The 121896-nt window shown below is 37.8% G+C and overlaps 2 protein-coding genes and 1 pseudogene across 4 annotated transcripts; 2 read left to right on the forward strand and 1 right to left on the reverse strand.

Moving 5' to 3' along the window:
• The first annotated feature begins 29016 nt into the window (after positions 1 to 29016).
• Positions 29017 to 107626, forward strand: KIF2A (kinesin family member 2A). Of its 2 annotated transcripts, none has more exons than XM_060092927.1 (20): positions 29017 to 29333; positions 70960 to 71054; positions 71445 to 71564; positions 79315 to 79369; positions 80358 to 80480; positions 81044 to 81144; positions 82913 to 83008; positions 84664 to 84718; positions 85098 to 85260; positions 87774 to 87864; positions 87964 to 88027; positions 88586 to 88677; positions 89061 to 89203; positions 89516 to 89720; positions 90464 to 90574; positions 91590 to 91657; positions 95853 to 96003; positions 99264 to 99365; positions 101769 to 101904; positions 104630 to 107626. In XM_060092927.1, the coding sequence occupies exons 1-20, from the start codon at positions 29270 to 29272 to the stop codon at positions 104713 to 104715; spliced, it is 2121 nt and encodes a 706-aa protein (XP_059948910.1). In that variant the 5' UTR covers positions 29017 to 29269; the 3' UTR covers positions 104716 to 107626. The 2 variants fall into 2 exon arrangements, with proteins under 2 accessions (XP_059948910.1, XP_059948911.1); XM_060092928.1 differs by having other exon boundaries at positions 80358 to 80423.
• LOC132485225 (poly(A) polymerase alpha-like) lies at positions 74178 to 77374 on the forward strand (annotated as a pseudogene).
• Positions 107477 to 118534, reverse strand: DIMT1 (DIM1 rRNA methyltransferase and ribosome maturation factor). Of its 2 annotated transcripts, XM_060092930.1 has the most exons (12): positions 118312 to 118532; positions 117880 to 117953; positions 116653 to 116739; positions 114845 to 114906; positions 114667 to 114760; positions 114528 to 114577; positions 112780 to 112903; positions 112551 to 112643; positions 111616 to 111680; positions 110917 to 110980; positions 109558 to 109664; positions 107477 to 108030 (listed from the first exon to the last, which is right to left on the reverse strand). In XM_060092930.1, exons 1-12 carry the CDS (start codon positions 118388 to 118390, stop codon positions 107988 to 107990), a joined length of 942 nt encoding a protein of 313 aa, XP_059948913.1. In that variant the 5' UTR covers positions 118391 to 118532; the 3' UTR covers positions 107477 to 107987. The 2 variants fall into 2 exon arrangements, with proteins under 2 accessions (XP_059948913.1, XP_059948912.1); XM_060092929.1 differs by lacking the exons at positions 107477 to 108030; positions 109558 to 109664 and having other exon boundaries at positions 110693 to 110980; positions 118312 to 118534.
• Positions 118535 to 121896: the final 3362 nt, after the last annotated feature.

The raw sequence follows: 121896 nt of genomic DNA on the forward strand, positions 1-121896 counted from the left end.
TAACTGCTATGGTTTAAAGGTTTATGTTCCACCCAAATTCATACATTGAAATCCTAACCTCCAAGGTGATGGTATTAGGAGGTAGAATCTTTGGGAAGTGATTATCTCATGAAAGCAAAGCCCTCACCCATGGAATTAGTGCCTTTTTAAAAGAGACCCTGGGCATGCTGTGTGCAACCCACAGCCAACATCGTCCTCAATGGTGAAAAACTGAAACCATTTCCTCCAAGACCAGGAACAAGACAAGGTTGCCCACTCTCACCACTATTATTCAACATAGTTTTGGAAGTTTTAGCCAAGCAATCAGAGAAGAAAAAGAAATAAAAGGAATCCAAATTGGAAAAGAAGAAGTAAAGCTGTCACTGTTTGCAGATGACATGATACTATACATAGAGAATCCTAAAGATGCTACCAGAATACTACTAGCACTAATCAATGAATTTGGTAAAGTAGCAGGATACAAAATTAATGCACAGAAATCTCTTGCATTCCTATACACTAATGATGAAAAATCTGAAAGTGAAATTAAGAAAACACTCCCATTTACCATTGCAACAAAAAGAATAAAGTACCTAGGAATAAACCTACCTAAGGAGACAAAAGACCTGTATGCAGAAAATTATAAGACACTGATGTAAGAAATTAAAGATGATAAAAATAGATGGAAAAGTATACCATGTTCTTGAATTGGAAGAATCAACATTGTGAAAATGACTACACTACCCAAAGCAATCTACAGATTCAGTGCAATCCCTATCAAACTACCAATAGCATTTTTCACAGAACTAGAACAAAACATTTCACAATTTGTATGGAAACACAAAAGACCCCGAATAGCCAAAGCAATCTTGAGAAAGAAAAACGGAGCTGGAGGAATCAGGCTCCCTGGCTTCAGACTATACTACAAAGCACCAGTAATCAAGACAGTATGGTACTGGCACAAAAACAGAAATATAGATCAATAGAACAGGATAGAAAGCCCAGAGATAAACCCACGCACATATGGTCGCCTTAACTTTGATAAAGGAGGCAAGAATATACAGTGGAGGAAAGACAGCCTCTTCAATAGTGGTGCTGGGAAAACTGGACAGCTACATGTAAAAGAATGAAATTAGAACACTCCCTAACACCATACACAAAAATAAACTCAAAATGGATTAAAGACCTAAATGTAATGCCAGACACTGTAAAGCACTTAGAGGAAAACATAGGCAGAACATTCTATGACATAAATCACAGCAAGGTCCTTTTTGACCCACCTCCTAGGGAAATGGAAATAAAAACAAAAATAAACAAATGGGACCTAATGAAACTTAAAAGCTTTTGCAAAGCAAAGGAAAGTATAAACAAGAGGAAAAGACAACCCTCAGAATGGGAGAAAATATTTGCAAATGAAGCAACTGACAAAGGATTAATCTCCAAAATTTACCCGCATCTCATGCAGCTCAATATCAAAAAAACAAACAACCCAATCCAAAAATGGGCAGAAGACCTAAAGAGACATTTCTCCAAAGAAGATATACAGATTGCCAACAAACACATGAAAGGATGCTCAACATCATTGTAGTCAAAACTACAGTGAGGTGTCACCTCATACCAGTCAGAATGGCCATCATGAAAAAATCTACAAACAATAAATGCTGCTGGTGAGGGTGTGGAGAAAAGGGAACCCTCTTGCGCTGTTGGTGGGAATGTAAATTGATACAGCCACTATGGAGAACAGTATGGAGGTTCCTTAAAAAACTAAAAATAGAACTACCATATGACCCAGCAATCCCACTACTGGGCATATACCCTGAGAAAACCATAATTCACAAAGAGTCGTGTACCAAAATATTCATTGCAGCTCTATTTACAATAGCCAGGGGATGGAAGCAACCTAAATGTCCATCGACAGATGAATGGATAAAGAAGATGTGGCACATATATACAATGGAATATTATTCAGCCATAAAAAGAAACGAATTTGAGTTATTTGTAGTGAGGTGGATGGACGTAGAGTCTGTCATACAGAGTGAAGTAAGTCAGAAAGAGGCAAAACTAATAGTGTATGCTAACACATATATATGGAATCTAAAAAAAAAAATGGTCATGAAGAACCTAGGGGCAAGATGGGAATAAAGATGCAGACCGGGCTTCCCTGGTGGCGCAGTGGTTGAGAATCTGCCTGCCAGTGCAGGGGACACGGGTTCGAGCCCTGGTCTGGGAAGATCCCACATGCCGCGGAGCAACTAGGCCCGTGAGCCACAACTACTGAGCCTGAGCATCTGGAGCCTGTGTTCTGCAACAAGAGGCCGTGACAGTGAGAGGCCCGCGCACCGCGATGAAGAGTGGCCTCCGCTCGCCGCAACTGGAGAAAGCCCTTGCACAGAAACGAAGACCCAACGCAGCCAAAAAAAATAAATAAATAAAGATGCAGACCTTCTAGAGAATGGACTTGTGGATACGGGGAGTGGGAAGGGTAAGCTGGGACAAAGTGAGAGAGTGGCATGGACATATATACACTACCAAACGTGAAACAGATAGCTAATGGGAAGCAGCCGCATAGCACAGGGAGATCAGCTCAGTGCTTTGTGACCACCTAGAGGGGTGGGATAGGGAGGGTGGGAGGGAGGGAGACGCAAGAGGGAGGAGATATCGGGATACATGTATATGTATAGCTGATTCACTTTGTTATACAGCAGAAACTAACACACCATTGTGAAGCAATTATACTCCAATAGAGATGTTTAAAAATAAAATAAAAATAAATAAATAGGAGAGACCCTGAAAGCTTCCTTGCCCCTTCTGCCATGTGAGGTTATGACAAAAAGACAGCCATCAAAGACGCCAGCTCTCACCAGACACTGAATCTGCTAGTGCCTTGATCTTGGGCTTCCCATCCTTCAGAAATGTGAAATTTCTGTTGTTTATAAGCTACCAGGCTCTGGTATTTTGTTATAACAGTACAAACAGACTAAGAAGGTAATGTATTACAGAGGTAACTTCACTCTGATCATAATTTCTCTTCCTTTTAAAAACTAGATCAAGAACATATTCTTCCATACTTTTCACATTCAATAGTCCTATGTTTTCCATTTTTACTATAATAACCACATTTGTAATGGCAGTCTTAAAACCTTTTAGAGACACTTTCTTTTTTGCCAAAGTACACGAAACAAAAGACTAGGTAGCATCAAAAAACATTTGTGTTTAAACATAGGCATTAAACGCCCAGATGCTGAAGTCAGTTATCAGCAAATCTACTACTGTTGTCACCAAAACCTTAGAAGGAAGTATGTGTTATAAAAGCCATCTGAATCCTCCTTTATGGATAAATAATGTAGTTAAAGCTGTAATCTATAGTTAATCTCTTCTGACACCTTCCTCAATACGTCAGCAAAGGAAATTAAAATCTTAATTAAACCCTTTTCATTACATGTAGCAATGCAGACAATGCTTTCACCCTGGCCAGGACAATGTTGTAATAATGACCAGAACATGAGAAATGTTACCCTGCCTCAGACCAAGATTCCAGCCAATCATTTCTTACAATGACACTGAAACTATCTTGTGATTTCATATATCAAGCTCCAGAGACTGTGTTGGACCTTGAATAAACTTCGTGTTTTAGAATGAATATGTCATCCCTTAACATCTAAATCTTCATGGAACAGATACCTATTGTTTTGTATACCCAGGAGCTATTTTCCAGAAACTGCCCCCACCCCATTGTCCAACCTCTAGGGTTACAGCAGGTTTTGCAATATTTTTATAATGTGACAATGCCCCCCAAGCATCATCAGTTAGTTTTGGGAGTGGTCAGTTGACCTTAAATGAGTCTATTGGTCACTTCCCAGGAATTTTAAAACTGGAACTGAGAGGAACAGATCATCTCTCTCTAGTGGCTGCACTATAAATGCTAACTTGAGAACTTTTCTTACTGGCATGTGGTTTGCAAACAAGAAAATTGGTCTACACTGAGAAAGTGAAGCAGATGTGGAGAGAGAGTAGAGATAAGGGTCACACGGAGAAGAATTTCTGCGTTTCCTTTTGTGCTACAGTTAGTGTTTCTGTTCTTGAGGATCTGGTGCCTCTTGGATTCCATTAACTACTCCGGTTACTTTCCAATAAATCCACCCTCTTTTTATTTTTAAGCTAGTTTGAGGTGACTTCTGTTCCTGGCACCAAGAAATAAAAGTCCCAACTAATGTTCATTTATTCAATAAATTGTATTTATTTAATATCTAACATAAATTATTCATACTTTAGCCTGTTCTACCTTTTGAAGATACAAACTTCAAAAACTTTTAACTCATTTCATCTAAAGAGCATGTCTTTCAAGTGTCAGGAAATGCCTTCTAATTTGAGATTTGATGTTGATTTTGTGCTCACCCTAACCATATCTTTAATTATTTAAGAACTTTGCTTATGTCCTCATCTGTTTAGTTCAGTTCAGTTCACATATATTTGGTGGTCTACTTTGTTCCAGACAACATACATGGTGATGTAAACTCAAAGATGAAGGAAGAGATCTCATAATCTAGTAGCAGAGAAATATTTGTAAATTTATGATTGGGATGTAGTATGCCAAGTGGTACCACAGAGGTGCATTCAAAAACTCTCTTGTTCAAGGGAGTTTTCAACACTGTGACTAGTAATCGACACATCTTTTTCCCAGCATTCTTCCCCCAATTTTTCTAGATATTTCTTCGTCACCTTCTCCATCCACATAGTGCCTCTTCTCTTCCCTGAAAGGAGTTGAATGTTCTCACATGATCTCATATTTTATCTTCACTCTGGCCATATAGTCTAGGAACCTAACGCAAGCTGTGAAAATTACAATGCCCTTGGGATCCAGCCCCCCAGATTACCCCCAGTGAATTTCACCTCCTGTCATTCACACACTTGTGTAGTCTCCTCCCACACCAAATGAGGATGACCTATATAACTATTAGGATATTAAGGAAAAACAGACTATGACTTCTATGTCTAGGTCATAAAAAATATTACAGCTTTATAATATATATTATTATATATATTATACCTCAATAAAAAATAAAAATAAATTTAAGAAACAAGACAGACAGTGTCTGTCTTGCTCCTTTAGATCATTCACTCTGGGGGAAACCAGATACCATGTCATGAGAACATATATATACATACATATACATATATATATATATATATATATATATATATAGAGAGAGAGAGAGAGAGAGAGAGAGAGAGAGAGAGAGAGAGAGAGAGAGAGAGAGAAAGTAATAAGATTTTGAAGGATAAAAAGGTTTTCATGAGGTGGAAGAGAGGTGAGGGAGAAAAATGCTCCAAGCCAAGGAACTAGCATATTCAAAGACAAAGAAGTATGAATCGGCTTATTAGGAAACATGTGTTTCCTAGAACACAAACGGCAGAGGTAGTGGTAGGACAAAAAAATTAAAGAGGCAATAGAAGCCAAATGTTAAAGAGCCTTGTATACCCTGAAAAGGATTTTAGACTTATCTTACAGATTAACATTCACACAAAAAATTTGTGCATAAAAACCACTTTCTAAAACTACAAGTTAAAAATGCAGACTTCAGAGTTCCATCCCCAGAGATTCTAAGTCTTTAATAAGGCCTAAGAATTTGTATTTCTAATATGCCATCCAAGTGATTCTAGTCAAACGTGTTCTAAGGACCACATGTGATAAACACCATAGTACAGTGGGGAGCTGCTGGAGGGTTTTAGGCAGGAGTATCACTTCATGAGGTCTGAATTTTAGAAAGATTATACTAGATGCAGTACGCAAAATGGATTTGAGGAAGGTAAATCTGGATATAGAGAGATTTATTAGAAAGTTGTTGTAATAATCCAAATAGGAGGTAGTAGTAGCCTCAACTAAAGCAATAGAAATAGCGACGAGATTCTGGAGAGAAGTAAAATCTAAAATATAAAATCTGGTGATTGACTGGGACGGTGGGGAGGCCAAGGAGGATCCAAGATGATTCCCAGATATTTTTCCCTGAGTAATTAGGTGGATGGTTAGATTTTTAAAAAATACAGTTGGAAATACAGATTATGAGATTGGAATGTATTTGAAAATAATGAGTTCAGCATGATAGATTTTTAAGTTCAATATGCCTATGTGACATATTTTTTTTTTTTTTTTTTCGGTATGCGGGCCTCTCACTTTTGTGGCCTCCCCCGTTGCGGAGCACAGGCTCTGGACGCGCAGGCTCCGGACGCGCAGGCTCAGCGGCCATGGCTCACGGGCCCAGCCGCTCCGCGGCATATGGGATCTTCCCAGACCGGGGCACGAACCCGTATCCCCTGCATCGGCAGGCGGACTCTCAACCACTTGCGCCACCAGGGAGGCCCTATGTGACATATTTAAGTGTAGTTGTATAGTAAGTAGATAGTTACATATCAACTATTAATCAGGAACATTTTTCCCTCACACTTGACGTTTCCATGCCATGGAAGTTCCATTAGAGTAACACTTCAGTCCTCCTTTTTCCTCATCACTCACTGCCTTCCACAGAGGAGAGAAGCACCTGATCAATGAATTTGGAGGAAGAAATTAAAGTATGTGCAATTCAACTCTTCTTTCCTCTTCCTCTGAGATCTGCCTGCCTGTAGAATGCAAATGTTGTATGTATGTGCAATTAACATGTATAAAACGTAATATTGAAGGAGCCTTGAAGACAGAAGCTATAAGCCTGTCCAGGCAGCCACCAGCTAAAACAGGTGATGTTCTTTCAGAGACAGTCTTGGGAGTCATCCTATTCTGCTCAGACTGCTGTAACAGAATACTATGGACTGGGTGGCTTATGAACAACAAAAATTTCCCACAGTTCGGGAGGCTGGGAGACATTGGGAAGTCCAAGATCAAGGCACTGGTAGATTCGGTGTCTGGTGAGGACCTGCTTCCTGGTCCATAGCTGGCCATCTTCACATTACATCCTCACATGGTGGAAGGGATGAGGGAGCTCTCTGGATTGTCTTTTATAACAGCACTAATCCCCCTCATGACTGCTCCACTTTCAAGACCTAATCACTTCTCAAAGGTCCAACCTCCTAATGCCATCACACTGGGGGTTAGGATTTCAACATATAAATTGCGGGTGGGGGACATAAACTTTCAGTCCTTAACAGGAGTAGAGGATGAAAGAGGTACTTACCATCAGAGGGGGCCAAGATGACTCTGAGAAGTACCCAGAGAAAACCTTACTCACCATTTACAAGGCAGAAGCCATTACCTGGCAGAGTCCAGCTACAGAGAACAGGTCCAGATAGAGCCAGAGGAAGACCAGTTATGCAAGCCAATCCTACCTTTCCTCCTAGAGAACTCCCACCCAGTGAATGAGAAGAGAGAGGGGAGGAATAGTCAAAGAGCCGACTTTGATGGAACTTAGACCATGGGTCAAGCCTCAGTTGGTGGAAAAGTGGAAATGTGGTTAGAGTTTTAAGTGGAGTCCACTGCTGTTTAATAACTGAAAGAGCTTAGCAAGCTGTGGGCTCTTCCTGACACACCATGAAGGACCTATCTAGTAAGGGACAGTTGATATAACATAGCTGAAGACAGAGATGGGAGAAAAATAAAATCTGTAATATTTGTATTCCATTAAGTTATTCTATTCAATACATTGGTGATGTTTATATGGACACTTTTCTGTGGTTTAAGGTCATCATATTCTCAGAGTTATATGACCCAATAAAGGAAAAGAATGCACAATGATTCATTGTGAAAAGAGAAGAAGACTAAGGGCAGAACCCAGGAAGAATCTCAACTTTAAAGGGTCAAGAATGGGAAGAAGAGCCAGTAAAGAAGACTGAAAAGTCAGGAGAGGCCAGCCAAGGGAGGGGTCAAGAAGGAAGTAGTTCTATAGTAATTTATGCTGTATTAATACCTCCCGACTGATCCCAAGCCCCACCAGCCTATGGATACAAATCTTTTCACATTCATTCCCAGACTTCACAGGCCTGATCCTTTATCTGTATAGCTGCTATCACCCTTCTCCCCTAAAGTCTTCTTTTCTATGAACTCTTCAAGATAATATTGTCTCTTTGCTGCCTCTCAATTCCCCAATACCCCAAATCATGAAATCCCGAATAAGCTAAAAGGACTGCATTTCATTTATTCTTCCATGAGGTGAAGCCACATTCTCTTCCCTACAAAAATAAGGAGTATGATAGTAGCAGAGACTGCTAATTGTACTTTGATATCCTTTTTGCCTGTTTGTTTGCTGTCCTAGTCCACCAAGAATAAAGGCTACATAACCTAGCTTTCCTTGAAGCTAGATATGGCAATGGGATTAGATCCTCTCAACAGACTGAGCAGAAGTAGCACATGCAACTACCGGAATATTTCCTTTTCATTCTCTCCCTTTTTCCAGCTGGTTGGAATACTGGAGTTACATCAGCCGTCATGGACCACAGGTGCCCTTGGGAATGAAGAGGTCATGGAGACTGATACTGAGATGTACCTCCCAGCAATTTCTTCAATGAATGCTGCTAGGAGTGATGGTAGTAGAGAGCCCACAGCTCTCAGCCCCCTCCGCTGCAGAGAGCCACCTTGCTCAAGGTCACAGCCATTCCAGGGTGGCCCACATCCATTGACAGATCACCGTGGGAGTATAAAGGCCTGACCATTTTGGCCTAAATCAAGACAACTCTGAGGGATTGGCCACGGCTGCATCACAGCTTGACTTGTGCCTCTACTCACTCCTGCTCTTCCTCAAACCAACCAGACAGGCCTTCGCGTGGCTGCTCCCTCAGGCTGCGGTGCTCTTTGCCCACGTAGTCACAGAGCTAAATTCCTTCATCTCTTTCTGGTCTTTGTTCACAACACACTATCCCAATGAGTCTTGCCCTGACTCTCCTACTTAATCCTGTAGACTATCTGCCCCACCAACACTTCTGATCCTTTTCATCCTGCTCTACTTTTTCTTTTTTCCGTATACCTATCACCCTCTAATATACTATATCGCTTAGTAATTTATTATGTTTTTATCTATTTTCTTTACAGTAGGATGTAAGATCCTAATAGCATGAGGACAAGGATCTTGGTTTTGTACAATAATGTGTCCCATGCACCTACAATACTGCCTGGCACAGAGCAGGCATTCAGTAAATATTTGTTGAATGGGTGAATAAGTGAATAATTCTCAAGGAGAATTCTGCAGAATTCACTCTTCAGGACCCCCAATTCCAGAAATAGTTTGAAAAGAATTCCTTGGCAGCAGATTCACTAATATTATATATTCTATACAATCCAATAAGAAAAAATTGGTCATGTATTTTTATGGAGTACCCTAAATCACTCCTTTTATAGTTTACATTCATTAGCATTTCATATATACACACACACACTATCTCTCTCTCAATTTCACACACACACACACACACACACACACATCTATAAAGATTATAATGCTTTATTTCATATGTAAGGCCTGTGATTTCTGTTTCAATGAGATGACAATGGAAAAATATTGATTTTCCCGAGAATAGGAAACTTACAGAAAGCAAACCTGAATTTCTCAAGTGTGGTAATCCAGGACAGTTTGCTGGGCTACATGATAGGGTATAGTTACTTCTAACAGGAACCGTCTGTTCTCAAGTACAATTCATTGCAACTGAGTTTGGAAACTTTGTTTTGCTTCATATTACCAGCTTCTGAAAGAGGTCAGTATTTGTGAGGTTTCAGGAAGTTTACTTTGAAGTCAGCACTCCAATAGAAACATAAACTAGATCAACTGAGCACCCATGGAGTTGGCCTGAGGATTTATTTCTGTAGCTCTGAACTCTTAGGGGGCTTTCCTCTCATGGGCAAGTTCTCACTTTTTCATTTGTCTTAAGAGTTAGCAAAGGTTGTCTAAATGTCATTGTGTGAATTAGAAAGATAGTAATGGGGTTATGATTGAGTATAATTCAAATCAATCATTTTTATAAAAAATAAAGAACATAATTTAAAAACATTTGCAAGTAAAAACCATCTTTGACTATGAATAAAATGCTAATTGTTATTATTTACTAATTATTAGTTATTAATAAGTGGTGGTGAGTGTACAGGTGTTAATTATATTCTCTTTTTGTTTGGGGTGGGTATGTTAATAACTGAGGAAAAAGGTAGATACTCCATCACGGCAGTTCTTTTGTTACCCCTGGAGTAATGTTGCCCTCGATCAATCTACCCCTCACTCATTCTGGCTTTGTGAAGCAAGTAGAGATTGGGATGTAATTTTAAAACATTAGACTTAACACTCTAAATGGAGTTTATCTTTGGGCAACTTTTCTACCCTTTCAAGACATTGTTCTGCAACAAATAATAAAGATTCATTAAGAGAAATATTGCCTTCTTTAAAAATGTATTAAGAATCAAGTTTTAAAGACCTCACTGAACCCCTGTTTTGATCATTTTTATAGCCTCCAACTGGTTTTCAACGAGACTTGATAATTATCATCACATGGATAATCAGAAAGTCAGTGGAGGGTAACAATTAGAAGCTGTATTTTAGTTCATGCAGTTACCTTTAGCCTGGTCTCTCTCTTGGTTAAAACCTCCAGGAATATTCTCTTACTTCCTCCATCTACCATCTTCTGGCGTCTTAATATTATTTTCTCAAACTCCTTGGCATTCAATACAGACTTTACTAATCCCTTGGCCTCAGTAGGCAGTCTTCTTCATAAACAATAAATAGCTCCTTGGCCTATTCATTAAAAGCATATTGCGGGGCTTCCCTGGTGGCGCAGTGGTTAAGAATCCTCCTGCCAATGCGGGAGACATGGGTTCGAGCTGGGTCTGGGAAGATCCCACATGCCGCGGAGCAACTAAGCCCCGTGCCACAACTACTGAAGCCCATGAGCTTAGAGCCCGCGCACCACAACGAAGAGTAGCCCACACTCTCCACAACTAGAGAAGGCCCGCGTACACCAATGAAGACCCAACGCAGCCAAAAATAAATAAAATAAATAAATTATTTTTTTTTAAAAAGAAAGAAAAAAAAGCATATTGTTACTCACAAACCAGCTCCTGGAATATTCCTGAAGTGGGCATGTGTTGCACTGCCCAGACCCATCTTTAAAACGAAGGCATTAATTTCCCCAGTTATAGGAGTGTTGGCTACTAAGGACTCACAGCTGAATTCCTTGTCAGGCGCTGCCTCATCTAACATCTACTCCCCTCCCCCAGGAGTACCCATAGGCAAAAATTGGTCCACGTAAAGGAGTACAATTGCTTCCCCATTTCAACTTCAGAAACTTTGAAAGACTATCCTAGCTCTAAAGCTATCCAGGCAATTGCAGTGGACTTTGTCACCGCATCACAGTTCAACTCTCCTTCCACCCAGTCCCGTTTCTTTCACTCTCCCAAAGGTATTGATCCCAAAGCCACTTCCCAGTAAATTTCCTACATGCTAATATCTATTTCAGAGTCTGCTTCCTAGTAAACCTGTGACCTGTGAGAATTCTCTTGGTCATAATCAAACCACCACTTTTAGTTATCATTTAATAAAATAAAATTTTGATGGTAACTTGTGTATTAGTCATAACAGACTAATTTCTGTAATAAACAATCTCAAAATGTTAGTGGCTTAACCCAATAAAAATCTGCTTCTTACTCATCCCATGGTGCATTGCAGTTCAGTGGGGAGAGGGACAGTCATTCAGGGATCCAAACTCCTTCCAGCTTTTGGCTCCACCCTTTCCTAGGAGTTCTGTCCTTCAGCTGACAGATGAGGAAAGAAATTGAGAAAAATGTGTAGAAGGTTTGATGGCTTGAAAGAGTGCACATCAATTCTACTAACATTCCATTGGCCAGAACTCTGTCGTATGGCCACACTAAGACAAGGAAGGCTGAGGATCACTAGCAGTCTCTTCTACTCATTTAAAGAACACCTGTGACTTTCAAATCTTCCATTTTCCATGACATGTGACATTCTTGTACCAACCTTCAACCTGCAAGGACTGAAAATTCCATCTTTATTAAAGATCTTAAAAGATTCATGGTCTCTCTACTTTAATAAAAGTCTCTGTAGGGTGTGTGTGCGTGTGTGTGCATGTGTTTGTGTGTGTGTGTGTGTATCTTTAGTAAATAAGGGATTTTTTAAATATGGGATTTAAAAAAAAAGAACAGTGATATCATTTTCATACCCAATAAAATTAATGACAATTCTTTAATATATCTAATATCCAGTATGTGTACACATTCTGGTTGTTCCTCAAAAGTCTCTTTCTGAAGTTCTTTTAATTCCTGGACAGGTACTGATAATTATGTCATAGTTCCAGCAACTGACCATGACAATACTCCACCTAAACGTTCCCAAAACTCCTGAAGGATCCACTTACTTTTTCTCTTTGAACTGCTCTGACTGCCTTTGTCACAATCACAGCCATGCCTGTTTCAAAACCATAAACTAAACCTTCATGGATTCTCTGACATCAACTGATGTTTTATCAATACTTGTATTTTCTTTTCTTTTTTTCAGATAGTCTTCATTTCCTTGGTTATCACTCTTTTAACCATGGCACTGGCTAGCCCTTCAACAGCAACTCTTACAAATACCACAAGGCTTAGGGCCACTCCTGCTATCGTTTCTTCAGGACCAACATGACTTATAGGAAACTGCTCCTAAATTCTGAGAAAAATCATTTCTTTAAAAAGATTTCCCAAATCTTCAAGTTCAATAATAAGGACATATGTTTACTCAATGACTTGTTTCAAATAGCACCTTTTATCTTCAGATTGTAGTTGGGATCTTATGTAAAACCAAGTGAGTTGATTTCAAAACGAAACCTTAAATTTCTCATGTTTTTACATCTTTTAATGTAGTGCAAATTCTTCTCATCAAGAGATTAGAAAATAAACTAAAATTACACAAACTGCTTTACATCTTTAGCTCCACCTCTTCTAGTACTTGTTTAAATGGTAAGATGAAGCTTGATAGGAGATTTCTGAACATAATTTCTAGAAGCTGACTTGTAATATATCTACTGAGACTATTTTAACTTCTGCTAAAGATTCTATATCCCTTTGGGAATGTGCACCTTAGTGACTTCAGCTTCTGCTATAAACTCTGTCAAAGCACAAATTCAACCCCTAACCTGACATCCATTTCCTGTACATGACACATGATACTGACAATGTCCTACAGAGCTCAGAACAAGTACCCAGTTTCTCTCCCTCAAAAGTTTGGCTCTGCTTCGTCAACGTTAACTCCATTTTTACCAGGTCCTCACTTTCTGGTCATAAAGATGGTTGCTAACAACTTTGGAGCTACTTTCTTCAGGTCCATTTTCTAGCAGAAAAGTGAGAGTTTGCTTCCCCAATTACTCAAACCAATTCTGAGAAAGGAGACTCTTTTCACCTTATTGGAATGTCTTCATCTATGAACCAATCATTGAGTCAGGGGGATGAAATACACTGACAGGCTTACGCTAATCAGGGCCTACCCTTGGAACTGTTGGAGAAGGGGTCAATCCCACTCAAACCATATAATTGAGAAATTCAAGGTATTACTAGGAAGAAAGAAGAGATTATTGAGAAGGAAGCAACAAATGTTCACTGCAGTACTGAATCTAAAGTGACTGACTTGGACATTCTATCAAAATAAAATATAAAGTAAATTGTAGCTTTAAATAAATTGGTTTTTGCTTTGTCATACCTGTCCTCAAAGGAATTCCCACCGATGTCCCTACCAAGGATGAATGTCTCTGCATGGCATTCAAAGCCCACCATAATGGTATCCACCTAAAGATTTTTTTAGTTACTTTCAAGCTGTACATCTCTTATCAGATATGTCTCTTCAGTCTCCCTCCCGTAAATGTTTGTGATCCTACAGTTTTGTGAAAAAAATCTTGATTATAAAAACAGTACATATTGGGACTTACCTGGTGGCACAGTGGTTAAGAATCCGCCTGCCAGTGCAGGGCACACGGGTTTGAGCCCTGGTCTAGGAAGACCTCACATGTCACAGAGCAACTAAGCCCACGAGCCACACTACTGAAGCCCATGCACCTAGAGCCTGTGCTCCGCAAGAACAGAAGCCACCACAGTGAGAAGCGTGCGCACCGCAATGAAGAGTAACCCCTGCTCACCGCAACTAGAGAAAGCCTGAACGCAGCAACAAAGACCCAATGCAGCCAAAACTTAATTAATTAATTAATTAATTTTTTAAAAAGTCTGAAAAAAAAAGCAGTACATGCTAACTTAAAGGTCAAGCAATATAAAAGTGACTAAAGTAGAAAATGGAAGTCCACCATATTTAGAGTGAACATTAGAGGTAGAATACAGGTTATAGATGTCTGGTTGCACACATTACTTGGATTTAAAAAGGAAATCGTGACTTTTACGTTTTAACTGGGCTGTCCTGCCTGGCATCAAAATGGCTTCATCAAAGTAGTCATGTGAAAAATTCCCTACTTCTGTTTTGTTTGTTTGTTTGTTTGCCATGTTTGCTTTCTTCTCTGCTAGCTGTCTATTTAGATGTCAGTCATCTTTCAGGGCCTACCTGAAATCACACCTCTTGATCCCTACTCTCCTTTTAAAACTGAACTTCTTCAATGCTCATAAACAAAACATAAAAACAAAAAGAGCATTAAAAAAATCTTTCCTAACTGCTCTAGTTCTCATTGACTTTCCTCTCTACTTAAAGCCTACACCACACAATTAGCACATAACTACAAATTGTTAATATTGTTTGTTATTGTTCCATATGTATAAGAGTAGGTGAGAAGAATGTGGGTGGAATTGTTTTATGGAGTCCTGGGCTGGGGTGGGGACTTACAGAATCATGATATAGCAATGAGTGCAAGGGAGGCATGGAAACAGCTAGCCCTGGAAAATTACAGAAAATTGGGCTGTGAATTTAGAGCAGGGGTCTGGAGCAACTCCTGAGGCAGGCTTTGTACGAAGGCTAGAAGTCAAAACAAGGCAGTATGTCAAGGCCAAGAATTTGGTTAGAGATCTACAGGAATGAGAGAGGGTATATCAGGGCATGGATTAACAATAAAAATGATGATATACTATGCTTAGTTCAAATAATGTGTGAAATATAATTGATGTGTAACATCAAAAACATCAAAATAACATCAAAACAAAAAAAATTGCTCAATTTTACGAAAATTGTAAATGTGACTATCCTTTGGCTCAGCAATTCCACTTCTAGGATGTTATCCTAAAGAAATATTCACATAACTGCACAAAGTGAATGTAATAAATACTGTTGATAAGAGCAAGAGATAAAAATGGAAACAACCAAAATAGCTGTTTAAATGCCAGTTTGCTTACACTTTCCTCTAATATTCACATATACAGTAGAATAATAACCAGCTATTAAAAGAGAGATAGATCTATGAACACTAGCATGGAAAGAGGTCCAAAATATATTTTAAAAGAAACTTTCAGAATAGTATATTCAGCATGATTTCTTTAAAATATAGACTACACAGGTATTATTACATATATTTAATGACATTTTAAAAGAATTTTTCGAAGCATTACCATCTATTTGTATAAAAATCACCTAGAGTACATGTTAAAAATACATATTCCTGAACTTCATACTAGATCTACTGATCTACTGATCTACTAGATCATACTACTGAACTAGTATACTAAACCTACAGAATCACAATCTCTGGTGATTGAACCCCAGACTCTTCATAACAATCAGCCCACATGAATCTTGTGCCCACTACAGTTTGAGGATTACTGGATTTTTTTTTTTTTTGCTTTATAACAAATTTAATCAGTTATACATATACATATGTTCCCATATCCCCTCCCTTTTGCGTCTCCCTCCCACCCTCCCTATCCCACCCCTCCAGGCGGTCACAAAGCACCGAGCTGATCTCCCTGTGCTATGCGGCTGCTTCCCACTAGCTATCTACCTTACGTTTGGTAGTGTATATATGTCCATGCCGCTCTTTCACTTTGTCACAGCTTACCCTTCCCCCTCCCCATATCCTCAAGTCCATTCTCTAGTAGGTCTGTGTCTTTATTCCTGTCTTACCCCTATGTTCTTCATGACATTTTTTTTTCTTAAATTCCATATATATGTGTCAGCATACAGTATTTGTCTTTCTCTTTCTGACTTACTTCACTCTGTATGACAGACTCTAGGTCCATCCACCTCATTACAAATAGCTCAATTTCATTTCTTTTTATGGCTGAGTAATATTCCATTGTATATATGTGCCACATCTTCTTTACCCATTCATCCGATGATGGACACTTAGGTTGTTTCCATCTCTGGGCTATTGTAAATAGGGCTGCTATGAACATTTTGGTACATGTCTCTTTTTGAATTATGGTTTTCTCAGGGTATATGCCCAGTAGTGGGATTGCTGGGTCATATGGTAGTTCTATTTGTAGTTTTTTAAGGAACCTCCATACCGTTCTCCATAGGGGCTGTACCAATTCACATTCCCACCAGCAGTGCAAGAGTGTTCCCCTTTTTTCCACAGCCTCTCCAGCATTTATTGTTTCTAGATTTTTTGATGATGGCCATTCTGACTGGTGTGAGATGATATCTCATTGTAGTTTTGATTTGCATTTCTCTAATGAGTAAAGATGTTGAGCATCCTTTCATGTGTTTGTTGGCAGTCTGTATATCTTCTGTGGAGAAAGGTCTATTTAGGTCTCCTGCCCATTTTTGGATTGGGTTGTTTGTTTTTTTGTTATTGAGCTGCTTATAAATTTTGGAGATTGGATTACTGGATTAATATGGTATTAACAGGGGTTCTACTCAGGCAGGGAACTTGGAGGGCAAGCAAGCGTGGGGAGTGTGTGAGGGGTGGGTTGGTGGAGGACAGGGAGTTTTCCCTTTCATTTTACTTTATACTCTTCTGCATTTTAAAACTCTTTATGAGGGAGAGACCTTCAAGATGGCAGAGGAGTAAGACGTAGAGATCAGCTTCCTCCCCATAAATACACCAGAAATACATCTACATGTGGAACAGCTCCTACAGAACACCTACTGAACGCTGGCAGAAGACCTCAGACTTCCCAAAAGGAAAGAAACTCCACACATATCTGGCCATGTGGCTGACAGGGTCTTGGTGCTCTGGCCGGGTGTCAGGCCTGTGCCGCTGAGGTGGGAGAGCCGAGTTCAGGACATTGGTCCACCAGAGACCTCCCGGCTCCACATAATATCAAACAGCAAAAGCTCTCCAAGAGATCTCCATCTCAATGTTATGATCCAGCTCCACTCAACGACCAGGAAGCTACAATGCTGGACACCCAATGCCAAACAACTACCAAGAGAGGAACACAACCCCACCCATTATCAGAGAGGCTGTCTAAAATCATAATAAGGTCACAGACACCCCAAAACACACCACAGGATGTGGTCCCACCCACCAGAAAGACAAGATCCAGCCTCATCTACCAGAACACAGCCACCAGTCCACTCCACCAGAAAGCCTACACAAGCAACAGAACCAAACTTAGCCACTGAGGCAGACACCAAAAACAATGGGAACTACGAACCTGCAGCCTGCGAAACGGAGACCCCAAACACAGTAAGTTAAGCAAAATGAGAAGACAGAGAAACACACAGCAGATGAAGGAGCAAGGTAAAAACCCACCAGACCAAAGAAATGAAGAGGAAATAGGCAGACTACCTGAAAAAGAATTCAGGGTAATGATAGTAAAAATGATCCAAAATCTTAAAAGTAGAATGGAGAAAATACAAGAAACATTTCACAAGGAGCTAGAAGAACTACAGAGCAAACAAACAATGATGAACAACACAATAAATGAAATTAAAAATTCTCTAGAAGGAATCAATAGCAGAATAACTGAGGCAGAAGAATGGATAAGTGACCTGGAAGATAAAATAGTGGAAATAACTACTGCAGAGCAGAATAAAGAGAAAAGAATGAAAAGAATAGAGGACAGCTTCAGAGATCTCTGGGACAACACTAAACGCACCAACATTTGAATTATAGGGGTCCCAGAAGAAGAAGAGAAAAAGAAAGGGACTGAGAAAATATTTGAAGAGAATATAGTTGAAAACTTCCCTAATATGGGAAAGGAAATAGTCAACCAAGTCCAGGAAGCACAGAGTCCCATACAGGATAAACCCAAGGAGAAAAACGCCAAGACATATTAATCAAACTATCAAAAATTAAATACATAGAAAAAATATGAAAAGCAGCAACGGAAAAACAACAAATAATATACAAGGGAATCCCCATAAGGTTAACAGCTGATCTTTCAGCAGAAACTCTGCAAGCCAGAGGGAGTGGCAAGACATATTTAAAGTGAGAAAAGGGAAAAACCTACAACCAAGATTACTTTATCCAGCAAGGATCTCATTCAGGTTCGATGGAGAAATTAAAACCTTTACAGACAAGCAAAAGTTAAGGGAATTCAGCACCACCAAACCAGCTTTACAACAAGTGCTAAAGGAACTTCTCTAGGCAGGAAGTACAGGGAAGGAAAACACCTACAACAACAAACCCAAAACAATTAAGAAAATGAGAATAGGAACATACACATAGATAACTACCCTAAATGTAAATGGATTAAATGCTCCAACCAAAAGACGTAGACTGGCTGAAGGGATACAAAAACAAGACACGTATATATGCTGTCTACAAGAGACCCACTTCAGACCTAGGGACACATACAGACTGAAAGGGGATGGAAAAAGATATTCCATGCAAATAGAAATCAAAAGAAAGCTGGAGTAACAATTACCATATCAGACAAAATAGACTTTAAAATAAAGACTATTAGAAGAGACAAAGAAGGACACTACATAACGATCAAGGGATCAATCCAAGAAAAAGATATAACAAATGTAAATATTTATGCACCCAACATAGGAGCACCTCAATACATAAGGCAAATGATAACAGCCATAAAAGGGGAAATTGACAGGAACACAATAAGAGTAGGGGACTTTAACACCCCACTTTCACCAATGGACAGATCATCCAAAATGAAAATAAATCAGAAAACACAAGTTTTAAATGATACATTAAACAAGATGGACTTAATTGATATTTATAGGACATTCCATCCAAAAACAACAGAATACACTTACTTCTCAAGTGCTCATGGAACATTCTCCAGGATAGATCATATTTTGGGTCACAAATCAAGCCTTGGTAAATTTAAGAAAATTAAAATTGTATCAAGTATCTTTTCCAACCACAATGCTATGAGACTAGATATAAATTACAGGAAAAAAATCTGTAAAAAATACAAAAACAAACATGGAGGGTAAACAATACACTACTAAATAACCAAGAAATCACTAAGGAAATCAAAGAGGAAATCAAAGAATACCTAGAAACAAATGACAATGAAAACAAGATGACCTAAAACCTAGGGGATTCAGCAAAAGCCGCTCTAAGAGGGAAGTTTATAGCAGTACAATCCTACCTAAAGAAACAAGAAATATCTCAAATAAACAACCTAGACTTACACCAAAAGCAATTGGAGAAAGAACAAAAACCCCCCAAAGTTAGCAGAAGGAAAGAAATCATATAGATCAGATCAGAAATAAATGAAAAAGAAATGAAGGAAACAATAGCAAGGATCAATAAAACTAAAACCTGTTTCTTTGAGAAAATAAACAAAATTGATAAACCATTAGCTAGACTCATCAAGAAGAAAAGGGAGAGGACTGGGCTTCCCTGGTGGCGCAGTGGTTGAGAGTCCACCTGCCGATGCAGGGGACACGGGTTCGTGCCCTGATCTGGGAGGAACCCACATGCCGCAGATCGCCTAGGCCCGTGAGCCATGGCCGCTGAGCCTGCGCATCCGGAGCCTGTGTTCCGCAACGGGAGAGGCCACAACAGTGAGCAGCCCGCGTACTACAAAAAGAAAAAAAAAAAAAGGGAGAGGACTCAAATCAATAGAATTAGAAATGAAAAAGGAGAAGTAACAACTGACACTGCAGAAATACAAAGGATCATGAGAGATTACTATAAGCAACTATATGCCAATAAAACGGACAACCTGGAAGAAATGGACAAATTCTTAGAAACGCACAACCTTCCGAGATTGAACCAGGAAGAAAGAGAAAGTATAAACAGACCAATAACAAGCACTGAAATTGAGACTGTGATTAAAAATCTTCCAACAAACAAAAACCCAGGACCAGATGGCTTCACAGGTGAATGAATTCTATCAAACATTTAGAGAAGAGCTAACACCTATCCTTCTCAAACTCTTCCAAAATATAGCAGAGGGAGGAACACTCCCAAACTCATTCTACAAGGCCACCATCACCCTGATACCAAAACCAGACAAAGATGTCACAAAGAAAGAAAACTACAGACCAGTAACACTGATGAACATAGATGCAAAAATCCTCAACAAAATACTAGCAAAAAGAATCCAACAGCACATTAAAAGGATCATACACCATGATCAAGTGGGATTTATCCCAGGGATGCAAGAATTCTTCAGTATACACAAATCAATCAATGTGATAAACCATATTAACAAATTGAAAGAGAAAAACAATATGATCATCTCAATAGATGCAGAAAAAGTTTTCAACAAAATTCAACACACATTTATGATAAAAACCCTCCAGAAAGTAGGCACAGAGGGAACTTACCTCAACATAATAAAGGCCATATATGACAAACCACAGCCAACATCATTCTCAATGGTGAAAAACTGAAACCATTTCCTCCAAGATCAGAAACAAGACAAGGTTGTCCACCCTCACCACTATTATTCAACATAGTTTTGGATGTTTTAGCCACAGCAATCAGAGAAGAAAAAAAAACCGAAAGGATTCCAAATCAGAAAAGAAGAAGTAAAGCTGTCACTGTTTGCAGATGACATGTTACTATACATAGAGAATCTTAAAGATGCTACCAGAAAACTACTAGAGCTAATCAATGAATTTAGTAAAGTAGCAGGATACAAAATTAATGCACAGAAATTTCAGGCATTCCTATACACTAATCATGAAAAATCTGAAAGAGAAATTAAGGAAACACTACCATTTACCATTGCAACAAAACGAATAAAATACCTAGGGATAAACCTACCTAAGGGGACAAAAGACCTGTATGCAGAAAACTATAAGACACTGAGGAAAGAAATGAAAGATGATACAAACAGATGGAGAGATATACCATGTTCTTGGATTGGAAGAATCAACATTGTGAAAATGACTCTACTACTCAAAGCAATCTACAGGTTCAATGCAATCCCTATCAAACTACCAATGGCATTTTTCACAGAGCTAGAATAAAAAATTTCGCAATTTCTATGGACACACAAAAGACCACGAGTAGCCAAAGCAATCTTGAGAAAGAAAAACGGAGCTGGAGGAATCAGGCTCCCTGGCTTCGGACTATACTACAAAGCTACAGTAATCAAGACAGTATGGTACTGGCACAGAAACAGAAATATAGATCAATGGAACAGGATAGAAAGTCCAGAGATAAACCACGCACATATGGTCACCTTATGTTTGATAAAGGAGGCAAGAATATACAATGGAGAAAAGACAGCCTCTTCAATAAGTGGTGCTGGGAAAACTGGACAGCTACATGTAAAAGAATGAAATTAGAACACTCTCTAACACCATACACAAAAATAAACTCAAAATGGATTAAAAACCTAAATGTAAGGCCAGATACTATAAAACTCTTAGTAGGAAACATAGGCAGAACACTCTATGACATAATTCACAGCAAGATCCTTTTTGAGCCACCTCCTAGAGAAATGGAAATAAAAACAAAAATAAACAAATGGGATCTAATGAAACTTCAAAGCTTTTGCAAAGCAAAGGAAAGTATAAACAAGAGGAAAAGACAACCCTCAGAATGGGAGAAAATATTTGCAAATGAAGCAAGTGACAAAGGATCAACCTCCAAATTTTACAAGCATCTCATGAAGCTCAGTATCAAAAAAACAAACAACCCAATCGAAGAAAGGGCAGAAGACCTAAATAGACATTTATCCAAAGAGGATATACAGATTGCCAACAAACACATGAAAGGATCCTCAACATCACTAATCATTAGAGAAATGCAAATCAAAACTACAATGAGGTATCACTTCACACCGGTCAGAATGGCCATCATCAAAAAATCTACAAACAATAAATGCTGCTGGTGAGGGTGTGGAGAAAAGGGAACCCTCTTGCACTGTTGGTAGGAGTGTAAATTGATACAGCCACTATGGAGAACAGTATGGAGGTTCCTTCAAAAACTAAAAACAGAACTACCATATGACCCAGCAATCCCACTACTGGGCATATACCTGGAGAAAACCATAATTCAAAAAGAGTCATGTACCACAGTGTTCATCGCAGTTCTATTTACAATAGCCAGGACATGGAAGCAACCTAAATGTCCATTGACAGATGAATGGATAAAGAAGATGTGGCACATATATACAATGGAATATTACTCAGCCATAAAAAGAAATGAAATTGAGTTATTTGTAGTGAGGTGGATGGACCTAGAGTCTGTCATACAGAGTGAAGTAAGTCAGAAAGAGGAAAACAAGTACTGTATGCTAACACATATATATGGAACCTAAAAAAAAAAAATGGTTCTGAAGAACCTAGGGGCAGGACAGGAATAACGACACAGACAGAGAATGGACTTGAGGACACAGGGAGTGGGAAAGTGAGAGAGTGGCATGGACATATATACGCTACCAAATGTAAAATAGATAGCTAGTGGGAAGCAGCCATATAGCACAGGGAGATCAGCTCGGTGCTTTGTGACCACCTAGGGAGGTGGGTTAGGGAGGATGGGAGGGAGACACAAGAGGGAGGAGATATGGGGATATATGTATATGTACAGCTGATTCACTTTGTTATAAAGCAGAAACTAACACACCATTTTAAAGCAATTATACTCCAATAAAGATGTTAAAAAAATTAAAAATAAAATGAAAATAATAAAAAAGGAAATCAACTATACTTTAAAATGAAATAAAAATTAAATCAAAAAAATAAAATAAAATTATGAGAATTTATTACTTATGTAATAATCTATATCTACTAGAGATTTTGAGATTTAGAAGATGGAAACATTAAATTTTGATTTTCTAGGTCATGTAAATGAGGAAATACATTACCAGTTTAGCTCATTCAAGAAAAGAAAAGACTATCAAATCAAAGAGTATAAATTTGACAATATAAAACAGAGTTAAACTTCCTTCATTTATTCAACAAATATTTGCTGAGCATCTGTGTTCCAGGTACTGTTCTATCTGCTGAAGATGTAACAAAGAACATCAGAAAAGGTTCCTACCCTCAGGGAGCTTACTTTAGAATCTGGGAGGAGACAGATCAAAAAGTAAATAATGGAGCAAGGTAATTGAAGGTGGTGTTAAGTTACAGAGTGATAGAGAGTAAAGTGGGGGTGCGGTGAGGGGTAAGGAAAGACTTTTTTCAGGAGGTGCTTTTTGGCTAAGACCTGAAAGATGACAAGAAACAATCATATGAAAAGTTGAGCAAGAGCCACAATCTTGATCTGGGGAAGAGTTTGACATATTTAAGGGAAAGAAAAGAACTCAGTGAGGCTAGAGCAGAATGAGCAGGAGTGTGGTACCAGCCAAGGGTGGAGAGGTAGCCAAAGCTAGGTAATGCATAGCTCTGTAAAGAATTTAGATTGTATTCTAGGAAGCTGGTGATTGATTTTAAGAAGGATGTGATGTTATCTCTTTTACATTTTAAGTATAACTTTCATATCCTTTGACCTGATATTTTCATTTAGAGGAATTTTCCCACAAAAAAAGGTTTACAAAGATGTTCATAATTAGAATTTTATATTGAAGATAACCCAACAATACAGTGAATGTGTAAGCAAAAAATGATTTAGAAATATATCAAATAGTATGGGAATTCCCTGGCGGGCCAGTGGTTAGGACTCTGCTTCCACTGTAAGGGACATGTTTGGATCCCTGGTTGGGGAACTAAGATTCCGCATTCCATGCAGCAATGTCAAAAAAAAAAAAAAAAAAAAAAAGAAATATATGGAATAGTATATGGCTATTAAAAATGATAAGTATATAGACATATGGACTATAAAGACACACTGATATAGTCATAAGAAGTGAAGTTAAGCAAAACAATTATTTTAAGAGACTAAATCTATAATGAAAAATGTCTTTATTTCCACTGTTGTAAAATGTATTTACTATGGCCTAGCTAGGCTCCACTCACAGTATATAACATATATTTTCAACTTAAAGAAGGAATTCATACAGCCATAAAAGTAAGTATGCATATTAACAAAGATTAGGGAAATAAGGTATGTTTGGGACCTTAATATTTACTGGAAAATTTGCTTTCTGTAAAGTTGATTACATCAAAACAGCAACCAAAAAATCAAGTGCTATCCTTTAACAACAAGAAATATTTCAGGGAAACCTGTTCTCTCTAGTTATACTTGACTTAGACTGAAAACATTGCAAAAACTAACACCTGCCATAGTTTTTTAAAATAATGAGGATGTGTAGCACACCATCAATCATTTTGTTTTACATCACTGATGCTCCATGACAACTCTATAAAAGAGTTTACTAAGCTCCCGAATTAATAAGAACTATGTAAGGATATATAAATGATTTTCAATTTGGATATATTACTACAAATGGTGAAAAGACCACCTCCTGTTACTTATGAGTTCATACTCATCAAATTACTGAAAATCTGGTGTAAGGGGAAACCTCTACACTTCCTATACTTGAGAGGAATTAGTTATGTAAATGAAAATTAAGGCAAACATTTCATTAATAAGTATAAAGATTAGGAATACCTCAATGTAGACAATGATGGAATATGACACCACATTATTTGATATTTCTATATAGATCTAAGTTCAATATGGACCTTAAAAGGCTTTGTAAATTAGCTTTGTACCAAAAGCTTACTGTTAATACAATCCAATACACTATCAAAAGGTATAAGTGAAAGTATACTATCAAAATAAGTTTGATAAGTAGACTATCAAAAAGTATACATGAAAGAATTATAATGAAGAAGGTGGACTAGGTAAATAACCAATCAATGTCTATTCAGTACCCAGTCCCTACGTGGGCAATGTATAGAAAATATCCAATTATGGAAATTCAAGGGTAATCAACTGGTTCTTAACCAGTTATATATACACCTCAGAATCTCCTGATGAGTTTTTTTTTTTTTTTTTGCGGTATGTGGTCCTCTCACTGTTGTGGCCTCTCCCGTTGCGGAGCACAGGCTCCGGACGCACAGGCCCAGCGGCCATGGCTCACGGGCCCAGCCACTCCGCGGCATGTGGGATCCTCCCAGATCGGGGCACGAACCCGTGTCCCCTGCATCGGCAGGCGGACTCTCAACCACTGCGCCACCAGGGAAGCCCCTGATGAGTTTTTAAAAAACAGACCACATTAAGTTCCCTCCTGGAAATTTTAAACTGTTAGGCCTGGAGTAGAGTTTGTGCTTACGTATTTTTATTAAAATATTTTTTAAGTGCTTCTGATGATCATGGCTGGGCGGAGAATCACCCAGAGGGGACAGTCATTATAGATTAGAGTGGGTGGAGAAAGCACCATAAAGAAGGGAGACTACAGCTGTGCCTTGCCACATAGAAAGGCTTTAAATAGAGCAGAGTAAGGGACTTCCCTGGTGGTCTAGTGGTTAGGACTCTGTGCTTCCACTGCAGGGGGCATGGATTCAATCCCTTGTCAGGGAACTAAGATCCCCCAAGCCATGTGGCACAGCCAAAAATAAAAATAGAGGAGAGTAAATCACTTACTATATGAGCAGAAACTGAGGTAGGAATGGTATTGTTTGGGAGAGAGCAGGTAGGCCATTCTGATGAATTCAAGGCAAATAAAGATGGTAGTGTAGCAGGAAAAGCAGGGCGGGGGGTGATGGTGGTAGTGGTGGGATGAATTGGGAGATTGGGATTGGCATATATACACTAATGTGTATAAAATAGATAACTAATAAGAACCTGCTGTATAAAAAATAAATAAATAAAATTCAAAAATAAGATGGTAGGGCTTCCCTGGTGGCACAGTGGTTGAGAGACCACCTGCCGATGCAGGGGACGCGGGTTCGTGCCCCGGTCCGGGAAGATCCCACATGCCGCAGAGCGGCTGGGCCCGTGAGCCATGGCCGCTGAGCCTGCGCGTCCGGAGCCTGTGCTCCGCAACGGGAGAGGCCACAACAGTGAGAGGCCCGTGTACCGCAAAAAAAAAAAAAAAAAAAAAAAAAAAAAAGATGGCAGTGTATACTGAATGAGGTAATTACAAGTAACTGTTGACTTTAAAAAATATAATTCAGTAGAGGATTGAATCCAGATTTAGGGGTAAAAAATATAATTCAGTAGATGATTGAATCCAGATTTAGGGGTTAGGAAATGAATGAGTGATGGGGAATCAAGGTAGTGGGTATTTAAAGCAGTCATTTGAGAATTTGGCAGGGGAAGGAAAGTAAAAAATAGAATGGAATTTAAATAGGAAGAGAAGGATCAAAAGAAGATTTTTTTTCCAAGACAAAGGAGCCTGAAAATATTTGCAGGCAGGAAGAGAAATCCAACAGAGAAGAACAGAGTAAATATTCAGAGCGGGTAAAATTGGGATTTATATCTCCCAGGTGTTTTTAATGTATTTGTTTAAGGACTAAAATATATTACAATAAAATTACACCAGTTTAATTAGAATTAAAATTTGAGTAAATTTAATGGGAATGGGAAACACTGACAACCGAAGTCTCCAAAACAGCACAGGACAGAAAGGAGACAACAAAGTCAAAGAGTTTCTGTCAACTGTATCCATTTCCTTCATTTGATCCTAGATCCACAAACTTTGTGTAATTGAGAATAGATGCAAACACTGAATGGAAAACTTCAAGTAAGAAGATGTAGACACGTACGTATAACTTGACCTACAACTGGAGCCAAGTCATGCCTCTGCTCTTCCCCAGAGGAGCAGGTAACTGGTTAAGGTGAGTGTTGGCTTCTGCTTCAAATCCTGCTCACTGGCTTAACAGCCTCTTCCTTGGAATAATCTCTTAACGTTTATGTACTAATGACCCCAAAGCAGAGAAAAAAAAATTTTAATCTAGGCCTTATAAAGAGATTGGCTTGGCTCGATGACAGTAACTATGATTTTTTTTGAAATGGTTTATCAACTCAGGATAGGGTAGGACAACAGCAGCCACTATTAATAGGATATGACTTGATGGGAACTATCCTTAAGCAAGATTATTCTGTCAGTTAAGTTAGGATGGACTCGAGTGGGTAAAAGAATATAGACAGGTCTGTAAAGCTCTTGCTATCCTCTCAAATGTGAGGTGCTGAGGGCCAGAGGCAAATTGCAAAGTGTGTTTAATTGTACATCACTGGATATAAAATTTGAATTAATGATTTGAAGATTACAGTAGAGTACTAGGTTATTTTTTGTAGGGTGGTTCACTTTGTTTTTTAACTTGATTATAAATACAAAGTACTATCACATTTTATTTCACTTGACCCTCATGAAAACTTCCCACAGGGTGCAAAGTATGTGTCAGCAACCATGATAATACATAATATTTTATGAAGCAATTTTAAATTTAATAGCGGTATAGCTTGATTTCTTTGTATTCTTTAAAGAATTTGCAAGCAAATAAATAGATGCTGTATACCTCAGTCAAAGAGACATCAGGGAATGAGTTTTACTAGACAGAAGCTCAAAGAGTTCAGATAAAACTCTCAAGATTATTAAAAAAAAAACAAAAACTGAATTTTGATTTGGTCAAATCTTATTCTGAAACAGAGGTCCTGAATTGAGATTTACAGTAATGTCATTTCTGGAATGTAAAAGCCGGTTATTTTCTAACTTGTCTACCCAGTGTTTTTTTCATAGACATTATTTTTACTTTAGATTGGATCTAAGAAACTTTCTTCTTTTGACAACTATGCCTTTAATATATTCAAGTTACAAACATAGTCTGAATCTTTCAACAATTCTTTTAGGATCTATTTGACTTGATTACTTATATTAGGTTGAAAACTCTAGCCATTTGCATATATCCACACACGCACTTAACACGCATATATCCAGTTTCCAATTTTTAAATTTTAAAACTGTTAAGTTTTTAGTTAATATTACAGGGAGATTAACAATGACTAGAGAAAGTAGGGCACGATAAGTGTGTTTCCTCCATATGAAGTCCTAATACTAGAAGCAAAAGTCATACATTTGGAGGTTTTACACAGTCCTGTAAACATAGTTTCTATGGTCCCTGTCCACATGGCCTTCCTGCTCTGCCAGGATGAAGAATCCCGCTCTCCACATGCTGACGTGGTCAGACTAAGTGACTGCAGGAAAGGCACCTTCCTTAGTCAACCTTGTGTCTGCCCTCTGTCCTTGAATCATAGTTACTGGTTTTATGGTCCAGTGCAAATAGTCTTGAACCCTACAGTAGAGACAAGACACCAGCATCGGATGCATCATAAACTGAGCAGTCAAGCCCCTCCCCCCCGCCCCCATACCACAGGGTTTCTTTTTGAGTGGCGATGAGCTATAAGTCAAAGCCATGAAAAGAGGACCTTCATTCTGACCTAGGGTGGGTGACACCTCAAAGGTGTTTCTTCTTTTCTTCCACAACTGGATGGGAAACCTTGGGACGGTTACTTGGACAGGCCACCTCTAAGTAGCAACAGAGGTGACACTCTCAGATGAAACACTGAACCCATGCTGTCAATGGCCGACCCCTAAATTCATCCCTCAGCCACGCGCTCCAGCCGGAACTCCCAGAAACCACAGGGTCCTTAATCCATTCCAGCAACAGCGCCAATTTTTGGATGCCAGAGAGGCCGGATGGCACCGGGGCTCGGGTTCCTGCCTCTTCCAGGCGGCACGCCGAAATCAACCGAGACGCAGGCTCGCTGCGACCCGTAGAGCCAGCGTTCCGCTCCCTCGGCCGACCTCACTGCGGGCGGGGCCGCCTCGAGGTAGCGGGGAAAGGCAGGCAGAGGAGGAAGAGACGCGGGAGGAGCGCTCTGCGCAGGCGCGCGGCGCCCCGCCTCCCCAGCGTCTGCTCCAGGGCGGGCGGCGCGGGCCCTCCCACTTTCGCCCGCGCCGCCTCACGGCCCCGGCCCTCGCTTCACCCCGACGCCCCGGCGTGCGCGTCCTCCCGCCGGCCTGCAGGCCCGGGGCCTCCGCCTGCCAGCCCGCCGCTGCTCTTCGCGGCCCCGGCTTGCGTTCACGCTGTCGCCCGGGCCGGCGCGGCCGCGGGCAACCGCTCCCCCTCCCACACCTACCCCGTCCCCTCCCCGCCTTTTCCGCCCTCGCGTCCCCCTCCCTCGGCCAGCCGCCGCTGCTCCAGATGAGGTGATGGCAACGGCCAACTTCGGCAAGATCCAGATCGGGATTTACGTGGAGATCAAGCGGAGCGATGGTGAGCCTCGTCGCCGCCCCTGCCGCCCGGGCCCCGCATTCGGGCGTGCACGGAGGGGACGCGGGCGCCTGCTGCCTCATTGATTACTCCGCCGCGCAGTGGGGGCGGGAAGGCGGCGGCGGCGGCGCTTTTGTGTGTGGCGTGTGTGCGAGTGAGGCCAGCTTGGGGTCCGCCCTGGGTGCCGCTGCAGTGCCGGGGCGGGGAGGGGCCCTTCGGGGGGCTGGGCCGGGGGAGGCCAGCGGGGAAGGGCCCTGGTGTAGCGGGCTGCGACTCTGGGGGCTTCGGGCGGGCGCGCTGGCGGGTCCCGGGCCGGGAGCCCTCGCGCCTCCCGCGATCTCCATCCTCCCCGGGGACGCCAGCCCGGGGGGTGGGGGCAGCGGGCTCCGTTAGGGTTGACCCAGCCTTGCGTCTCACCCCGGCCTTTTCATTTTCCGGCCTCATCTCTGCGGGGGTGGGGAGAGCGTGAAGACCAGAGATTTCAGTATTTAGGGAACCGACTGCTGGTTGCAGGCTGAGGTGGGGGAGAAAGGCCAACCCCGCTGGTTTAAAGTGTCTGGCTGTCACGTTTCTTCGTCTGTCGTTTCTCGAGCATGCCTCTTTCTTTTTTGCTAGTCCCTTCCTTGGAAGAAGGATGCGGAGCTTGTCGTGCTCAGCCATGAATAAGGGTGCGGATATAAATGGGGAGAAGTATTCGATAAGCTTCTCAAAGGTGATGAGGCTGAAAGGGAAGGAGCGGGATGAACCTAGTCAGTGCGAGGCACTACTGGGAGGGTGGGGCTGGGGGACCGTCTGTTGATATTTTCACACCCTCCGGAGAGGTAACCTAGAGGAAAGTGTAAGACGAGGCACGGGCTTAATTAAAAGGAGAGAGAAAGCCCTAGGCTTCTGTATCTTTCTATAGGTTTCTCTTGGGGAAAATGTTTTATGTCACTAGCCAGCCAGGCTTGGAAATAGTTTATATTGTAAAGGAGAAACCGCATGGAGAGGGATAAATTATTTTCTTTCAATCCAAGCATTGAAGAAAGTAGAGGTGTGTAATATCGAGAGGTGTGCGGTGTTCCTTATACCGTACCTTTAATTTGTGGCTCATTATCGTTTAGCCTAGTCGGTGGTAACTGTCGCTGGTACATCCACACCCTCTTGGTTTCTACCAGGTTTGACCAAGTTATGTGAAGCTGAGATTGACTTTCATGTTATCTATGTGATGTATTGGAAGACCTTGTATAGCTGATGATTTTTTCCCCTTCGTTATATTTGACATAATTTGTGTTAACAACTGGAAGCATTATTATCCTGTATGTGAAAAGATGAATTATACCACTTAGAGCTTTAGAAGTGACCAGCAACACTAGTGGGAAAGAGATGTCTCTTTTACTTGGGTTGGGGTTTCTTTATATTTTCTCTTCAAATAACTTTTCTTAAGCAGTGCTGTTGACTGCAGTTTCTTTTTTAGGTAAATGCAGGTTCACCGTATACTAGCAAGAGTAGGGTTTATATGTTATTTTAATTTGGGGGGAGGGGCATAAAAATGAGTAAGTTCTTTACATTCTAAGCCTTTAACTATGATTATAGGTGTTACTGTAGAGTCTATCAGAAGTATGATATTTGAAAGGTTTGGATAATTTTATATTTTCTGGGGTAACACCTTTTTATTTAAACGTATCAGACTGGAAACAATTTTGGTTTGGGGGGGGTGGTTCTAGGATAGAGGCTTTTAATACTGTTTCTGCCTTAACCTTCTGCCTGTACTAGAAACCCAGACATGTAAGAGCTTTGTGTTCTTACATAAGTGCAAGTAACCTAAAATCACATTTCAAAGCAGTTTGCCCTTGAGAAATAATGGAAATCATTACAATGTATATCATCTCAACTTATAGTCATGTACATATTTATGCTCCTCAGATGCATGGTAGAGTTGAAGGTAACAGATAAGCAGAGAGCTTGAAAAGAAGGGAATGATCATTTGCATTGGGTGGTGGTGTTTCACAGTAGAAATTGATGTCTGGGAGACGCCCCCCAAGCTTTCCCTTTTTCACTTTAAAGAAGCTGCTTTGTTTCTTCCCATTTCTATAGCGTCCGTGTTTTAGATAAAACAGTAGTGGTCATTGTAACAGAAATAAACTTTGTAGTTGGTTGAGCACGAATGTAATGCCTGAGACAGTGGAAACCACAGGATGAAGAAGGGCTGCTAGACTGCTGTTAACTGGTGACTTGATGTTTTTCTGCATGCTTGCTAATGGTGATCCTTGTCCTTGTTTCCGAGCATGCTTCTCCCATCCGTTATGTTATATTAAAAAATATATATTCCCAGGTAACTAAAGTAGACTTGTTACTCTCTTTCAATACCCTGCTCAAAACTAATCCCTGATAAGTCTTCATTGATTACTAAGGCTGGATGGCCGGTCAGCCACTGAATTCCTAAGTCATTAGGAGACTCGTGAGACAGCATATTTCCTTAAGTATTAATATTTGGGTACATTTTTCTTAATATTATGTTTTCACACTGACCAGACAAGGGGTAGTGTGGAGAACGCAATTGAGGGATGGCAGCCTCCCCGTGCCCACTTCAACCAGAGCCAGAGCATTAAGGAATTTTAAATTCTCTGAATTCATCTGTGTATCCAATCATGTTCCTAGCTGAGTTCCCTGTATTTAGTTTTTGAGCAAATCATTCATTATTGGATTTTGGTTTTCGAACATTATTTTAATTAACCATTAAGATGAAGTCTTACCTGGAAGGGAGACCCTTGCCTCTGTGCTCATCCTGTGAGCCACTTCCCTCTCTACCCGCCATGCCCACCACACCTCATACAGGCCTCTTATTCAAGACTCCCAGAGTTGTTTGAAACTGAGTGATCTGTGAAGGCTTGCTGACTTTTTTGGTATTCTAAGATTAGAAGTGACAGAGGTTAGGCTTGGACTCCTCAGATTATCCCTAGCCACGGGAGATAACCTGGTGTGAAATTGGACTGCTTTCTGGAAATGAACACTCATGTTTATTTTCTTGCATGTGTCTTCCTATTATCTTTCTGATTCAGTTTCTTTTTGTAATCTAATGACCCTGAAAACTGCATTCTTAACTGTTGTGTAACTAGGTAGTTTTCATTGGGAGATGCCCCCCCCCCAAAAAAAAAAACCACCGTGCACTGTTAAAACATTCCTTATTCGTTCTACGGTACCTGTGACTATTGTTTGCGGGCTGGGGGAGTGATGAGATACGTTTTGAATATTTCAAAGCTGCAGCTATGATGGGATTGTTCTTTGGGGTTTCTTAGTTGCAGGATTGATAAATGTGATCTGAAGAGAATCATACACTATTTCAACCAGACAGATCCTTGGAGATGATCTAGTTCTCATTCTTATAGGTGTGGAAACTGAGTCCCAAGTCACTATAAATGACTTGTCTAGATTCATACACCTTCATACAGTGGCAGCCAGGAACCTGGCTTACATAGCATAGAAACCATACTATCAAGGACTGTGACAGTAGAGGAAGAATTCTCTATTATTTGGGAACCATATACAGCTTTCTACAGCCCAGTAAAGATGTAGGAAATTGCTTCTCACTCATGGGAAAGCCACTAGAGAGCAGTATTATAGAGCCCAATTGGAATGATCCAGTAAAAACTGTTATGGTATGTTTACTAGAAGGTCACAAAACTCAGAATTGTGGGAGAAAAAATATTCCTGTGTCTTAATTAAATGCTGAAAAGAGTGCTTTAATTAAGCATCTGAAATCCAGAGGAAAGTGAATATTTGAAAGGACCCATCAGGAATCTTTGAGTTTGGGGCAGGCAATCTTTAGAAAAGATTTCAATGACTTAATTCTCTACCTACTTTGCCACATATATTCTTCTGCTAGTTCATCTTTACATGTCGTTATATAGGCTTTTGGAGAACAGACTGAATTTAGGTAATAAAAATGAACCACATAACAATATAGTTCCTTTTGGTACAGTTATGTGATTTTGATTATGAAGTGGGTAGAATGGAGGAAATTGTGGACTAGTGATTTCTTTTTACATGGTGATTAGCATGATGATGGTTCTATATATATATATATATATATATATATATATATATATATATATATGTATGTATGTATGTATTTAGGTCTTCATAGTTTTCCAAATAGTTATCTAATTGAATCCTCACATAAACCCTGTGAGGTAAGTAGGGTAGGGGGTGGCAGATTCATTGTTTTATAGGTGAAGAATCTGAGGTTGGATTACTTGCAAGATCACATGGTTAATAAGAGGCATAGCCTGGACCAAAAACAAAGTCCTTTTACTCCTAGCTCTCTTCAAATGCTGGCACATGTTTGCTGATGATGGTATGAAGTTGATCACTTTGTGTACTTTGATTTTCTTTTTTTTTTCTTTTTTGAGATATGAAAGCCCCTTTTGCTCAGATAACCTACAATTAATAATGTTGCTTAAATTTGCCCTATTGGAGAGACCAAATTGATGTCTGATATTTTATTAACTGTAAGCATTAGGATTCAGCAATCTAAGCCTTTAAAGCCCTTTTCTATAGTCAATCACTTGTTGCTTCCAGAACTACCACAGAAAGAAATCTATATTCATTGCCTAGTCACTTGATTCTTATGATAGAAATTTTGGAACTGTGGGGAAAGGCACGTTAACAAGGTTAACTTGTTTGTGTGTCAAAAATCTAGAGAAAATAGCAAAGAGCCAGTTAAGCTTGTGTCCCTTCAAATAGGGAAGGAGGCACAAGTGTGGAAAATCCAGAAAAAGATTCCTTGAGAGCTCATCCAGACCCATTCTTTCTAGTCACAAGTATACTTGTCGTTAATATTACATTAATTTTTTGCAAGGCTTAATTTTTGGAATTAACCACCAACCTTGCTTTTAACAGCTCTATCCTGTAACCTAAAATAATCTTTTAAGGTGTTTGTTTGTTTTGATACTGTAGTTTTGAGCTTGAGAAAAGATAAAATTTTTAAGCCCTGAGTAAAACTAATTTTCGCTTTTCTGGTCCAATTGTGGAGCAATTGTGGGAAGGTTGCTCTTCTGTCACACACCAGCTCTTTTAATTAAAGTAGTACTAATGGTATTGTACTGCCTAAGTGAAAATAGACATTAGAACCTCACCATATTAAATATTTAAGTGCTTGATTACACATAGTGGATGTTGTGCCATGTACGAGAACTAAATACAAGTTCATGGTGATTGGGATTTGTCTAGTGAAAACTTATGCAAAATGAAATGGAGTATCATTTCATTGTTGGTTAACCTTAAGTTTAACTTTTTGCTTCTATCTCCCAAGAGTAAAATGAGGGGAGAGGTGTCCCTTTTAAAAGTTGTGCTTCTAGATCTAGTCCTGGGCTTTCCCATTTTGGGTACTGCTTGTTTTTCTCACTACCTACCTACTGCAATCAAGCTTGCAGTTCAAATGGGCATTTATTAGGGTGTGAGAGTATTTTGGTGTATAGACCTTAAGTGATTATGTCATATCACAAAATAATGTGATCTCATAATTCTCTGTTTTCTTATTATAGAGTTAATTAAGTATACTTTTGTTAACAGTCTGTTAAATATAGGTCATTCTGATGCGTGTTGGAGATACAAAAAAGAATAAGATACACGCACTTCCTGCCCTCAGAAACACATGATTGATAACATAGTATGATTAGTACTGATAGAACTATGCCATTCTGTGTGTACATCATTACCACTTACCTTTTTAGGTTTAGACTCTTAAGACTCTTGAAGTTATGAGTCTTCTGGATGGAAGATACATGTCATACATGCTGTCCTTTTCACCTCCTTTTCCCATGACCAATATCCATTATCTCTCGTGGCATGCCTTCCTGATAAACCCATATATTCAGTCTCAGAATTCTTCTTAAAAGACAGCACCACCAGTCCTGGTAGCCCTTGTAGTAGCCTGGTAGTCAATTGAAATGGGCATTATTTGTCATTACTGGCCTATTTTCTGTTCTCTAATACTCATTTGAGTTTTGACTTTATAACTTTTAACCTTTGTTTTGATACTTAAAGGAATAAGGTTTATTCCATTTTAAATTTCTGGCAGACCAGTCCCTGGCAGCAGATTCCTCTCTAGATATCCTTTGTTGGGGTGCTTGTAAACGCAGGGACCAAGGAAGCAGATAGAGCCAGCTGATGGTGCTTCTGTGTAATTTGGGAACAGCCTCTTCACACAGTGTGGCCAAGGGACTATGAGAACCAGGCACCTCCCTGGGCTATATTTTACTTACTTTCAAAGACTTTTTCTCCAGGTTTTTATTGGTTTTGGCATTAATTTTAACCAGATTTCACCTATATAAAATTTTTTAAAGGAAGGGTTGGATCAGGATGGGATACACTTCTGGTGAAATTTGTTGAGTGTCTACATTATGCAAAGAATGACCCCTTTGATTAGAACTCTTGGCCAGGAGCTATCTACTCAGCCTCATCCAGATAGCTTGTATCTTCCAAACTGCCACTTGAGTTTTGTTTCTTTCTTAAAAAGTGAATCCAGGTGTTAATCTTGATACCTGAAGGGATTTAACATTTGTGCCCTTTATAAGTCAGTTGCTTTGCTAAATCCAGTATCTCGTTTGACTTTCATGACAACCCTATAATGTAGACAGTATCTTCCCATTTTACAAGAGAAACCCTGTGCTCAAGTGTATAAACTACTGTAAAGTGTTTAAGCCTCATGAAGGAGCATTTTAGATATTTACATTATATATATTGGTCAAGGCTATGTGGTAAGTGTATTTTTGGGATGTGGGATATGGATATATTTAGAGAACATATTGGATAAATGTTATGGGAGTTCTGTTTCTAGCCTGGGTAGGATTAGTGTAGTGGTTCACAGCCCTGACTGCTTATTAGAATCACCTGTGGGGCTTTGGAAACAAACAACCAAACATAAACAACTCCCCACCTATCACTACCGGTATCTGGGTCCTTTGCCTAGAGATTCTATTTTAATTGGTCTGATATGGAGCCAGGGCCTCAGTATTTTATTTTAAGACATCCCATACGCTGGTGAAACTTAACTTCACACACTGGTGATTTCAGTGTGCACCCAGGGTTGTGATCCATTATTTTAGAAAAAGTAGCATCTCCTAACAGTAATCTGACAAAGCCTCATGGCAAGTGAAGTTTTAATGATGGGAGGAAGATGACCAGTAGATTGCCTTGTGGGGAAGGAGGCATTCTAGGCCTGTGGCACAACATGTGAACTGCAAATGGAGGGCTGTCAGGTAAAGGGCATTTAAAACAGGCATACCAGAGGGTGATAGATGAGGAAAGGAAGGAAGGAGGAGTAATCTGGGACACCTTATTAAAGACTTGGCAACGAAGGTAAGGTAAGGCATCTTGGAATTAATTTCTAGGACACTTGGAAACTACTGTAGGACTTAATCTCCTAAGAGCAGTAATAGGAGTTAGCTAGTGATTAGTGACAGATTAGAGGGAGAGTAGTACTGAAAATGAGAGCTAGAAAGGATAAGATTGCATTAGTCAAGGAGGGTAAGCAGTGGTTAAGGAACAGATGAAATACAGAACGCTGTAAAAAGAATTGATGCTATAGTCAATATATCACTTGTGCTGAATAAAGGGCAGATGTGTTGAAAGGAATAGACTTAACATTTGGGAAGGCTGAGTGTTGGTTATAAAATTTCTTCAATCTGTTTAATCAAACTAATCCTATTCACAAATACAGCCTAGAGGACTGCAGAGCCAGTGTACAATGTGCTATCAAAGAGCATCCAACTCAAGACTGTTCATAGTTTTTGCCATTAGTATCTTAAAAATAAGTGAGGCTAAGGTATGAGTCACTTCCAATAAATGTTTATATGTAGATCAGGAATTTACTTAAGCTGTAACGCTTTGCCTACTTAAGAAGACTCAGTTATAGTATATTAGCCAAGAACCTCTCAGAACTCCTAGAAGAGAATGGGAAGGAAAAACAGTACTTAAAGGATCTGGCTTCGGCTCTTTAAGGGATGGAGTGTTTTGATTCTTAAAATGTACCTGCTCTCCTTTACTTCTCCTTTGCTCTTATTTTTGGCCTATTTTTTTCTGCCCTGGCTTTTGCCTTCCCTTTTCATCCTCAAGATTCTGAATGTCATTTCAGCATTTAGAATCTCTTAACTACTATTTGCAATTTAGGACTTAAAAATGGGTAAGCAAAGGATGAGTAGAGAGAGCCTAGTGGATTTTTAGGGCAGTGAAATTATTCCTTATGATACTGTAATGGTGAATACATGTTGTAAATTTGTCAAAACTCAAAGAAGATACACCACCAAGAATGCACTCTAATGTAAAATATGTACTTTGAGTATTAATGACGTGTCAGTATAGGTTCGTTGATTGTAATAAGTGTACCCTGTGTGGGATGTTGATAGTATGGGAGGCTGTGGGTATGTGGGGACAAGGGATATATGGGAATTTTCTGTACCTTCTGTCTAATTTTGCCACGAACCTAAAACTGCTCTTAAAAAACATCTACTTTTAAAAGGGAGGGAGGTATGCAAACTTCGGGCGAACTTCGGGTGTTAAAAGTCGGAGCTACTCTCTAAATAATGGACCAACTAGTGACAAGAATCTATAATATTTTAAGAATCAGGATCAACCCAGTAGGGTTGCAGTTAAGGTAAATTTTTGCTCTTCATTTTTGTTATCCTTAGTCTGTTGGCCAATATGAGATACTTAGGGTTTGCTGACAAAATTTTTAAATGAGCTGTAGTGCAATGAGAGGATTCAGATAAGCTTAGCAACTTTACCTCCATCTCTTTACTTTGGCCCATGGACATTTTGAGTTTATAGCTCAAAAAGCATGACAAATGTCCAAGCATTGTATTAGAAGCTTCATCCTTGAAATTGACCAGGGTTTAATTTAAACAAGAGTTTACCTGTTCTAGTTAAACTATAGGTAATTCTTGATGTAAGATATGCATATGAAATCTAATTATGTCATCCTATGAAAAGTGAGTTGGGAACGCAAACAGCATTAAATTTTGCGGGGTGGGGAAGGTAGTATTTTTAAGCCTGTAGTTTACTATGGACTGCTAAAGGGAAATGGATATAGTGATTTACCTATATGGTTTTTAGGAAATTAGAACCAATTTGAGGCCCTAATTAATGAGGTAAGTCTTAGAATTTAGCCACAGACAGCTCTCTGATGAAATACTGCTATTGGTCAAAACTTGCTTATATTTCTACAGTGAGGAAATTGACTTGTCCAAGGTCATACATAAAGTAGCAAATATGACATCAGAACATAGATTATCAGCCTCGAAAGTCCTGTACATTCTAATTCCTTTAGAGTTCTTTGTGTACTATGAATGTTCCAGGCATTGGAAGTCAGGTCATTAATTAAATAATACTTTCTTTTTTTTTCTATAGTATAGATTGCTTTCAGGTGATTTTATTAATCCAGCTAGCATTTGCAGCATGACCATTATTATGAGTCCCTTCATCTGATGCCTTTGAGGGAATAGGTATAGGACTTTCCCCTAGAATAGGCTACTTTGTCAGTTACAACAGAATATTAAATAGCTATTGTACTCAGTGCAGGTACTCTGGCTATATAATTTCTTTTGAAAAAAAGTTCTAGGGACTTTCTTGGTGGTCCAGTGGTTAAGATGCTGTGCTTCCAGTGCAAGGGGCGTGGGTTCGATCCCTGCTCGGGGGACTAAGATCCTACATGCCACGCGGCCAAAAAAAAAAAAAAAAAGTTCTAGACTATTCGAGTCTGTCTGCATTGCCTAAGTTTAGGCCCTCGCTCACAGATTTTCCAAAGTTTGGACAAGTACATATACGCTAGCATGTGAAAGAATGCTTCTTATTAGATGAGCAACTTTATTGTCAGGAAAATACAATATTAGACCTACTTGCTAGGAGTCCACTGGTATTATTGATTAATTGGGGCGCCTGTCTAGATTCAGTGATCTTTATTTTTATGAAACTGTTCTTTGAAATTGTTTTGGGATAATATGTGTGTTGCATTTTTACAAATTATTTTCCAGTTATAGGTGATATTGAGAGTTGATTACAATATGGCCCTAGACGTTGGGATGTATGTAGTTTTATTGAGTGATACACATCAGAAAGTCTACAAGCAATAAATGCTGGAGAGGGTGCGGAGAAAAGGGAACCCTCCTACACTATTGGTGGGAATGTAAATTGGTGCAGCCACTATGGAAAACAGTGTGGAGGTTCCTTAAAAACTAAAAATTAACACAACATTGTAAATCAACTATACTTCATTTAAAAAAAACAAAATGAAACTGAAAGTAGAGTTACCATATGACCCAGCAATCCCACTCCTGTGCGTATATCCAGAAAAGGCAAAAACTCTAACTTGATGCATCCCAGTGTTCATAGCAGCACTATTTACAATAGCCAAGACATGGAAGCAATCTAAGTGTCCATAAACAGATGAATGGTCAAAGAAGTTGTGTGTGTGTGTGTGTGTGTGTGTACACACAGAATGGAATATTAATCAGCCATAAAAGAGAATGAAATATTGCCATTTGCAGCAACTTGGATGGACCTAGAAATTAACATACTGGGCAATTCCCTGGTGGTCCAGTGGTTGGGACTCAGTGCTTTCACTCCGTTGTCCTGGGTTCAATCCCTGGTTGGGGAACTAAGATACCACAAGCCATGCGGCACAGCCAAAAAAAGAAATAATCATACTAAATGAAGTAAGTCAGACAGAGAAAGACAAATATTATATGATATCACTTATATGTGCAATCTAAAAACCAACACAAATGAACTTATTTACAGACTCACAGACATAGATAAAACTTATGGTTACCACAGGGGAAGGTAGGGGGAGGATAAATTAGGTGTATGGGATTAACAGAAACACATCACTATATATAAAATAGATAAACGACAAGGATTTACTGTATAGCACAGCGAACTATATTCAATGTCTTGTAATAAGCTATGATGGAAAAGAATCTGAAAAAGAATATATATGGGGCCTCCCTGGTGGCGCAGTGGTTGAGAGTCCGCCTGCCGATGCAGGGGATACGGGTTCGTGCCCCGGTCCGGGAGGATCCCATATGCCGCGGAGCGGCTGGGCCCGTGAGCCATGGCCGCTGAGCCTGCGCATCCGGAGCCTGTGCTCCGCAACGGGAGAGGCCACAACAGTGAGAGGCCTGCATACCGCAAAAAAAAAAAAAAAGAATATATATGTATGTATAACGGAATCACTTTGCTGTATACCTGAAACTAGCACAATGTTGTAAATCACCTATAGTTCAGTTAACAAGAAAAGAAAAATTCTTGGTGTAAAACTAAAATGTCACTACGGTTTAAAAAAAAAGAGTGATACATTTCTTTTAACCTTACATGCCCTTTCGGGTTTAATTAAGAGCCATTTCTTAACGAAATTAAAATTAAATAAAACTTATTTTCCTCCTACCACTCATACCTTTCCTTCTTAATCTATGCAGTTGCATCCTTATCTCTCCATTTTCTAAATGTTGGTGTTCTTCAGGGCTTGGTCCTAACCCTGCAGTACTTCTTGCACAGTATTCTCTCTGGGTGAACTAAATGCTTCTCTTCACCTCAGGCTAGTTGAAGACACATTCTGTTTGTATGTCTAATGAATTACTAATTATCTCCACTTGGATAGCTCATAAATACCTCAAATACAGCATGTCCAAAATTGAACCCATTCCCCATTCCCCAAATCTATTCCTTCAGTATCTCTCATTACTTTCATTCACCGTGTTACCCCAGTCTTCCTAGATGTCTTCCTTGACTCCTTGTTCTGTCTTGACCTTGTTTCTTCTCATCAGGTTCTCTTCACTGCTCAAGTACCTCTTCAGTCCTTACATTTTTCCATCCCTCTACTATACTTTGGTCAGGCTAGCATTATGTCTCATCTGTACTGCTGCAACAAATTCCTAATAAATTCTTAAGGTCTCTCTACCTTTGGTTGATTACTCTTTCAGAATAACCTTTCAAACATGATCACCTGCTTAAAACTTTCTGATAACTTCCTTTACCTCTCTTACCCTTTGGATAAAAAAAACCCAGCTCTGTAACATAGGTTACTGTAGACCCTGAACAATCTGACTTTCCTCTCCAGTCTCATTTCTTGCCACTTACCTGAGGCACTCCAGACACTGAGCTCTTAGAACTTGTACCTAACCTATCTAACTGCTGTTGCTTTTTTGTGTATGTTAAACACTTCATCCTTCTTTGATTCCTAGACCAGGATGGGTCCCCTGCTTTATGTTCTCTGAGTCCCCTCTATTTACTCTGTCAGAACACTCATGGGACAGTATTATGTGTTTAATTGTCTCTGGTCAGACTCAAGTTTCATCATATCCCCAGTGCCTAGCAAAGGATCTCTACACCCTTAATAAATTATCTGTTTGCTGAACCAGTGATTAAATGAATATCTAGCTGTGCTATTCTTTCACTACTCTGTCTATTCAAATTTTGACATTCTGGTAAAAATTGATTTGTGTTCATCCTCCAGGCATCAAAAGTATGACATAACAAAGTATGTGTCATTGCTTTTAACGTATACTTTCTTTTTTAAATTTAATTACCTGTTTTGAGTAGCAACGTGTGTAAATGTGTACCTTTTCCCTACAGACGGCATATTGTACACACTGGTGCTTCTTAATTTTATTTTCACTTAATAATAACAAAAATATCTTAGAGAACCTTTCAGTACATAAATAACAGTCTCATTCTTTTTCTTTTTTTAAAATTTTTAGTTTATATTGGGAGTATAGTTGATTAACAATGTTGTGTTAGTTTCAGGTGTACAGCAGAGTGTTTCAGTTATACATGTACATGTATTATTCTTTTTCAAATTCTTTCCCCATTTAGGTTATTACAGAATATTAAACAGAGTTCCTTGTACTATACAGTAGGTCCTTGTTGGTTATCTATTTTAAATATAGCAGTGTGTACATGTCAATCCCTAACTCCCAGTCTGTCCCTCCCCCGCTTCCTCCCTGGTAACCGTAAATTCGCTCTCTAAGTCTGTGAGTTTGTTTCTGTTTTGTAAATAAGTTCATTTCTATCATTTTTTAGATTCTGCATATAAGCGATATCATATGATATTTGTCTTTTTCTGACTTACTTCACTTACTCATTCTTTTTCATAGCTGCATTTTATTAGTGATTATATATACCACAATTAAGATTATGCCCATTCTTTAGCTACTGTACAGCTAGTACTGTACTGAATAATCTTGAGCTTATGTCATTTTTTACATACATGACTACATCTGTAGGATAAAGTCCTAGAAGGAGAATTGCTGGGTCAGAGAACTGTACATTTTAAATTTTGATAGATCTTGCCAGTTTGCTTCTATAGAGAGTGTGAATTTACCTTCCTATCTGCAGAAGTGCCTGTTTCCTCATATCCTTGTCCATACAGTGTACAAACATACGTTTTTGAGGTTAGCTTGGATTATGAAGTTCATACTGTGCCTATAGAACGTTTGTTTTGTTTTTTTTTTTCCTGAAGTTAAATGGCCCTTAAAAGATAACAGGTTTGGGCTTCCCTGGTGGCGCAGTGGTTGAGAGTCCGCCTGCCGATGCAGGGGACACGGGTTCGTGCCTCGGTCTAGGAAGATCCCACATGCCGCGGAGCGGCTGGGCCCGTGAGCCATGGCCGCTAAGCCTGTGCGTCCAGAGCCTGTGCTCCGCAACGGGAGAGGCCACAACAGTGAGAGGCCCGCGTACCGCAAAAAAAAAAAAAAAAAAGAATCTGCCTGCCAATGCAGGGGACACGGGTTCAAGCCCTGGTCCGGGAATATCCCATGTGCTGCGGGGCAACTAAGCCCCTGCGCCACAGCTACTGAGCCTGCGCTCTAGAGCCCAGATGCTGCAACTACTGAAAGCCCTCGCGCCTAAAGCCCGTGCTCCGCAAGAAAGAGAAGCCACCACAGTGAGAAGCCCGTGCACTGCAGCGAAGAGGAGCCCCAGCTCGCCGCTACTAGAGAAAGCCTGCATGCAGCAACGAAGACCCAACGCAGCCAAAAATAAATAAGTAAATTTATTTAAAAAAAAAAGATAACAGGTTTAATTTTTAAAGTGTTTATGAGGTCTGGACATATAATGAAAAACATTCAAGTTCTAGTGTGTGATTATGAGAAGAAAGTGATTTTTTTAATTAAAAAAATTGAAAAATGGACATTATAGTTTTTGTTTTTTTTTTACGGTACGCGGGCCTCTCACTATTGCGGGCTCTCCCGTTGCGGAGCACAGGCTCCGGACGCACAGGCTCAGCAGCCATGGCTCATGGGCCCAGCTGCTCCACGGCATGTGGGATCCTCCCGGACCGGGGTACGAACCCGTGTCCCCTGCACCGGCAGGCGGACTCTCAACCACTTCGCCACCAGGGAAGCCCACATTATAGTTTTTAACCTAATAAACTTGAACAGCCTTACTAAATAATAGTTTAGATTGGGAGCTTTGAGACTCTGAATACAGTTAAATAGTTTATGCTAATGAAGTACTTGCCTGTATTTCTATCAGTTTGTACTTAGTTAACTCCCTTAAGTAAATTGTCTCTCTCTATTGAGGGCAGAATCAATAAACTTAATCTCTGTAGAGACAGAAAGTAGATTAGTGATTGCTTATGATTGTTAGTGATTATTGGAGGAAGGGGAGGGTAATATAGCTCAAGGATAACAGTGTCTTTTTGAGGTGATTAAAATGTTATAAAATTGACTATGGTAATGGTTATAAATATCTGAATATGCTAAAAACATTAAATTGTATGCTTTAAGCGATGAATTGTATGTTATGTGAGTTATACCTCAGTAAAGTTTTTTTTAAAACCTTTTCTTAGGCCAAAATGGTGAATTGTTACTTAAATTTGCATTATTACTGGTAAAGGTGAAGTTTTTTTTTTTGGTTTTTTTTTTGTGTGTGTGTGCTAATTGTAATCTCCTCCTGTTTCTAAAATGGTTTTCTTGGGCTTGATCGTACTGTGTTATATGAGTTCTCTTCTTTTTGAACTATTCTTCTTAATCTCCTAAATTCACGCTCCTTATCAACTTCTTAAATGTTAATGTTTCCCAGAGTTCTGTTATTGATCATCTCCTATTTCCCTGTGTTCTTTTTAGTTCGTTACCTTTTTCAAAAAACTGAGGTGTAATTCACATAGGGTAAAATTCACCCTTTTTAGGCAACAAAACAAAAGTAAACAAGTGGGACTACATCAAACTAAAAACCTTCTGCACAGCAAAAGAAAGCATCAACAAAATGAAAAGACAACCTACGGAACGGGAGAAAATATTTACAAACCATATATCTGATAAGGATTTAATATCCAAAATATTTAAAGAATTTAATAGCAAAAAATAAATCTGTTTAAAAAATGAGCCAAGGATTTGAACAGACGTTTTCCTAAAGAAGACATCTGTATAGATGGCCAACAGGTACATGAAAAGATGTTCAGTATCACTAATTATTAGGGAAATGCAAATCAAAACTACAATGAGATATCACCTTACCTGTTAGCATGACTATTATCAAAAAGTCAAAAAATAAGTGTTGGTGAGGATGTAGAAAAAAGGAAACCCTCGTGTACTGTTGGTGGGAATGTAAATTGGTGTGGCCACTATGGAAAACAGTATGGAGGTTCCTTAAAAAATTAAAAATAAAACTACCATATGATCTAGCAATTCTACTTCTGTGTATTTGTTGGAAGGAAACAAAATTCTATCTCAAAAAAAAATCTGTATCCCTATGTTCATTGCAACTTTTTACAATAGCCAAGATATGGAATCAACTAAAGTGTCCATCAGTGGTTGGATGGATAAAGAAGATACAAGGTGTGTGTGTGTATATACATACTACACAATGGAATATTACTCCACCGTAAAAAAAGAATGAAGTCTTGCCTTTTGCAACAACATGGATGGACCTTGAGGGCGCTATGTGAAGTGAAATAAGACAGTGAAAGACAAATACCATATGATCTCACTTATATGTGAAATCTAAAAACAAAACAAAGCAAAAAACCAAACTCAGGTGCCTAAAACAGATTGGTAGTTGCTAGAAGTGGGAGGTGGTGGGGAATGAGGGGGTAGGTGAAATGGGAGAAGGGAATCAAAAGGTACAAACTTACAGTTATTCAATAAATGTCATAGGATATAATGTACAGCATGGTGACTATAGTTAATAATACTGTATTGTATATTTGAAAGTTGCTAAGACTGTAGATTTAAAAGTTCTCATCACAAGAAAAAAATTTGTAGCTGTGTGTGGTGATGGATGTCAACTTATTGTGGTGATCATATCACAATATATACAGATCATTATGTTGTACACCTGAAACTAATATAGTGTTATATCTCAATTATATCTCCGTAAAGAAAAGGAAAAAAATTAAATTCCAGATGAGGGGAAAAAATTCGCCTTTTTAAAGGGTACAATTCAGTGATTTTAAGTATATTCCCAAAGTTGTGTGACTATTATCACTGATTTCAGAACATTTGCATTGCTCCAAAAAGAAACCCATACCCATTAGCAGTCACTCTGCATTCCTCCTTCACTCCAGCCCCTAACATCTACTAATCAACTTTCTGTCTTTATGGATTTGCATGTTCTGGACATTACATATAGGTGGAACCATACGATATGTTACCTTTAATGTCTAACTTCTTTCACTTAGCATAGTCTGTGCTCAGAGTTTATCCATGTTGTAGCATGTTTCAGTATTTTATTCTTTTCTGTGCCTGAATAACAATCCATTTTACTTATTCATTCATCAGTTGATATTTGAGTTGTTTATAGTTTTTTTTGCTATTGTGAGTAGCATTCACCTACAAATTTTTTTGTGGACGTATGTTTTTTAGTTTCCTTGGGTGTATATATATATACCTAGGAGTGGAATTGCTGGGTCATGTGGTAACTCTACGTTTAACATTTTGAGGAAGTGTCATACTGTTTTCCATGGCTACACCATTTTACGCTCTAACCAATAATATTTGAGGGTTCCAGTTTCTCCACATCCTTGCCAAAACTTGTTACTGTCTTTTATTATAGCTATTCTCATGGGTGTGAATGTGCTTACTAGCCATTTGTATATCTTCTTTAGAGAAACGTCTCCTCAAATTCTTTGCCCATTAAAAAAATTAGGTTATTTATCTTTTTATTGTTGAGCTGTAAAAATTCTTTAAATATTCTGGAAACTGTTTTATATGCATTGCAGATATTTTCACCCAATTGCATGGGTTGTCTTTTCTCTTTCTTGATTAGTATCCTTTGAAGCACAACAGTTTTTAATTTTGATGAAGTCCAATTTATCGTTCTTTTCTTTTGTTGCTCTGCTTTTGTTATATCTAAGAAACCATTGCCTAATTCAAAATGTGATCTACTTTTATGTCCTTTTACCTCTGTAGTCCTTTCCATGACCTATATCACCTAAAATATTTACATATGTTCTTCCTTGATCCTAACACCCATTCTTGACCTTTGAACATAGAGAGCAGATTATTTTAGCATTGTTAGCAAGTATACTGCAGTTTTTTTTTTTTTTTTTTGCGGTATGCGGGCCTCTCACTGTTGTGGCCTCCCCCGTTGCGGAGCACAGGCTCCGGACGCGCAGGCTCCGGACGCGCAGGCTCAGCGGCCATGGCTCACGGGCCCAGCCGCTCCGCGGCATATGGGATCCTCCCAGACCGGGGCACGAACCCGTATCCCCTGCATCGGCAGGCGGACTCTCAACCACTTGCGCCACCAGGGAGGCCCTGCAGTTTTTTGATACAGGATTAATAAGGCTTTGGTATGTATTGGAATCCTAGTTGTGAAGTCATCTGTCTTTGTTACAAGAGTTGAAGGGTTCCTATTATATGTGTAGGTATGCATATGTAGTATAATATGTCTGGGATTTAGAGGAACCATAGTAAGACAGCACAAAGTCAAGCATAGAGAGCTACGTGGGAAGTAGAGTTTAAACTTGAATTATGGTAAAGATGATTTATTTTGGTTTGGTTTCTTTCATGATCATATCCTCAATATTATTTTAAAACAGATCAATGGCATGTAGTTCAGTTTATTAAAAACCCTTCCAGCTATACTAAATTGTCTGGGAAAAGAGGAAAATAAATTCATAAGAAGGTATTTCTTTTTAAAAAGAGAATGTAAAAACCCCGTAAAATTACATCTGCATACATACTGAAGTTAAATATGGATGAATTGATATGATATCTGGGATTTGCTTCAAAGTAATACAGTCGTGGTGGGAGGAATGGCAATAGGATTGGCCATGTGTTAAAATTAATGAAACTAAATGAAGAGTATTTGGTATTTATAGTATGTTTGTAATTTTCATAATAGATTTAAAATTTTTAAATAAAAACTTTTTAAAATGCCCCCTCAGGGCCTCCCTGGTGGCGCAGTGGTTAAGAGTCCGCCTGCCGATGCAGGGGATACGGGTTCGTGCCCCGGTCTGGGAGGATCCCATATGCCGCGGAGCGGCTAGGCCCGTGAGCCATGGCCGCTGGGCCTGCGCATCTGGAGCCTGTGCTCCGCAACGGGAGAGGCCACAACAGTGAGAGGCCCACATACCGCAAAAAGAAAAAAAAAAAAAAATGCCCCCTCAAACCTAATCTTTCTCTTTAGTTTCAGATCCACCTTCTAGATACTACCACATGGATTTCCTTGCTGGTATTTCTAATTAAACTCATCAAAATGGAATCCATTGCCTTTATCTCCAGATTTCTACATTTTTGTGTTCCTTATATTGGTTAATAGAAGCACCATATACCTGGTTTCCCAAGATAGAAACTTCAGACATTGCCAACTTCCCTAATTCCTTGAAGACTTTTGCTCCTGACTCACTGTTATTCTCTCCTACCCTATTCCTATCATATTTTTTGGTAATTGCATCATTCATATATAGATGATCTTTCTAGTACCCTCTCCTCTCAGTTCTTTGGATTGCTTTCCTCCCTCCCTCCCTCACTCCCTCTCTCCTTCCCTCCCTTCCCCTTGCCCCCACCTTCCTTCCTTCTTTCCAGTGATCTTACCCTTGGCCTTAATTAGCACACTATATTCCTGACATCTTCATAATCTCAGTTTCATGCATCCCAGTTTTCAGTCACCATTCTGTCTTTCCAGCGTATTCCCTCTAGTATCCTGACTCCACTAATCTTTTGACTCCACCAGGATTTATAATCCTACTACTTTTTATTGTTCCTATCTTTCCCTCATGAACTCACTTTCTAATAAACCCTCCCTTATATGTGTAACTTATACTCCCTTGCCCCCTCTCTTGATCGGCAAAACCTCAGATCACTCCCTTCTACATGTTTTAAACCTCCTTGCCCTTTCTAGGTTGTCTGAAAATGACTGGAGGGAAAAAATCATAATTATGCTTACTGGTCACAATTTAAATTCATGGCTGCTTTCCTTGAATGAGCAATCATATCTCTAGCCCATTCATTCTTTCCTAGCTAACTTTTGTCATAAAATCCTTAGTGTTTATTTACTCACCCACACTCTCAGCAGATGACCTTGCTTCCCTTTTCCCCACTGAGAAATATAAGCAATCAGAAAAGAACTTTTACAAATCTGCTGTATCTAACCAAGTACCAGTATCTGCACCTGTAAATCTGCCTTCCTTACTTTGCCATGGATAAACTTTTTCTGTTCCCATTTTAGGCCAATTTCCTTTACTTGTTCACTATATCCTATGCCTTTTCACCTGTCCAAAATTACTACTTCATCCGTTCTCTCTTTGTGCTGTATCTATCTATCTCTTTTTTTTTTTTTTTTTTTGCGGTACGCGGGCCTCTCACTGTTGTGGCCTCTCCCGCTGCGGAGCACAGGCTCCAGACGCGCAGGCCCAGTGTCCATGGCTCACGGGCCCAGCCGCTCCGTGGCACATGGGATTTTCCCGGACCTGGGCACGAACCCGTGTCCCCTGCATCGGCAGACGGACTCTCAACCACTGCGCCACCAGGGAAGCCCAATATTTTCTTTTTTACTGAATTATTTCCATCAGCATATTGGAATGTTATTTCTCTCATCTGAAAAAGTGATAACTCTTAATCGCACTTTCACTTTTAGACATTGCTTTTGTTTTACTTGATCTGTTAACGGCATTTGACACAGTTGATTCATTCTCTCTTCCTTGAAATACCTTCTTCACTTGACTTTTAAGACTTTACTCTTTGGATTTTTCTTATTTTCTCTGGCAACTTCTTGATCTTCTTTGCTGGTATCTCATTAACTCCCTGACTCTATACATTGAAGACCAGGATGTCTACCCTCATTCTCTTGGTGATCACATCCACTTTCCTTGCCTTAAGTACTGTCTATATCAGTGTTTTCCAGACCTTTTTTTCATTATTGCCCTTCTCCAAAGAGCTGTTTTAAATTTTTTCCCCTAATCACACTGTCCCATGAAACTTTGATACTACATATACTCTGTATTTGTTTATGTGTTATGTGCTTCTATGACTCTACTTTTCTTTGTATACCTTTTGCTCTAGCCACACTGAATTTGCTATTCCACATTTTACCTTAGTGGTAAAAGGGTTTAAAGGAGTGATTATCTGTTCTCTTAATCCACATTGGCCAGGCATTAAAAGTAGAAATTTCCCTGGGTTAGAGCCACTACCATCATAGGTTTCCATAGTAGAGTGGAGCAGAGATTGGTTGTGATGACAGATTCCGGGGAGAAGTAGTGACATTGCAATCATGGATTGAGATTTTGGCACAGGACGGGGAATGTGCCCTGTTTATCTTTGTATTCCTACTTCCTGATTATGTCCTCTACCATTTGAAAGAGGACATATTAGTCTGCATAGGCTGCTATAACAAATAATGTTATAATGCTTTATAATGTTACAATGTTAAATAATGTTATAATGTTACAATGTTTTATAATGTTTTTGGCAGCTTTCTGAGTTATGTTTAAATTTTGTTAATAAATATATGCACAGATCTACATTACCTGGGTTACTGCTGTTGGAAACGGTTGAAAAACATTCCAAAATATCCCTAGCTCTTGTTAGGATGTATTTAAGCATAACAGAAGATGATATGTACATGTAGATATAAAAATTTCCCAGGAGAGAGAGAGACAGAGAGACAGAGAGAGAGAGAGAGAGAGAGAGAGAGAGAGAGAGAGAGAGAGAGTGTGTGTGTGTGTGTGTGTGTGTGTGTGTGAAGACTGAGGAGCCTCAAGGACTGACTGCAGGTTCAGAATTCTCCCAAAGCACCTGAACTCTAAATGGAAGCCTGAGGCCTCTGGAGACTTGTGGCTTTTAAAAATCCTTCCAGCAGGAGTTCCGGGTAAGATGGCGGAAGAGTAAGACGCGGAGATCACCTTCCTCCCCACGGATACGCCAGAAATACAGCTACACGTGGAACAACTCCTACAGAACACCTACTGAACTTTGGCAGAAGACCCCAGACCTCCCAAAAGGCAAGAAACTCCCCACATACCTGGGTAGGGCAAAGCGGAGAGATCCCCACACAGAGGATCGGTGCCGAGCGGCACTCACCAGCCCGAGAGGCTTGTCTGCTCGCCCGCCGGGGCGCGCAGCGCTGGAAGCTGAGGCTCGGGCTTCGGTCAGAGCGCAGGGAGAGGACTGGGGCTGGCGGCGAGAACTCAGCCTGAAGGGGGCTAATGTGTCACAGCTAGCCGGGAGGGAGTCCTGGAAAACTCTGGAGCTGCTGAAGAGGCAACAGACTTTTTCTTCCCTCTTGGTTTCCTGGTGCGCGAGGAGAGGGGATTAAGAGTGCTGCTTAAAGGGGCTCCACAGACGGGCGCGAGTCGCGACTGAAAGCGCGGAGCCCAGTGACGGGCATGGGACGCTGGGGCTGCTGCCGCCGCCGCCAAGAAGCCTGTGTGCGAGCGCAGGTCACTGCCCACACCGCCCTTCCGGGAGCCTGGGCAGCCCGCCACTGCCGGGGTCCCGGGATCCAGGGGAGGCTTCCCTGGGAGAACGCACGGCGCGCCTCGGGCTGGTGCAACGTCACGCCGACCTCTGCCGCTGCAGGCTCGCCCCGCACTCCGTGCCCCTCCCTCCCGCCTGGCCTGAGTGAGCCAGAGTCCCCGAAGAGGCTGCTCCTTTAACCCTGTCCTGTCTGAGCGAAGAACAGACGCCCTCCGGCGACCTACACGCAGAGGCGGGGCCAAATTCAAAGCTGAGACCCAGGAGCTGTGAGAACAAAGAAGAGAAAGGGAAACCTTTCCCAGCAGCCTCAGAAGCAGCGGATTAAAGCTCCACAATCAACTTGATGTACCCTGCATCTGTGGAATACATGAATAGACAACAAATCATCCCAAATTGAGGAGCCTGGAGTCAGTGCTGTGCCTCTGAGGTGGGAGAGCCAACTTTAGGACACTGGTCCACAAGAGACCTCCCAGCTCCACATAATATCAAACGGCAAAAATCTTCCAGAGATCTCCATCTCAACACCAGCACCCAGCTTCACTCAACGACCAGCAAGCTACAGTGCTGGACACCCTAAGCCAAACAACTAGCAAGACAGGAACACAACGCCACCCATTAGCAGAGAGGTGGCCTAAAATCATAAAAAGTCTGCAGACACCCCAAAACACACCACCAGACGTGGACCTGCCCACCAGAAAGACAAGATCCAGCCTCATCCACCAGAACACAGGCACTAGTCCCCTCCACCAGGAAGCCTACACAACCCACTAAACCAACCTTAGCCACTGGGGACAGACACCAAAAACAACGGGAACTACGAACCTGCAGCCTGCAAAAAGGAGACCCCAAACACAGTAACATAAGCAAAATGAGAAGACAGAAAAACACACAGCAGGAGAAGGAGCAAGATAAAAACCCACCAGACCTAACAAATGAAGAGGTAATAGGCAGTCTACCTGAAAAAGAATTCAGAATAATGATGGTAAAGATGATCCAAGATTCTATTTCCCAGATCCAAAATCTTGGAAATAGAATAGACAAAATGCAAGAAACAGTTAACAAGGACCTAGAAGAACTAAAGATGAATCAAGCATCGATTAAAAACACAATACATGAAATAAAAAATACTCTAGATGGGATCAATAGCAGAATAACTGAGGCAGAAGAACGGATAAGTGAGGTGGAAGATAAAATAGTGGAAATAACTGGTGCAGAGCAAAATAAAGAAAAAAGAATGAAAAGAACAGAGGACAGTCTCAGAGACCTCTGGGACAACATTAAACGCACCAACATTCGAATTATAGGGGTTCCAGAAGAAGAAGAGAAAAAGAAAGGGACTGAGAAAATATTTGAAGAGATTATAGTTGAAAACTTCCCTAATATGGGAAAGGAAATAGTTAATCAAGTCCAGGAGGCACAGAGAGTCCCATACAGAATAAATCCAAGGAGAAATACGCCAAGACACATATTAATCAAACTGTCAAAAATTAAACACAAAGAAATCATATTAAAAGCAGCAAGGGAAAAACAACAAATAACACACAAGGGAATCCCCATCAGGATAACAGCTGATCTCTCAGCAGAAACTCTACAAGCCAGAAGGGAGTGGCAGGACATAATTAAAGTGATGAAGGAGAAAAACCTGCAACCAAGATTACTCTACCCAGCAAGGATCTCATTCAGATTTGATGGAGAAATTAAAACGTTTACAGACAAGCAACAGCTGAGAGAGTTCAGCACCACCAAACCAGCTTTACAACAAATGCTAAAGGAACTTCTCTAGGCAAGAAACACAACAGAAGGAAAAGACCTACAATAACGAACCCAAAACAATTAAGAAAATGGGAATAGGAACATACATATCAATAATTACCTTAAATGTAAATGGACTAAATGCTCCCACCAAAAGACACAGATTGGCTGAATGGATACAAAAACAAGACCCATATATATGCTGTCTACAAGAGACCCACTTCAGGCCTAGAGACACATACAGACTGAAAGTAAGGGGATGGAAAAAGATATTCCATGCAAATGGAAACCAAAAGAAAGCTGGAGTAGCAATTCTCATATCAGACAAAATAGACTTTAAAATAAAGACTACTAGAAGAGACAAAGAAGGACACTACATAATGATCAAGGGATCGATCCAAGAAGAAGATATAACAATTGTAAATATTTATGCACCAAATATAGGAGCACCTCAATACATAAGGCAAATACTAACAGCCATAAAAGGAGAAATCGACAGTAACACACTCATAGTAGGGGACTTTAACACCCCACTTTCACCAATGGACAGATCATCCAAAATGAAAATAAATAAGGAAACACAAGCTTTAAATGATACATTAAACAAGATGGACTTAATTGATATTTATAGGACATTCCATCCAAAAACAACAGAATACACATTTTTCTCAAGTGCTCATGGAACATTCTCCAGGATAGATCATATCTTGGGTCACAAATCAAGCCTTGGTAAATTTAAGAAAATTGAAATTGTATCAAGTATCTTTTCCGACCACAATGCTATGAGACTAGATATCAATTACAGGAAAAGAGCTGTAAAAAATACAAACACATGGAGGCTAAACAATACACTACTTAATAACGAAGTGATCACTGAAGAAATCAAAGAGGAAATTTAAAAATACCTAGAAACAAATGACAATGGAGACACGACGACCCAAAACCTATGGGATGCAGCAAAAGCAGTTCTAAGAGGGAAGTTTATAGCAATACAATCCCACCTTAAGAAACAGGAAACATCTCGAATAAACCACCTAACCTTGCACCTAAAGCAATTAGAGAAAGAAGAACAAAAACATCCCAATGTTAGCAGAAGGAAATAAATCATAAAAATCAGATCAGAAATAAATGAAAAAGAAATGAAGGAAACGATAGCAAAGATCAATAAAACTAAAAGCTGGTTCTTTGAGAAGATAAACAAAATTGATAAACCATAAGCCAGACTCATCAAGAAAAAAGGGAGAAGACTCAAATCAATAGAATTAGAAATGAAAAAGGAGAAGTAACAACTGACACTGCAGAAATACAAAAGATCATGAGAGATGACTATAAGCAACTCTATGCCAATAAAATGGACAACCTGGAAGAAATGGACAAATTCTTAGAAATGCACAACCTGCCAAGACTGAATCAGGAAGAAATAGAAAATATGAACAGACCAATCACAAGCAATGAAATTGAAACTGTGATTAAAAATCTTCCAACAAACAAAAGCCCAGGACCAGATGGCTTCACAGGCGAATTCTATCAAGCATTTAGAGAAGAGCTAACACCTATCCTTCTCAAACTCTTCCAAAATATAGCAGAGGGAGGAACACTCCCAAACTCATTCTACGAGGCCACCATCACCTTGATACCAAAACCAGACAAGGATGTCACAAAGAAAGAAAACTACAGGCCAATATCACTGATGAACATAGATGCAAAAATCCTCAACAAAATACTAGCAAACAGAATCCAACAGCACATTAATAGGATCATACACCATGATCAAGTGGGGTTTATTCCAGGAATGCAAGGATTCTTCAATATACGCAAATCAATCAACGTGATACACCATATTAACAAATTGAAGGAGAAAAACCATATGATCATCTCAATAGATGCAGAGAAAGCTTTCGACAAAATTCAACACCCATTTATGATAAAAACCCTGCAGAAAGTAGGCATAGAGGGAACTTTCCTCAACATAATAAAGGCCATATATGACAAACCCACAGCCAGCATCGTCCTCAATGGTGAAAAACTGAAACCATTTCCACTAAGATCAGGAACAAGACAAGGTTGCCCACTCTCACCACTCTTATTCAACATAGTTTTGGAAGTTTTAGCCACAGCAATCAGAGAAGAAAAAGAAATAAAAGGAATCCAAATTGGAAAAGAAGAAGTAAAGCTGTCACTGTTTGCAGATGACATGATACTATACATAGAGAATCCTAAAGATGCTACCAGAAAACTACTAGAGTTAATCAATGAATTTGGTAAAGTTGCAGGATACAAAATTAATGCACAGAAATCTCTGGCATTCCTATATACTAATGATGAAAAATCTGAAAGTGAAATCAAGGAAACACTCCCATTTACCATTGCAACAAAAAGAATAAAATATCTAGGAATAAACCTACCTAAGGAGACAAAAGACCTGTATGCAGAAAATTATAAGACACTGATGAAAGAAATTAAAGATGATACAAATAGATGGAGAGATGTACCATGTTCTTGGATTGGAAGAATCAACATTGTGAAAATGACTCTACTACCCAAAGCAATCTACAGATTCAGTGCAATCCCTATCAAACTACCACTGGCATTTTTCACAGAACTAGAGCAAAAAATTTCACAATTTGTATGGAAACACAAAAGACCCCGAATAGCCAAAGCAATCTTGAGAATGAAAAATGGAGCTGGAGGAATCAGGCTCCCTGACTTCAGACTATATATACTACAAAGCTACAGTAATCAAGACAGTATGGTACTGGCACAAAAACAGAACGATAGATCAATGGAACAGGATAGAAAGCCCAGAGTTAAACCCACGGACATATGGTCACCTTATCTTTGATAAAGGAGGCAGGAATGTACAGTGGAGAAAGGACAGTGTCTTCAATAAGTGGTGCTGGGAAAACTTGATAGGGACATGTAAAAGTATGAGATTAGATCACTCCCTAACACCATACACAAAAATAAGCTCAAAATGGATTAAAGACCTAAATGTAAGGCCAGACACTATCAAACTCTTAGAGGAAAACATAGGCAGAACACTCTATGACATAAATCACAGCAAGATCCTTTTGGACCCACCTCCTAGAGAAATGGAAATAAAGACAAAAATAAACAAATGGGACCTAATGAAACTTCAAAGCTTTTGCACAGCAAAGGAAACCATAAACAAGACCAAAAGACAACCCTCAGAATGGGAGAAAATATTTGCAAATGAATCAACTGACAAAGGATTAATCTCCAAAATTTATAAGCAGCTCATGCAGCTCAATAACAAAAAAACAAACAACCCAATCCAAAAATGGGCAGAAGACCTAAATAGACATTTCTCCACAGAAGATATACAGACTGCCAACAAACACATGAAAGGATGCTCAACATCTTTACTCATTAGAGAAATGCAAATCAAAACTACAATGAGATGTCATCTCACACCAGTCAGAATGGCCATCATCAAAAAATCTAGAAACAATAAATGCTGGAGAGGGTGTGGAAAAAAGGGAACACTCTTGCACTGCTGGTGGGAATGTGAATTGGTACAGCTACTATGGAGAACGGTATGGAGGTTCCTTAAAAAACTACAAATAGAACTACCATATGACCCAGCAATCCCACTACTGGGCATATACCCTGAGAAAACCATAATTCAAAAAGAGACATGTACCAGAATGTTCATAGCAGCCCTATTTACAATAGCCCGGAGATGGAAACAACCTAAGTGTCCATCATCGGATGAATGGATAAAGAAGATGTGGCCCATATATACAATGGAATATTACTCAGCCATAAAAAGAAATGAAATTGAGCTATTTGTAATGAGGTGGATAGACCTAGAGTCTGTCATACAGAGTGAAGTAAGTCAGAAAGAGAAAGACAAATACTGTATGCTAACACATATATATGGAATTTAAGAAAAAAAAATGTCATGAAGAACATAGGGGTAAGACAGGAATAAAGACACAGACCTACTAGAGAATGGACTTGAGGATATGGGGAGGGGGAAGGGTAAGCTGTGACAAAGTGAAAGAGTGGCATGGACATATATACACTACCAAATGTAAGGTAGATAGCTAGTGGGAAGCAGCTGCATAGCACAGGGAGATCAGCTCGGTGCTTTGTGACTGCCTGGAGGGGTGGGATAGGGAGGGTGGGAGGGAGATGCAAAAGGGAGGGGATATGGAAACATATGTATATGTATAACTGATTAAATTTGTTATAAAAAAAAAAGTTCCCAGAATAATGCAGCTGTATTGGTATGGAATTCCCTTTTGAGTAAATAGGAATTTAAGCCAGAGAGCAATTAGATAGCATTGCTCAATATATGCAGCAGGTATCTGTGAAAAGTAGTTCTTCAAAACTTTGGATTAGTTCTTGCTTCGGGAGCATGTATCCTAAAAGACTTTGGACTGTCGGCAACATGTTATTTTAACACCACCACTATAAAACTTTGCAAGTCTTTTATCGTTAAACAAATGAATAAAGGTGTATTTTGGATATTCTGTCACCTAGGAGAATGATCTTTTAATTAAAATGTACTGAGATTTATTTAGTTATTAATAATTTAGTTAATAAACTTAATGAAGTTTTTTTAAGTGCTGTTTTCTAAGGTTGGTTGGTTGGTTTACATTTTCACTAATTCAGCTAGAACCCTAATCAGATAACTAATGATTTTAGAAATTCAGTTTTTATGTTTTCTTTACTAGTGGTTTTGGACACTTTTTAAACCCTCTCTTCCCCCAACCCCAAATATGCATAATAATATCAGGAAACTACAGTGATTTAATACTTTTTAATGGGATCATGGCCCCTTTGTGACATTTTTTTATTATCCGTGTAGGTAAATAAGGATGGAAATTTTCTTAAAAGCTGCATGATGGGCCCTTCTAAATGATAATTTTACCCAAATTGTTAGCGTGCAGTGTGGTTCAATCATTGCTGTAAAAACCCAACAAGATCTGAAATTCCCTGTCGGCCCAGAGAAACTGGGCAGTATTGAATTTTCACATCCTTTTTCAAAACAATGGATGTACGAGTTAAGACTTTGAAAATTTGTAGTTTGTTTACAGTATTAATGACGTTTGTCCCATTTTTAAATTGTATTTTCTTCGTGAAAAATCTTAGCCGTACCATTCCCATTTTTCAGAATTCCAGCTTTGTATTTAAAGTGTAAGAAAGGAAATGCTAAAACTTTTAAATTTAGTTATAAACAGTAACATCTTAAATGTGATAAACCAAAACAAAAAGGTCTCTATGTTTGGCAAAGTCACATTCCCCAGGGGTTTACTAAACAGCAACAGCACTGTTAACCACTGTCAGCTGAGGCATTATTTGTGCCCTTCTCTAATGGCTCCTTGTTCCACCAGAGTTGTTGAAGAAGGTGTGACGCTTACATAGTCCTCGTTAAGGATTCTTTTCATCACTGCTTAGATTAGCTAACAAAACCTGGATATCAGAGTTTGGGAGTGTGACTTCTACTGGATCTGCTGTAATGATCTCTGAAAAATCACCAGACTATTGTCTGTCCTCATTTATTGGTCAGTGGCATATAGCAACATTGACATTTACTGTTGTAGAGAATATAAATAATAAATTATAAACAGCTTTGAGGTAGCTGGCAAGACAAAAAATCATGTATGAATATTACTGTGTATTTAACATTTTTCATTTTCCAAAGAATGCTCGTAGTAACATCCTTTGATTGTCATATTCTACTTTAAAGCAGCATTGTGGAAATCTCCATTTTTCCCAATTTTTTCCCGTTGGAATATCTTCATGTTCCTGAAGGAGCATCCTTTTAATAAGTTGAAGAAAGGAATTGTATGTTTTAAAAGACAGTTTTAAAACAAACCTCCTTAGACAACAAACGTACGTAATACATTTTGCTATGACTCTACTTGGAAAGATGCACTCAAATTTGCATTCTACACTGGCACTGGTTCTTATAACTATACAGTTGATTTATTTTACTGGAATCAATATTTTATATAAAATTTAAGAAATAATAAGCCTATTTAAGATGGATTTTAATCACATGATATGAAGTTTCAAGAGTTTTGAGGTTAGTGTGTTTTAAGAAAATTTATCAGGATTCTCTTCTGGTAGGAACTGACTTGCAAGAAAGTGCTTCTTTCAGATATTTATTTACCAACTACTTTGACTTGAGTAAGCATATGTATTTTACTCACCCTCTGGAAGCAACATCATGCCAAGCACTTGTTCTGAATATGTGATTTTATAATTCAGAGTAATATTTAATTTTTTGTTCTTCCTAGTATGGATGTTTATACTTTTCCTCTTAGTCCCTGTTTGCAGAGAGGAGAAAACTAGTTTTTCTTACCGTTTTTTAAAAAGCCAGTAAAAAAAAAAAAAAGCCTTTCAAATTATGCAGTGGTGTTCTGATTGAAAACTGAGGTTAGTAAATTTTATCAAGAGTAGATATACTAGGGCTTCCCTGGTGGCGCAGTGGATAAGAGTCCGCCTGCCGATGCAGGGGACACAGCTTCGTGCCCCGGTCCGGGAAGATCCCACATGCCGCGGAGCGGCTAGGCCCGTGAGCCATGGCCGCTGAGCCTGCGCGTCCGGAGCCTGTTTTCCGCAATGGGAGAGGCCACAACAGTGAGAGGCCCGTGTACCGCAAAAAAAAAAAAAAGAAAGAAAAGAAAAGAAAGAAAAAAGAATAGATATACTAGAGAACTATTTAATTTATTAGCATATAATCTAGATTTGTTTTCCTTTCATGGCTATGTGCACATGAATGACCAGTGACTACTGGTTTATCCAAAGTTTGTGTAAAAATTTTTAATATTTTTAGCTAATGATATTTATAAAGCATTGATTTTTGTCAGTGTCTTTAACTTTATCAAACTTTAAACAAAAATAGATATTAACTTCTAAAGGTTTGTAAATAGCCATTAGAAACAATCACAATTCAAGTTTTATTTTCACTAATCATTTTAGTTGTGTTATTCTTTAATGTTTCAGTTTTGAAAACTTTATTTGCATCTTACTATTTTAGAAATATGAAAAGAAAATTTTATGGAAACAGCTCAAGAGGGACTGATAAAAATAATGTTTACTTTTTAGGAAGACTTGTTGCATGTATGCTTATGTATACCTCAACTCTATGATTAGGGTAATTAGAAATAGAAAAAAAACATGGAGTTTGTAATCCTAGGTATGTCACAAACAGCTGCAACCTCTGTAAAAACAGCATGGGTCTGAAAAGAATTGATTGTCACTTTTTCATATTTTTCCTTACCTTCTACCACTATATCCTTTTAATAATGTACATATATTTGTTAGCATTTTAAATATTCCGACTTTAAATACTTGTAATGATATTTTATTAGTATTCTTGACTGCTTTATTTTAGCTCTTGCCTTCTGCATTTGCAGCCAAATTATACTTTATATGCTAGACAAGGTTTATGCCAGCCTAATTGGTTGCTGGCATTTCTTAGCCTCACAGCTGCTGTGAATTCAGCTGTGAACTAGGAAACATATAATAGGATCCTGTTTTCAAAGACCAAAGGCAATTGTCAACATGTAAAAGTTGTTTTTGACAGCTAAATAAATAGATGAGATTTTATGGCAAGTTAAATAGCACCAATAGCAATCTTAAGTAGCCATCTTAATTTTAAAGATTAGAAAGTCCTGAAATATAGAATGCACGTATTTGTTATTTTTGTTCACTGGGGCAAAGGTGGCTTGAATTCAGGTGTTTGTCCTTCTGTTCAGTCATTTGTGGGGTTTTTTCTTTTTAAAAAATCACTTGTCTTAATACTTACTAACAGATTTTTAAAATTTGAGATATGGACTTTCTCCCTTTGATTTCACCATAACGAAAAGTTGAGGCTTAAATGATGTAAAGATATTTCTTAAAGTGAACTAAAGATAAATGGCTTTGAAATAAAGATTATGATTTCAAAATATTTTATATATTTACATTATTTGATTTAGTAGATATTATTTTTATAAATTATCCTGACATCTAAATTTGGGGTGAAATTTACATTTCTCTTAGGTTTAACCATCTGAAATTGTCATTTTTTTAGGTTAAAAATGGTCAAATATAGACTGTTGATTTTTTTCTTATAGTTACGGTGGTTCTCATATGATTTAATTATATGTAAAAGTCTGTTAGTTCTCAATAGTAGAAACCAAGAGGATCCTGTTTTTAAACAATACATTCATCTCCCACTGAGGTCAGGAATCTGTTCCTAAAAATCAGATGTTTTATGTGGAAAATGCTGCCTGGGAATCTGTTTGCCTTTATTTTAAATAGGAAAAAATTGAAACAGTAGTCATCAACTCAAACTTCCTAATCAATTTCAAAAATGTAACAGACACTGTAAATTCACCTACATATAAGTAAAATATTGTAATGTTTAACAAACAAAAAATAAGGGTAACAAATCCATTTCATATACAGTAAAATCTTTTCTTCCATTATAATTGCTTTTTCCCCATCCTCAGTATTTTCCTTCAACATTTTCTTAAATATTTTGGGACTCATTCAACACTGGGGAAAACAGGATGAAATAAATATAAAAGGCTGTGGAAATACATTTAGGGCAAGTACACGGTCTCAGGAAGTGGCTGACACTGAGTATTATGCCTGTGTTTTGTATCACTTTGATACTTGGCATGCTTTTTTAATTGTGATTCTGACCATCTATCAGTTATATTTGGAATGTAACTCAGAACTTTTCTTTGCACACTCTTGTTTAAAATGAGAATTGAGTTTTGGCATGGACAAATATAAATCTTTTCCTATTTAAACATTGGCCAAAATATCTTACATTGAGAAATAATTTTTATGAAGTTTGTGTATTAAAAACCAAGACGTGTTCTACTGGGAAAATGATTGGGGAGATGTTCTGCAGGTTTTCTCTGTATTTCTCAAAACTCTTTGCAACTGTTTTTTTATTTCACTCTCAACAGATGACATTTTCTGCACTGTAATTTATCTTTACAAGTAGGTTGAAGTAAAGCTGAAAACTTTTAAATCTGTCTCTAGATTTTTAAGTTTTAAAAAATAGAGTTTTGAAACTGTAACAGTTATCATTAATTTATATAATAGTGTTGATTTTATATTATAGTGTGAACTTAACAGTTTTCAAACTCACTTTCATTTTCTGTGAACATGAAATAGGACTTAAAGATGAATTGGCACTTCTGGTCAAAATAGTATAATAAAGTTCATGTATTGACATCCATCTGCCCTAGACATATAAGAGAAAACCTTTAAAAAGGAATAGTGAGCTCAAGAACAAGATATCACCATGGAGCAGAAATGGATCAGAAATACTGAGGGATGAGTGAGGCTGAGCAGGCAAGGTTTGACTCCTGAAGGATGACTCCTGAAAAATTTGACTCCTGAAGGATGATGGGGGACTAAAAAACAAAAAGAACCAGAGTCAGGTTCACTGTTTGAAGACAAAGACTTGTGGCTCCTCTTTAAAGATGCTGATCAAAAATTCCTGCTGATTTGCTTCCCAGAGCTAAGTTGATAGGAAATTTTCCTCCAAGAGAGGCAGTCCAGTGTCATTAAGGTAGAAATACAGGGGTGATACTCAGCCACTGTGCACTGGGTAAGTCATACCAATTATCTGTGGCTTTATCTGTTCTGATTGGTGACGTATCTCACCTTTAGAAACCAGTAACAGGATACCGAGAGTCAAAGAATCATAAAGAAAATCAGAAAATAATTTGAACTGCACAATGACAAAAATACTACCTATGAAAATGTTTAAGATGCTACTAAAGCTGTTCTTGGGGAGAAATTTGTAGCTTTAATTGCTTATAAAGAAAAAGATAAAGATGAATGAGCTAAAGCATTCACCTTAAGAATTTAAGAACCAGCAAAATATGCCCATAGTAAGTTGAAAGAAAGAAATAAGAAGGACTAAATGCAGTAATTAAGTATTTAATAACATATAATAAAGGGGCTCAACAAACCCGTGTTGTTCTTGGAAAAGGCAAAATTGACAAATCTCAGGTGAGATTTTATCAAGGAAAAAAGGTGGAAAAATTAGGAATAAGAAGTGATTATCATTACAGATGCCACAGGCATTCAACATAATTATGAACAACTTAATGCCCCAAATGTGAAAACTTAATATGAATCTCCTAGAAAAATATAATTATCAAAACAGTAAAGAATAGAAAACTACAGTAATCCTATATTAAGGAGATTGAATCATCTCACAAATAAAACCCTAAGCCAAGATGGTTTTAGCCAGTGTCTACCAAACACTCAAGTTTCAAATAATTCTTATTTTATACCAACTATTCCAGAATAAGGTTGGTATGAGAAAGAAAAGCTGCTGGCTAGTATTACTCTTGATAATGATGTAATCTAAAACAAAATATTCAATGCAATTCTAATCAGAATCCTAACAGGTGGGGTTTTTTATTGTTATTTTATTTTTGGAACTTGACAAGCTGATTCCAAAATTTATACAGATCTGCAAAAGACTAAGAAGATCAAAGAAAATCTTAAAGAACAATAAGGCGGGGCAGATAAGCAGAAGGAAGGGCTTTTCAGGAAGTGGTGCTGGAAAAATTTGTTTTCTATGGGGAAAAAATGGAAATTGTGTTACCATACACAAAGATCAAAATGACAGTGGGTTACAGTCCTGAATATAAAAGGCTTTGTAAAACTTTATTTTTAAAAAAATTTTTATTAGACTATAGTTGATTTACAATGTTGCATTAGTTTCTGCTGTATAGCAAAGTGTATCAGTTATACATATACATATAACCACTCTTTTTCAGATTCTTTTCTCATACAGGTCATTATACAGAGTATTGAGAACAGTTCCCTGTGCTATACAGTAAGTTCTGTAAAACTTTAGAAGAAAATATAAGAAACTGTCTTAATGACCTGAGACTCAGGAAGAATATTATGACATAAAAAGCCATAATTGAGAAATATATATATGTATTTGATTACATTTAAATTAAAAACTCATCAAATTCATCAGAAGACACCATAAAGAAACTGAAAAGATAAGCCACAACTTTGGAGAAAGTATTTGGTACAACATATAACAGAAGATTATTAGCAAGAATATATAGAGAATTTTTGTAGAGAAGTAGTAAAAAAAATAAAATAAAATAACACATGAAAGGCCCAAATGGCCAAAGGAACTCAAAATAGGCATAACCTCATTTAGTCAGAGAAATTAGAACCACATATGATATATTAAATCTGACAGATACTAAGTATTATTGTGAATGTGAAGTAATTGCTAGTTGGACTGCAAAACTTTGCAGTTACAGTTACTATAGGAGACATCATAACACTAACTAGAAAAGTTATAGATGTTCCTACTCTGTATTTCTTCTCATTGTATATTCCAGAAATACTTGTGTGTTTCTATCAGTACACATGTATAGGAATGCCTACAGCACCATTGTTCCTAACAGCAAAAACATAAAAACAGATGTCCATCAACAGTAGAATAGATAAATTTTGGCATATTCATATGTAGTGAAAATGAGTGAACATAAATAAGTAAACATAAATGAGTGAACAGCAACATAAGTGAATCTCAGAAAGATAGTGTTGTCCGAAAGAAAGAGGTCTTACAAGTAGTGTCTATTTATGTACAGTTTAAAAATAGGCAAACTTTAAATTTTTGTATGTGTTACATTTATAAATGAAAAAAGTATAGAGAAAAGCCACAGTATGATTATCTCAACTATCAGGGTATTGGTTACTTCTGTTGGAGGGGAAAAGAAGAGGGAGAGGGAGGTTCACTTAGGGAGGGGGACCTACGGGGTTTCAAAGGTATTGTTTCTTAACCTGGCTCATGGTGGATACACAGGTGTTGGCTCTGTTGTTTTTTAAAGTGTAGATGTGTGTATGATATAACTTACAATAAAGTCGATGGGGAATCAGAGTCAAAGGACAACAAATTAGGATGGAGTATAAGCATTTTCTCAAATCAGAGAAATAGGATGGTATTTGGAGGGCCACATGGGAAGATTGTCACAGGTTCTAGGGAAAGATATTTCTAACACTGAGCTTGTAATTCTGTATCTGTAGTTGTCTTAATAACACCAGTGCATGATTGTAATTAACAACATAGACTCAGGAGAAAGTATATCATTGTTCCACCACTAGTAGCATCATTTTCCCAGTCATCCAGGCTCAAAATTTTCCTATGATACCTATATATTATTTATCACTAAATCATAATGATTTTTTTCCTTTGAAAAATCTCATATCTGTCCCTCTTTTTATTTTATTATTTAACATCTTTGTTAACAGGTGATTACCATTTGACTTTTGAAAAAATCAAATTGTAAATTTTTACTACAATTAAAAATGAGATATTTGAGTATCTCAGCTGAGCCATATATAAAACAAACAAAAACCTTTAAAGGCATATTGGGAAAATTCAGTCTTAGAAATTTTTTTTCAGAGACATCATTCGGTAAAAATAATAAAGCCCCCAATGCTGCATAGGTACTCCAGATATTTCTAGTTACCTGATCCACTGGCAAAAAAGCAAACACTTAACACTTCATTTATTCATTCAGATCCAGTCTTTTTATTCATTTCTTATTGCTGGAATTTCACACTCATTTCTTTTTTTTTTTTTAACATCTTTATTGGAGTATAATTGTTTTACAGTGGTGTGTTAGTTTCTGCTTTATAACAAAGTGAATCAGTTATACATATACATATGTTCCCATATCTCTTCCCTCTTGCGTCTCCCTCCCTCCCACCCTCCCTATCCCACCCCTCTAGGTGGTCACAAACCACCTAGCTGATCTCCCTGTGCTATGAGGCTGCTTCCCACTAGCTATCTATTTTATGTTTGGTAGTGTATATATGTCCATGCCACTCTTTCACTTTGTCACAGCTTACCCTTCCCTCTCCCCATATCCTCAGGTCCATGCTCTAGTAGGTCTGTGTCTTTATTCCCATCTTACTCCTAGGTACCTCATGACCTTTTTTTTTTTCCCTTAGATTCTATATATATGTGTTAGCATATGGTATTTGTTTTTCTCTTTCTGACTTACTTCACTCTGTGTGACAGACTCTAGGTCCATCCACCTCAATTTCACAATTTGTATGGAAACACAAAAGACCCCGAATAGCAAAAGCCATCTTGAGAACGAAAAATGGAGCTGGAGGAATCAGACTCCCTGACTTCAGACTATACTACAAAGCTACAGTAATCAAGACAGTATGGTACTGGCACAAAAACAGAAATATAGATCAATGGAACAGGATAGAAGCCCAGAGTTACACCCACGCACATATGGTCACCTTATCTTTGATAAAGGAGGCAAGAATATACAGTGGAGAAAAGACAGCCTCTTCAATAAGTGGTGCTGGGAAAACTGGACAGGTACCTGTAAAAATATGAAATTAGAACACTCCCTAACACCATACACAAAAATAAACTCAAAATGGATTAGAGACCTAAATGTAAGGCCAGACACTATCAAACTCTTAGAGGAAAACATAGGGAGAATGCTCTATGACATAAATCACAGCAAGATCCTTTTTGACCCACCTCCTAGAGAAATGGAAATAAAAACAAAATAAACAAATGGGACCTAATGAAACTTAAAAGCTTTTGCACAGCAAAGGAAACCATAAACAACACACTCATTTCTTGTTGGTTGAGTAAACTGGACTATGGTAGAGATAAGCCAACATTTTCTCAGTCCTGCCCTACTACATGTCTAGAGCTTCATCTTAACTGGTGGATCAGCTGCTTTTGACTCTCCCAACTTGTGGCTTAAGGCTTTCTGGGTGTTTGCATTAGTAATGGAAGTTGTGGAGGTACCATTGTTGAGTGGACTGCTGATACTGGGTGTTATCTCTGTGATTTTCTTTATCCTTTTCCTTGCTGATCTCTCTAAGGCTGTCTTTCAAGATTAAAGTCCCTGTGAAATCGTAATCTGTGATCCTAACACAGACATTGTCCCACTGGTCTGCCTCTCCTCACACACTTAGTTATCAGTACACTAAGTCACTTCTCCCTCCTTAGGAATGTTGGACTATTGTGTTAGATGCTTACCAGTAAGAATGGTGGTGTTGGTCTTGCCTTTTGAAACATGCATGTGCTTTTCTCTATTCTCATTATTGTGGTAGTTCTGTTGGGAATTGCATGGAGACCTCTATCTGTACTCTTCTTCAACAACCTCAACCACAGCTTCTCCATTCCCTACTGGAAGTTATTCTTTATGGTAGTCCAGCGTTCAAATGCATCTTCTTTGGGGTCATTTCCTATTGATGAAATCCCAAAACCTTTGTAGCAATAATCTTCATGTCCCCACTAGTGGGTGTTACTGTTGTGTGGCTGCCAAGGGTGGTGGGGTGGGGGCAGAGTGGCTGCTGGGTCTCAGCCTCACTACTCGTGTTATGGAGATGGTGGTAAATTAGTGGCTTGATGCAAGCAGTGGTAGCTCCTCTTAGATTGTGATGCTGGATAGCAGGGCAGCTCATGGCTCTCTGGGGTCTACTGTCCGCTTCCATTACCAGTTAAACTCAATCTTTCTCTTGTTCATATCCTGTGGCAATCATAGATACACTGCTTGGATCTCCCTTTGAAAAAGAACTTCTTCAGCTTCAGGGAGTACATTTAGCTGACAGCCTCAGCTGTTAATATCTTCAAGGCTCCATAGTTTTTGAGCTGAGGCCTTGTGTTTCCTAGGAAACCTCCAGCTCGTGACTGAGCATGGTGTGAGTACTAGGCCCAGTGTGGCACTCCTCTAACGGTCAGTCTTTGCTCTGGAGCTCCCTGATGGGTTGGCCAAGACTGTCAGATCTGCATCAAGGTCTGAGGCTTTCTTTGCTCAATCCTGCTTTATGTCCCCTTTCTTTCAGAGGTTTCAGATAGGCATCATGGTCTGAAAGTTTTCCATGACCAGTCCTGTTTCCTTCTCCTTTTATCTTTCACAATAAACCTCTTGTCCTCATAGCTGTCTCAACATCTGTTTCCCAGAGGACCCAACTGACATATACTATGTGTACTGGTTATTTACCTGATTTCTGTCCAAATCAAATTTCAGTGAGCATTATCTGATTTCCCTTTTTTTAATCCTCTTCCTTGAATCCTGTCAGTCTTTTCCAGCTCATCGTTTCCCCACCCCGGACACTTGCTTCTCCTCTAATGTACACTTAATCTGAGTAAATGGCACCGCGAGTTACTCAGTTGCTTTTACATTTGTCTTTCACATTTTAGTCCTTGACCCACTTAGAACTTTTTTGGAGGGAGGGAGAATACTGTGTGAGATAGGGATCAGTCAGTAAAACTGGAGAATTACCATAGTCAGGGATGAACGAGGTCACAGAGGTAATGGGGGGTCAGATCATGTAGGTCTTTGTTATATGACATTAAAAGGCCTTTGGAAGGACTTTGGCTTTTACTCTGTGTGAGATGGGGAGCCACTGGAAAGTTTTGAGCAAAGGAATAATCTGACTTAGTTATTACCAGGAATGTTTAGGCTGTTCTATGGAGAATAGGCAGTAGGGCAAATCTGGTAGAAGAGAGAGAGTAGTTGGGAGAGAATTGCAGTAATCCCAGATCAAGGCCTTGGTGGCTTACAACAAGGTGATTTCCGTGGAACTGGTAAGAAATGACAGTATCTGGGGGTAAAACTCGGGCATCATCATTTTATTTTGTAAAAAATCTCCCTAGGAGTTTCTGGTGCACAGTGAGGGTTGAGAGTATGCTACGGTTTATGAATTCTTACAGGGGTATTTGGAATTTAAGCCACACAGGCTTCTTCCTCATCAGCTTGATTTAGGAGAGAAGACAAGCATAGTGATAGTAGCAAGTGCTTTTGCATCTGACTGAGGTTCAAATCCGTGTTAGTTATTAGCTGTATAACCATGAGCTTCAGTTTCTTCATTTTAAAAAGGGAGGTAGCTACTTAATAGTTATGTTTGTTATGTTGAATGAACCAATGTAGATTAAATGAGCCAGTCTCTGACATATATGTGCTCACAAAGTAGTAGCTTAAAGAAAGATCTAGTCTATCATATTGGTAAAAGTATTTTAAATTGATGATGCTCAGTGTTGATAGGGTATAGAGGAATAGATCCCATTGTTGGTGGGAATATAAATGGAGAGCAATTTTCAAATATCTTTCAAAATTTCAATCTCCTTAACCCAGTCTGCTTCTAGAAATTTTATTTATGAAAACAGTCACACCTATGTACATATACTCAGTGCAGCATCGTGTAATGGCAAACAATTGGAAACAATTTAAATTACTTCTAGTAAAGGAATAAATTATGATGCATTCCTTTTATGGAATGCTATGAAGTTGTTAAAATTGATCTGTCATGGAAAGATTGCCAGTACATATTTTAGCTTTTAAAAAAGCACCAGGGCTTCCCTGGTGGCACTGTGGTTAAGAATCTGCCTGCCAATGCAGGGGACATGGGTTCGATCCCTGGTCTGGGAAGATCCCACATGCTGCAGAGCAACTAAGCCCAAGCACCACAACTACTGAGCCTGCGCTCTAGAGCCCACGAGCCACAACTACTGAGCCCATGCATCACAACTACTGAAGCCCGCATGCCTAGAGCCCGTGCTCCACAACAAGAGAAGCCACTGCAGCGAGAAGCCCGTGCACCGCAACGAAGAGTAGTCCCCGCTCACCGCAACTAGAGAAAGCCCACGTGCAGCAACGAAGATCCAACTCAACCAAAAATAAATAAATAAATAAAATAAATTTATTAAAAAACAAACAAAAAACATAAAAAAGCAGCAGTATTAAAGCTGAGAGTATGTACTTAAATCTTCAAAGTTTGAATTTTTAACAAGATTATATTTATTTATTTCTTCAGATTTTTATATGAGCCCATATAGAAAAAATATTGATTGACAGTAACTTCATACATAGACAGTAATACTTATAAAATTATTAGTATTCATATTTTCTTTAAAGATACTGTATGCCTTGTTATTACAGTAACATTGTTTTATATACTATATATCTGGATTTTAAAAAGATTTTAAAGAGCTGTAAATTATTCTAAGATAAATTATAGATGCCTCAAAGATTTCATTTAGGAAATACATATGAAAATTCCATATGTTCAGCATTTTATTAGATAATATTGAAGATGCAGGTATATAACAAGTAGTTCCTATCCTTACTTGACTAATAATCAAATGGGTGGGTAAGATGAAAACAGATGAAATAAGTGAAAAAAATACACACACACATACACACGCAGTACTCATACTCCTGTGTGTGTATATATCTATATCTATATCTATCTATCTATATATATATCTGTTGATCTGTGCAATGGCAAGTGCGTGACAACACGTGCAATAGTATTTTTTGCAATGTTTATAATAGAAAAAAAAAGTTGCACAAACCTAACTGACCATCAATAGGTATTAAATAAGTTGTGATAAACATAATGGAATATTATGTAAAAATGTAAAATATTTAGATCTATAGTTATTAACAGGTAAGATCCACAGTCTATTAGGAGGGAGAAAACAAGTTTAATACATAATATATAATGTCTTCTCTGTATAGATGGTAAATACTGGAGTCGTCAAAGAAAGTAAGGAGTGGAATGGATTTAGAGAACATTTTTGATTAGTATTTCCCAAACTTTTTGGACTCAGATTCCTTTTCTTAATAATTTTAAAACAATTTGATCAATTGTACAGTATATGATAGTGAAATTTAAGTTAAAAGTATTTATATCTATATAGTATTAAAAATTGCTTCATTAATTTTTGTTCTGTGTTCTTCAGAATCACTGTTGGCTCGTAGTGAGTTCCTGGTCTTGACAATTGGCAAATTGATTTATGGTCCCATAGATAAAGTTCATTCCCTAATCCTGAGAATCTGTGGAAATCCCTTGTAAGGAAAGTAGTATCATAGTTTTGTAAGTTTTTAAATTATAAAATTGTTTTTGATAGTGTTTAGGAATACCATAATTTGTGGCATTTTAAAAGTGTATATTTTATTCTCACTTAGGCCGAATACATCAAGCAATGGTAACATCTTTAAATGAAGATAATGAAAGTGTAACTGTTGAATGGATAGAAAATGGAGATACAAAAGGCAAAGAGGTATGATCACTGGGTTGAACTTTATTTCTAGTCTTATAATCAAGATTCTGAATATGAAACAAAACAAAACTGTATAGTTTAATATAGTGCATGTATCCTTTATCATTCTTGAAAAACTTTCAAGTGATTAAAAAATTTCACTGAAAGAAAGGTAGATTCCTCCTGCATATCTTATGTGATTGGACATATAATCAAGACCACAAAGTACTACCTTAAGAGAGATTCTTTTAAATATATGTGGGTTATAATTCTAGATAATTTAATTTTCAAGGTAATAATGTTCCTTAGGCTGAAATTGTTTAACATTTATTCTCTGTGTATAAATTTATTTGAAAATGAAAGGTTAATTGTCCAAATTCACTGTCAAAATATATGCATTTTATCAAACAGATTGACCTGGAGAGCATCTTTTCACTTAACCCTGACCTTGTACCAGATGAAGAAATTGAGCCCAGTCCAGAGACACCCCCACCTCCAGCATCCTCAGCCAAAGTAAACAAAATTGTAAAGGTTAGTGATGCAAACTCAGAGCAGGGTGTGTGTGTATTCTGGTTTGAAATGGGACTGTGAAGAGTATGTTTAAGTATTTGTTTGCTTTTTTAGAAAAACCTTAATTCTTTCTGCTATCTACATGCGTGTATGTACACACATACTTTCAAGGATCGAACAGTTGTCTAATTCACAATTATGACGATCATTAGGTAAGATCCTAGAAATTCCATGCCTGATTAGGATTTTTCTTAAGACTAATTGTTTCTTAGGAGACATGGGTCAAAACCATTTGCTTGCTAGTATTTGTTGAGTGAATACATACGACTTTGATTAAAAAAAATGAGTTTCTTATTCATAATAAATTCCCATTTTAGTAGTCTTTTGAAATAGTAATTCTGCTATTTACATTTATTTAAAAAAATGGGAAATGACAGATTGTAGTGTAACTATTTCTGTATTATCTCTGAAGAATAATTTATTTATAAATTTTAAAACCATGCTATGCCCCTTAACAGTTTTATCTTCACAAAAATAAAAGACACGTGATTTTTATTATTTTAAAAGATAATTCCTCTTCCTCTCTATTGAAATGTCTCTGTGTTAAAACTTTGTATCAGAATACAACTCTTTAAATCAGATAGTCGCTCACAGTTGTTAAATCTGCAATTCTTTGTGTTCAAAATTCTTACTACATGGACTTCCCTGGTGGCGCAGTGGTTAAGAATTTGCTTGCCAATGCAGGGGACATGGGTTCGAGCCCTGGTCTGCGAAGATCCCACATGGTGTGGGGCAACTAAGCCCTTGCGCCACAACTACTGAGCTTGTGCTCTAGAGCCCGAGAGCCACAACTACTGAGCCCACATGCCACTACTGAAGCCCGTGCGCCTAGAGCCTGTGCTCTGAAACAAGAGAAGCCACCGCGATGAAAAGCCCATGCACCACAATGAAGAGTAATCCCCACTTGCTGCAACTACAGAAAGCCCGGATGCAACAATGAAGACCCAGTGCAGCCAAAAATAAATAAAATAAATTAATCAAAAATTCTTACTACATTGTTGATTTTATCTTCTACAAAATATGACATGACTTTAGCCCTATAGGAACTCACTATTTTGCAGGGAAGACATACATAAGCATCCACGTATAATACGATAGAAACTCAACAATATCAACAAAACATTGTGCTTTTTAAACCATGCATATGACCATAAGACAAATTTTCAATTTATATAAATTCAACATATTGAGAGTCACTGCTTACAGGCCATTAGTTAGTTACCCCTTGTTAGTGGACTGTTTTTCATACTTGGCTTCACAACCTTGAAGGATCTTCATAGTTTATCCTTCTTGGAATGTCATTAGCAACCTTTGGTGTGCATTAGAATCACCTGGAAATTTTTTAGAATATATTGATTCCTAGAACCACTCGCAGAGATTCAGTTTTATTTTATCTAAAGGGTAGCCCTGGGATTTCCCTGATGGCTCAGTGGTTAAGAATCCACCTGCCGATGCAGGGGACACGGGTTCAAGCCCTGGTCCAGGAAGATCCCACATGCCACGGAGCAGCTAAGCCTGTGCGCCACAACACTGAGCCTACGCTCTAGAGCCCATGAGCCACAACTACTGAGCCCATGTGCCACAACTACTGAAGCCCGTGTTGCTAGAGCCTATGCTGTACAACAAGAGAAGCCACCACAATGAGAAGCCCATGCATGGTAGCGAAGAGTAGCCCCCACTCTCTGCAACTAGAGAAAGCCTGCTTGTGCACAGCAATGAAGACCCAGTGCAGCCATAAAATAGATAGATAGATTAAAAAAAAAAAGGGTGGCCCTAGCATCAATATCCTTTTAACAGTACCTATCTGATTTGAACGTGCAGTTAGCATTGAGACCCACTGCATTATTTGATATCTTTTTTTTAGGTGAATAAAATAAAGTCTTGGTAAATAAATAATAGGACCAAAAACTTGCTGCCCTATCTATGCAGTGTTGAAGTCTTTGAAAGTCTAATGAAACCTTTTATTAAAAACCGACAGTGTGCATTTCATAGTATTTTGATGTTTCAGTTTAACAATGGGCTGTAAGTTGTCTAAAACTAGTATTTTGTTATTTACCCCTGACATCCAAAGATGAAATGTATTACATAATTTTGGCAGGATAGCATGATAATTAAAAAGCACACACTTTAACGAAATTACTTAATCCTTCTTTGCTTCACTTTCCTCATCTGTGAAACCAGAATAGCAATAATAATGATGTCACAGGGTTGTTGTGAAGATTAAATGGATTAATACATATAAGGTCCTTAGAACAATGCCTGGCTCGTTTTCATTCCTGAATATTTTGGGGCAGTGGCGGGATACTAATATAAAAAAAAACTTGAATATTGATGGCATTAGTGGTAGTTTATCAGAAGATAATTTTAGTTTTTCATCATTTATTTTTTCCCTTTTTTCATTTAGTTTTATATTATTGTATGTCTACCCACTTATGTTTAATTAAAGGAAGCTGAGGCCATGTTAGGACGAAAGGGAAGGAGGAGAAGCGCTTAAACATCCCCCCACCCCCCCACCCCGCCTCAGTGGATCTTGCTCAGGATGGCAGCGGTTTCAGGGGGTGTGTGGGGGGGAGTGACTGGGCGGTGCCAGTGCAGGAGACGATGCTATTTCCAGTTACAACGCAGGGATCACTGCAAACACAGCCGCCACAGAAGCACTGTGGCATTACCTCTCCCATCAGCTTAGCAGCCCCCAAGGAGACTGCCTCCCTACTTACACAGAAACTGTTTGAGACTCTGAAGCCCTCTAGCATTTTTGAAGAGGAAGAGGAACTTTCTTTTTGAAGAGGAAGAGGACTTTAATTTTGGGAAAATTAAATAACCTGGTAAAAGAGTGGATATGAGAAATCAGTGAAAACAAGACTCTTCCACGATCTGTAGTTGAAAAGGTTGGTGGAAAAATTTTTACATTTGGATCTTATAGATTGGGAGTACATACAGAAGGTGCCGATATTGATGCGTTGTGTGTTGCACCAAGACATGTTGATCGAAGTGACTTTTTCACCTCATTCTATAAGTTGAAATGACAGGAAGAAGTACAAGATTTAAGAGCTGTTGAAGAGGCACTTGTACCAGTTATCAGACTGTGTTTTGATGGGATAGAGATTGATATTTTGTTTGCAAGATTAGCACTGTTCCAGAAGATTTGGACTTAAGAGATGACAGTCTGCTTAAAAATTTAGATATAAGATGCATAGGAAGTCTTAACGGTTGCAGGGTAACCGATGAAATTTTACATCTAGTACCAAACATTGACAACTTCAGGTTAACCCTGAGAGCTATCAAACTGTGGGCCAAACGCCACAACATCTATTCCAATATATTAGGTTTCCTCGGTGGTGTTTCCTGGGCTATGCTAGTAGGAAGAACTTGCCAGCTCTATCCAAATGCAATAGCATCAACTCTTGTACATAAATTTTTCTTGGTATTTTCTAAATGGGAATGGCCAAATCCAGTCCTATTGAAACAGCCTGAAGAATGCAGTCTTGGGCTTCCCTGGTGGCATAGTGGTTGAGAGTCCGCCTGCTGATGCAGGGGACGCGGGTTCATGCCCTGGTCCAGGAGGATCCCACATACTGCGGAGCGGCTGGGCCCGTGAGCCATGGCCGCTGAGCCTGTGTGTCCGGAACCTGTCCTCCGCAACGGGAGAGGCCACAACAGTGAGAGGCCCGTGTACCACAAAAAAAAAAAAAAAAAAGAATGCAGTCTTAATTTGCCTGTATGGGACCCAAGGGTAAACCCCAGTGATAGGTACCATCTTATGCCTATAATTACACCACCATACCCACAACAGAACTCCATGTACAATGTGTCCGTTTCAACACGGATGGTCATGGTTGAGGAATTTAAACAAGGTCTTGCTATCACAGATGAAATTTTGCTGAGTAAGGCAGAATGGTCCAAACTTTTTGAAGCGCCAACTTCTTTCAAAAGAACAAGCATTATATTGTACTTTAGCAAGTGCACCAACTGAAAAACAACGCCTAAAATGGGTGGGCTTGGTGGAATCAAAAATCCGAATCCTGGGCTTCCCTGGTGGCGCAGTGGTTGAGAGTCCGCCTGCCGATACAGGGGACATGGGTTCATGCCACGGTCCGGGAAGATCCCACATGCCGCGGAGCGGCTAGGCCCGTGAGCCATGGCCGCTGAGCCTGCGCGTCCAGAGCCTGTGCTCCGCAACGGGAGAGGCCACAGCAGTGAGAGGCCCGTGTACCGCAAAAAAAAAGAAAAAAATCCGAATCCTGGTTGGAAGTTTGGAGAAGAATGAATTTATTACACTGGCTCATGTGAATCCCCAGTCACTTCCAGCACCCAAAGAAAATCCTGACAAGAATTTTGCATGATGTGGGTGATCGGGTTAGTGTTTAAAAAAACAGAAAACTCTGAAAGTCTCAGTGTTGGTCTCACCTACGACATTCAGTCTTTATAGGCAAGCAATAAACAGCAAGATGTTTGAGGTGGACATGAAAATTGCTGCAATGCATGCAAGAAGAAAGCAACTCCATCAACTACTGCCTAATCATGTGCTTCAGAAAAAGAAAAAGTGTTCAACAAAAGGTGTCAGGTTGACACCTCTGAATGACAGCAGCCTCGACTTGTCTATGGACAGTGATAACAGCATGTCTGTGTCTTCACGTACCAGTGCTATGAAGACCAGTCCATTGAACAGTTCTAGCATTTCTCAGGGCAGAAACAGTCCTGCTCCAGCTGTAATAACAGCACCTGTGACCAACATACAGGCTACTGAAGTTTCTGTGCCACAGGTAAATTCCAGTGAAAGCTCAGGGGGTACATCGAGTGAAAACATTCCTCAGACTGCCACACAACCAGCCATTTCATCACCACCAAAACCTACGGTCTCCAGAGTTGTTTCTTCAACACGTCTGGTAAACCCACCACCAAGACCTTCAGGAAATGAAGCAACAAAAACACCTAATCCTATAGTAGGAGTCAAGAGGACATTCTCACCTCATAAAGAAGAGAGTCCCAAGAAAACCAAAACAGAAGAGGATGAGACAAGTGAAGATGCTGCCTTGCTTTGAGTGGATATGATAAAACAGAAACAAAGGAAGAACTTGAGACAAGTACAACTCAATCAGAAACCATTCAGATTGGGCTTCCCTGGTGGCGCAGTGGTTAAGAATCTCCCTGCCAATGCAGGGGACACCGATTCGAGCCCTGGTCTGGGAAGATCCCACATGCGCGGAGCAACTAAGCCCGTGCACCACAACTACTGAGCCTGCGCTCTAGAGCCCACGAGCCACAACTACTAAAGCCTGTGCACCTACAGCCTGTGCCCCGCAACAAAAGAAGCCCCCGCAATGAGAAGCCCACGCACCACAATGAAGAGTAGCCCCCGCTCGCTGCAACTAGAGAAAGCCTGTGCGCAGCAACAAAGACCCAATGCAACCAAAAATATAAAATAAATTTATTTAAAAAAAAGAAAAGAAAAAAAGGAAACCATTCAGACAGCGGCTTCTCTGTTGGCCTCTCAGAAAACATCCAGTACAGACCTTTCTGATAGCCCTGCTCTCCCTGCAAATCCTATTCCTGTTATCAGGAATTCAATAAAACTGAGATTGAATTGGTAAAAACAACCTCAGGGGTCCATAAACAATATCTGCCAACTCAACCTGTTGTCTTCAAATGCTAAAAAAGGAGAATGGAGGGTACAAGACTAGACATGACTGAAAATGGATTTAGGTTTTTTTTGTGACCTCCCTTACTGGGCTAATCAGCACTTGATTGGAAGTCCAGGTTAGTATGTGAAGCCAGGAGTACTGTGATTATTGCGTTAGAAACAGTTGCATTAACTATTTCAAAAAATTACTGCCAAAAAAAACCCTCAAGCTGTATTTGTATTCATAATTGACATGTGGACTGGGTTTATGTTTGCTGCATTGTTTGGAAAATTTGCAATACAAGCTGGCATAAGAATTCCTTATTCTGATGATGCACTTTTATGTATTTTTTTAATTAGAAAGTAGAACTAATTTTAGATTTTCAGCTTGATAGATTTTCATTTTTTCCTGAAGAATTTCCTTTACCATTAGTTTTCAAACTGGATGCCATTGTGCAGTGGTGTACTGTTGTACTTCAGAGAAAGGATAAGAGTACATCTAGTTCAGTCCCTATGAGGTAGCTGTAACCTTTAAAAATGAAATGTCAACTCTAGGGTATATATTTGACATTGAAAGAATAATTAGGAGATACTTCATTTTGATGGGGTCATGATTAAGAAATGCTATATTGGTTTTATTTATAGAATTGTTTAGAATGCATCCAAATCAGTGATCAGCCAGCGAATATTTTTCTTTGAGCTTGTTAAAGCTCCACATTCTTTTGCCTTCAGTATCTTGTCTTTGAAACAAAGGTTTTGCTCCCTCCCCGTTCATTTTCTTTTCCCCTTTTTGCTTGTGTGCATAAGGTAGGACTTCTTTCATAAAAAACAAAATGCCAGTATTTTCTTAAGCCATGATGTGAAACCAGTGACCCTGTGGCCACATGGCACAGAACACTAAATTTTGCTCCCATGGCTGAAATTTTAGGGTGACTAAAAATAATGCCTGTGAAACATGATATCTATCTTGGATAGCCATTTGATCTCTAAATATGAGGATTTATACACTCCACAAAACTCCTATCTATAGTAAAGTTGATTTTCAATTTTAAACATGTGGGCAAAAAGGCATTTTCTCCAAGAATTTTAAACACATTTTTATTTTTAAATGGTTGACTAATATTTGTCAGTAAATTTTACATGTAGAAACATTTAAAAATCATTTCCAGCAAGCCCTTGACATCTAGTCAGCTCTCTACTCCTGTTTTCATTTTGTTTTATCCTATCAATAAATAATTCCACATAAGTAAGCAGCAGAGCATTCATCTTTACAGAATATGAGGGATGCCAGATGTTGATAAGCTTAGTTATCCTTTCTTAATCTGGGCAAAGCAAACCTAACAGGTTTTTCTGATGAGCATGTTTTATGAATCCTCCATTGTGTTCCATTCTATCACACGTACATTTTTCACGTTAAACTGCAATTACTTAAACGCTTCCCCTGTCCTTCTAAATTAATTTTCCAAAGTTGGAGTGTAGTCTTTTCCCCCATAGACTATGCATTAATTGAGGCTTTCTTTTCACCATACTTTGTAATGTCTAGTGTACAGTACTTCTACGTCCCACATCTTTGCTCTGCACAGTCACCTTGCCCTTCCTCCTACCACCTAAGAAGAAAAGATGGTCAGACTAACAGGTGAAGTCTACAAGGTGTCTGTGTAGCTTCAGAGTTAGATTGAAATTGCCAGGTACAGATTTAGTCTTGTCATTTTGTTTACACATTGGGGAAAAAGAATTCAGTTTATTAAACATTTCATGTAACTGCACCCAAGTTTTGCCAAGCTGGGAACTTGGACCTTTTCTGTGTAATGACTTTTTAATTCTAGTTTTCATAACTTGGAGATCAGACTGTTGGTTTCGCATGATGTATGTAGTATCTCATGCCTGGAGTTTGCTTTGTTTTATAGTATCTGTAATCCTTGTATTTTTCAAGAGCTATTTTGTGATCAGATGATGTATTTCTCCATTGAAACCACAATTAAAAAAAACACAGCAAAAAAAAAATAAATAAAAATAAAGGAAGCTGATTATGATAGACATATATATGAGGAGTAAAGAGAGAAAGTAAAATGAATATTTTCTCTTTGATAGAATCGACGGACTGTGGCTTCTATTAAGAATGATCCTCCTCCAAGAGATAATAGAGGTAAAAATTTACCTATTAATTTTGCCTATTGCCCTGACAAGGTAAATCAAAAGTAAATATTACCCTTGACGTTATTATTCATTTAAACTTTACATGGCTAATTTTAAGATTGATATCGTCTTGATTTCCCAACACAATAATGTCAGTGATATAAAAAAATGATTTATAGAGGTATGTGATGAATGTGAAACGCCATGATATATGCCATTTTGAGGCGTCTTATTTACCCAATAATTTTTCAGATTTGAGGAGAGTATTATGAGAAAGAAAGGAATGGGGAAGTAGTCAGTTAATTGATTTCACAAGGGTAAATTTAATCATTGTGACATTTTTACATTATTTTCTGGCTAACAAACTTTCAAAAAGTGTCATGGGTAACTTTGAAGACAAGTCGAACAGGTATCAATTGCAGTTAATTTCAAGTCTCTCATATGTTTTCATCTAGGTGATATAAAGCACAGTTAATTTCTTTTCTACTGTTCAGCAGTTCAGAATGGTCCTTTCTCATAGTGATGTTTCCTCTGTATGTATGGATGGTGAGACAGGACAGGTGTAGGTATTAGAGGAAAGACTGGAGGTAGAGGGAAAGTCCTGCACTTTCAGCACTATTCTTTGAGTCTTGTGAAAATTTATATTTCTTTGTAAAATGTGATATTTATATTTAACTTAATATTGCTTTTTCCACTTTTGTAACATCCACAGTGGGAAATTCTCTGTTGAGGATTTGCATATTTGACAAGCAAAGAGTAGGATTTAGAACAAAAGGAGAGTTGAAGGACTTGTACGTTTTTACTTGCTGTATTTCTGAATTGTGTAAGTTTTTCAAAATGAGAATGTGTATAAAATCTGTATTTTGCACACTTACTTTTTAAAAATTATTATTTAACATCAAGCTTGGCTTTGGTTTTTATAAATTATTCAGATTGAGTTTTGTTTATTGAACAGAATTGATTATTACGTATATTTTAAAATTTTGTTTCACTTTCAGTGGTTGGTTCTGCACGTGCGCGGCCTAGTCAACTTCCTGAACAGTCTTCCTCTGCACAACAGAATGGTAGTGTTTCAGATATATCTCCAGTTCAAGCTGCAAAAAAGGAATTTGGACCCCCTTGTATGTAAATCACGTATCAAGGATTCAGTCATTTTAGGCATACATGTATTTTCTCTTGGTCAACTTTATAAGTCCCCAAATTGCAAACTTATTTGCAGATTTTATTTTTACCATTGTGGAAAATTTTTTTTGCTGTTAGTTTAGTCTGTTAATTGGGTTTTTAAATGTATATTTTGGAGGAAACAATTTATAAATATAAAACTGTAACAATGTTTCAGTTGCTTTGAATTTAAAATTATGGCCAGATAATTTTGACAGATGTTATAAAAGAAATTCTTATGCTTCTTGATCCTTTCCAATTCAAAGATCTTTGATTCTAAACCAAGAGATGACATGTATCCATATGTTAGAGTCATTTTTCATGACTCTTATTTGTATATTGTCCTGTTCCTAGCTTTGTTAAAGCAGCTCATAAGTAAAGTTCACATATTTGTCATAGGCATGTTTTGTCACTGTGTACCTTTTTTTGGTGTGTGGTAAAATTTCATACATAAAATTTTTGTGTATAAGTATGGTACTCTAAAAAGAAAACTAGGCTTCTACAGCTCATCTGTTTCTTCCAGCACGTAGAAAATCTAATTGTGTGAAAGAAGTAGAGAAATTGCAAGAAAAACGGGAAAAAAGGAGACTACAACAGCAAGAACTTAGAGAAAAAAGAGCCCAGGTTTGTAACAGAAAATATTTTGTTTATGCACCAACCAAATATTAGACTGTGTCAGTGAAAGTGATTGGCTTATGAAAAAATAATTGAGGCATTCATTTAAAGATTTCAGTATAGTTCCTTAAATTGATATTGAGGAATAATATAAACTCTTGGGGAAATAAGTTATCGTAACAGATTTTTTACTACATAAACTTTTCAAGTTTTAGTGGGTATGTGTTAGTCCTAAAGCTTGTTCCATTTTGAATAGTAAGCCATTGTGTTACAGAATTCTAATGGATGTATAACATCGAGAATAATAGGATTTTGGCTTTTTAAAAAGGACTAAAAATACACTCAGAAAAACATCAAGTTAAGGTATATGGTTATACTATCCATTTTATTGTTTTTCCATAGTTAATAAGTTCAGCATATCACAATGAAAGGGTGGAAATTCGCTGTGTGTTGATTTATACTAGATGTTGAGAGTATCTCTGATGTGCCCCTCTTCTCACATTTCCTTTAGATAGTAGCAAAACTTTACTAGCAATGGAAAACTTGCGTAGAAGACTCGTCTTTTATCTCTCTACAGGTCTTCACATATTAGAAATTCTGCTATTGTACAAATAATTCCTCCATTGTGCTTGTATCTATTATATTCTCAGAACTTGTTTCCTATAATAAAATGCCAGGATTGTCTCCTTATTTAGGAGTATGTTCAAATGCCCTTAATCATAAAGATGTTGTGTTGTGGAATTGTGGAATCAGTATAATATTCAACCTGAATAAATCAACTTATATCTGAAAGTGACCTGAGAATGACCAGTTGGGTTTTGAAATGAATAATGCTTGTAGCTACTGATACTTAGTACAGATGCCACCTGGTGTTTCCTATGGGTACTTCATAATATTTTTACATCTCTTTGTGACCTCTTCTTTACATTCTGCTTCTCAATTGACATAGTTGGTGTTATTTCCCAAAAGGTTAATTGAAAGTATGTTACATTAACAGTTTTGAAATTTAGTGGTACTCAAAGCAAGTCTGCATATAGTATTATGGGAAAAAGAACCTGACCTAAAATGTTTAATAATTTATACTCATAGCTAGGAGAGGCTGTTAACTGTTGCTATTTGTATCTTAATCTGAATTTTCTCAGTTTTGAAGCAAAATAGTAAATTGCAGTTAGCATGCAGTAATTTGAATTTTAAAGATTTCAAAAATTATCTTGGCTTTTGATTCCTTTAAATTCTATGTCCTATTGATTTGGGGCTGTATTATACCATGCCTTAGTTTTTTTTAGAGAGTCATTAATAATAGAAAATGAACATAAATGAATCCATAGTTCTACTTTGCTGAAACACTGAATTAGGAATTGGGAAGGAGAATCTGATTAAATGCATTTTTCTAAGAATTTCAGCGTTTCTAGAGTTCTTTATTGATGTTTAGAATGAGCACTGTTTTTGTTTTGCTCAATTTTCTAGGAGAATTAAGGTATACATATAACATATTTGAAATAGGTCAAAGGTGGTTTTAATAAGGAGTATTTTGTTTGGAGTTAACAGAATGCATGTAGACTAACAGAATTGTGTTTTTAATATAAAAGTGATTCCTAGGCTTACTATTAATCTTGAACTCTGAAACTATATCACATCTCAGGTTTCAGTTTGGGCTTGGCTGTTACAAATGACACAACCTATTTAATTTTAATTTTCAAACCGTATATAACATAAACGCAACAAATACTACTTTATTGTAATTATAATAAATGATGAATTCTCTGTCTTCTTACAGGATGTTGATGCTACAAACCCAAATTATGAAATTATGTGTATGATCAGAGACTTTAGAGGAAGTTTGGATTATAGACCATTAACAACAGCAGATCCTGTAAGATTCTTTGTTAACAGTTGCTCTGGAACTTTTTATGCTGTAAATAAAAACATGTTTGATACCCCCTAAGTTAATACTGTATTTAGCTCTGTAATTTTTTCCCTCTTTATGGGTGCTCCTTCTCCATATTTTAAGAAGATCAAGAAACCGTTGGGAATTCCCTGGCAGTCCAGTGGTTAGGACTCTGAGCTCTTACTGCCAAAGGCCCGGGTTCAGTCGCTGGTCTGGGAACTAAGATCCCACAAGCCACGTGATGCATCCAAAAATAGAAAGAAAGAAAGAAAGAAACCACTCACACTTACCCTTATTTTCTCATTATTTCCCATAATTTGATACGTTAGACATGCTCTCACAAAGATAATCCACTTCAAAACAAAGCTTCTGTGTCCTTGGTAGGACAGAGCAACAGTCAAAGATGATGTCAGAAGACCCAGTTTCCTTTCTGACCATCACTTATACTTTTATCTCAATTCCAAGTTTGTTTCCTCTTGGCTTGGGCTGTAGATCCCACCATCATTCCAACTTACTACTAATTTATTTTAAAATAAATGTTACTCTGGCTTTTAACAATAAGTGATGGTTGTTGAGGACTGCTGTAAACCAGAAATCTAGTGCTTGAAGAATGTCCTGTCTTATGCACCTCCTTTCCTATTGAAGAATGGGAATTTATTGGACAGGGAATACTTTTGTGAGTAATTTGTATTTATGAAAAATAATCCATCTGACCTGGTGTATACAGAATGTATTGGGTACACAAAATACATATAATACACTTGTGTTAAGGCAGGTATATTATATACGATTTAATAGAGTAGTTCATAACATTTGCATCTCATATATTTTACTCCTTGCTACCCTTTCATTTGTTTAACCTACATCTGAGCTCATACTTTATGACAGTGACTGCAAAACTTTTTCTGAAAAGGGCCTGATATTTTTGGCTTTGAACCAAAAATAGTAGTTGTTACAACTACTCAATTCTGCCTTTGTAGTATGAAAAGCAGCCATAGACAATACATAAATGAATAGGTATGGCTCTTTCAGTAAAACTTTACAAAAGTGGGTAGTGGCTTGGATTAGGCTTTCAGGCCGTACTTTGCCAATTCCTGCTTTGTATTAAATATCATTAGAAGGCAAGTATTGGGAACATTAATTTTATGAAAAAATTTAATGTCTAAGAATTGGCATATTATAAAATTGTTCAAATTATTTTGACCAATAATCTTCTGAGAACTGTGTTTCTTGTCTACAGCTAGTTATCTTTGCCTATAATTTTCCCTATAATGAATCTGAAAATAGGCCACTTGGTAGGAAATTTTACTTTTGTTGTATACAGCACATCTTGAAGTGAATAAGGTAGTTTCTTAATGTGAACCTATTGCTACTAAGAGTGGTAGTGTCCTCTACAAAGTTATTTCCTAGTGGTTTACCAAATGACAAAATAAGTGAGTTTCCATTATACTTAGAATTTTTGAAATAATTGTGTCTGGTGACTATTAAAATTTCTTCAAGCTAATTTGTTTTTTAAGCTTACTTATCCTATTCATGTTATGCATAAATTTCTAAAACCTCGGGAGGAAATATTGCATAATTAACTTTTCAGTGTTTTATATACCACTGATAATCACTGGAAAAAAATATTTTATTTCTAGATTGATGAACATAGGATATGTGTTTGTGTAAGAAAACGACCACTCAATAAAAAAGGTATGCTTACTGAGCTCTAATCAAGGGTTGATTTTTGTCCTGTTTGCAATTTATTTTGATAATAGCAGAAATCAAATTGGTTTGGAAGAGTTAAATGTAAATCATTTCATTTGTACATAACCATTATGTAGATTTCTATGGTTAGGTCTGTTGATGTGTTACTGCTCTAAGAATCTTTGCCATTCCTGGCTTTACAGAAATCTTGATTTTTTACTTTGTTGTTGAAATATTCTGTTTACTTGAATGGCATATTTATAGGATATTTATATTTATAGGACTTACTACTTTTATCGAAATTCTTACTACTTAAAATAATTTTTGTGCATTAATTCAAATACTGTGAAAATTACTGGGCACTGATTTTCATTTATTCTTTTAGAAACTCAAATGAAAGATCTTGATGTAATTACAATCCCTAGTAAAGATGTTGTGATGGTACATGAACCAAAACAAAAAGTAGATTTAACAAGGTACCTAGAAAACCAAACATTTCGTTTTGATTATGCCTTTGATGACTCCGCTCCTAATGAAATGGTTTACAGGTAGGTAAATTTGTTTTAAATCAGAATTTTGTTCTTATACTGTGTGTTCACCACCACCACTGAAACTTACGTTGATCTTGGCATATCTCTCCAGAGGTGTAATATCCTTTTCTTTCCCCCTGAGTTTAAACAAATAAGAATATTTAATAAACACGATAATGAATTTTAACACTTGTTTTCTTTAATGCTCCCCAAATCAGTTTTCATTAATGATTAACTTTATACACTATATAACACACCATATGTATGGATAAGAAAACATTTTCTGTACCTCTAGAGGTGGGATGTGGCTATTTTTTACTTTTTGATCTCTGCATTAGTGAAGAAATTTGAAATAACTGTTACACATCTGTCACTTATTTGTCCAAATCTTTATTTAGTACGTATGGCCACTTAAGGAAAAAAAAGTTCCGTAAATCTACTTGCATTTCCCTAGTTTTATCATTTCTAAGCTTTGGAATAGTTTTAGTACATGAAATTCTTGCATGTTCACACGTTCAACTTACAAACAACTCAAACTTGCATGTATTGTGCATTGATATCCCATATTTTTATCCAAATTTAGATTTTTTTTTTTTTTTGCGGTACGCGGGCCTCTCACTGCTGTGGCCTCTCCCGTCGCGGAGCACAGGCTCCGGACGTGCAGGCCCAGCGGCCATGGCCCACGGGCCCAGCCGCTCCGCGGCATGTGGGATCCTCCAGGACCAGGGCACGAACCTGTGTCCCCTGCATCGGCAGGCGGACTCAAACACTGCACCACCAGGGAAGCCCTAAATTTAGATTTTTATACATAGTTTGTAAACATTTACTTCTCATTATTTAATAGGTCAGTTTTAGCAGCATTGTTATTTCAGTCTATATTAAATTGTCTTGGCAGTTACTTGAATGCTATGTTTCATTGCCCTTTTATTTTATAAATTTGACTGGAAAACAGAAAGTTAAAGGGTTAATAAGAATCCTAAGAATTGAAGATGTTATAAATGAGATAAGACCAACTCCACTGGTCTTAAGCCAGTAAATTGGGAGTTCAGCTGTAAAGAAAGAGGACAAAACTAAAGAACATGTGAATGCTAGATAGAGGTATTGTGAAAAATTTGTTTTGAAAGGGAATTATAATTATAAATTGTGTATTTTTTACCTTTTTGAGAACTGAGTCCTGTCCTCCCCCCTCACTCCCTTCTCTGCTTCCATTCCTGTCTCATAAAATATGTCTGTCTGACTTTTATAATCATTTTCAAGAAATCACTATAAATAAAATTATGTTTCTGTGTAGGTGCTAGATTTAGTAAACATTTTGTGTTTCACCCTTATTTATGCTTCTTAATTTTACCAATATTGATTCTCTCCCCTTATCCTTAACTTTTATGGATTGAGAAGTTAGACTTTTTTTTTTTTTTTTTTTTGGTCTGATCACTCTTCAGACTCATTTCCAGTTCTTTTTGATTAGAACATTTTTCTGCTCCTTTTGTTCTGTACTTTCTCCAGTTGTGCCTTTAAAAAAAAAATCAATAGAGCTATATAAAGTGTTCTACATATATTCTTTTGAAGCCTGTGTAAAAAGTAGATTTGTTTTCTATCATGCTTTTAGGGTTCTGCTCAATGAAGTATTTTTTTGTCCCTCCCTACCTTTTTATTTTAACTCCAGCAATGATTATACCAATACATAATATTTGGGCATCCTTTTCCTGAATCAAGACTATAAACTCAGAATTCATTGTCTTATAAGCATAATTTTTATTTACTTACTCACATTCAAGGAAATTTTACCACTTTTATACTTGTTTAGATAATGTTTTCGTACTTTTTTCCCCTCTAGCTTTTCTGTATTGAGATTACCACTCTTTTTTTTTTTTTTTTTTTGCGGTACGCGGGCCTCTCACTGTTGCGGCCTCTCCCGTTGCGGAGCACAGGCTCCGGACACGCAGGCTCAGCGGCCATGGCTCACGGGCCCAGCCGCTCCGCGGCATCTGCGATCTTCCCTGACCAGGGCACGAACCCGTGTCGCCTGCATCGGCAGGCGGACTCTGAACCACTGCACCACTAGGGAAGCCCGAGATTACCACTCTTGATTCTGTTTTTGTTGAAACCTTTGATACTTTTTTTGGGTTGGGTTGGGATTTTTGGTTTTGGTTTTCATATCTGTCCTACTTGTCTGACTGATATTACCATATTTTGTTGTTATTTTTTAAAACTTTCCTACTGTCTTCTATATATTATGTCTTTAGCTCAGTTACTATCAGGTTTTTTTCCCTGTCCATTATTATTGTGGCCCTTGTTTATTTTGGAATTACTGCTTGAAAATATGCTTTAAAGAGCTTTAAGCAATTCTAGGACATGGGTATTTAAAATTTTAAATCAGTAGGGTCAATTGTGGCCTCGCAGTTGATCCCACTGATTTGTTAAAAATCTTGGTATAAGATTTGCTTATAATAACACTTGATATTAGTTTTATTGCTTATTTGTTTAATTTAAATATTAACTGTATGTTCTGACTGGTACATTTTATTTTTAAGGTTTACAGCTAGACCACTAGTGGAAACTATATTTGAAAGGGGAATGGCTACATGCTTTGCTTATGGGCAGACTGGAAGTGGAAAGACTCATGTAAGTAATTCATTACAGTTACATCCTGGTATGAAGCCAGTTTATTTTCCTTATAGCTTAATTCTAAGACCTAAATTCTATTTTCTTTTTAACATATAGACAATGGGAGGTGACTTTTCAGGAAAGAACCAAGACTGTTCTAAAGGAATTTATGCATTAGCAGGTAACTCCCCTTTTTGCATATTATTTATAATATTCTTCTTGAATATTATTCAGGTGGCTTGGAAATAAGATTTGGAAGTACTGCCCAGAATTTTAAGGGTAACTAATGCTATACTTACTATATATTACATCAGTTTTAGATTAGCAGACTGTTTTGAAAAGAACTGTGCTTTGGGGGCAAAAATCTTGATTATGTTTGTGTTGTAATCTGGCACATTGTTGGAGCTTAGCGTTTGTTGTTGAATAACTGCTTTGTGAAAAGTTTCCATTTGGTATGATTATGAAAGTAACCTTATTATGACCGCCTTTAATTTTATGCTATTTATAAAGATAAGTAGTAGCATTCTATTCTTGAATATGAAGGAGAGTGACCTCTAAACTTTAAATGTAGAAAAAACTATTACTACTGGGTTTTTTTTGGAAAATTAATATCCACTTTAATCTTCATTTTTCTTATTGATACTATCATTCTAGGTAAACATTAGTTGATTTGAATTGCTTTTTAAAAACAATATTTGTTGCATCTTAATAAATTTTCTCCATATGAAATTGTTGACAGCTCGAGATGTTTTTTTAATGCTAAAGAAGCCAAACTATAAGAAGTTAGAACTTCAAGTGTATGCAACCTTTTTTGAAATTTATAGTGGTAAGGTAAGTGGAAACTTAAAAAAATTTTTTTTTTTTTTTTAGTTTTTAAAATTATGGTTAAAAAATGCATAACATAAAATTTACCATTCTAACCATTTTTAAGCATAGAAGTTCAGCAACATTCACATTGTTGGGCAGTCATTGCCACCACATAATTGTTATATGTATTTGGAATATTATGTTAAAGTTCTGTGATGAGATTTTTAAAAATTCCCTTTGAAATCCTTTAACTTCAGTATCGATCATTATTATTCTAATAACATTATTACTAGAATTCTCTGAAATAATTTTTGGACTCTGAATGACTCATTTTTATAGAACTATTCTTTTTTTATTTTTAAAGCTAGCTTGCTTTCTTTTTTTTTTTTTTTTTTTTTTTTTTTTAGGTTTTTGACTTGCTAAACAGGAAAACAAAATTAAGAGTGCTCGAAGATGGAAAACAGCAGGTTCAAGTGGTGGGATTACAGGAACGGGAGGTCAAATGTGTGGAAGATGTACTGAAACTCATTGACATAGGCAACAGTTGCAGGTAGCTCTCATTTTAATTAAGAAAGCAAAACAGTTTCATGATAAGTTTTAGATACTTTGGGTATAACAAAAGCAAAGCAAGGATGTTATTCAACGCATTTTGGACGTAAAAATCATTATTCATAAAAACTTTTGAAGTATGTCAGATTAAGTTATATTAATCTGGTTATGTTTGTGTTGTTAATTCAAAATGTCTTTTTTGTATTTAAATAATAAAAACTGAATAGTTTTTTCTTTTTTTAATGAAAATATTGTGGTTTGCACATATAAATTGAACTTTTTACATATCAGATTGTTCTTAATTACATTGTAGAACATCTGGTCAAACATCTGCAAATGCACATTCATCTCGGAGCCATGCAGTGTTTCAGATTATTCTTAGAAGGAAAGGAAAACTACATGGCAAATTTTCTCTCATCGATTTGGCTGGAAATGAAAGAGGAGCTGATACTTCCAGTGCAGACAGGCAAACTAGGCTTGAAGGTGCTGAAATCAATAAAAGCCTTTTAGCACTCAAGGTAAATAAAGTGCATTTAATTGTGAAAAGTCTTTTACTTTTGACTTCATTTTTGTTTCCTCAGTTACAAAATTATAGTATTTGTTTTTTCTAACAAGTAAGAGAGGTATCAAAATTTAGTTGTTTATGTTTGCAGTTATAGATTTATATTGTACCCAGAAATTTTCTTTACACATATTATTTATTCTTTTTAAGGTAGATAAAGATCTATTAGTTAGCAGGCCAATTCGAACGCTGCTTACGGAGATACCAGAGGGCCTTAATCATTAATCAGTCTTTTTTTCTTGAAGGAGGGCAAGGAACCACAAAACTGAGCTAAGGAAGTTTCTCAGAAAAATGTGGAATGGCTTTCAAAAAGTTAGGCTACTATTATATATCTTCCTTGACCAGCAAAGCAAAGAAAGCATTCTGTTTTTTTCTTTTGTAGTACCACTTTAAAAGTTTAACTTTTTACAGTTATCCTACTGCCTGTTACTTCTAAACACTAATCATAGTCTCCAGAGGAATCTTTTGGAATTAATAAAGTAGTCTTTTGGATTGGGTTTTTTTTTGTTTTCCAAATTTCATTTTCTTGAATTAGGATTTATGGGAGCATTTCTACTATGCTGTAAATCTCTTAATAGAATTTTCAGAACTGATCAGATCTTAAATGTTAGGGTTATGGTAAAGAGATGTTTTAAATATGTTCATTAAGATTACTCTATAAGAAGTAAAATCTGTGAAATTTGCTTTCTTAATTTTCAGGAGTGCATCAGAGCCTTAGGTAGAAATAAACCTCATACTCCTTTCCGAGCAAGTAAACTCACTCAGGTGTTAAGAGATTCATTCATAGGTGAAAACTCTCGTACCTGCATGGTAAGTTTGTTTGTTTGTTTGTTTTGTTTTCATCTTAAATGAATAATTATGTAGTCTATATGGGAAAATTATAAAATACATTAATGACAGTCATTTAAAGTCTATTGTGAGAGATACAGTGATACTTGAAAATGTGGTCCCTGCCAGTCTGATAGGATTATATTGTAGTTATAATGCATTCTACTAATTCCAACATCTGAGTCTTCTTGAGATTGGTTTTCGTTGATTTCTGTTTTCCTTGCATATTGGTCATAATTTTCTGTTTCTTCATATATCTAGAATTTTGGATTATATAATTTTCATTATGAATGAATATTTTATGGACACTCTGGATTCTGTTATGTTCTTCTGAAGATTATTGATTTTGTTATCGTTGTTGTTATTTTAGCTGAACTCCAAACTCTTGTCTTCCCAGCTGTGGGCATCAACTGACCTTGAAATCTCTGTTTAGCTCTTTTAGACTTAGCTATGTTTCTTGCAGTCAACCTTGTGTTCAGGGGTCAGCCAGAGATTTGGGTAGTATAAATATATATGTAGAATATGAGTTTCTTCCTCTGTGGTTATTTCTCTTCTGGGACAAACTTCACTTCCCAGCTGCTATGGTGCCTACCTCCAAACTCCATCCTTTAGTTTAACCAGTGAAACTCCAGATTTCTATTGAAGTTTTAGTTGTCCTGTGTGACAGCAGCAGAGTTTGCCCTTAGGCAAAAAAAGTTATCAAAAGTAGGGGCGGACAGTCACTCAATGTTACTCCCTTCTTCTAGGTGTTGACCTCCATTTTCTGCCTGATATTTGATCAGTTTGTGGTGCTGTCAGAGTTGTTTATATTTTAACTGGAGTTTATAGTTATTCTTTGATTATGGGTATGAGATAGTGAATTATCTTGGAACTAAGGTATCATTAATAACTCTTTTTTTAGATGACCATATTAAAATTAGACCTGACTGAGCCATATGTCAGTATTACTTGACATCATTTATAATATTTTCTTTACCTTTGCATTTTTCCCCCATAGATTGCCACAATCTCTCCAGGCATGGCATCCTGTGAAAATACTCTCAATACATTAAGATATGCAAATAGGTATGAGAAATGGTTATTTATTCTGAAATTTGAAGGGAATAGAACAATATATGGTTTGATTTAATATCTGATAGGGTAAATCTTACTGCATTGCTCTTTACATTTTCAAAAAAAATTTGCATGTTATTCATTGAAATGATATCTAGAATCATTTTGTCATATTCTAAAAATAATTGGAAATGTGTTGTGTAATTTGGGAAGACATATTTTTAGTAGAATAGGTCTTATAATCATAGAACATGATTGTATTTTTCCATTAACCAAGTTATATTTCATAATATTTTACTATATTTAAATCATGAAAATTCTTATTATTATATTAAGACTCAAAAGTAAGTGAGTATCAGGAGCCAGTCCGTATTTCTTAAATTGTTTTGCATATGGTGAAAATTATTTCTGATAATCTTAAATATTATACATGGGGAAGCTAGGGTTTAAATAGTGATAGCACAGTTCTTTCTGGTGTTCTGTCTGGGTTACATTTTATTATTTATGGCAATAGTGTTACAAACGTTAATAGACAATTGCATTATTACAAATGGGAGGACAAAAAGCATTACACATTATTAAAGCAGTTTATTCCTTATAGTCACAAAATGCCCTTGGAATTTTGGATTGTAATAGGCATGTTTATATTTGTTGCAGAAATTTCCCATTGCTCTTGTTTTGAATGACTGTATATATAGTTTTAAATTTGTATTATCACATATTGCATTTGTGATTTTAACCTAGAGATAAAATTCCTCTTTGTATTCCATTTCTAGTGTGGAGAATCTCTTAATTTTGCTAAACATGAGTATTTGTACTATTTTTTTGTTTTAATCACTATGGAAATTTTATTTTTAATCTTTCATTAAAGTATGAAATACATATGCATACAGAAAAGTACCCAAAACACAAGTGAATAATTTAATGAATATTTACAAAGTGAAAATTCCTGTCATCAGACCGGGAAATAAAACATTTCCAGTCCCCCAGAAAATTCCCCATGTGTCCCTTTCTGATCACAAATCCTGAATAACATGCCTAAATCCATTAATTTCTACCCCAAGGTAGCCATTGTCCTGACTTTTGTGGAATAAATTTCTCAATTTTCTTTCTCTCTTTTTAAAAATATGAATGTATCCCTGAACAATGTAGGTAGCTGTATCTGAACTTCACACAAATGAGATCATACGCTTTGTTCTTTTGTATTTTGCTTTTGCTTCAACTAAAGAGATTTTAAAAAATCATCAGTAAAAATTGTTGGAAAGTATAAACTTAATGACCTTTTGTAAAGATATTAAAAATAATAACTTTTAAAAATAATTGAACTTTATTTTTAAATTTAATACCCTTTAAACTTTGAGTTATAAGACTCTAGCTATGAACCTTTATAGTACTTTTAATCATTCTTTGTAGTGAACATTTTTGGTATTGTGGGTGTTTTTCATTAAAATGCTTCTTGTTTCAGAATTGTTCATGGGAGAGATGAGGAACAGCTTAGTGTAGTAAAATGATTGCCGTGTTGTAGAATTAAAACCCTCCATGTCTTCAGACTTCTGGCTGCAAAGGAATCCCCCTAATGTGAAAATGCTGTATCTGGTTATTCCTCTAGTTCATTTAGGTCCAAGTAAAATATTTTAATTTATTATCACGTAATGTGATTCATTTGCAACCATTACTAACCATCTAGGACAAATAATTCTGTCTTTTATTTCCATATCTTTAGGAATAAAGATTTTCAACCTCAGTTGATAGCTCATTTGAGGAATATAATTCCTGCATATAGAATAGTTTAGGTTGGGCAAGAGATCTTTGAATAGAGGAAAAATGTGTGGTTAGGGGCTAATAGGTATCTAAATTAGGAGATTCTGAAAGAATAAGTAATGGGGTTGGGAGTAAAAAGAGTTATTAAGTCAGTATTAGAAATTTAGGTTTGTCAGCACGTGTGTAAATAAGCTTTCCGAAAGGATAAAGGCAAAGGAATCTGGTATTGAACCTTTGAGAGTAGATATTACCAATAGGTCAAAGAAAGATTCTAAGTAAAAGAAATTATTAGTTTGATCTATGTGACTATTTTTGATGTATAAAAATAGTAATTTCATTTAGTTCAACCTAAGAGAAGTAATGAGAAAAACAGAGAATATGGTTAGTATATTGAAGTGTTTAAGCATAAGGTTTGTACTCACAGCTAGGTTTGAACCTCAGTTATGCCACATTCTCATTGAATGAACTTGGGTAAGATACTTTATTGCTCTGAACCTATTTCTCATCTGTAAAGTGGTGATAATAATATCACAATATTGTCATAATGATTAAATAATATAATGTCTAAAAATATTAATCATAATATCTGATATATAGGAAGTAATTAATAAATATTTCCTACTGTTATGAAATGGGATTGGCCTAAAGAGGACATAGGGAGTCACAAAAATTGGGTCATAAAAGCCAAGATTTAGTTAAATATAATTGTTAGAGACATTAGCAAAAGCAATTTAAATTCCATTGCTAAAGGATTTTTTTCACCATGGTTCATCACCTGAATCACCAAACACAGAAAATTATCTGAGTGACTGTTTTCTCAGTTTGTTCGAGGATTGCTTTGTAGCTAATACCATTCGAGGTGCATAGGAAAGAAGTTAATTCATTATAAACGGTGTATGCCATTAGGACTTCATTCTCTTGTGTCCTGTTTGAAAAGACTGCAAGAGTGTTGAGGACTCATTAATGCTAATAAAATATTCATGGTATTGACTACACAAGGAAATTAGACATGAGTGGTCATGTAGCTAAATACAGGGCATTTCAAATTTAGGTGATGGACTCATTAAACTTCTAGAAAGATCATGAGAAAAGGAAGGACTATGGAGTAGGGAGTGAATAGAACAGAGGGGTTCAGAAGCCTCTTCACACTGATTATTTTTAAGATAGTGTAAATACATTGTCATAACAACGTTGATCCTTTCCTAAACAAATTTTAAACTTGAGTACTAAATGCAAACTTGAAATGTGCATTGCTGTCTTTACAAGAGCATTTTCTTTTAATTTGTTGCTGTTTTGGTGCTGCAGAGTAAAGGAGTTTGGAATTAGTCCATCAGACATTCCCTTCTCACAGGGTAGTGGCAGTCGCCCTGATCTCTCTCCTTCTTATGAGTATGACGACTTTTCTCCTTCAATTACCAGGTCTACTTCATTCTATACATAACATGTTTATTTTAATAGTTTCTTTTGGATTGTGCTATGTATAACTGTTTTATAGCATTTACTTTCATAGCATATACTTTTGTCCTGAGCCATTTTATTTTTCATTTTCATTTTGTTTGGCAGGTGGTGGTTGTACTGCATGATCTTCATTTTTATGTACTTTATTAATTTGCTTTAAAATGTTGATTTAGAATTCAGGCTTCCTTTTCCCTTCTCATCTTTTTAAGGATGATGTCATCTTTGCATATTTACCATTGAAGGATAAACTGTCTTATTTAAAATGAACAGTTTACATTCTTTCTGTCTGCAAGGAAATCACAAGGCTCCTCTTGACTTAAGAAGTGTACCCTCTCCCAAATATGTAAATTGAAGTTTAAGGGGTAAACTTTTTTTAATGATAGAAATTTACAGCTTATAATCTTTATAGATTAGAAATATTTCACATGTAGCTATTTTAATTGAGCCTTCTAACTACCAAATCTGCAAAGTGTATTAGATTCTTTGATTTTGGGGGACTTCCCTGGCGGTCCAGTGGTTAAGACTCCACGCTTCCACTTCAGGGTGCGCAGGTTCGATCCCTGGTCAGGGAACTGAGATCCCGCGTGACACACGGTGCGGCCAAAAAAAAAAAAAGATTTTTGACTGTGATTCATTTATTGATCTAAGTGCCATTGTTAGCATTTTTCTGTTCAGCAATTTAGTTGCAACAAGTGTCTCTTATTTATTTTGAAATACTGAATCTGCATACTTTGTTGATTCTCAATGTGTTATGCATAGTAATTATGTTTGAAGTAATTGTAAAGTTATATACCTAAGTAAATTCCTAAAGCTTCACAGCTAAACATACCTTTAGTATTTCTACAGATTTCACTTAGATTTGATCTGGAAAGCTGACATCATCAATATTAATATGTTTATTGAATTGCTTTTATATTAAATTAGTTGATATTTTTTGTTCCTCTGCATTTGTCTTTGTTAATTATAGATACCTCTTATGTGTTTATAGGGTGAAAGAATTGACTGTGGATCCAGCTGCTGCTGGTGATGCCCGTCCAATAATGCACCATCCACCAAATCAGATTGATGATTTAGAGGCACAGTGGGGTGTGGGGAGTTCCCCTCAGAGGGATGATCTAAAACTTCTTTGTGAACAAAATGTAAGTGACATAATATAGTTGTAATTATCTAATCTTAGTCATTTCATCCATAGCAGAATAAGTGAAAACTATCATCTAAATCAGGGATCAGCAAACTACAGCCTCTGGGCCTGCCATCTGTTTTTACAAATAAAGTTTTGTTGAAACATGGCCCTGCTCATTAAGACCAGAGGTGACAAAGATTGTATGGCTCACAACCCCAAAATATGTACTAAAGTTCACTGACCCCTGATCTAACTATTCTTTTTTTCAGATTTTATACTGATGTTAAAATTTGGGGATTTTTTAAAGTAATACAGGGAAAAAACAAGTTTAAGAATTGTACATACAATATATCACATATATAAAGCTTAGAAACAAGATTATGGACACATGCACATGTATTAAAAGGATTCATGAACTGTATCAAAAATGGAAAAAATCTGACATTTGTTAAATCTGGTTGCTTTCTGTATTTTTGAGTGTTTGGTGACATTTTATAAATTTAAAATTTTGATTCCCCTGTTGCTTAAAAATAATAATATGAGGGCTTCCCTGGTGGCGCAGTGGTTGAGAGTCTGGCTGCTGATGCAGGGGACACGGGTTTGTGCCCCGGTCGGGGAAGATCCCACATGCCGCAGTGCGGCTGGGCCCGTGAGCCATGGCCGCTGAGCCTGTGCGTCCGGAGCCTGTGCTCCGCAACGGGAGAGGCCACAACAGTGAGAGGCCCGCATACCGCAAAATAAATAAATAAATAAATAAAATGTTAAATAAAAATGTAATTCTTAAAAAAAAATAATAATAATAATATGTGCCCACTGCATAAGGACAATGAGGTCTAAAGAAAGAACAAAAAAGTACAAACACATTTTCACATAGTTATTTAACTTCATTTTTTAAATGTATAATCTATATAGTTTTGTATCATTCTTTTCCCACTAAGAATCCTATGGTGGCATTTTCTTATAATGATAGAAGGTAGCATTTATTAGTTGCTTACTTCATGACATATATTTGCTAGGCATCTATGATCTGGTATAGTCCTCACAGTTCAGTGTGGTAGGTACTATAATTATCCCTGTTTTTCACTTGACTAAGATCATACAAGTAGTAAGTACTGAAGCCCAGCAGGATTGATATCTGGGTCTTTCTTATACCAGAGTGAAATCTTAGGTCAGCTAAATTGATTGCTTGCTGCAATAAGATATTCTTTGGAAACAGTATAACTTAAGTTAATATTTTTATACTTCCAGCAGGTATTTTAAAGTCCAAAATATTCTAGAGTAAACAAACGGATATCTTACTTTTTGTTATCATATTTCAAAATACTCTACAAAGTAGGACTCAATGCAGCAGTTCTCAACCAGGAGTGACTTAGCCCCTCTCCAGGGGAAAATGTATGGAGACAGTTTTGGTCGTCACAGGTGGGATGGTGTTGCTAACATCCAGTGGGTTGAGGCCAGGGATGATGCTAAACATCATACAATGCACAGGGACAGCCTTCCTCCTCCCCCACAAAATGTCTGTAGTGTCGAAGTTAAGAAACCTGGTTTAAAATAAGAGTTCTGAACTTTGAACCATAGAGGATAAAGAACTAAAAATGAAATCCTGGCGTTAGTCTATCCCCGTCCCCAAAACGTTTGAAAGAGACTGCAGTTGCTTTTTAAATCCTTAAAGCAAAAAAAAAAAAAAAAAAAAAATCCTTAAAGCAAACCCTGCATTGCTCCTAGATACGGTGCCTCCAGAGATATGGAAAACCAGAACAAGATAGGCACTCCCTATAGCAGATCTCTCACATTTTATTCTTGCATCTATTGGATCTTTGCAGGACCTTAATTTGGAGAGGTTGGCTAGGTGACCAGAACTAATCCAAAGGCTTTAAGCATGACATCATGGGTTCTTGCAACCTCCCTTATATATGAGAGAGTGGATTTCTTTCAACTTTGCCTTCCCCAAGGAACTGTCTTGAGATGGTTCAGCATTAGCCTTTAGTTAAGTATTGGTGCCTATGTACATATTCTTATTGCTATATTAAATTTTAACAAGGTAGATTAAAATGGGATAGTGTCCAGGACATGCCCTGGAGATAAAAAGTAATACAGGTAGACAAACTAGAGGATAATCAAGTGCATTAGAATTCCATAAGTAGTTGTATAAACAAAAAGTATTCTGAGTGGGCTGCATGGAAGTGATAGGAGTTTGCATAATATCTTGAAGCAGAGAAAAGACAGGACATTCTCGGATTGGCAGTGAAGTGGGCAGATAAAATGAGTAAAGGTGGTTGACTGTGTGTTTACCAGAAGGACAGAGAATATGAGAGAATCATGCCTGCATGTCCTGATTAAAAGCAGATGGCTCTTTTCCCAAAGAGAAAATAAAAAATTCTTTAGCCAACTTGATTATATAAACTTTTAGGGATGGCAGCTTATTGAGGAAAGAGTCAAATAAGTCAAAGTCTACTTATAATATTTAATTTAACGAAAATATACACATATATTTAGAATTGTGTATTTTATTTGAAAAATGTTGCTTTTCTTACATTTTATAAAACAATTTTAAGGGTACTTCTCAATCACTACAGCCACATTTTGATGAAATAAATCATTAGATGTTAGAGTTGGGAAGGAAGCTCAAAAAAGAAAGCAAGGCCAGAGAAGTTTGACTTGATGTAGGACCAAAATATATGTTGCATATACATATGTGAGTTTTTGTTGATAAAGTTGTGAATTGTCCATTAAAATTTCTGTAAAAACCAGTAAGTAAATTGTAGAATGCAATTCAGAAATTAAAATTTAGTAAGAGTTGAATCCTTCAGAATACCAATTTGATAGTCACAGTCATGAAAGATATTATGTTTACATCTCTCTTCTAGTGAAAAGAAATTTAAGACATATATGTGAATTAAATTGTTAGGGAAAGTAAACAACACTGAGGAAATATTTCAGTATATTTCTAGCCTGTGATAAATGTATTTTTGAAAAGTTGCACTCCAAAAGAGATTGCTTTTTTACAGTAATTCTGCGGTAAAGCTTGGGATAAGTGAAAACTGTCTCTTACTGATGTGTTTAAGTTTGTCTTACTGAGTGTTATGTTAAATATTTTTGACCCATAAAAAGAAATTGTGGCTTTGCCTTTCATGTTTTGTTTTAGTTGTCTTTAACATTCAAGCGTCCTCAATTTCTAAGTTGTATTTTTGTAGATGACACAAAAAAACCACTTTTTTATTATAACATTTAAAATATAAACTTATGTCATAATTTTTAAACTATTTTTATTTTAAGGAAGAAGAGGTTTCTCCACAGTTGTTTACTTTCCACGAAGCTGTCTCACAAATGGTAGAAATGGAAGAACAAGTTGTAGAAGATCACAGGGCAGTGTTCCAGGTAAAGTAAGACAGAATCTTTAATCAAATGTTTCTCTAGAAAAATTAACTACCAACTTTTGTAATTCTTTGAGTATCACACTAATCTAAAAATAATACTTGTTTATGTGTAAGTATATGTGTATTTGTAGGGCATATGACACAGTAAATTTTGAATAGAATGAATGATCACTACAAACAAACTTTCTTTGCAGCTGTGATGGAAAGATCTAGTTTATTTCTTCTCTTCTCCCAATTCATTTGCTTTTGTCAGTTGTCCGTTTATAGAGGAGTTGAACTTCTACCCTCCACTACCCCTTTCTTCATGGTAGGCCAGTTTGTTTGACAGCAGTAGGAAAAACTCTTCTAAAGGGTATCAGAACAATTGAGGAAGAGTCAGTCTTTGCAGGAAAGGAGGAGTATTTCAGGAGAGTTACTGTACTGACTGAGCTGTCAGTGGCAGATGACTGAGGGGTATTATATCCCTTCCTATAGCAGTAACTCCTTAGGTATTTATCCCATTGTGTGTTAAACCTATTTAAAAAAACCTTTTACCATACGATCCTCCCCTCTCCCTTTTTATAAACAAGAAAATATTCTGGGGACTCCCCTGGTGGCACAGTGGTTGAGAAAACGCCTACCAATGCAGGGGACACGGGTTTGAGCCCTGGTCTGGGAAGATCCCACATGCCGTGGAGCAACTTAGCCCATGCGCCACAACTACTGAGCCTGCGCTCTAGAGCCTGTGAGCCACAACTGCTGAGCCTGCGCAAATAGAGCCCGTGCTCCCCAACAAGAGAAGCCACTGCAATGAGAAGCCCACGCACTGCAACAAAGAGTAGCCCCTGCTCACCCACGCATGCAGCAACAAACACCCAACGCAGCCAAAAATTAGAATAAAATAAATTAATTTTTTTAAAAAAAGAGGAAATATTCTGGAGGGTGATACCTTTGAGGAAGTGAAGATAATTTTGAACATCTTTATGGAGACTGTACAGTCAGGTTGCCCCCCGCCCCCTTCCCACAGTGTATAAATCCTTCGTCCTGTTAACCTATATTCCTTCTCTGATGTTGAAGAAATCTTCATTTATCTGTAAACAAACATTAACATTCCTCAGCTCTCGCCATTCAAGCACTTGGATGAAGGTCTCAAAAACATAAGAGAACTGTTTAACTTCAGAATAGGGTATACATTGATTAAAACTGTTGCAGTTTTAGTCAAATCCGTATTATGGGAATCTCTTCAGAGGCCTAGGTATTTAGATTAAATCAAAAAAGGACACTTGTAATTTAAGAAAGTTGTTAGAACAATATGGACACCCATAAAACTCAGTCAGGTGAGGCTTTCAAACTCAAATTTATACTTGATGAGTCAGAACTAAATTGGTACATTTATAGAACAGTTGCGTGTGCAGCACAATTGAATTGTCTTGGAATCCAGCAGTAGACTTGTGAATGCCTTGTTAGAATGAGGTATGCGCAACAACTACTGAGCCTGCACTCTGGAGCCCGCGAGCCACAACTACTGAGCCTGTGTGCTGCAACTACTGAAGCTCGTGCACCTAGAGCCCATGCTCTGCAACGAGAGAAGCCACCGCAATTAGAAGCCCGGGCACTGCAACGAAGAGTAGCCCCCGCTCGCCGCAACTAGAGAAAGCCTGCACACAGCAATGAAGACCCAACGTAGCCAAACATAGCTAATTAATTAATTATTTATTTTTTTTTAAAAAAGGAATGGTTTCCCTGAAGCATTTATGAATAGTACTAAGTAGCTACTGTTTAGTGGTTCATTTGACTCTTCTAAAATGGGCTATCCTGGGAATTCCCTGGCAGTCCAGTGGTTAGGACTCTGCGCTTTCACTGTGGAGGGCGCGGGTTCAGTACCTGGTCAGGGAGCTGAGATTCTGCAAGCCACATGGTGCGGCCAAAAAAAAAGGGCTATCCAGTGTTCCCTTACGGTCAATAATATTGAAGAGCTAGTGTGTAGAATTTAGGATTACCTCTTGGCTCACCCACTGTGAGGCCCCAAATGGATATGTTAATTCCAGATGATTTACAAATTCTGGGCTCCCATAGGCCTCATCAGATTGATCAGTAACTTTATTATTACACCCGTTGTCGCTCTGTTTTAGGGACAGCTGTTGAAGTTTGAGACTTATTGGTGTGTGTGTGTGTGTGTGTGTGTGTGTAACAATAGGAAAATGAAGTCATCTTGCTTGGCCTGTCACAGTGGTGTTTGTGTTCAAATTTAAGGAAATATTTCTTAATTTTACTCTATAAGTAAAGATGGTTTATGGTTATTAATATTTTAGAGAATACCATCTTGAGTATGTTTGATTATATTAACATGAAATTTATTAATTGGTTTCTATCTTATAAATTGGCTCATTGGATTATTGATTTTTTTTTTTCTTGGTCATTTTAGGAATCTATTCGATGGTTAGAAGATGAAAAGGCTCTCCTAGAGATGACTGAAGAAGTAGACTATGATGTAGATTCATATGCTACGCAACTTGAAGCTATTCTTGAGCAAAAAATAGACATTTTAACTGAGCTGCGGGGTAATTCTTTTTTCATTTTAGTGTTTGAAATCTGCCTAATATTTGTATGTAATTAGTGGGAGGATTTCATATTGTAAGAAGATATCTGAAGTGAAAATTATGGGTACATTTAACATCTTTGTAGAGGTACTGAAGACCAACGAACCATTCTGATTTTTCTAAAAATGAAACATGAAAAATCATTTCAAGTGCTCTCTAGTCATCTTTTTTTTTTAGTCTTTGGAGAAGGTAAAGACCTCTTATGATTAAAGAGGGACAATATATTTTAACAAGTTTGTAAATTTTGTATACCCATTCAGAGTTTTAGTTTGGTGGGCCGATGCTTTTCAGAATTATTTTCCTTGGTTTAGGTCTATTACGGGTCATCTTTCTATAGCCTCCTATGTGCATCTCCTTTCTGTGCATATTGTCATGTTTTTCCTTTGAACACTTGTTTTAAAAAATGAAGGGGAGGGCCTCCCTGGTGGCGCAAGTGGTTGAGAGTCCGCCTGCTGATGCAGGGGATACGGGTTCGTGCCCCGGTCTGGGAGGATCCCATATGCCGCGGAGCGGCTGGGCCCGTGAGCCATGGCCGCTGAGCCTGTGCGTCCGGAGCCTGCGCGTCCGGAGCCTGTGCTCCGCAACGGGGGAGGCCACAACAGTGAGAGGCCCGCATACCGCAAAAAAAAAAAAAAAAAAAAAAAAAAATGAAGGGGAAGGTTTCAAAACAACTCTTTCTACTTTGCTTATGAAGGGAGGCATGTGGTTTACCTACATGCCATGGCTTCTTGGCTTTTTAATTAGCTTATCTCTGCAGCTTCAGATAAGCACGTATTGTATGTGATTTCTTAGGCTTTGGCAAATTAGCTATGTTCATTTATATGCAAGTAGGTTTCTTTGTGTGTGCATGCAATGCAACATGAAACCAGACTGAAGTTGCTAGTTTTTAGCATCAAACAAGCTGCTTCAAATTTTTTAAACTAGGTTCTTTGTAAAGTTGGTTATTTGAAATCATATCCTATAGAGTCAGCAGTGACCGTTTTGCCAATTTAGAATTGTTTGTGCAGATGTAGGGTTTCTAAAATTTGCTGGTTTTCATGTTCTTCATATTCAAGCCTTGATTTAAAGTGTTTTGATCATTTTTCTAATCTGTCATAATGCACAAGCAGCTTTTTTGGTATGCATTTTATTCAGAAGACAGATCACAATGCATCCTAATTTTTTTTCTTTGTAAGATGTAGCTTTCAACTTAGTTCCTTTCCTTAATTTTCTCAGGATTCATGTATAAGCAAGCATATCCAAACTTTGAAGAAATTACTACCTAGATATTATTCAGTCCTTCCTTAGAAAAAAAAATTTTTTTTTTTACCATCCAGAGATAATTTTGTTATTAACATAAGAAGTTTGAGAGCTATTATATTACCAGGCATCAAATCCAGAAGTCCTTAAATTCCTTTCTTTTTTCTTTTTTATTATTTTGGCTGTGCTGGGTCTTCATTGCGGCACGCGGGCTTCTCTCTAGTTGCGGTGCAGGCTTAGTTGCCCTATGGCATGTGGGATCTTAGTTCCCCAACCAGAGATCTAACCCGTGTCCCCTGCATTGGAAGCCAGATTCTTAGCCACTGGACCACTGGGGAAGTCCCCTTAAATTCCTTTCTAAATTTCAGAAAAGTCAACTTTTTTTTTTTTTTAATAACCACAATTTATTGATAGAAAAACTAGTTACAGAGTTGAAGTGATTAACCACAGTGTATCAGCAAGTCTTATTACTCAGGTGTTTTGTTTTTAAAATGACCTATTTATTCAATTTAATGCTGGAAAGAACTAGTAAAATTTACTTCAGTCTCCTTAATTCCTTGAGAGAAAAAAGTCAACTTTTTCAACATGGTTTTACTTAGGAAGAGGGGAAAGAAATTGAGATTCCAACTTTATATCTCCCCTTTTTTCTGAAAGCCATAATCTTTGCACATTTTAAGTTGGGAAACTGTTGGAAGGTGCTGTCTCTTGTGCATTGTGTGATGCGTACAAACATCCCTGGTCTCTATTGACTAGATGACAGTAGTACCACCCCAATGTGACAATCAAAAATGTCTGTAGACGTTACCAAATGTCCCCGGGAGGGGAGCGGAAATCACTCCCAAATTGAGAACCACTGTTACAGAAGGATTTCTCATCTTCACACAGCTGTTATTTGCCTCCTCCAATTTTTACTTACGTATTTCTTACTCTTAAGTGACTGAATCAGTGCACGATAGACAGTAGGACAGAATTGTAAGGCCAAGAAATGTGTCCTTTAATTTCCCTTCCCCATCATGCCCTTTTGCTATCCCTGATGAGGAAAAAATGACACGTTTTCTTAAAAACTCAAATAATCTTAAAATTTCATAGCTTAAAAAGGTAAAATAGGAATTGGGAGTAGACATTTTCTAATATTGAGAGAAGAAATGTCTACTTTACACACATATATAGCCTCTTTACACTGCAAAAAGGAATTCAAATAAATTAAAATTGAATGCTGTAAAATGTGCCAAATAGAACAGAAATCTGTTGAGGATAAAAAAAACCCCACAAGTATTTCCAGGAATCTGAGTCTGTTGCTATAGTTGAGCACTGTTCTGAGTTTCCGGACAACAAAGAAGGAAAAATCCTGAGTTAATAAGAGAGCTGATTTGATAGGACCCATAAAGTTGTGTGCTGCATTGCATGTAATGCAAAACTTATTCCCTTGTTCTTTTCTTTTTCCAAGATAAAGTGAAATCTTTTCGTGCAGCTCTACAAGAGGAAGAACAGGCCAGCAAGCAAATCAACCCGAAGAGACCCCGTGCCCTTTAAATCAGCATTTGCTGCTAAAGGATTCCCAGAACCCTCGCTACTGTAACATACAATGGTTCAGCTGTAAGGGCCATTCGAAAGTTTGAAATTTTAAGTGTCTGTGGAAAATGTCTTGTCCCTTCAACCTGAATGACATTTCAGTTTTGTGAAACACTCCTTTGTCTACAAGATGCTTCTAGTCCAGGAGGCACAACCAAGGTTTGGGAATAGTGAAGCATTTTGTTTCATTTACCCACATAGTGATTTACTTTTGAAGATCCTTGCCAATTTTATTTTCTGTATGATGAAGTACGATTGTGGACTTGATCCAGAGGTGAATAGTAGGGGGAAACCACAGCATTTCCTTTTAACTCAGTTCAATTTTCATAGCAAGACTGAGCAGTTTTAAATCCTTTGCGTGCATGCATACCTCATCAGTGATTGTACATACCTTGCCCACTTCTAGAAACAGCTGTGCTCACCTCTTCCTGCTTTGTGCCTTGACTAAGGCTACTGACCCTAAATTTCTGAAGCACAGCCAAGATAAATTACATTCCTTATTTGTCATTGTAAATTACCTTTGTGTACATTTTTACTGTAATTGAGACATTTTTTGTGTGTGACTAGATTTGCAGGATGTGCCATATCATTGAATGGAACTAAAGTCTGTGACAGTGGACATAGCTGCTGGACCATTCCATCTTATATGTAAAAAAATCTGGAATTATGATTTTAAAACCATATAACATGTGGTTATAATTTTCTTAGCATTTTCTTTGTAAAGAACTAAAATATAAACTAGTTGGTGTATAATAAAAAGTAATGAAATTCTGAAAAGAGTTTTATCTTAGGATAATACATATATATGCAGTGTGTGTTCCAGTGTGGTATTAACAAGACTAATAGTGCAATTTGATCTTTACCAATACCATTACTTAAGTTGAAGTGTCCATTAGCACCCCAAAATGTACCTTTTAAATGGTACTGTTAAAGGAAATTGGCTTCTGATGCATGAATATGTACATGTACATTGAAAGTAGTCCATAATAGAACTGTTAGTTTAAGCCAAGTATAGACAGTACATAACTCTCTTGAAAAAGAATTTAAGCTAAGAAAGAGATGACTTTGCCTTAAAAGGCAGATCTGACCCAAGCTCCACCCATTACCTAATGTATGATGTTTCACCATTATTTGATGAGAATCACTAAATTCTCACCAATCACTTCATCTAGGGCATGCTGCTTTTTAAATGGTGGCACTTATTTTTACAGATTGCTATTCCAAGGAAGAAAACCGGCCACTTCTCATGTAAATATTTTGTTAGAAGATTTATCTCTCTCTCTAGGAGTTTTCCCTCAGTTCCCAGGATAGTGTCTAGGAGTACATTAACAACAACAACAAAGTCTCCCAAGGGTGTCTTGTTTTGATTTACTCGAGGGAACTACCAGCTCATTCATATGGGCTAATGGGAAGCTATGAATAGAGTCACATGAGCCAGATTCCCTACTTCACTGTCCACAGAACTCAGAAGGTCGCTGTGGGAAATCCTAACACCATGGTGAAAAGCTCCTCTGTAAACTTGAAATCTAGAACAAGTGTAGATTTTCACAGTGTGCTTATTATTAAATCTATGGAATGAGTTTTCGAGACAGTTTACTTCAATACAATCACCTTTGTTTTGGAAGGGACTCAGGTTTTCTTGCAGCTGTAAGATGTTCTATTTGTGTTTATTTCAAGGAGAAGAGGAAGAATGGAGAACTGTTACCATTGACCTTACAGAGGCTGTTTAAAAAGGTAGTTTCTGAGCCTAACCGATCTTCAGAGGACATAAAGAGATATGTGAATTTACTCATTTTAAAGCACAACAGATTAGTCTTAATTTATTACTTAAATTAGAAGGGTACTATCTCTGGAAGGTCTCCTCAGTTGGAAATGTACTGCCTTATACTATAATGGCTTCACTCTGATTAGTATTCAAGGTATATTAAAAATAAGTACCAGAAAAGATCTTGGTAGTATAATCCATTCCTTCAGTTTTACAGATAGGGAAATCTGAAGGTTATAAAAGGGACTGAAACTCAGCAGTCCATAGGAGGACAGGGAAATAAGAGGGAAAGCTGAATTAAATCTTAAATTTAAATTTTCCTTTAAGGCTAGAGATGGTACAAGTGAACTTTGCTAATTAAGTAGTTTTGTGAGATTAAAAAAACCTACTCTTAATTATGTAGTATTTATGTAACAAAAGTGGCTTTGTGCAGTTATTATTTAAAGAATAACTTAAATTTTTTGGATCTGGATTAAACATTCTTTACTTTCTCAGACTTGAAAGCTGATATCCCTATTAATAATTAACTAAAAATATACATTATTTTAGTTATATAGGAATGTTTTAATATATCACTTTGAAGCCAGATTTCTAAAAACTGTTTATGCAAACAACCTGTCTTTTCCTTCTAGGTTCACTCAGTGTACCTCTGTTAAAATAATTTGGATTTTAACTTTAAAGCCAGTGTTGATTTATAAAACCCTTTGAAATTTTAAATCTATGACTATCTCCCTAAGAAAAAACCTACAATCTTATAGTTCCTTTCACTCTAGCTGAGCATCCTCATTTACAAGTAAGGAATGCCCAGTAGTAGTATGCCTGGCACCATGTGGTGGCAGTAGCAGACTCAGGCTTACCTAGAACCCTAGCCTGTTAGTTGCAGGATTGCTAAAGGGGTAGGCAGTGATAGAAATTACATAGGATAAACAGAGAAAGAACGAGAGAAGCAAAATAACATTTTAGGAAACAGGGAAACAATCGCTTTACTGTATACATGAATAACAAGAAGAAATGGTATGGGGAATATGTGACTAAATTAAGCATATTTTAACTTTATGACTTGAAGAACAAAGGCCTAAAGAGCTAAAATCCTAAAAAAAAAAGGTTCTCACAGTAATATATAACATAGAAAATATTAGTGTAACATCTTTATATAATACACTGTTAGAAATAACTTTTTTAAGTGTAAAGTTGTGCGTGTCTGCGGCTCTTAAACTTGAAGAGTATCACGTATAAATTGGACCCTGCCCTATGTTATATATTAAAATCAAACCAAAACCAAAAAAGCAACAACCTGTATAGTTAGAACTGACTTCCTTCCTTAAAAATTCAGAGTCATAAATGGTGACAACAGTAGTAAATCAAAAATAGTCAAGCACATAGTGTCCAAGCATAGTTCATCTTCTCAAATTATTAAGAACGTATAATTCTACTTTGTTGAGTTTGGAAACTTCTCTTCTGCAGATACCTAAGAAAAATGGATACCTCCTGCATTGAATCTGTGTAGCAATCTGAAAAAAGAAACCAAAATGGGATGGTATTGAAATGCTAGTTTGTAGCAAGTAACAGTGCATACATAGTCCCTATACCATGAATTCTAAAACACAAATACATCAGCAAACCTGTGAAGCCCACCCACTCCTAACACTAGTCATTAAAGAAACTTTATTCTTCAACTAAATTTATGAGATGTGTATTGGTTAAAACCACATCATCTTGGTGCCTCTTCTGTCACAGCCTGTATGTCTTAAGGCATGATGAATTTAACTAAAATGATCTTAGACCTACACTATCCCTGGCCTAAGAGGACACTGGCCCTTGTTCCATTTCAACCTGGTAAGTGAATGTGAAGCTGTTTGGAATTAGAGGCAGGAGAGAGATGAATGGCTAATCTCATGTGTCCGTTCTTCCTCTCTGAGTTCACTGTTACTGAGTTTCACATTAAATACTGCTTCTCTCTGGATACCTGTGTACTTATTAGATCCTAGTTAGCAAACTGCATGTTTAGTAACCTTGAAGAAGATTAATAAGAATGAAGGAACATAAGATGAAATATTTCTACTTAGACCTCCTGCCTGAGATTATTTTCAGAATGGCCCATAAGAACCATCGAGATGGGTTAAGATATCTGAAAAAGGAAGACGGATACTTATGAATAATGTTCAACTCCTAGGATTAACATCTAATAAAGATTCAGTAGTACTGCTAGCCTGCCAATAAAATATAAGCACCATTTGTCTCAATTACATACAACTGTGTTTCTAGCATAGAAAAGTCAAACCAATGACTTTTATAACAATCTACCCTCTTTTTTATCAGCCTCTAGACCATGGAAGCTTTAAAAATGAATTGGATAAACAGGAAAAAAATTATGGTTTATTAGTTAGGAAATCAGAGTGTTAGTGATTAAAAACAATGAATACAGGTTAATAATTACCTGGGTAATTTGACGCCTTACTCTGCTTTCCTAAGACTTACTTGCTTAATCCAAGGAAAACAAATTTCGGTCTATATTGCCCAGTTAATTATGACACCCTTCTTTTGTTTCAGGTGTGTGGAACTTGCCTCAGTCCACAAAATAAGTTACTGAACCAGTTAGAAATGAACCAGATATGATTGTAACTAATATTATTTCATACTTAAAAGCTATTCTCAATAAAGAAAAAAGACCCAACTATACATATTATGATTCTTTTACCTTACAGGCTACTTTCAAGAGACAAACTGTTAAGACTAACTGTGAATGGGAGTTGGGGGAGGGGGCTAGAGGGGAGGAGCATGCACACCACCACACACATTGCCACAGAGGTTATCTCCAGGCTCGGACTGTTCTCCACCGCTGTTCTTACAGAAAGTGTTCGTTCTGCTGCAGCTAACTAGCCTCCGTCTTCTACACCAAATACTATTCCATACCATGGAAGTGCTATGCAATAACTCCCAGGTAGCACCTTATACCACTTAAAAGCCTTTAAATTTCTAAATCTGAAGGTGTCATAGTAAAGATATGTAAAAATGTAGGAAAAGGAAAATGTAGTTACCTGATGAAATCATCTATGTCCATGGAACGGGCCCGCTTGTCACTAAAACCTGTGCTGGTTAGGATTTGCTGTATTTTATCTGCTATGCTGAAATCTTCTGGTATTATCTATCAATATAAGATTCAGAATAAATGAACAACATATCTTTAATGAAGGCACTTTGACTCTTTTTTTTTTTTTTTTTTTTTTTTTAGTTCAGTAAGTCATAAACAGTCACCTTATCTGTTCATGATAGTTTTGGAAAGCCTGTTTGTGCAGATTAAGACTTGGATCTCTCATTAGTTAAGTGGTTGATTTTTTAGCATATACCAAATACACAGAAGACCTTGAATGAATTAAATCATGTATATTGCCCTTTTTCTTCTTAGAAATTCTGAAATAGTTGTTTCAGGTGTCACAAGGTACTTTATAACACAAAGTAATTAAAGCTATAAAATAAATTTTACAGCAATTGTTACTTCTTTAAAAGTAACATATCCTTGGTACAAATTTCATTTTACCAGCTAGTTAAGTTTTTCTCATAGATGGCCTCTCCAACCCTTGAGAATATTTCATACTTCACATCTTTCATCTAAAAACTTTTCTTAATCCAGCATAGTATTTCCTATGTAGGTAGATGTTCAATGACTTTATTCATAAAATGGAGGTAGCAATGTGGTACATTAAACCATGTAAGATCTGAGTAAAAAAATACAAAGGAAATTTGCTTTTATCTGTCCGCTCCATTTAATTAGCTTGAAAGAACTAAAAAGTTATCAAACATCACAGTCATTATATATGGATATGTCTATGTGTGCTCACACACACAACTAGTTAAAGAACATGTTGCACAGATACTATAATACAGAGACATGAGGTTCACAACCAGAAATCTACTATTTATCTCATACTTTGTTCTAATTATTTCAATTTCTGGGTACTAAAAAAAGTCACTGAGAAAATAATAACTTTAAATTTGTAATTGCTACGTAAGCAACAAGCAAGAAGGGATGGCCACAATTCAAAGGCTAGCAAATGGTACACAATTATTTTAAGCTGAGTAAGTTACACAAGCTTAAAACTTTGAGAAAATTATGATTCAACTGAATCTTTTTATGGCAAAAAAAAAAAAAAACCTCAGTAAGAGGATGGAGTGGAGTATTCAAGGGTGTTCAGATATATTCTGCAAAATACATAGCAGCACTGACCTGTTAGAATTCAAGTTCTAGTGCTAGTTAGACATGACATACTGTCTTTTAAGGATCCTATGGAATGTTCAAAATTAAGAATCTTGTAATGATATATGAAACAGAATAGGAAATAGAGGGACATTTTAGAACACAACAAATTATTGAAACAACAGAAACATTTTCTGCTTACAATATTATGGACCGAACAGTGAATTCTGTAGTTTTTTTCCAGTAGCTGTTGCACTGCACTTGACCTGTATTACATAAAGACATGATATCACTATTATTCCCAAATCAGATTATAAGTAATTTTCTTTAAGTTTATTGTAAGATTAAATCTACGTTCCATATGGCGAAATTAAGGAACTAAAAAAGGTGCTGAATATCTAAACTTCTGAAATAATCGCAACTACTAATATTTAAAAAGTCCTGATAATCATCTCTCACATTCTTAAAGAAGTTCTAGACTCCACAAAACATCATCTACAAACATGTTTTTTCATTGTGGCTTTCACCTTTCTTTTGACCTTGGGCCCCAAATTGCTGTTATATTTTTCCAAGTTAAAATGCCATGAATCTTTCAAAAATGTGGAAGGGGTCCATCATCACCTCATCTTTCCAAGGAAAAACTAGGCAGGATGTGTGGTCAGTTTTTGTTTTTTTCCCATTTTGCAAAAAATCCCTGATCTAATTCCCAAGTCCAGGAACTTTTCTTCACTAAATTCTCCTGCCTCCCAAAGTACAAAATTAAAAAGATAAAAATGCATCTGGACATGGATCATGTTTATGCTTTAGGGTATCTGTTCAGGAAAAAGGACCAAATTCTAGCACTTAGCACAGTATCTGAAGCACTGATCCCTCATATATCATAAATTAGTAAAATACTTACTTAAATGCAGCAGACAGTGTCTTGTTTTTCCTAACAAAGGTGATCCTTACTAGGCCATCCCATTCCTGAAACAGTAGATGGATATTTTCTTACAGAGTATTAAACCCTGCCTATACCTACTAGGTATTATTTTGTGTTAATATATAAAAATGAAAGGAGTGATGGAGTGATGAAAATGTTCTATATCTGGACTGATGAAAATGTTCTATACCTTGATCTGGCTGGCACACACATGCAAAAGTAAGATGCATACTTGATTTTCACACTTCTGTGCACCTCACTGAATATTTTACCCTCAATTTTAAAAATAGAAAAAGAATATATATTTGTTCCACATCTGAACAAAGAACATGGCATTTATTTAAATCTAAGTATCATTTTCAAAAAACTCAAAACAGACATGATTTAGAATATAGCCTGTGCAATACACCTAAGCAAGCCTTGCAGGAATAACTGACAACCACTCCACTGCCACCAGTTACTGACCACACAAGCAATCACGTTTTTATCCCATGTGATTGCAGTAAGGTTTTACATCAAATCATCTGGCTTTCTTCTCTTTTTAAATGGCAGAAATCAGAATTTTGATTAAAAAGTGTTACTTATACTATTTAACACAACTATTTTCATTTTATCTTGTTTCCCATGTCTTATTCAAATAGATACATGTTTTCCATAGCTATAATCTTCAGCAAGTTGCAATGGCATTCTAATCTTTTTACCTTTTGCAAACATTTTCCATGCTCTTGAGGTCCTCAACAACTATCTTGGGTCATATAATTCCATCTACTCCATCACAGGGATGTATCATAATTAACATTCTCCTGTTTAGACATTTAGGTTGACTCATTACCTTTCTGTTGCTACAGACACACATCTTCCAGGTTGGACTTTTTTTCCCCCTTTACTGAATGACCTAGTTATTTTAACCTCACCTGAAAATTGATAGGTGGTGGTGGATTCTTAGGTTCTATCCTTACGACACTGGATTCCACCTTGGGTGGTGGTCTGAAGTTATTCTTTCCAACCTATTAATCAGAAAATGTTTAAGGAGTCCTCTCAAAAACAACTTTAAATAGTAATCAAATATGATTTCCTCCCAGAAGGCACAGCTAGATGCTCAAGGATGAGTTAAGCCACATTATTTCAACAACAGTCACATACTTTCATTAGATGGTCCACACGTGCTAATAGCTGTGTATTAATTGACAGTCTGCAGTATAACTTATCTCCAGGTTTTGCAACCAGCCGGAGAGCAAATTCTCTTTGAAACATAAGTACAGCACATCTGAAAAGACAGCAGAAAGGAATAAGGAACAAGGTCATTTTCAACTATAAATGTATTTTAACTGCAATGACTTTTCTTAAGTGGGAAATAGAGCAAAGCAATATCTGGGGTTAATAATTAGTCCAGCTGGCCAGAAGGGAGAAGAACACTTTCAACCTGAGCTTTATTACCACAAAATGATCCAGCTGCCTTTGTTTTTCATTGTGTAATGGCCGTAGCTCCAACCCCTTGCAAATGTAAGCCCTCAATGATCAGATGAGAAAGTATTTCAGATCCGCACTAGTCCATAAGCCCCTCTAGGAAAACAAAACCCAGGGACTTCCCCGGTGGTCCAGTGGTTAAGAATCTGCCTTCTAATGCAGGGGATGCAGGTTCGATCCCTGGCTGGAGAACTAAGATCCCACTATGCCACCGGGCAACTAAGCCTGCACGCTCTGGCGCCCAGGTGCCACAACAAAAGATCCTATGTGCCTCAACTAGGACCCGACACAGCCAAATAAATATTTAAAAAACCGAAACAAACCCAAACGAACAAAACTGGTTCAGTAGCTGAACTGTATTCATGGGGTGGTAAACATCCCTGTGGAAGAGCTGGGGCAGATTGTGACATCAGTGTCCTCCTGATTTAACAGGTTAAGGAAAGTGGACTTTTTATTCAGCAAGCAAGGGGGAGGCTCCTGAACAGGAGAAGAGCACCTTCAAAGCTGGGACTTGACTTTCAAACTTTTTTGACAATAAGTCACACTAAGAAGGACATTTGACGTTGCAACACCTGCCACAAATATCTCTCTCTATATATGTTTAGGGAACTCAAACAAAAAGTTTCATGAAACTATAATCACCTCGATGACATGCGCTGAATGCCCTCTGATATATTCTATTCCATGTCCATTTTTTTCTAAATGACAGTCATGGGGCTTCCCTGGTGGCTCAGTGGTTAAGAGTCTGCCTGCCAATGCAGGGGACATGGGTTCGAGCCCTGGTCCGGGAAGATCCCACATGCCATGGAGCAACTGGGCCCGTGTGCCACAGCTGCTGAAGCCCATGCACCTAGAACCTGTGCTCCTCAACAAGAGAAACCACCGCAATGAGAGGTGCGCGCACCACAACGAAGAGTGGCCCCCGCTCGCCACGATTAGAGAAAGTCCACATGCAGCAATGAAGACCCAACGCAGCCAAAAATAAATAAATTTAATAAATTAAAAAAAAATGACAGTCATGGCTCACTATATTTATTTTATAACTACAAAGGAGTTTTTGACCTGCGATTGGAAAACTACTGATACAGACTGTACTAGAAACCAGTTAGGAGGCCACTGTAAGAATCTAGACGTAAGGTAATAGAAAGTTTGACCTGAGCTAATGGCAAGAGCATGAGAAAATAGGGAAACACCACCTGGTCTCAGGAGCAGGACTTAGACCACACCTCCCCCAAATAACTCTGGCAACTGAAAAAGAGAGAGAGGAAGAGAGAAAGCGGCACACAAATTGGTATTTTCTACAAAACAAATTCTCCAGTAGTTTTTCAGCTGAATTAACCTTAATCTTTGGCTGTCTGTGTTCATGGCCTAAACTGTCAATTTTCCTAAGATTTGGTAGTAACTTTGTTCTTCTTGTCACAAACCTGAAAAGAGGTCGGTGCAGCAACAGCTTGAAGACAAAAGGAGAAGAGATCTGTAAGAGAATTAACTAGTTAGTTCTGGGAAAGACACACCAGAAAACAATTTAGTATATATAATGTTCCCTACATTTTGAAAACATACCTGGTAAGGCAAATTTGCCACACAAGCATCAAAAAATGGCAAATCTGTTTTCAACACATCACCCACCATTACTTGAAGTTTGCTGGCCAGAGGCCTGATAATAAGAAAAGAAAAGCAATTAAAAAGAATATTGTTTCATGAGACTGAAATGCACTTTAATTCTATTATGTATACTCACGTGCCCTGAACTCTTTTGTGAAGTTCAGCTACTAGCCTTAGGTCAAGTTCACAGGCGATTACCTAAATTAAAACAAAAAAATTTTTTTTAGGTTAATTATGGAGTATAAATCTTTTCCTGTTATCTCAATGGAAACTTACATGATTTAAATGAATTAAACTCCTTTTCCCAATTTTACCATCAATATTCCTTCAATTGTACTCTACCAGCATATTTTAAAGAACTTATTTAAGAGAATGTAATGAAGAGAGTATTTACAAAATGTGGGAATGGGGCTAAGGGAACAACAACAAAAACACCACCCAGAAAAGTAGACAACCAGATTATGTGAGCATTCTACCCAAATAACTAACAGAATATTGTGCTCATAAAAACTCCACGCTTTGTAACTCAACTGATGACGAAAAAAATACACAATATGTCTTTGTAGTAAATGTTCTTAGAAGCACACAAAGCAACTGCTCCTGGAATGAGTATATCACTTTTCTCATCTACTAAGATCCAGAACATACAGCACAGATAACTTCTCAAGTAAACGAAAAGGGATACCAGATAGGCTAAAATTTTAATTTTATTTCAATATAAGCTGAGGTTTTACTGACTTCCAGAAAGACCACATCTACAGAGTAGATACATGTGCCGTTTAGTCTGTTTAGCTCCCAGGTCCATTCTCCAGCTTTCTCTGTGCCTGTAGGGTGATACAGTTCAGCTCCGTTGCCCTTTGACTTCTGGTTGGGATTGGCTACTGAAAGGCAATGGCCTGATGAAAGGCATTACCGGTGCAAGGGGCAACGCTGAGTATTTCCTAATGTCTGCCCGTGCCTTGCACAAGTTTTGGCAGCGGCTGTGTTCTGCTATGAGTGGCCCCTGTTCGATGGCTCCTGCTCTTAACTGGGCTCCGGTAACACACTTCCCTCCTCTTGCCCCTTGAGGTCTTTGGATAGTAACTATTTCCTGTTGTTGCTAGTCCCTAGGTTTTTCACTAATGTTTACTGGTTCCCTTAACATTCCCACATTTTGTCAATGGTCTCTTCATTGAGCTCTCTTCAGATAAGTTCTTTAAAATGTGTTGCCTACTTCCATCAGGGACACAACAGTGGTCCAATTTAACTGGAACTAGGTAAGCCAAGAGACAAAGAAGGTACCAGCAGTGGCCAGGTGACACCCTAATCTCAGAGGCCTGTGCTAGATCTCCTCCAAAGTCCTAAGGTTCAATGACTCCAACTGCTGTGCTTTGTTCCCCTGAGCCTAGAGGTGGTAGCTGCTCTTTGGAATTACCACTATTGGGTTACCTCAGTGTTCCCATTTTTTCTCTTAGTCCTCTAGTAACCATGTAACCAATTCCCTATATTAAATTCCCTGTATTGAAATATCCAATGTGGTTTGTTTTCCTGATTGATATACCCCATATTTTCTTTTTCTTTTAATCCATTTTTAAAAACTGAGATACAACTGACATATAACATTACATTAGTTTCATGTGTACAACATGATGATTAGATATATGTAACATTCATGACCACATAATTACAATTTTATTTTCTTGTGATGAGAACTTTTACTCTCTTTAGCAACTTTCAAATATACTACAAAGTGCTGTTAACTATAGTCACCACGATGTCCATTACATCCCACGGCTTACTTATTTTATAACTGGAAGTTGGTACCTTTTGACCCCCTTCACCCAGTTCACTCATATTTTCTAAGATAGTTTCTAGCAAAGGAGCAATTAATTAAATAGATCTGTAAGCCACCTGAGCTTGCTCACATAGTAATTTCTGATACCAAACATTAAATCCTCTTTTTACCTTTTTTGCCTTTTCTAGCAACTTTACAGTCATATTGCCAGTTCCAGGTCCAACTTCCAGCACCACATCAGTTGGTCTTAAGGCAGCCTACAAGCAAGCACAACCACTTTAGCTTTACAGGAACATCTGTTATAATTTAATTTACACTGAATATCTTTACTCAAAAGTGCTCAGTTAGATCTTATCCTGACTCCCTTTTTAGAAGATTCCTTCATGATCTACGTGCTTAACAAATTTATCTCATTAACATTAGGTGCAAGTGGAAATCTAACACCTCTCCTAACTTGGGGCAATAGTTAGGAGTCAGAAAAGCAGGAATAGCAGTTCTTTCTGAGAGTTGCATTCTGCTTTCTACCTTTGAAATGATTCCAACAGCATCTTGTTACCAACTCTGTTACCACCAAGTTCAAACTGGAAAGGTCAAAATGATGACCTTGCCTGAGAACCATAACACGTTGTACCAGTATTTCTCAATTCTACATCCATGTATGGTTTCAGGGATGCAGGAGTATCCAGAAATCGTACACAAAACTTGGTGTCTGTATGCACACAGCTGCAGTTCATAGCCTTCATCAGATGCTCAAAGGAATCCATGAGCCAAAAAGGTTAAAAAGCTAGGCCAACTCTCATTTTGTAAATGACACTAAGTCGAGATTACCTATGTAATGTTCTTTCTACAGTTCCAGGATGCTTCCTTTGCAATCCTGAAAGTAATTTGCACCACCTGTGTTTCTTGTCCTAGCACCCAATCATCCAAAACAATAAGAGAACATCAATAACCCATACAGAAGAAAACTCCAAAGAGTTTATATGTGGCATTGGCTTATACCATATAGGTTTCTCTGGAGAACAAACTTCCAAAGGTGTCTGTTTAGACATAATTTTAGGGTCTGGAGTAAATAAAAATTAACAGTGATAGATGGTGCCTAGAAAAAGTGATTGGGAATAAAAGAATAATAATCTGGAATCGAACAAGTAGAAATGTCAAGCTAAGAAGTAAATAATCTACAGAAAGATAAAAGAATTTGGAGCCAGGAGAAGCCGAGACCCACAGAAGGAAGCAAATCATATTGAAGACAGCTTGTGAATCCTACACAGTTCCTCAATTCATTCAACAAGTATTTATACAGCATCTATTTTGTGCCAGGCATCCTTTCTATGCTTAGATATTCCTAAGAATAAAATCAGTAACCCAATAACTCTCTCCCTCTCCTCTTCCACACCCACCTTATCGATAATGCTGTTAACAATGAGAGGATTTTTCAAAACGTGCTGCCCAATCCCCGTGTTGAACATGAGTCCTGGAAGAAAACATGAAATAGCCTTAATTTCCCAACTAAAATCAAATATTGGACCATCCCAGAGAAGAAAGCAGGATAGTTGGGTTAAAGTATGTGCGCCAACGAGAGCCACCAAACGTCACGCTTGGAGCCGGGATGACAGACTGTTTCAGTTTACCCCTTCTGCTGGAAAGGAAGCAAGAGGCTGCGCGCCGGGCCTGCGGCCCGCGCTGCGGGAAACCCGGGACTCGCGCGGCTCCCAGAGCACGGGCCACGCCTGGTCTCACTGTCCCGGCCCAGAACTCCGTCCTCGCCCCGGGTTCGGTCCTGCCGGAACACCGAACCCGACGGACCCCAGCTCTCTCCCGGCTGTCCCCACCTCCTACGCTCTTCAGCTCCCGGCGTTGTTGTTGCCGCTCGCGGCGCCGGCCGCTCGCCCCTGACTTGATCTTCGGCATCTCTGCAGGCAGCAGGCCCACAGGCCGGGGAAGTTAGAGAAGACCGGAGCCTGCAACCGCGAGTCACCGAACCACGTGAGAATCGCCGGCCCGCACTAACAGCACGGGTTCTGGCCAGGTCTGGGAGGGGCGAGGACCCGCCCACTGGTTTGCTCCGTGGTGCGCCCCCAGAAAGAGGGCCGACCTTGGGGCCCGCTGGCCGCCGGGAATTGAAGTCATAAGCTGAGAGAAAGCCTGGCCTCGGAAGCCTACAGATCCCAGAAGACACCGCGCTACCGATTCTGGCAGCTTGTATTGGCTAATTTGGAATCGGGGGCGGGGCCTCGCCCCTACCCACACCGAATTCGTTAAACAGGTTTTGGTGTGGTACCTCAATGTTGTGGAGGAAGTTTGAGTTATATTAACGCAGTTAGGCCTGTGGATGCTTCATCAGGCCAGGTTCTGGAACCGCTGAAATCCAAAGAAGGTTTCTTTTTGTCACGTGCCTCGCTCCTGTTTCCCAGCCGATCGTAGGGTGAGAATCCCAGGAACTTGGGAAGAGGAGCTTGCTCCTCTAGGGGAGTGAGTTCTCCGCTGCTTGAGTTGTGGAAAGTAACTCTGAGAATGTAATTTTCTAGTTCCACTAGAGCTACTAGTTGCTTCTCTTCCTTCTGTGCCACGTCATTAATTTCCTAAACTTTTCCATATTGAGCTCTAGCTGTGTATTAAACACTATTGGGTGCTAGAGATTCAAAGTTAAATGGGAAACTGCTCTTCTCAAAGTTTATTCTACTGAGAGTTAGACAAAAAGTCCGAAACTCTGTAAATGTGGTAATTGTTATGCATTGGGTATTGTGATAGGAAAATGTATCCGACTGTAAGTTCCATGAATCCAATGTCCATGTCTATTTTGCCTGCCAGTGTAATGGTTCTCAGTTTTTAATGTTTCTGTGTGTACCTTATTTCCTTGTAGAAACAATCTTTTTATGTTTTTACCAAAGCTGACTTTCTTTCCTGCACAATTGATTGTGAGCCTTCCCAAGCCTTGCTCCTTCTTTGCTGTAATTCTAATTTAGGAAAAAAATTTTGTATACCCTGGTAGCATCATCAACTACCTCTTTAATTCCATTGATCATTAATTTATTCCACAATTCTGGAGAATCTACAGTGTGCCAGGCACTTTGTCAAGTGTTAGGAATTTAAGAATGAACATGACCTGATTCCTGCTTTTAAAGAAATTTCTATCAATAGAGGAAGACATAGCACCATTTGCTGATATCTTATTTCACCATTTCAAACAGTTCTCTAAAACAGGGGCTTATCATTGTGTTCATTTTACAGATGAGGAAACTGAAGTATAAAAAAAATGTTAAATATCTTGCTCAAGATCACACAGTAAATGGCAGCTGCATCTTGAACCTAGGTCTGTATTCCAAAGACAGTGTGCTTTAAAAGAGGCATGATCTTAGCACTATGGCTAATACTTGAGGAAACTGGGGAACATTTTCAAAATATAATGTTTGAGCTGAATCTTTAAAAGAGAACCAAAAATTAGCCAGGGAAATTTTGAGAATTCAAAGGGAACGGTACTAACAAAGTCAAGATATAAGGGTATTTAAGGAAGAAAAAGAAACTTGGTGTAGCTGAGAAGTAAACAGGTAATGTAAATAGAAACTTAGGGTGAAGGGCCTCAAATGTTATCCCAAGGAGCAATGGTGGTCACTGAGGAATCAAAATAACCATTTTCCCTCTCCACTCCTCTCCAGCTGTGAGAACTGCCGGAGCTCACACAACAGTACCTGTAGGCGACCTTCACGGGCTCCACATTTAGCTGGATTCTGAACCCTGCCTAGCCAGCTCTTGAACTCCCTCTAATCTTCCTCTCCCATTCTCCATAAAGGATCTTCAAATCTTAATTCTTCTCAGGCCTCCTGCCCTACCACCTCCCCAGCTCCTTCTCAGCAGAAAACCTTGCTTTTTCTTTTCTTTTTTTATATTTGTTATTTATTACAGTGAAATTGCCTAGTTTCCTTAGTTCTGTCACCTTTCCTCCTTTCTTTCTTCCTTCTTTCCTTCCTTCCTTCCTTTCTTTCTGCCTGCTGTGTTGGGTCTTCGTTGCAGTGCACAGGCTTCTCATTGCGGTGGCTTCTCTTGTTGCAGAGCACGGGCTCTAGGCGCATGGGCTTCAGTAGTTGTGGCGCATGGGCTCAGTAGTTGCAGCACATGGGCTTTGTTACTACACGGCCTGTGGGATCTTTCTGGACTAAGGATCAAACCCGTGTCCCCTGCATTGGCAGGCGGAGTCTTAACCACTGCACCACCAGGGAAGTCCCGACCTTGCTTTTTCTTGACAGAAGGAATGCAAGATCACCTCCAGGACACTCTCATCTTCCTGGGTCACTGTTCTACACATGGGGGGTGTACAGTGAGTGGTGAGCAAAACAAAGTGGAGCTTATATTCTAGTGAGGAAAAACAGACATTATGTCAGGTGATGATAAGTATGAAGGAAAAAGTAAAATAGAGGAGAAAGAGATCAACAGGGTGGGTGGGAGAGACTATTTTATGTAGCATGATAGACAATAAGGATGGAAACCAAATGATAATTTTCTTTTGGAGTGAAATAGCAAGACCCTCCTGGAAGTTGTCACAAAATAAGCCACATAAAACTAAATGACTGAGGTGAGTGTGCACATTTAGTTTACCTACAGACTGAATTGGTGTTTTTTTAGGTATGAACCTTGAGTCACCTATATCCGAAAAACTAGGGCACATGTTACATAGTGGACTGTGTTTCCCCAAAATTCATATGTTGAAGCCCTAACCTCTGTACTCAGAACGTGACTGTATTTGGATATAGGGCCTTAAAAGAGGTGACTAGGGCTTCCCTGGTGGCGCAGTGGTTGAGAGTCCGCCTGCCGATGCAGGGGACACGGGTTCGTGCCCCGGTCCGGGAAGATCCCACATGCCGCAGAGCAGCTAGGCCCATGATCCATGGCCGCTGAGCCGGTGCATCCGGAGCCTGTGCTCTGCAACGGGAGAGGCCACAACAGTGAAAGACCCATGTACTGCAAAAAAAAAAAAAAAAAAAAAGAGGTGACTAAGTTAAAATGAGACCTTTAGATTGTGACCTAATCCAGTCTGACTGGTATCCTTATGAAAGGAGGAAATTTGGACACATATAGACAACCAGGGATGTGTATACACAGAGGAAAGACCATATGAGGACACAGCCAGAAGGCAGCCATCTGCAAGCTAAAAAGAGAGGCCTCAGGAAAAACAAACCCTGCTGACACCTTGATCTTGAGTTTCTAACCTCCAGAACTGTGAGAAAATAAATTTCTGTTATTTAGGCCATCCAGTCTGGGGTATTTTATTATGTAGCCCTCACAAACGAATACCACATGTAATGAAAATTCACATTCCCAAGGCCCACCCTAAACATTCTGGATCAGAATAAGATTTGGCCCTGGCAAATGCATTTTTAACAGACCCTCTAGGAGATTCTGATGCACACTGCAGGTAGGGA

Source organism: Mesoplodon densirostris, chromosome 3 (genome assembly GCF_025265405.1).
Source record: "Mesoplodon densirostris isolate mMesDen1 chromosome 3, mMesDen1 primary haplotype, whole genome shotgun sequence".
NCBI classification, from domain to species: Eukaryota; Metazoa; Chordata; class Mammalia; order Artiodactyla; family Ziphiidae; genus Mesoplodon; species Mesoplodon densirostris.

Coding starts and splice junctions, on each gene's coding strand:
- KIF2A (XM_060092927.1), top strand. CDS start 29,270: ATGGCAACGGCCAACTTCGGCAAGATCCAGATCGGGATTTACGTGGAG. Junction 88,678..89,060: donor TTGAAATTTATAGTGGTAAG/GTAAGTGGAAAC, acceptor TTTTTTTTTTAG/GTTTTTGACTTGCTAAACAG. Junction 89,721..90,463: donor AAAGCCTTTTAGCACTCAAG/GTAAATAAAGTG, acceptor CTTAATTTTCAG/GAGTGCATCAGAGCCTTAGG.
- DIMT1 (XM_060092929.1), bottom strand. CDS start 118,390: ATGCCGAAGATCAAGTCAGGGGCGAGCGGCCGGCGCCGCGAGCGGCAA. Junction 112,644..112,779: donor GTGTGGACCATCTAATGAAA/GTATGTGACTGT, acceptor TCTGATTAATAG/GTTGGAAAGAATAACTTCAG. Junction 111,681..112,550: donor CACCACCTATCAATTTTCAG/GTGAGGTTAAAA, acceptor CTACTGTTTCAG/GAATGGGATGGCCTAGTAAG.